A 129,740-nucleotide genomic window follows, 5' to 3' on the forward strand; every position below is an offset into this window, starting at 1 on the left:
TTTCTCAAACTTTATATGTGTTTATTTACATTATTTTAGAAATTCATATTTAGGATGTTAAACAACATACATGGTAGTAAATCTAGATCATGGTAAAACATATTCCAACAGGGACTAGGTCAATGAGTAATTATGAGCAAAGGCATCGTGAACCTAATCTTTGCGAGAGATTGAATCGAAGGCAACCAGACCTTCGCGAGCACTTGAATCAAAATGCACCTGATATGTGTAATCATCTTAATCAAAACGCAAATCAACAACTTGTGAATCCCATTCAATTGTGAGTAATATAATTAGAGGACAAATTTAGGAAATATTAAGATGAAAAATATGGCAAACTGCCTGGATATGATTCAGATGAAGAAACTGAACCATTCCACCTTGATATCTTGAACTCATAATTTCCTCAGGGATTTAAAAATCTGCATGTCTCGCAATATGACAGAACCACTGATCTGGTCGCCCACTTAAAAAATTTTAACACCATAATGTGAGCAAGAAATGTTTCAAACAACTTGTGTTGCATATTGTTTCCAACTTCCTTGACAGGAGCCGCAAGTAGTTGGTTTGACAAATTCACCAATTATTCCATAAGCTCCTAGGAACAATTGTCGAAGGATTTCAAAAAGCAATTTCAGGCTACTAGAGATCGTCGACCTGACGCATCCTCATTAACTAACATCAAACAATAACTAGGAGAGTCCCTTAAAGCGTACTTGAGTTGCTTCAATACAACAACAACAAAAGTCAGAAACTTGAATGATAGTATTCAATTAACATCCTTTCAAGCTAGAATCGCAATTGATTTATCCACTACAGGGGAAGAATTATGGGATGACTTGCAAGGGCGTCTTGTGAGAAATATTAATGAATTTAATGAAAGAGCGCAAATTTTTGTGCAGAAAGAAGAAGCACAGAATGAGATGAAGCTATTAAAGTCATGCTCGGGAGATAAACCCAGCACTAGCACAGTACCATCGAGCACCGTGACTACAAAGGTAGAATTCCCAATGGATCAAATACTGAGAGGAATGATGAGTCAAGAGACTCATCCAAGGATGAAAAGAAACAAAAGAAGCATGAGAAGTATGTATCCATTTATTCATTGTATATTGAATTGAATGAAACTCACGAGAACATCTACCTTGCCAATGAAAATTGGGTCGCATTTTGCAGACCAAAACTGATGAGGCATGAAAGGAATAAGCGAGATTCAACAAAGTACTGTCATTTCCATAAAGACATTGGGCATACCACTGAGGAATGCCAACAATTAAAAGATGAAATTGAAAGTCTAATCTCGCGAGGATATTTTAGGCAATACACGAGAACATAGTGAAATGAGCCTAATCAACCCAATAACCCAAATAACTCGAGATTACAATCTCCCCCCGTAGAGGGCGAGGATATCTTAGTTATTTCTGGAAGGCCACACATCGCAGGAAACAGCAACAGTGCACAAAAGAGGTACATTAATGAACTGAAAAATGAATTATCAATATTCACTCCAGAACCTTAAAAGAGAGCAAAGTTAAATAAACCACCAATCATCTTTTCGGAAGAAGATTCAAAGCATGTACGATATCCACTTGTTGATCCTCTCGTGATAACAATTCAACTCGCTAATAAAAGAATAAAGAGGGTATTCATGGATAACGGAAGCTCTATCAACATCCTTTATAAGGAAACGTTGAATAAGATGGGATTATAAGAGGCAAAACTAAGACCTTGTATGGTAAATTTGTGTGGCTTCACAAGCAACAGTGTCGCGAGCCTAGGCATAATCGAGCTTCCCTTAACTATGGGGGAAGCACCGTTGTTTGCGACCCAAATGCAAGAGTTTTTGGTTATTAACATCCCCTCGTATATAACGTGTTGATGGGTCACCCAGCATTAATTGGATTGGGGGTAGTGAGCTCGATAAAGCACTTATCCTTAAAATTTCCCACACATTTTGGAGTGGGAACAGCTAAAGGCGACCAGCTGTTAGCTTGAGGATTCTAATCATCTACCCAGGACCAACGCTGGTTCAAGGACAATTGGTCATTCCCAAATATCATGGAGCTATAAATTCTCCTCAAGGAACGGTTTACCAACAAGCTCTGGGAATCTAGGCTCCTTAGGGGTTCCCAAACATCCAAGCACCCGCAAATGTCCATGCTCTTGCACCAAGAAATCCTTACCTGTTGGGGGCTGCCCCACTGCCGGTAGATGGTCATGTTTCCGTAATATCCAGAGACCCGCATATCACTAGAAGTACAAGAAACACTCAGAAAGGATACCTCAATGAGCTTTAATATGAAGGGAAAATGTGTGCACTAGTGCAAGCACCAGCGCAAATGTCGTGAATGCTGATTTTTCCAATCACATTCACGGAAGAAGATGCAAAACATGTTTCACTTTCCCCACAACGATCCATCGGGGATTAAGGCCCAAGTCGCCAATAAAAGAGTATCAATGGAATTTTGGTCAATATCTTGTTTAAGGCCGCATTTCAAGCCATTGGATTAACTGAAGCTAAACTAGCACCCTGTTCAATCCAACTCCAAGGCTTTAATGAAGACTCCCTACTTCCCATGGGGAAGATCCAAGTCCCAGACACATTGAACAGGGGTATAGCCGGAAACAATACTTCTATTGCTTTCAAATACTGTACATTTGTCGTGGTGGATTGTCCAACTGCCTACAAAGCCATTTTGGGACGTCCTGTCATAGTGGAATTCAGAGTAATAACTTCCATCAGGAACCTGTGCATAAAGTATCCCTGTGATAGCGAAAATATTGGGATAGTGAAGGGTGATCAAAAAAGCGCGCAAAAGTGCTACAATGTCCCGACCAGATAAGTTTTTAAGGTCAAAGAAGATATTGAAGAGCCAATTCCTGAGGCACCCGCTTGGCTAGCACAAGGGGTGGCCCGGGATCATGATGAACTAGACCCCCGCATATGGGTAGAAAGAAGGGATATTTACACTATATACTAACTTTTCTTTAAAGTTTATATTTATTCTTTGACAAGAGAATTTTTATATTTATACTTTTCCTACCTATTTTCTTTTTTTTATTATTTTCTATTTATTAAAGCTTCTATAAAGTTTTTTTTTTCTTTCTTATATCTCTTTTTCACTGACTTTTTTTCCTTAGCTGACTTTTTTTTTTCTTATGTAAGATTAGCTAACCTTTTTTTTTTTCTTTCTCTTCTCTCTATTTATCTTTTTTCTTTTCGAATTTTCTTTCTCTATCTTTTTTTTCCACACTAATTTTTTTTTAATATTTATATATATAAAAATATAATAAGTGAATATTTTTATATCTTTTTTTTAAGACTTTGGCTCTCTCACAAAATTTTATTTTATTTTAAAGAAAATGCACACTTATTATATTTCTTTTGCTTTCTTTTACATTTTCTTACTATTTATACTCAAAATATTTCATACTATTTTTTTTTAATTAATCACATTTTATGAAAAAATCTTAATTAATTTCTTTTAACCTTTACTTAAATATATTTTTTTTACTTTCACACTTTTTCTCATTTTTTTTACCACTCTTTCTCTATCTTAGAAAAAAATTAAGAGCACTCCTTCTATATCTTTTTCTCTTTTACATGATTAATAAAAGTAGTATTTTTTTTATGTTTTGCAGATTATTCGAAGTTGATTTATGAATGATTTGCATATTTTAATAAGGTTGATGTCTTGTTATTTTTCTATTGATTTATAGCTGTCTTTTTATTATTTTATAGTTGTTTTTATGTTATTGTTTAGGTATTTTATGGTTATTTTATTGTTATTTTTGGTTGTTTTTATGTGTTTTTTTTATAGGTGTTGTTTAGTTTATATGTATTTTTTATGGTGTATATTTTTAGTTTATTCTACATAATTTTTTTGTTGTATATATGTGCATCTGTTTTGATATTTTTAGTTGTTTTTAAGTGTTTTTAACATATTTTTTTAGTTATTTTTTTATTCATGTGTATTTTTTATGGTATATATTTTTAATTTCTTCCTGACAATTATTTCTTTTAGTTGTATGTGTGTTACTTTGTAGTTTAGATACATATATTTAGTTTATTTTTTTTTTGACACATTTATTAAAATACAATGATAAGATTTTTTATTTTTTTTAGTTAACACAATGTGCAGTAGTAGATATTGACATATTAATTATATATTACCCATTATATTATAGGAGAATTACCCTATATACTATTTCTTAACTTTTTTTTTTTAAATTTACGGTTTGGATTGCTCCGATGGTTTCTATGTGGGTTGCTATACACATTTTGGTTGCAATTTAGGTTTTTCCGTTAGTTGCTATATGGGTTTCTTTGTGGAATTCCATAAAAATACAAAAAAAAAAAATTATTTTGAAGTGTAAAAATAAAAAAAACCCTATATTATAAACCGCATTTTAAAATCATAAGATTTTATAATTTATATTATTAATGTAATTATTTATTTGACTTTTAAAAAATGAATTATCATTTTAACTGCCACTAACTCAAAAAGAAAAAGAGAAAAAAAGTTGAAAGTATGAAATTGTAACAACAAATTCCATAAAAAAAATTAAATAATATAGTAGTACAAAAAGATAAATCAAGTTGTCAAAACTAAGTAAATAAAAGGCTAATTAGTAATTTTTTCCCCCGAACTTTGACATGTACTAAATTGTGCTCCTTGAACTTTTTTGGCCGTTAAAAATTCCCCCCGAACTATTGAGATTGTTAAATTTAAGGACTTTTGTCCAATTTTAGTAAAAAAAAATCTAACATGGATGAAAGTTCAAGTGGCATGATTTAGTACATATCAAAGTTTGAGGAGCATGATTTGGTAGATATCAAAGTTTGGGGAGCATGGTTTAGTACATAAACAATCACTGAAACAATAAAATTGAATGAAATTAGACAAACGTCCTTAAATTTAACAATCTCAATAGTTCAAGGGGAATTTCTAACGGCCAAAAAAGTTTAAGGGACAGGATTGAGTTGATATTGTTTTGAATATTGCAATTAGGTCATTGTTTTGTTATTTTTTATTGCTTTGTAGTAACTTTTTTTGTTGTTTTATAGTTGTTTGTATGATGTTTGTTAGGTTATTTTAGAATTATTTTTAATTATTTTTTTTATTTTATTGAAACACAATACATTTATAATTTTAAAATTTTAACATAATATTTTTTAAAACTTGCTATAGTAAAAATATAAAAATAACAAAAAAAAATATTTTTGTAAGATCCCAAAACGTTTTCTCCAAACACAATTTTAGCTCTTTTATAGAAGGTGCAAATGGGGACTAAAAGAATAATAAAGTAAAAGTTTAGGGCAATAACAAGATTAATGAAAAATAATATAATTAGGAAAATTCTATTTACACCTTATAAAATAATAATTACACTCCATTATTAAAAAAATAAACTTAAATAATTTTTAAAAATTATACTTATTATTTTTAATTTTTTTTTCTATGTTAATTTTAATATTTATTTTTTATATATTTTTTTAAATTATGTATGTATATATTTTATTTTTTGTAAGAAAGTTTTATATAATTTTTTTTATAATATTTAAAATATTATTTATTTTTATTTAATAAGTATATTTTTTAAAAACATAAATTACAAGAAACAAATTAAAAAAAATATTAAAAATATAAATTTTATATAAAATAAAAATTATTAAAATTTACAAAATTTTCAAGCGTAAATAAATTTTTTTATTATTTAAACCGAATAAAAAAAAAAAAAGCTATTTTGGGCAAAACTGAAGGAGAACTAGAAGAGCTTTCATTGCGAGGTTTAATTAAGCTTAATTTTCCGATCCACACCAGCAACACCACGATCAAAATTCCACCTTTGGAAAAGGGGAAGAATTTTTTGGCTAAAGAAGGAAGAGGAGGTGGGAAACCATGATAGGGGTCGGGAAAGCCAAGCAGTACTCGAATGTTCTTGACAAGCCTCTCAGCAAGGGAAAACAAGAGGTCCCTTCTGTACTTCTGAGCTGAAATTTTTCTGGGTTTTTGTTACTTGATTCGTTTGTGGCTTTTCTATTTTTCTTTATGGGGTTTAGTGTACATTTTTATCGGCTTTCGTTTATATGGGATATTTTTAGAGTAATTGGTTTGTGTAGTTTGGATCTCTCTAATTTGAGGCTATTTTATGTTAATGGCGATCTGGGCAATTTTCATTTGAGTTTGTCTGTATAATTAGTGAGAGTATATTTGACATTAAATGATGATTTCAGGTCAGCTTGAGTGCTTTTGCGTTCTTGTTTTCAGAGCTTGTGCAGTACAATCAGACTCAAGTTGATAACATTGCTGAGTTAGAACGGAGGTGATTTGCATTTGTCACATTTTCTGATTCATAGTTTGTTTGTTGATCTTAGTTACATACTTATAAATACTCAGAATAACATTCACCCAAACATAGTTTATACATTTTACTTATAATTTCAATAACAAATAACTGAGATTTCGATACCTTCACCGTTGATTCTTAAACTTATTAATATTTTGTGAAATATGGATCAGGCTTGAGGATGCAGGCTATTCTGTTGGTGCTCGAGTTTTAGAACTCCTTTGCCATAGAGATAAGGTATAATATTCTGTTGGTGCTCTACTCAAAATTCACTTGAGCAACTCATGACTTATAGCTCATCATGTGATGAGACTCTACATTTTACAAAGCAGTGGAAATTAGTTTTAAGCTACAAAATTGAGTTGTTTAAATGATTTTAATTTCACATGATTTATCATGTTTGGAGCATGAATTTATCATTTGATTACAGAAATCTACTCCTGGTCTGAACTCATTTTAAAATTGTATTCGCATGCTTGCATGAATGGACAATTCTGTCCTGATAGTGAAAGTAGAAAGAGGAAAGTTGTGCATGAATGAATCATTATACACCTAAAATGCTTAGCTGAGTAGTGGAGGACTATTAAGCAATTATATTCTAATTTGTTAGAAATCTAAACTTCATAAGAATTTAAATGTGTTGAGCACTAAATTTGAGATACAGGTGTACTGTGTTCTATCCATTGTAAATGAAGGTGCTCTTTTAACACTGCAGGGAAATAGAAGGGACACTCGTTTGTTGGGTATTCTGTCTTTTGTCCACACCACAGTATGGAAGGTGCTATTTGGGAAGGTGAGGACTACTGCTTTTCCTTTCTATATTATGAATTATTATAGCTAGATGCAAATATTGAAAGGATATGCAGAAATGCATACTTACATGTTTCAGAACAAGGCTATCCAATTTAATAATATAAGTGCATTGCTTAATGTTTACCATTTAGAAATTATTTTCTGTTATTTGTCTGAACTAATAAGTTGTTCTTCATTCCACCCATGATCTATTCTGAAATACCTGCGTTTATTTGTGTGTGTGTGTGTGTTCTTTTGGCCTTTTCTTTTTCTTCCTTAAAATGCGCTGGCAATTTTTTCATTTATTTTTCATATTCAGTACTTTACAAGTTTCTTTTTGCCTTCTATAAGGCTGCTGACTCACTTGAGAAAGGCACTGAGCATGAAGATGAGTACATGATTAGTGAGAAGGAGCTTTTGGTGAACAGGTAACAGTTTTTGCTCAGAATCCTCGGATGGATAATGTTATGGATTTTTCTAAGCAAGTGTATGCAATCGATTTCAATTAATATAATGTTAAGTAGAGTATCGTTCCTTCGAAAATTGTAGTTAAGTACTAATAAATTAATTTCTTAATTCTATTTTGTAATAAAAATTAAAGGAAAAATATTATAATCTAGTGAAAAGAAAAACCTAATTTAGGATGAAAATTAACAATAATTAGAGTTTAGGGTTATTAACTTCAATTGAACCTATCTTATATGGCTTAATATAACTTAATTCTTAAATATCAATTTCTATGCAATAGCAGACTTACTGCATTAACTTATTTGGACTAGGATATATAAATCTCAACTTATATGTAAATTTTCTACTCTCGTGATAAATTAAAACATATAAGAGACATTAAGTAAAGAAACCCTAAATGCTATCAAAACCACATAGGTACTCTCGTCCTATATCGAAATTTGTCCCTATTTCACTATAGCATAGTCAATACTCACTTCTCAAATTTTGTATCAAAATGACAATTAAAAAAAATTAAGAACGAATGAAATCGATGCACATAGAAAATTGGGGGAAGAATTAAATCATATTAGAACTATAATAAGATGTCAAACAACGAAAATTAGAAATTAGGTTTTTTCTATTTTTTTTAGCTATATAAAGGGGTATTTTTCAACACTTTTTGGAAGCAATAAGGGAGAACGAAATTAGAGAGCAGATGCAACCTAGAAGACTTTCCAACAACGTTTTTTCGAAGATTCCTTCTCTTCTAATGTTCTTATTAAATTTGTGTCAATCGTTTACAATAAATAGGAGTAGCTAGATTTTTATTTAGGATATTAATGAAGATTGTTTGACATCTTATTATGATTTCAATACAAAATCTGAAAAGTGAGTATTGATTAGGCTATAGTGAAATAGGGACAAATTTCGACATAGAACGAGAGTACCTATGTGGCTTGGATAGCATTTAGGGTTTTTTTACTTAATGTCTCTTATATGTTTAAATTTATCACGAGAGTAGAAAATTTACGTATAAGTTGAGATTTATTTATCCTAGTCCGAATATAAGTTACTGCAGTAAGCCCGTCATTGCATAGAAATTGGTATTTAGGAATTAAGTTATTAAGCCATATAAGATAGATTCAATTGAAGTTAATAACCTTAATCTCTAATCATTGTTAATTTTCATTCTAAGTTAGTTGTTTTTATTTTCAGTAGATTATAATATTCTTCCTTTAATTTTTATTACCAAATAAAATTAGGAATTTAATTTTTTAATACTTAACTACAATCTTCGAAGGAACGATACTTTATTTAATATTATATTACTTGAAATCGATTGCGTAGAAAAATCCATAACAGATATAAAATCATGCAAATATAGCTAGCCAGATCACAATTTTATCTGAGTTGCAGCTAAGCTAACGAACTGTTATTTGTTGACTTATAGATTTATTTCTATTCCAAAAGACATGGGCACATTTAATTGTGGGGCATTTGTTGCTGGAATTGTTAGGGTAAGCACTTCATTTACTTTGTTTCTTGCTAATCGATCTTGTGGTTAAAAGTTTCTGATTTCTGATTAGCACTCCTTTGCCTTTGAAGGGTGTTCTTGATAGTGCTGGTTTTCCCGCTGTGGTGACAGCTCATTTTGTACCTATAGAGGGTCAGCAGCGACCTCGGACAACTATTTTAATAAAATTTGCTGAAGAGGTGAGTAATACCTTTCCATTTGTGCTCTTTTCTTCTTTGATAGTCTACTTTTTTGCATTGAGTTAGTGTATGTCTGATATCAAAAGTGCCCGTTTAAGGATCCAGAATGTGTTCTTAACTTTTTAACTTCATATCCAGGAATTCTTAGTCTGTTTATGTATATTCCAACAGCATTTTTTTAAATAGATTTAATCACACCAAACATCCAACAGTGTTATTATGGTAGTATATAGTTTGTCTGTAATAGAGTTTAAAAGGAATTTTTTTTTGAGTTGTCAAGGTCTCTTCAAACAGCCATATGCTTTTATAATCATCTGTCACTATTATGCCAAGCTCTCCAAGTTTTGTCTTGCTTAATTGTGAGTTTCAACCTCTATAATTATTGTCATTTAACTTTTTTTGCTTATTATTTTCAATGTTCTGTGTAGAGCTAGATATTTCATGCTGACTCTTTTCCAAAAGACCATAATAAGATTAGACTTGAGATGAAAGTTTTCAAGCCTTTCAATAATTGAGTTGGGTTAAGGTTGGAATACTTTTTGCTGCATGAAAAGACAGCTGGAAGTAATGAATAGGTTATTATGAGTATTGTCTGCCTGTCATTTCAACCTTAGCCTAAACATTCCTATCTACTTTGAGAGTTTTCAACATTAGGGGATAACTTAGTTGTACAGTTTTGTATTGATTTTGCTATTTAATTTAATTTGATTTTTTTTTGGTTACATTATTATTAATTTCAGGTACTAAGAAGAGAAGCAAGGTTAGGCTGAGTGTGTGTTGAAGACCTTCTCTGTCTTTATATGAAGTAGTTTTTTCTTTCATGAAAATGGAAAAAAGAGAGGATGGTGAATGTTCATTAATAGCTAGTGATTATCAAAAGTTAATCTGGGTTTTTCTTGCCAATGATGTATTCGTCAATTTTCTTGACAAATTTAAATATCAAAAAATTGATTTACTTTATAAATTTACTATATTTATGCCATGGAGCACTATGCATATGAAATTGAAGTAAGTAACAAAACAGGGTTCTTTGTGTGGTTTGTGGTTAATATTACCAAAAACCAAAAATAAATAGGACAATTTACATGAAAAATACAAAATGATACTTTTATTACAATTTTACTTTCACAAGGCTTGGACAATATTTTTACTTTTATTATTGTTTTATTTACTAAGATACATCTTACGCATATTATACATTATTATCTCACTCAAAGTTTTTCCTTTCTTTTTTTTTTTTTGTCAGTTTTAATTTGAATTGGATATCCATAATCATATTTCGTTTCTTCCTCTTAATTTCTCCATATGATTTCAACCTTGATCTTTCCATCATTTCAAGTTCTTCCTCACGATTTCTTCTCTGTATTGTTATTCTTCTACAATTTTTTATATAATAGTAATAACTCTCTTATCATCTTTTCCATTCCTACTGCAAAAAAAAAAAAAAAAAAAATCCTACTAAACATCCAAAAGCTTTAGATATGGGTAATCGGTTGGAAAAAAAGAAAAAGATGATTTTATTGCGCCCTTACCTAAACATAAGAAGGATTTTGGTAATAAGAAATCTAAAAGTATTTAATTTTCGATGATAACTAACATGGCTCTTCCATTTTCTTCTTTGACCACGAAAACTAACATGGCCAAGACATTGTAGTACTTTTGCTTGCTTTGTTCATCTCCAAACATTGGGATCATGCACTTGAGCACCCAACCCATTGTCAAGCACAACTCTGCCCCACGGATTGATTAGTTGGCCCAGCTCTGGGGCATGAGCATTCCTTTCTTTTTGCTTGGGTTAGTCAGTTGTGGTTCTATTGTTCTGTGGAACTTGTTTGCCGATTTTGTTGAAGAGCCCCAATGACATATTTTCCTTCATCATTTGTTGGGGCAGACAGACCAACTTCGGGGTGGTTAAATCGTGGGGTAGGAATGTCTTCCTCTGAGAGACCAACTTTCACTTACAGTCGCGCCAAGGTTTCTTGAAATTTTTAGGAGAATTCTTCCTACTCCGCCAGTCTTTTTGAGTTTCAATGAGTTCATGTGCCATCCTTACTACCTCAGGATCTTGCTCATAATACTCTTCTTCGTACTCTTTATTGTAGTTCTCATTGTGGTAATCTTTTGGGTCATCTCCATGACCATCTCGCATATCCACATCGATGGGATACTCAACAACTTGTTTATCGCAAGCTTGGGTTTCTAGATTCGGGCGATTGCCGACTTCAGATGCTTCCTTGTCCCCTGCAACACCCATCTGAGTGTTTGTCGGGGGAGCTAGTTCTCATCATTGTTAGCGACATCACCCTTACCATCTTGAGTTGACAGTTTGACCATTGCTTTGCGTGTTACAACCATTGTTGTACATGACAACTGTGGTAATTCTTTCTTCAACTCTCAATGAAAGCACCAAAATTGTAATAACCTAAGGTTTAATAATCAGCAATCCTAACTCGATTAATTATGTATTATTGAGGAATTATGTTATTATATAATTTAATATGTGATACTTTTATCGCGTATTGCATTTTAAGACCCCGTTGGTGTGATAGGGGTATTTTTCGTAATTATGACCTGAGAAGGGTAAAATCATAATTTTCTGATATAATGTATTTATGGACTATATTATTATATAGTATGTTTACTCTGTCGTTTTGTAAGTGTTTTCTGACAAATCGGCGTGGTATAGTGACAATCAGATATTTTGGGCTGAACCGAGTTCGGGGTCTAAAATACATTTTTATTTTTGGCATTTATATGATAGATGAGAAAATTTAAATTATTGTGATATGGGTGTGTGTGTTGAAATGATAATATTGCCATTGATTATACGAGTATGGATATATTTGGCTCTAGAGGCATTTTGGTCATTTGACCACGTAAGTTATTATTCAACAAGATCAATTATTGTAAAATTAGAATTTCATTTTCTGGGTTTCGAACCCCTAGTCGTTCTCTCTCTCTCTCTCTCTCTCTCTCTCTCTCTCTCTCTCTCTCTCTCTCTCTCTCTCTCTCTCTCTCTCTCTCTCTCTCTCTCTCTCTCTCTCTCTCTCTCTCTCGTTAATCTCTTTTTCTTGTTTTACTTAATGTTATTCAAGCTTTATAATGGTGTTTTTGTGATGTTCTTGATGTTGTTTCATTGTGAATGCATGTTGGTGAGGTTTAAGGAGGAACTTGATGATTATTGTTGTTTGAGCTATTGAGATTATGTTTATTGCATAGGGTAAATGGCGGCAAAACCCCCAATACTTTCGTTTTAGTTTCATTAAACCCCCACAACCCAAATTTCTACGGGTAAACCCCCAAAACCAGGAAACTGTTAGCAATTTAACACTTCCGTTCAAATTTAGCTGTTAACTGCCAGGTTTGATCATCCACGTGGACACAATAAACACGTGGCACAATTTTATTGGTCCACGCAAATAATTATTTAAAAAAAATAAAAAATTAATTTAAAATTAAAATAAAATTATAAATAAAAAAATAAATAATTTTGTTTTTTTTTTTTTTTTTCCTTTTTTTCTTTTTCTTTCTTTTTTTTCTTTTCTTTCTCTGAAACGATTATCTCTCTCTCTCTCTCTATCACTCTCGCTCTATCACTCTCTCTCTCTCTCTCTCTCTCTCTCTCTCTCTCTCTCTCTCTCTCTCTCTCTCTCGATCTCCTCTCTCTTTCTCTCTCAGTCCAGATCAACTTCTCAACCTCATCATCTTCATCCTCCTCTTCATCTTTATCACCAAGGCTCTGGGACGAACGCCACCACTGCCGGAGATGGAAGCAGCAGGCGACTGAGAAACGCCACCACTGCTGGAGTTCGAGATCTCAGATCTCACGAGCCCCACATCGACAGACTCCTTGCGATTTTCAGTGAGCTCTCTCTCTCACCCTTGCGATTTTCTTTCTCTTTAATCTGAAGTTTTTTTTTTCTTGTGGATTTAATTTGTGTTTATTTGTTTTTATGGAATCGGGATCCGAATTTGGGTAGGTGTTTAAGTCTCTTTGATGTGTTTGGATCTGAGATGTGGGGTTTTGGTGGTGGTGGGCAGTTCGGTTGTGGTGGTCTGGGCAGAGGAAGGGTGGTGTGGGCGGTGGTGTGGGCGGAGGAAGGGTGGTTGTGGTGTGGGGGGTGGTCTGGGCAGATGTTGCTTGCCTCTGCGTATTAGAGAGAGAGAGAGAGAGAGAGAGAGAGAGAGAGAGAGAGAGAGTGATACAGACGAGAAGAAGAAAGAAAAGAAAGGAAAAAAAAAAAAAGAAAGAAAAAAAGAGAGAAAAGAAAAAAAAGAAAGAAAAAAAAAAGAAATATTATTTAATTTTTTTGATTTTAAATTAATTTTTTATTTTTTTTAAATAATTATTTACGTGGACCAATAAAATTGTGCCACGTGTTTATTGTGTCCACGTGGATGATCAAACCTGGCAGTTAACAGCTAAATTTGAACGGAAGTGTTAAATTGCTAACAGTTTCCTGGTTTTGGGGGTTTACCCGCAGAAATTTGGGTTGTGGGGGTTTAATGAAACTAAAACGAAAGTATTGGGGGTTTTGCCGCCATTTACCCTATTGCATATAGGTTGTTTTGGATGATTTTAGGATTGATAAATGTGGTTTAAATTCTGGATTTGTGCTCTGAATTTTTTGGGTATCTCTTGAAGGTTTGAATGCTTGGGTTTAACCTTGTGAATTTTGTGTAATGGTGTTGATTGTGTATCATACTTAGTGATGAGTATAAATTGGTTATCTTGAGCATATATATCTGTGGTACTAATGCCTGAAAATACCTTGGTTTAGCATGATTTTTGCTTGTTTATGACTTAGGTGAAGTTAGGTTTGTGTTTGGGCATTTTTAGGCCTTAAAAATTGGATTTTTGGGTTTTCTGGACTCAGTCGCCGCGACCAAATTTGGCAGATGGTGATATTACAATTCAGCAGCTTCTCAACGTGTTTGAGTCTTAACATTTTTAGGTAAAGATGGTGCATGTCTTAACACGTTCCTCTATTCATGTTACTGGTTGTATTTTTAGTATAGACTCTTTACCTACTAAAATTTCATCCTTAGTTAGTGATGATTTGATTTAATGAAGATGCATCTTTCTTTCATAAAAAAAATTAGAGAAGACACTTAGAAAGATATGTCAAAGTAATGATGCTTATTGTAGGAAGCTTCATAAATGCAATCACTATAGTGTTGGCGAAGACTCCTCCAATGGTGGTTTGACAACCTCACTCAATAATGGTGGAGGCTGAACGTAAATCATCCAGACAAAGAGGGGCGAGGAAGAAGAAGAAGAAGACGACAGAGTTTGAGAGAGAAAGGTGCAAGCATGTGTGTCTTCGAAAGCTTTGGATCGGTGTGTCGAAAGCTTTGGACGATCTCTGCATAAGATCACTAACACTAACCCAGTAGCCTTTTTTCACAAAACAAATTGAAATAAAAGAAAGTTCAAATAACATTACTTTACAAGTCTGAATTAAAACACCAAGTGGAGAAGTTGTAGGCTTATTTAACTTTAAATCATGCACTAAATCACACCCCCTAAAGCGTGATAAGAAGTTTCCTCCTCTTTTGCACAAAGTTGACAAATGTTACAAATCTTAGTATTTTTAATTTTTTTCTAAAGAAAGAAAAAAAAAAACTTGAATTCATCCTTCAAGTTATTGTATCTACATTAATAAACAATTAACCAGTTCAATGAGTTCTAACTATGGAGTTCCTCAATGTTAGTTCGGAACATAAAATCTTCACTTTCTAATTCATCATGGTATGGAGATATAAGCGGTGTGTTGAACTTCTGACTAGTTTCTAATTCATCATTGTCCAACGATCTCTTTCCCTGAAACATCATGAATTGCATCACAAAACAACATTAATTTACTTTTCATAATAGAATAGGTATATAGATGATACAAGTACAACTACTTTGTATGCAGACATTTTGGACTAACTGACCTTTTTCAAAATGTAGACAAAATAATGAAATCCATCGCCAAAAGTTTTCCATTCAAAAGACCATGTAAATTCTGGGGCGTTGAGAAAAGGACGCCTGAAATGTGGCTGTAGATATACAACACATGTAAGAACAATAGGAGCAACAATAAGGAAAGCTTAAGAATTTAGTTCACAACAACCTGACCAAACGAAATGGAGATGAAAATGCCATCCTGCTTTAGAACCCTATGGACACCCTCAAGCATCTTCATGACCTTAGTTACTGATGCTGGCTTTGGATTCCATGGGTCCCCGCTGTCCACGAACAGTACATCCTTCAGAGTTGAAAAAAGAGAAACACAATATATTCATTCATCTCATTCCTCAGAACAATTAAACTGAAAAGAAATCACAACAATGATCCTTGAGAACATCAAATCTGAATCAATTATGTGTAGATAAAACGCAAACAACTGTGGCTTGAACATTACCATGGTTCCTTTTTCAATAACAACGTCAAAAGACTCATTGCTAAAAGGTAGGTCTAGCATGTCAGCTTCTTGAACTTTTATTTCTGACGATTAAACAAAATTGAGAAAAAGTTAATACAGTAGAAGTAAATGCTATTTTTTCACTGCAACTATAAATTGCTCCATGACCATTGCTTATTGCTCCATGAACATTCACTATTCTCTTCTTAATTTAAATGCTAGACTCAATTTTACCTAAAATCACAGTCACCGAGTTTAGTGCTCCAAATAATACAAGGTGCTTCTAGCACACATACAAATCGAATTGAAAAATATGTCAAACAATTAGACTAAAACATCTGAAATTTGAAAATGATTATAAAGAACAAAGGAAATAAATTAAAAATTAAACTTGTTAAAGCCCAAATTGTATGATAATGTATAAAGCAAATAAACAACACTACATAAGTAGACACACAAACAGAAAATACGAAAAATAGATAAGTAAAGGATGCTTCCACCTTTAAAACCCTTAGATAGCAACTGCTTCTTCTTATTTTCAACAGCAACAGCTGATAAATCAATGCAAGTTATTTCGGTGATTCCGTCTCTGTACAATTCTTCAGACAACTGTGAGTTTCCACAGCCCAGCTCCAAAACCTGAATACAAGTGTAATCAATTTTCAACGCCAATAAACTATCCCCTAACTAATATAAGCAAAACAAGAAATCAAGTGGCTTTTGCATAATAACATAAGAGAAACCAGTGGCTAAAATTGATGTGAATGACTCAATTTTTTAATCTTCTTCATATTTCTCTTTAAATGCTTTCTTTCCTAGGAGCCAAAATTTCTAGTTTAGGCTAATAATAAGCACGTACATATATGCATTTTGCAAAACAAGAACGAGAAACTCCATATGTAAGAAAGTATTGGAAGGAAGTAGTGAAAATACAGAAGAAGTGGGAGTCAAATGGGGTTGAACAAGGTGCCGAAACTGAGAGTAATCCTTGAGCCACTCGTAATTTTCTTCACTAGAAAAACGATTATTCCTGTAAATATCACAACAGAAATCAATTCAAGTACGGGAACAATATAAGGGGCATATCTATATGTGTACATGTATGTAGAAAGTACCAGTATTTAGGATCACGGTAAGCCGAAACAGAAGATGGACCAATGCATTTCCGAGGAGTATCCTCTGGAACTTGATTATCATCCATTGTAGGGTCGTTGGACTGAATCAACTTCTTCTTATGTTATGATTGCTGCTGGCAAGTTCGAGGGCAGTGTACGAAGCAAAGAAACCCTAACGCCTAAACACCTCAACTCTTCAAGGAAGACAACGGAATTACGAGCAATAATGCACTGCAATGGTCATGCTAAGTTCTCTTTTAGTTTTTAGAACAAAAAAAAAACTAATTAGGATTTTTACTCCTAAACTTTAACATACAATAAATTATGTCTTCCGTACTTCTCTAGTGGTTATTGAGATTTTTAGATTTAAGAATTTTTTGTCAAATTTCATTTAATTTAATTATTTCACCGATTGTTTATGTACCAAATCATGTCCCTCGAATTTTGGCATATACTATGTCCCGTGAACTTTCATCTATATTAGACTTTTTTAATTAAAATTAGAAAAAAAAATCTTTAAATCCAACAATCTAAATAGTTCAGGGGCATTTTTAACGTTCAGAGGGCATGATTTGATACATGTCAAAATTTGAGGGGCAAAAATCTTAATTAGCCTAAAAACACTCAAATAAAAACTATTTTTTAAATTAAAACAATTTAAATAATTCTTAATTTATTCATAAAAAAATTGAGTGATATTTAAACACTTTGAAAAATATTTTTTATTAAAAAAAATCTACATAAAAATAAATCCAAATTTATACTTATCTTATACTTCTAACTATAAGTAAAAATAAAAACTTAGCCAAACAATATCTTAAAAAAATGCCAAGAGGAATGTAGGATTAAAATATCTAACGTGAGCTCATATGTATTTATGTGTATTACTATATAAAGTTTGACTAAAATAAAGTGATCATTTTAGTAATTGTGAGTCATTGGGTATTAAAGTGTCATAGGCTAAATGTGTAGATACTCTAAGTGATATTTCTAATTTATTGAAGGGCTAAATTAGAAATACTTAAAATTAATAATCTAGCTATGAGGTTATAAATTGGTAGTGGTAATTTATAATTTTACACAACCTATTAGTACAAGTTAATATCAAATATACCATTGTATCAAATAATACTAATATAATATAATACAATCCAATACAATACTATAAGGGCCCGTTTGGTATGCAGGACTGAACTGGAAAGGATTAGACTAAACTGGATAAGATTGGATCATGCTGAAAGTAATCATGCGTTTGGTTTTAGAATAGAGTAGACTATTTTATTTATTTCCTTTTTAAAAAAACTTAAATTAAAATAAAAATATATAATAATAAATAAATAAAAATGAATAATTCGCAGTAAAAAATAAAAAATTAATAATAAAAATAATTAAATTATAAAATAAAATAATATATCATATATAATCAAATATATATCATAAATATATAGTGAAATAATTTATTATATTTTTATTTAATAAATAATTAAAATAGTAAAATAAAAATACTTGAATAATATATAATTATTTATGCTAAACACTAATTTAATATTTTAAAATATTGATATAAATTTTCTAGTAATTTAAAAAAAAAAAAAAGATATAATTTTATTGTCATATTGTTTCTCTTAAAATTTAAGTAACTATTGTTTAAATAATATTATTTAAAATTTGTATAACTTATGTATGATAATTCAAAATTATACCATTTCAATCATTTTAATGAATATGTTTTTGATAAAAAAAAATTATAAATAAATTTGTAATAATTCTTCCATTTAAATTTTTATTAAATTTAAAATATATTAACAGAATCAAGATTAAAAAAAGGATAAAAAAAAACTCACTTGTATGGGATTATTTATCGCACCTTGCTAGATGGGATAAATAATCTCAGATTAATGAGATTAGTTGGATTAGTTATTCAGAGTTCTAACATGCCCAGACTAGACAAATTAGTCCGTCTAATACAATCCAATCATGCATACCAAACAGACTCTAAATACAATACAATACGATACATCACGGTGTAGCAAATGAGCCTTTAAAATATTTTTTAAATAATGTGAGACTATGTTTATTAACACACCAAAAAGAAGACTTAAACATTCTATTGCACGAATACTTATTTTATTTTATACTCGTGTGAAATAAATTATATAAATATTATTTTTAATATTATAAATTATTTTAAATTTTTTAAAACTTTATAATATATATTTTAGGAGTTTTTTTTTTCTTTTCATTTTTACACTTCAAAATAATTTTCTTTTTTCTTTTTTGCATTTTTACGAATTCTATATAGAAACTCCTATTGCAACTAGCGCTACAATCTAAGTTGCAACAAAAAATCGTATAGAAACCCTTATTGCAACTAGCGCTGCAACTACTTTAGAAACCCAAACCGTAAATTTAAAAAAAAAAGTTAAAAAATAATATTTAAAGTAGTTCTCTAATATTTTAAATAATTATAAACGTACACGATTGTAAAGGTAAATACCAAAAAACAGTAGTAAGGGCATCTCCAACCCAACGACATATTCTTATATGTAGTGTGAAATTTTCCTTTTTTTACTCCAATGGGATTGCAATTGTCATTATATTTTCATGGGGATCTACAGTGTCCCACTAATAATAGTGGGGCACTATAGATCACAGTATATTTTTTTTTTTTTAGTTTTTAATAATTAAATAATATTTACTAATATGATTTATTGGATTTAATAAATATTTAGTATTAAAATATTCTTATTATATTAATAAAATAATAGAATAAAAAAGATAAAATTTGGTGTAATTTTTAGTGTTGTGGTTGGAATTGAAAAAAAATTTAGTGCTAAAATAATAGTATTTTGGTGTTAATTCAACACTAAATTTAATTTTTACCATTAAAGATGGCCTAAATGTTAGAATTATTTATTTGTGGACTAATATAATACCATAATCACAATCATTAACTATGTGCCCAATATTTATTCACTACCATAATGGGATGGTTAATAATTAATAAATGTATTAGAGGCACATGGGAGCACCCTAAAACTATAATTGGCCCATTAAATTATAGTCCACCACTAATTATACTCATTACCCCAATAAGCCTAATATAACCCCTTAGGGTTAAGTATTGTATATAAAAAGGGTAATATGTGTTTAGTATGAAAATAGAGAGGGTGTGTGGTGAAAAGAAAAGGGTTGCTCTCATAGGTTCTCTTCTACCAATTTGGTGTTCATTCTCATTGAAGGTTTTGGTGTCTTAGCAACAAAATGGAGAATAGCAATATGGGAGGTATGTGTTTTACATTTGTGATGCTCTAAATAAAGTATTGATTTTGGTTTTAATGATTATGAACAATGATGTTTAATGTATATTTAGATAGTTCATAATCTATGTGAAGTTTAACAATTGGTATCAAGAGCTAGAATACTTGATTTTAGAGCTCCAAAATATTTGAAATAACCCATTAATTTATTTTTTTCCAAATCTGAATTTTTTTTTATTTTCGGATAAAATGAGTTTAAATATTTTAGAATGGGTTTATCTTGTCCCTTGGATGATTATTGCATGGTTTATTTTAAGATTACAAGTTTATTTATTGAGTTTATCAATGGTGGAAACCCATTTTCGGATTTGTATTTTATGGGTAGTGTTTTATATTTTTTTGGAAAAAATGGATGAAATGGATGATAGAAATTGATAGAAGGTTGAAAATGGAACAAAACCCCTCAAACGCCGTCGGTTTTGGTGGCCGGTAATGCTCCAACCGATCGGGTCACAAAACGGGTCGCGCCGATCCGAGTTGCAGACCCGCGGACCCATGGGGAAGCTTGCTGGGTGACAGGGGTGACGAAAAACGACTTGTCGTTTTGCCTCTGTCGGGCAAACGACATGTCGTTTATCTGGGGCAAAATTGTCGTTTTTAGAGCAGAAAACGACGTGTCGTTTGGGCTTTGTCAGCCAAACGACATGTCGTTTTTCATTACCTGGAATTTTTTTCGAGCAGCAAAACGACGGGTCGTTTTTGACCCTGCGACAAGTCGTCCCCCACAAACGACATGTCGTTTTTCGAAAACGACATGTCGTTCCAACAATTAAAAAAAAAAAAAGAGAAGGCGCGTGGGGGCGCGTGCAAGGTCAATTTTTGGGCCATTTTTCACCAATTTATTCCATTTTTAGCATTCTATCATTTCCACATCTTAATTTTATGCATAATATTAATTCATGAATTTATTCATAATCTTAGATATTAATATTATTTTGTTATGGCATAAATTAATGTTTATTTTGAATAATTAGTGCTTATTTTCTTACCTATCGTAAGATTAAGCATGAAAAATTATTTGGTAATGAGGAACATTTAAATATTAATTTATTTGAATATTGTATCTTCCTCCAATATAAGATTAAGATCCTTATAAGTAATTATTTATCCTATCGATAATAATTGCTTGCTAAGGATGCTTAATATGGTGAAGAAAATTTATTAAATATTATGAATCACAATTTATCTATCCTTTCGATAGTAAATTAATGTATTTGATTATAATATTTAATAGATTGTTCTTACCTGTGTATGAGTTCTACTTTATTTATTTGTCTAAGAACTCTAGCATGCATGATGATCATTTGTTATTTTGCGATCATTTGTTCATGAGAAAAGAGCACAAATGACATGATTTTGTTATAACATGCATTTAATGGTTATTGCTCTTGTTTCTCATTCAGCTTTAAGCATTCCAAGAACCTCTGCCATGTTGACACTGAATGGAACCAACCACAGACAGTGGGTAGAATCTCTCATGTTGAATTTGACTCTTATGAGAGTGGATTTGGCCTTGAGAATGGATGCGCCTCCTAAACCTGCTGATGATGCCACTGAAAAGGATAAGAAATCCTTTGAGGATTGGGAGCATTCCAATCGCTGTTGTTTGATGCTTATGAGGTATCACATGGATGAGTCCATTCGTGATAGTATTCCTCAGATTGAAAATGCAAAGGATTTTCTTGCTGCCATTAAGGAAAAGTACAAAAAGTTCTCAAGCAAGCTCTTCTTCAACTGGTCATAAGAATGAGTTTTTCAAAGGGAAGTGCAACTTTTGTCAATGCTTCGGGCATAAGAAAGCTGATTGCCGAAAGCTCAAAGCTCACTTAGAGAAGAAAGGTAATTGTCTTGTGATGGTTTGTTTGGAATCCAATATTATTGATGTGCCCTCAAACACTTGGTGGTTAGATACTGGTGCTACAATTCATGTTACGAATTCTTTGCAGGCAGTGACAAGTCGAAGAAGGCCGAGTAGGTTGGAGGAGTATGTGTACATGGGAGACGATACTAAAGTCAGAGTTGAGTTTTTTGGGACTGTTAATCCACTCGAATACTGGGCATTTTTTGGAGTTGCATGATGTTGCTTATTTACCCTCTATTAGGAGGAATTTGATCTCTGTATCTATTTTGGATAGACTAGGTTATAGTCTTCATTTTGGAACTGGAAAATTGACTTTGTATCGTGACTCTATGTTGATTGGAAATGGAACTTTGTGTGGAAACTTATATAAGCTTGATTTGCTTGATGTTGTTCCTGTTACTTCTCCCTCTTGTCCTTCTTCTTCTTCTCTTAATGCTGTTGTTGGTTCTAAACGTGCAAGATCAGATTTGAAATCTTCCATGCTTTGGCACAAACGTTTAGGCCATATTTCTAGAGATAGAATGGAGAGATTGGTGAAAGATGGTGTGCTTCAGGATCTTGATTTTTCTGACTTTACTGCCTGTGTTGATTGTATAAAAGGAAAGTTGACTGCCAAGGTTAGAAAGAGTAAGTCAGACAGGTCTGCAAATGTGTTAGAGCTTATTCATACTGATATTTGTGGGCCTTTTGTTCCACCTGCTATGGGTGGATATAAATACTTTATCACTTTCATTGATGATTTTTCCCGATATGGTCATGTTGAGCTCATTCGTGAAAAATCTGAATCTTTAGATGCTTTCAAGATTTTCAAGACGAATGTTGAGCTTCAAAAGGGAAAGAAGATTAAAGCTGTCAATTCGGATAGAGGTGGAGAGTATTATGGGCGTTATGATGAGACTGGAAGGAACCCCGGGCCTTTTGCCAAATACTTGCAGGAATGTGGCATTGATGCAAGATATACAATGCCAGGGACACCCCAACAAAATGGAATTGCTGAAAGAAGGAATCGCACACTTCTTGACATGGTTAGTTGTATGTTGATTCATTCTAGCTTGCCAGAATTTTTATGGGGTGAGGCATTAAGAACTGCTGCTTATATCTTGAATCAAGTGCCTAGCAAGTCCGTCCCAAAGACACCATACGAATTGTGGTCAGGCAAGAAACCAAGCTTGCGTCATTTTCATGTTTGGGGATGTAAAGCTGAAGTAAGGCCCTATAACCCACAATCTAAGAAGCTTGATCCCAAGACTATCAGCGGCTATTTTGTAGGCTACACTATTGGTTCGAGGGGTTCTAGATTCTATTGTCCTTCTCACACCACCAGGGTGATAGAATCGAATGTAGCCGTCTATTTTGAAGATGAATTTGGTTCAAGTCAAGGGTCAAGAGAAATTGTGTTCAGGGAAGAACGTATTTATGTCCCTGTACCTGTTGCTTCCGCTTCTGCTCCTACTATTGATCCTGTGATTGAACAAATTCCCACAGAAGCTCATGATGAACCTCAGAATCATATGCAAGATGAAAATCCTGATATTGAGGGTGGTGAAGTTGTATTGAGAAGATCTGAGAGAGCTCGCAAACCTGCTATTCATGATGACTACCTTGTCTATTTGCAAGAACATGATTATGTTGTGGGAGACGCTTCGAACCGCTTACTTATCAAGAAGCCATGAGAAGTCCTCAATCTAAGTTATGGTTGAATGCAATGACAGATGAGTCAAGTTCCATGTCGCGAAACAAAGTATGGAACTTAGTTGTTCTACCGAAAGGTTGCAGACCCATTGGGTGCAAATGGGTTTACAAGATCAAATATGATTCAAGTGGACAACCAGTGAAGTATAAGGCTAGACTTGCTGCTAAAGGATATAGCCAGAGAGAAGGTATTGATTACAAAGAAACATTCTCACCTGTCTCTACCAAAGATTCTTTGCGAATCATCATGGCTATGGTTGCTCATTTTGATTTGGAACTTGAACAAATGGATGTGAAAACCGCCTTTCTAAATGGAGATTTATATGAAGATATCTACATGACTCAACCCGTTGGTTTTGAGGAGCCCGGCAAGGAGCATATGGTTTGCAAGCTCAATAAGTCTATTTATGGACTTAAACAAGCATCAAGACAAGGGTATCTCAAGTTTGATGCGGTTGTCACCGCAAATGGTTTCATTGAAAACAAAGTTGATCAATGTATATATATGAAGGTCGATGGGAGCAAATTCATCTTCCCGGTACCGTATGTTGATGATATTTTGCTTGCTTCTAATGATAAAAATCTATTGTCCGAGACAAAGCAATTGTTATCCGATCATTTTGATATGAAAGATCTTGGTGAGGCTTCATATGTACTTGGGATACGTATCCTTCGGGATAGATCTAAAGGTATTCTTCGGTTGTCTCAAAGAACTTATATTGATCGGATTTTGAAAAGATTCAATATGCATACTTGTTCACACGGAAAGGCACCAATAGTGAAAGGTGACAAATTCTCAAAGTGGCCAATGTCCACAAAATGATAAAGAGAGAGATGAAATGAAAGTGGTTCCTTATGCGTCGAAGTGGGTAGCCTGATGTACGCTCAAGTATGCACACGCCCTGAGATTGCTTTTGTTGTTGGCGTGTTGGGTAGATACTTGAGTGATCCCGGACTTAGCCATTGGAAAGCGGCTAAGAAGGTCATGCGGTATCTTCGTGGTACCAAGGATCATATGTTGACTTATCGGCGAGCCGACACTCTTGATATAGTTGGGTTTAGTGACGCCGATTATGCGGTGATGCGTGGATGATAAGAAATCCACATCGTGCTACATTTTCATGATGGCCGGAGGAGTCGTTTCGTGGAAAAGTGTCAAACGTACACTCACAAGCATCCTCAACAATGGAGGCGGAGTATATGGCGTGTTATGAGGCTACTTGTCGTGCAATATGGTCGCGGAACTTCATTTCGGCATTGGGTATTATGGACTCTATCTCGAGGCCGCCGAAATTGTATCGTGATAATTCCGCACAGTAGCTTTCTCTAGAAATGTTAGAAGTACTTCTCGTTCTAAACACATTGACATTAAGTACTATTTTGTTAAAGAGAAAGTTACAGAGTCTCTTATTTCCATTGAATACACGCCCGCATCTTGGCATGTTAGCAGACCCACTAACGAAAGGCTTACCCATATGTGTATTTTTAGAGCATGTTGCTCGAATGGGATTGTTAGGAGCCTAGCTTGTCGAGCTCAAAGGGGAGTTTTATTATTATGTATCGGACATGCTAGTATCTTGTATGGAATGCTTATGATTTATGTTTTGAACATGCATAATGATATTGTAGTCACTTCTAGTTATTGTTGACATATGTGTGCATATATGTGTTATTCATCGAAGTGACAGGTACAAAAGGAGATGAATGCGCATAGTCTCAATTTTGTTGTACCTCATGCATGTTTGGTTTGATTGTTAATGATTGTTATTGAATTAAAATGTCTTCAAGGTCAACTCATACATAATATATGTATCCCGTCGATATGATATTATGTACGTTTTTATTGGTTACCTTATGTGTGGTAGACAATATTATGGTGGTTAATTATATTGTCCAAGTGGGAGAATGTTAGAATTATTTATTTGTGGACTAATATAATACCATAATCACAATCATTAACTATGTGCCCAATATTTATTCACTACCATAATGGGATGGTTAATAATTAATAAATGTATTAGAGGCACATGGGAGCACCCTAAAACTATAATTGGCCCATTAAATTATAGTCCACCACTAATTATACTCATTACCCCAATAAGCCTAATATAACCCCTTAGGGTTAAGTATTGTATATAAAAAGGGTAATATGTGTTTAGTATGAAAATAGAGAGGGTGTGTGGTGAAAAGAAAAGGGTTGCTCTCATAGGTTCTCTTCTACCAATTTGGTGTTCATTCTCATTGAAGGTTTTGGTGTCTTAGCAACAAAATGGAGAATAGCAATATGGGAGGTATGTGTTTTACATTTGTGATGCTCTAAATAAAGTATTGATTTTGGTTTTAATGATTATGAACAATGATGTTTAATGTATATTTAGATAGTTCATAATCTATGTGAAGTTTAACACTTGCCCACCATTTATAAGCTCCCAAAAATATTATTTGTCAAAACTGCAATAGTAGAGTTTGTGGATATACAATGATTGCTTAAAATAATGTTTGTGTTTAGTTTATTGCAATAATGATTAGTAATAATAATAGTTCTTTATGTTCTGTTTGTTTTTCAAATTATATAGACTTTTGAGACCTAACCTAACTTATACCATTTAAAAATTTAAGAATCAATCTCGTACAGAATGATCCTTAACATTTAAGTGTTATAAAGTGAGAAAAAAAAATGTAGACTTTCTTTCTTTAAATTATTATCATAAAGTATTATTATTATTATTGAGAATCAATAGAACCAAAATACACCGTACTTTGGCATATGCAACATTTTCTACTTAATCCTAATTAATTTATGTGAACTTGTGAATGTTATGTTACAGTGTCAGAGAAAAGACTCCATTTTTTTCCCATTTCTTGTGAGGCTGAAACATGAATATGACAAATTATAGGACAGTTAAAAGTCACCATTGGAGAATAAAACCAAATGGGGTTACGTGTATTATCACATTTAGATTAGATCTATGGTTTTAGCCTTTTTCTTTTTTTAAAAAATAAAATAAAAGAACAAAGATCTATGGTTTTGGCTCTGGAATGAAGAAGAAACAGCTTATAAAGAGGCTGGACTGAAGAGATTGCATATATATAGATACATCACACCTCTCTATCTAAGCTCTCTTCTCTGAAACAATGGAGAAACCATGTTGGGTTCGTACTTTGGTGGCTCAGCTAGCTCTCTGCTTCGGTCTCTACTGTGCATTTCAACTGGGTAATCCTCAAAACTCAGTTTACATTCACAGAAGTGAGATTAAACCTCTTGATTTGTATTTTATAAGCGTTAGAGGAGGATTTAGACCAGTAAATCAACAGACCCATCTTCTCAAACAGGTTGGTTTTTGTTTATTTCCTCTCTTTTGATTGAGTTGATTTTTTTTTTTTTAAAGATGTTGGTTTCTATGCTATTGTTGTGGTTTTATGTTGGTGGGTTTGGATTGGGTGATTGTGTTTTTATGGTTTGCCTGAACTTGTATACTTTTGTGGCTTGTGCAAATGTTGAAATTAAATATCTAAGCCAAGCTAAGTAGTTGATTTGTTTGTGTGAATAAGACTCTTAAGAGAGGTTCTATGAATAGCTTAGCCATATTCAAAACTATGTGTTCTTGTGTCTATTGACTATGTTTCGGAAAGAATTTTTGCTTTTTAAACCAAGAGGAATAGTTCTAGTGATCAAATATATGGTTTGCTGTACAAGGTCTGAAATTTGAGTCCTAAATATTTTAAGGTTAGATAGAAAGAAAGCCAAGATTTTTTTTTTTTGGAAGGAAAGAATCTTGCTTTTACTTTTGTTGGGAAAAAAAGGCAGCTTTTTGCATTATTAGTTGTGAAATTGTTAGAAGATTTTCTTGACTGTTGGATGACAGTGATGATAATCTAGTCATACAGCAAAGTAATGGAGAACAGGGTATTGGGCTGGATTTTTCTTAATGTTGTCCAAAAAAAAGGGACATATTTGGATGTATTTTGATTATAAGATTTAGTTATTCATAATAAATATTTGACCTTTGGGTTATCAATTTCTACTTTTACAAGCTTGTTTGAGTTTCTTTATCTTAAATCTTAAGCTTGACATCTTTTCTATTTTCCTCTTGTTTGATTGAAGTCAAACTAATTTTTGAATTATACCCTTATTCCTCCATACAGTTTTAACTATATCATTCATTCACTGATTGGCTTTATTTTTGTTTCTAAAGATGGAGAAGGCAGTGAAGACATACAAGGCAAGGTTTGTGGTGAATGTTGGAGAATTTGGGGAACATGATCCACTCTTGCAAAATGTAAGACCATTTTGATTTCAGAACTTAAATCCAACTTTAAGTAAATGTGTAAAAGTGAGTAATTGGTCTTTTCTTGAACAGGCTTCTCAGCTGGTATCCTCACCGAAAATTCCCTGGTATGCCATAACTTGCAATGATTTAGCTGTGTCACAAAGTTTGTGTAGTCATGAAAATATTTTATGCAGGTACACCACTAGAGTTTCAAAATCACATGAAGAAAGGGGTAACTTCTTAAAACAAGTCAATTTATCACATGGGAGAACCTTAAACATTATTGGATTGAATACTGGGTTATTGCAGGTATATATTAGTATGATGATATTTATTCATCTAAACTTCTTTATAGCCTTTTTGCAAAATACATGGGAGCTTTCTAAAACCACTCACAGTTGCTTCTCTAGCAACTCGAAAATCAATGTAGAACATGGAAATCAAATATTTGTTTTCTCATAATAATTAGGAAACTATGGCTGTGCAATTAAGTGAATTTTCTTTAAGATTTTTTCTCTGTGAATTCAAATAGATGAAGGTGATCTTAAAGTTTCAGCTCATTGTTCAATTACAATGTATGAAGTCTATGGTAGCATCAAAAGTTTGTTCACATCGACTTTAAAAGTTTCTCGAAGAGAGTATGTGATGCTCGACACTCTCGTTACCATTTTGTCCATCTAAAGATTAATCCTCTTCCTTCCCAGTTCCCATACTCGCCTACTCCCCTCTTGAATCCGTACTAATCGAGTTAGCTTAAATTGGCTTCCATTGGTTATGGAGTAAACTTGTTAACATATCCTTTCAAGACATAGTAGCATACTATAATATTGCAGCATTTTTCTTTCATTCATCTTATTGAACTTATTTTAAACTTGTAGAATGTGCACCCGGGACCTTTGGAGGAGACAGAGGACAATCAATTACTCTGGCTGACAAGAACACTAGAAAAGACCAGTGGTAACTGGTAAATTCCAATCTCTATTAGCTATAGTTTGGACAATCCTTGTTTTCTATGTATGTCTAAAACATTCATTTCAAAATAGATCATTTTCTTATTTATCAAGTGAAAAGTAGTGTTGCAATGGCTAAAAGGCTGCATAGATTTTCTTCTGCGAAACAGGCGAATTATTGTTGGATTCCATCCATTGGCTGACTGCAGAGAAGGGGATGAGAAAATGGAGACAAACCATGCTTTTGAGACTCTTCAGCAGACTCTCATCACATTTGAAGTGGTAAGACTTATTTATTAGATATGATTAGTTTCGACTTAGATGAAAACATTAACTGACTCCCAAAACCATCATTTTTTTTTCAGAATGCATACATAAGTGGGAAAGATTGCTCCCATCAAGGTAGCATTGGTTACATAGAGAATCCAGGCTCAATTGTCAAAGAACCTTTCCTCTCATTATCAAATGGAAGGTCAGAATCTACAAGAAATTTGTAAGACATCTCCGTCGAAGGCGGGGTGCTTAGGGATACATAAGCAATTTGTAACATACTATGTTTGCAACTCTTTAATGGACTTCCTCTCTTTTTTTTGGTTGTTTTCCCAGAACACCGGTCGACGGGTTCCTGCTTCACAGAGTCAGCTCACTTGAGATTGTGAGTATTCATTGTCTATTCTCTGCAATCAGTTGTGCCCATGACGAACTCATGCCTAAACACAAAACTTGTGGTTTTTGTTGATGACAGGTTACTTATTTTGTTAGTTCAGCTGGAGAAGTTGTGCACAGAAGTGTTCTCCAACAGAGGGGCAAAGAGGTCATGTAGATTCCCTACATCTCTTCTAGCTCTTTACACTTAGAAGTTCCTTTCTTCTTCAAATTTTGATTGAAATGTGTAAATTAATATTTGGACCTAAATTCCATTTATTTATGAGCAATCACCATAACCCTTTTTTGTTAGCAGTTGTAAAAGCCAGTTTCTTTTTGTGTAGTTATTTTAAAAAATAAGAAAATACTCATGGGAGACAACCTTTAAGACTATTTGAAGAAGTTTCAAACTGATTTAAGAACTGATAATTTAGGTTAGCTGAGAAGAGAAGAGTAGAATGGAACATTGGTAAGTGGTAAGTTGTAAAATTCAATCTTTGTTGCTTGCTTACAGTTACTCTAGCTCTAGTTTTTGAGTGAAATGTGATTCCATTAAGTGATTCTATGAAAAAGAAAATTACATGTCACAAAACATAAGTATAGGTTCCTTGCCTCTTATTGATATCATCAAGTAGTTCCAACTTTCAGTGCCTCAACTTCAACTTTCAGTGCATTTCTCCTTCAATTACAAGCCTTTGTTTTTTCTACTTCCTAGGCTAAGACTAGTTTCATAATATTATTAGCATAACAAAATCTTGTGTCACTGTCAAATGGCATTTCCCCCTCTTTTTAATTACAAATAAAATTTTACCAATGAATAAAAATACAAGTATTTACATAATATTCATTAATCAAATTTTCAATTAATCCCCTTTCTCATACTTCAGAGTTGAGACGTGATAACCCAAATTATATTTGCTATTTACCATTATAACCCTCCATATTCTCCCCAGACCCAGAAATAGCAATAAGGGCAAAAGCGGAACAAAAGTGATAATTCATTCATGGGTATAAAATAAGCTCAGACCTCATCGTTTCTCGGCATCATTAGTTTAAGAATGAGGTTTTGCTCTCAAGTGGATTCGGGTCGGGTCGTTCTCTGAAGAATGGCCGCCTGTTTGCCTTGATTGCATGCAGAACCGATGATTTTTCCGTCGTCACGGCACATCGATGTACTCTCTCTTTCAAAAAAAAAAAAAAAAAAAAAACTCTCTCTCTTTCTCTCTCTAAATATACATATAGATAGATAGATATAAATATCGGTCTATCTCCGGAGCTCAGAGGCGGTGATGATGTTTTGACGCTTGAAAATCAGGCAACTGAGGGAAAGATCCAGTTGCTTACCGGGTCGACCCGGCATTGGTAGCGGCACTTTCTCTTTCGTTGTCTGGAAAGAATGGTAAATCTGAGCCTGTTGCCTTCTCACGAAGCTGTTTTTATTTATTTATTTATTTATTTTTGGGGAAATTTGATTTTCTATACTTCGCATTTGTTAAGGCTTATTTATAAGCCCTAAATGCTAAATCTCTGTGTTACTTCCAACCAAACGCACCTTAATTGTGAGACAGTGATGATAATTTTGCATGTATCAGACGGAGGAAGAAGATCTAGTTGCTTGGCTGATCGATTCGGATTCTCCGCCGGAAAATGGATGGTTCAGTCCTTTTCCTCGAGCGGTAGTCCGGCTTCCTTTTCAGCCACCGGTAGCTTCTTCTCATCTCCCTCCTTGTTTCTTTGTCTGAGTAAAGGCGAATCTGAGTCTCCTCCATCCATTTTCATCCCTCTGTTTTTTTCTCGCTCCATTGTTAGGGTTTTATTTGGTTTTTGGGACTCGAGGTATTATGTTGAAATAATTTCTTTTAGTTTTTCCTTTAATCGTAATTTCCTTTTATTTGAAAAAGAAAATCGTACCTTTTTTTTTAAATTTTAAAGAAAAAATCGTAATTTCTTTTGTGTTGCATTTTTCTTTTTCCCTTTTTAAACAATGAATTTGGAAACAGAAAAATCCCTTAAGAAAATGTAATTACGGAAGACCCATTTGCCACAAGACCTAGTTCACTCAGATGACTTACCAGCAATTCCAGACTCCTTGATTATGGCCTAGGCTGTTATTAGTATAACATAACTATTGATAGAATTATTAACTGCCGTATTTGGGTAAAAAGAATATCAGCAGTGTAAATAATCTTTTATGCAGATGTTTTCTCTGTAAAGTTTTTCAAAATTTTAATAACATTGTGAAACTTGTTGCACCAGGGCTCTCAACGAATTCTGTTTCTTTGCACTCAAACGAAGATGCACATTGAATCCTTCTTGAACAATAAGACATGATTATGTTGGTTACTGAATTGCCTTAGTTCTCTTAAATAAAGTTTTTTTTTTTTCTCAACCTCAAAATATAGTAAAAAAAGTGATAATGATGGACTTTTGAACTCATATATTTTATCAGTGGAACATATCTTGCCATAGGCACATTAATGTTCGTTGGAAGTCTTGGCCAGTAAGAAGGATGTGGAAAACAACATAAAATCTAATGTGTATAAAAAAAATTGCAAATCCAAGTAACAAAAATAAAGGCAAATCCAAAAAAAGAAGTGGAGATCGACATGGTTGTGAAGGGGTGAGTGAAGGAACGTAATTCATCTAAATCTTTGAATTTTTCCTAAAACTTGTCCTTTAAAATTTATCAGTGTTCATTAGCTTACAAAATTACATTAATTTAACAGTATAATTTTCAAAGACCATATTGGAAAAATTATTAACTCCAGTCTTATTTAGCATGCATTTAAGCAAGAAACCTCTTTGCATAAAACATTTATAAGTATTGACAAAGAAAACAATTATGTATGATTCTAATATTTGCAAATGTTTTACGAGAGACAATTTCCTTTTCAGCTCAAATTCAATATTTCAAATAGTCTTGCGAAAATAGCATATATGAGAATGAATTATAATTGAATATGAATACAACCATTTTGTTAGGAGAAATAAATATAAATTAATATGTGTATCTATCTAAACATATTTACCATCGTACCCCTAACTACCGTCTCCTAGAATCAGACGAAAATGAGGGCAAAACCGGAAACAACAAGGTTCATTATAAAGAGGATCCAAGGAGATTGAGATGAAAACCAGAGGTACAATAGTTTAAGAATGAGGTTTTGCTCTCACGGAGATGGAGGCAGCCGGGTCGGGTCGGGTCGTTTTGTCTTACAGGGAAGAATGGCCACTCAGTCTCTGCTGCTTGCCTCTCTCTGATCGCATGCGGAGCCGATGATTTCCCCTACCTCTCTCTCTCAAAATAAACAAATAAATAAATAAATATTTCTCTCTCTCACTCTCTCTCTATATATCTATATATATATATATCACTGTGTCACATTTAGGCATAGAAGTTCAAATTTCCCTTTCTCTCTCAGAGGCAGTGATGCTATTTTATGTCCTCAAAATCAGTCAAACTTTGAAAGGATTAGGTTGCCTGGCGGCTCGACTCGGTTGCTCCGCTTGGTTACTTGACGGTTCTGTCGTTTACCAGTGGGGCGGCCGTCGTTAATGGCAGCCATCGGTAGCTGTGATTCTTCTCTCTTTGGCTGAGTTTTGGGCAAATCTGAGCCTCAATCTTCTCTCCCCCTCTTTCAATTTGTTTTTTTTTTTTAAGAAGAATTAGTTTTCGCACTTTAAACATTTTTTCAGGGTTTTGAATTTCAATTTTGCCCTAATTAATTTAGCCTCTAAAGTTATTATTCATAATATAAAGAGTTCAGCTTGTTATTTTTATCATACTTGAAAAACTTAGTTTTAGATAAAAAAAAATGACATTTTTCAGATTTGTCTTTATGTTTTTAGATTCATTAACAAAACTACAAAGGTTTGGTCATTACAAAACACCACAAGATCACTCTATCAAGTATCAACCTTCTAAAACCAAGCCTCACCCTTCAAGCATTTAATCATCAGGACTGGTGCTAAGTGTGTGTGGGAGTTAAAAAAATTAGATTTTGGATCCCTTGTTTTATCCGATATTAATATAATAATGGGCTATTTACAAAAATATGGGAAAATAAAGATAAGTTTTGATATATATGGCATAAAAACTTAATTACACTAAATATGACATTTTTTTAAAAAAACTTACAAATATGGGAAAAAGTCTTGAGGAATGCCATAAAAAACTTTAAATTTGTGTTTCTTTTTATTTATTTTTTCTTTTTTAAAAAAATAAAATACTAAAATAAATAAAAAATGATCTCAACTATAGATATTATTTTTTTTTTACAGAAATTAAACTTGTTTTTTTTTTTTTTTATTTAAACTACTATTTTTTTTTTTTGTTTTTTTGTTAAAAACTAATTATTTCATTAAAAGCAGCAGAAAAAAAAAAAAAAAAAAAAACCAGTTTCATCAACATCATTTTGAAGAAAAAACAATATAAAAAATTAATCTAAAGATAATATAAACTTTAAAAATGAGTTTCATCAACATTGAAAGAAACTATTAATTTCATTAAAAGAATAAAAAAAATAATTTCATTATGTTATTAGAATTTTTTTTCAAGTTACTTTTTTATTATTTTGTTTTTAGGTTGGAAACTTACACTTATATTTTGTTATTAAATTATTGGTAGGCATTATGTGTTGTTTTGATTATATTTGTGATTAGTATTTTTTTTTTTTTGTATATTTGTGTGTGTATGTTTTTATTTGATTGTCTGATGAAACTGGTTTCAATTAACTTTATTATTAACATTTGTATTTTGTTATGATTTTTTATAACGTCAAAATTGGTTTCACATGTCGAAACTGGTTTCACAGGTTTTAATCAGTTCAGAATGGGGTTGCTCAATTTTTATGATATTATTATATATTTTTTAGTTTGTATAAAACCAGTTTTATTATTGTATGATATTTGAACAACAATTTTTATTTTATTTTAATTAATCAGTTTCTCACACACATATTATTTTATTATTTTCATAACTGGTTTTTTTAAGTAACTAGTTTTTATAACTAGTTTTTTTTTATTGTTGTTCATAATTGAGTTTTATTCAATTTTTTATTAATTTATTTCAAGAAACTGGTTTTTATTTGTTTGTTTTTATTTTGGTTGTTTTACTAACTGGTTTCTCACATTCCACTGTTTTTTTTTTTGTTATTCTTTTATGGTTTTTATTGCACTTTTGTCTCTTTAATTTATTTTGTTTCTTTTTTTTCTCTTTGATTTTAATTTATGATTCTCTTTGTTATATTTGTTGCATATTGTATGTTTAAATTAATTCTAATTTTTGAGCAAGCAAATAAAAAATTAAATGCCAAAATAAAGAATGAAGTTAAAAGTTTGATTATTAGGTATTGATATAAAATGTATATGTTCGAAACTGGTTTTTAAATTTAGTATCGTTAATTTGTAAAAGTTTAGTTATTAGGCATTGTGTATTTTTTATTATGTTATTGATGAAACTTTTTTTTTTGCCTCTTTTAATGAAATAATTCGTTTATTTTAATATTGATGAAACTGGTTTTTAAAGTTAGTATCGTCTTTAGATTGTAATTTTTTTCATTATCTTGTTGATGAAACTGTTTTTTGTATTCTTTAAATGAAATTATTAGTTTCTTTCAATGTTGATGAAACTAGTTTTTAAAGTTTGGATTCTTTTTAGATTATGATTTTTTATATTGTTTTTTTTTTCAGGATGATGTTGATGAAACTGGTTTTTTTTCTGTTGTTTTTAATGGAATAATTAGTTTTTAACTAAAAAAAATAAATAGTAGTTTAAATAAAAAAAAAACAAGTTTAATTTTTGTAAAAAAAAAATGAAATATAAAAATGTACACTTATTATATATATTAAGAGAGAAAAATTAGGTTGAGAAAAAAAAAATTAAAAAAAAAAGAGACACAAAGAGAAATTAGAAAAAAAAAAATAGAGAGAGATAAGCGAAAGAAAAAAAAGAAGTAGCAACTGACTTAAAAGTTGAAAAGAAAAAAGAGAGTCAAAATTAACTAAAAAATATATAAAAAAGACAAAAAAAAAAAAAAAACTTTTTGAAGTTTCAATAAGTAAAAAGGAAAAAAAAAATTAATAAAAGTATAAAAGTAAAATGTTTTTGTCAAATTAAAAATGTAATGTTTGAAAAAAAATGTAGTATTTGGTGTAAATTTTTCAAATAAAAAGAAACTCTAAAATGTAAGTGTAAAATAAATTAAAAAATAAATAAAACTAATTAAGCTAAAATCAAAAACATAAAATATGGGATTGGATAATAAGTTTATAAAAATATGGCATATCAAATACCATAAAAAATCTTAAATGTGAAAAAATGCCATAGAAGAGTGGCAAACCTAAAAATGCCATATTTTTCTAATTTTGTTATGAAATCTCATATTTCATGTAAATTTCACTATAATAATTTTAGAACACAGTGTAGTGATAATATTTTTTAAAACTAGGTTAATTAGGAATTTTTTCCTTGACATGTACTAAATTATGTCCTTTGAAATTTTTTTTGTCGTTAAAAATTCCTCTTGAATTATTGAGATTGTTAGATTTAAGAATTTTTGTCTAATTTCATTCAATAATACTGTTTCAGTGATGATTTATGTACTAAATAATGCTCTCATACTTTATATCTACTAAATCATGCCCCTCAAATTTTAATATGTACTAAATCATTCCCTTGAACTTTCATCCATCTTAGAATTTTTTTACTAAAATTAGACAAAAGTCTTTAAATTTAACAATTTCAATAGTTCAGGAGAATTTTTAACGGCAAAAAGAATTCAATGCATGATTTGGTACATGTCAAAATTTGAGAGAAAAAAGTCTTAATTAGCCTTAAATTTATTATTTCCTCACTTGAAAGGTTTGGACATCCAATCTAATTTATTTTTTTTAATTATATTTTTGAATAATTTTTTTAATTATATTTTAATTATTGTTATTTTTTTACTTTTTGTGTTTAAAATTTTTTCTAGTTATAATTTTTTAATTAGAATAGTAAACAATTCTTTTGTGGAAGATGTTTAAGAAATGTTAAATTATATTTTTTATTTGATGGTAATTTTTTTAAAAAAATTAATTATTTACTGATAATAACTAAGTAATAAAATATTGTCAAATTTTAAGTGACATCATTTATGTCTTCTTGTAATTCTTCTATTACTAAGGTTATCTCTAATGGTAAAACTCAAATTTAGTGTTAAATCAATATCAAAAAATTACTATTTCAGCACTAATTTTTTTTAATTTCAATCACAACAATAAAAATTACACCAAATTTTATATTTTTTATTATTATATTATTTTATTAATATAATAAGAATATTTTAATACTAAATGTTCATTAAATCTAATAAATTATATTAGTAAATATTATTTAATTATTAAAAACAAAAAAAAAATACCAAGATGTATAGTGGCCACTATTATTGGGCCAACTCTAATGGTAGCTACTTTAGTGGTTGTATTTTATTATTTTTATTAGAATATTAATAAACTAATCAATTGAAGAAAAAAAAAGTGAGCAGCGGTGCTCAACAGGAGCTACGCACTTTATATTTAGGGAGTTTTTCGATATTATGCCTAAAATTAATTTTATTTACAAAAATACTTTTAAGAAAATTATTTGCACAAATACCATTGTGCCACGTCAGCATACAGACCGAAATTCAAAACAATTACTGAAAATAGAAAAAATAGAAAAATCTTGTTTCTAAATTTTTTTCGCTTTTTGGGAGTTTTGAAAAAAGCAACCCATTTAGTGGCTTTTGATGTGAATAAGATATCAATTGGTTACTTTTTAATTAAAAAATGTATTTCAGAATTTTACACATATATAAATAATAAAATAACCATTCGGTCTCCAAAAAAGGACGATTAATATTAAAAAAACTTTTTTGTTTCTTTTTTATATTTTTAGGTTATATTATGTTATTTTATTGTTTAAGATACAATGAGGTTACTTTTTTTTTAATGTAACTCATATGATGTTTCAAATACTATTAAATTAATTTAAAAATTATTTTATAAATTTATTAAAATAGTTTTATAAAAATAAGTCTACTTTTTTTATTTAATCTTTTAATGTCTAAGTATAAAAAAAAAAAAAATAGTAACTTATTAAGTTGTTTGATATATTAAATTTTATTTAAAGTAAAATATTTATTGTTATATATTTTAAGTGTTGCCCCTCTTTTTGCCCAATATACGTGGACCAACTAGACATGGACACGTGTATCAGAGCGTCTTAATGCTATAATTATTTGCTAAGTCTTTGTGATATGAGGCAGCATCCGGGAGGTACCTCTCGGAGAAGGCAAGCTGAGCCCCATACGCTCCCGGATGCCCAGCTAATATTAAGGCATCTCCGCGAGGTGTCAGGCTTCCCCTGAGCAGTCAATTCGCATTTAATGCTGCATGGGAGGAAGCGTGTTGGGACTGCTACACGCAATAAAGTCTGACGGCACAACCCCCAATCTGCAGCTGCGAAGTAATGATCATTCAAGTCTATTGACGGCTACACTGTGAAGAGTCACGTCAGTCAAAAGACAATAAGGACATTCCACATAAAAGCCCTACAACACCTAGGGATTTGACCATGCATTACTCATGGTATATTCATGGGGAATGCATAACTTTATGGATACTTACAGATACACATGTACAGTAATTCTGGGGATCACCCCACCAAAAATGCTATAAATACCCCCTCAAAGCTCATTAAATGGGGTCGAGAATCTGGGGTCGAGAATGTGGGGTTGCATAAGAGCAAGAAGAGTAAATACTCACCAAGAAAATTCTCTGTATTTATAAGAGTAAACATTCACCAAAAGACACTCTCTGTATTAAATACATCCATAAATAACACAGACTCGTGGACTAAGGCTCATTAACGCCCCAACCACGTAAAAATCTCTCTCTAATTTTCTTACAGCTCTCTAATCTTATAATATTTTATTGGTTGCCGAAAACCTCGGTCAACATTTTGGTGCTTTCATTGAGAGCTGAAGAAAGCTTCTGCAAAAATACACTTCACGTTACAAAAATGGTGGAGACTAGAAGTAATCGTCAACCTCGCCCTCTAGAGGATGCTCAAGATCCAAATGAGGAAGACGTAGCCTCAAGAGCAGCTGAGGGTTCTGAGGAAGAAGAAGGAATTCCTGACGATGACTATGAGGGAAATCTCGACGAATATGCCTACGATGAAGGTAGCTACTCAGAGTTGGTACTCTTAAGGCAAAAAGCTATCGACCACGAAGCTGAGATCGAAGCCCAAAAGGCACAAAACCAAAAAATGTAAGAGGCGATGCTGGCCATGCAGAAAGCCATGGAGGCGGCTGGCATCCATGTGCATCCCAAGGCAATGACTACTGGACTCGGCAAGGAACCAGAGGAATCCTCGCCTAGCACCCAACAGCAAAAGTCTAGGGAGCCTAGCCCCATAAGATATCCCGTTGACGGGAACCAAAAGAAAAACCCTACCTCAACCCCCGGGCGAAAGAAAAAGGCGCAGGATCCGCGAAAGGTCCGCTCAGATTTCCCTAAAGGGAAAGGTCTGCAGAGGGGCAAGCTCCGAAAAGGGAGTCTTGACCCTCAGGATCGAGAGGACTGAAAAAGCGTTTCCGTGCACCAAGAGCCCGGAGGTAGAGGAGGAAGAGGACAGATATGTCCTCCCGTTGATTTGAGAAATCAAATCAATGGGAATCAAGGTGACCTCCGGGATCACCTTGACCAAAAAAGATACGGGCCCGCGGCCTCCACGGGAACGTTAAATGAAGGAATCATGGCGGAGCTCGCCATACTCCGAAAAGATATCGCCCGAGTCTCCCGGAGACAAAAAGGGGATGACTCCGACTCAGACTGTGAGGACCGGGAGCCATGTGCTAAGCACATCCTGGAAGCAGAGCTCCCCAAGAATTTTAAGATGCCCGAAATGACAGCTTATACCGGGAACTCCGACCCAAGCGACCACTTGTCGCGGTTTAACCGTGTCAGCAATGACGCGAAGTGTCTGTGCTTCCCGCTTACTCTAAGCGGGTCCGCGGAAGAATGGTTCAAGAAGCTAGAACCGGGATCCGTGGGCTGTTGGAACAAGTTACAGACCAACTTCCGGAGACAATTTGTCGCCGCGCGAAAGGTCAACCTGGAGGTCAGTGCCTTAACTAACATCAAGCAACTGCCCACCGAGACCTTGAAAAACTACATAAAGAGGTTCCGAGAGGAAGCCTCGAAAACCAAGAAAGTTGATGACGGACAACAACTTGCCCTTCTCCAGGCAGGCATCCGTACAGGGACTCCCTTCTGGAACGAACTGCAACAAGAGGGGGCCGCTAGCCTTCAGGACTTCCAGAAGAGAGTCCAAAAATACATCAACCTCGAATAGGCCCAAATAGTGGCATATGGAGGATACTATCTGTTAAGTAGTCAAAAATGCATATTTATTAGTGTAAAAATACAAAATAAAATTAATTCTATATATTATTTTCGTTAAATTAATGTAATATATTTTTATTTGAAAATATTATAGTGTTGAGTTAATTTTGTAAAAAAATAACATTTTATGACACAAATAAGAGAAAGAAATAAATAAAAAGAAATTAAGAAAATGCATTATTTTTATTTCAAGAAATACAAATTAATTAGATTTTTAAATAAATATTTTCATTAAAATTATTGTGATATATTTTATGTTGAAAATATTTTGTTTGGATTTAATTTTGCTTGTGTTTGAAGAAGAAAATAACATTTATGGAAAGGAAAAGAAAGAAATAAAAATGGTGAAAATATGGCCCAAAGAAGAAAAAAAAGGCATTTTGGAAACCCAACATTTGAGCCAAAAAGCCCAAAGAATCGGCCCAAATTCATCTCTCCCAGCCAACAGCCACGACCCGTGGCGTCGTCCGGTTCGTCTGCAAAAGGCGCGTGAAGCGCACGGACCCTCCTGGTCCGTCTGTTTCGTCCACTCGCCCAACCGAGAGTGGGCTTCATTGTTCTTGCTCTCCAAGGCTGAAAAGCCTTTTTCCTTCTTTCCTTCAGCACGTGACAAGTGGCACAAAATTGGCCAACTTGTTCTCTTTTCAGCCAACCAGCAACCGACACGTGGCACCGACTCATCAAAGGCAACCAATCCAATTGTGACACGTGTCACTCCGAATTAACTTTTTTGTATTTACATTTTTACCCACATGCAATTTGTAATAAGTTTAATTGCGCATTAGTCCTTTTACCCTTCTATAAATAGAAGCTTAGGTTTTTAGAATTCAGTTACAGTTTCAGAGTTTCAGACAGAAAAATCCAGAGAAAACGCTCAGTTAGTTTACCGCTTTTTCTTAGTTAATTTTCTTATGGGTTTCTAAGTTCCCTTATTATTAAGGTGGACGATGAAACCTAGTGTATTTAATTAAGTATTTATTTTTATTTTGATTCTCAGTACAATATATGCTTATGGTTTTCGCTTCTTAAAATAATTTTCTTTCATCTTTAATATCACGTATTTTTGATAGTTAGAAATTATTAATGCTTGGTTCTACATTTTATTAAAAATAATATTCTTTGATTTTTTGTATTTACATTAAATTGTTTCACATTTAATGCTTAGAAGTTATAATTTAAAGCGAAGGAAAATCTATTTTTTTATTAGAAAATAATTGGTTTGATTACTGGTTAAATTATGAGAATCAATATAAACATAAATATTTTTATATACACTTGAGTGGATTCTGAACCCTTAATAATATCCCAAATATCACTGAAAATATCTGTTACTGTCATTTTTACTGTTTAAATATTTTATTTTATTTTATTACCAAAAACCTCACCATTTTCGGGACTAGGTTAGAGTTGTAATAGCTTAGATTAAATAAGTATTTTCTTCGATCTCACGCAATTCCTATGGGTTCGACCTCGTTCTTCCCAATCTCCATACTACAATAAAGATTCGTGCGCTTGCGAGTTGATAAATGTAAAACGTACCATTTTGGTATACAACACTATCCCACCGGGATAGCAGGGTACATGCCCGGAGCGCCGCCCTCGGGTACTGTCCTGACCGCGGCTCCACCAATGAGCGGCATACAGTTCTCTGCTACTCCCGGATATGGTCAGGGCCAGGCCTTGGCGCCGGCATCATCCCATTTTAGAAATCCCTCAGGGATAAATGGACAAGCTCCCTCATGCTCCGCTCCTACCGCTAGCCTGGCAGGCCCTTCCCAGGGCTCAAGGAGTAAACAATCCTCCAAAGGCAGGACCTGGACGGAGGAGAAACGCCAAAAAAGGGGGTACACCCCCCAGTACACACAGTACACGGAGCTGACGGACTCCTAAGAGCATGTGTACTTTGCTACTAGGCAAAATACGCACAACCGGAGACCACCTCCCTTGTACAAGGATAGCTCCCGGAGGGATCCAAACAAAAAATGCGAGTACCACAACGACATTGGTCATAGCACCAACGAATGCAAGAATCTCAAAGACGAGATTGAAAACCTGATTCGATTGGGCCACCTCTATGAGTGGATCAAGAATCGGGTGCCTCACCTCAATCCGGGCCAGGCGACAGGGGGTGTGCCACAGGGAACACCGGGGGGTGCAGCAGGAGTATTGGCTCCAGTTGCTCCTGCGGGCGATGCCCGACACATCCCCGGTTTGCCGCCCAGACCCAACGGGAGGGTAGCCATGATCTCCGGAGGACCCCATATTGGAGGAACCACCCGCAAAGAACTAAAGCGGTGCGCGGGGGCCGTAAAGCACAATGAGGTTTGGGAGGTCACTCAACTCCCAGCTCAAAGGCCCCGGCTGATGGATCAGCCCATCACGTTCACGGAAGAAGACGCCAAGGCAGTGCGCTTCCCTCATCATGATTTGTTAGTCATTGAGACCCCCATCGCCAATAAAGTGGTGGCCAGAGTCTTGATTGACAATGGAAGTTCCGTGAACTTATTTTTCAAGGAGGCCTTCACTGCAATAGGCCTGACGGACCGAGACCTCTCACCCAGCGGTTCCCAACTCACAGGGTTTAACAGAACAACGCTTATCCCGATGGGAAAAGTGAGGCTTCCAGTCACTTTGTGCCCGGACACCCCCCAAAGCACGTTCAAATACTACACTTTCGTGGTGGTGGACTGCCCGACCGCTTATAATGCGATCCTCGGCCGACCGGCCCTGGTAGATTTTGGTGCAGTCACATCCATTCGGCACCTGTGCTTAAAGTTCCCTACCCAGGAAGCTGGAATTGGGACGGTGAGAGGAAATCAGGGGGAGGCAAGGCAATGTTACAATCTTGCAACCCACCTGCCCGTACTGATGGTCCGGGAAACCATTGAGCCAGAAATGGCTGAAGAAGATGAGTTGGATCCCCGAGTGGGGTCCGAAAAAATTGTGGAACCAATTGAGGATGTCGAGGAAATATCAGTGTGCGACCTCGACTCCACCAAGGTACTCCGGCTAGGAAAAAGCCTAGATCCGGAGGAAAAAGAAAAAATAATAAAAACACTGAAGGGCGCCATCGACATTTTTGCATGGCGCCAAGAGGACATGACTGGCATAAGTCCCCATGTCATCACCCACGTCCTCAACGTCAACCCGGACATGCCACCAGTCCTGCAAAAACGACGCCCTCTCGACTCGGTAAAAGCTGAGGCCCTAGAGAAAGAGGTGGATAAGCTTCTGACGAACAGCATGATCCGCGACGTATACTATCCGGAATGGCTAGCCAATCCGGTCCTGGTGCCCAAGCCGAACGGAACTTGGCGAGTTTGTGTAGATTTCACTGATCTAAACAAAGCTTGTCCGAAGGACTGCTTCCCGCTACCCAGGATCGACCAGATGGTAGACGCCACTTCCGGATTCAAATTACTATCCTTCATGGATGCCTACGCCGGGTATAATAAAATAAAGATGCACACGGCGGACCAAGAGTACACTAGCTTCAAGACCGATAAGGGGGTATACTGCTACCTGGTCATGTCTTTCAGACTGAAGAACACTGGAGCGACCTACCAAAGAATGGTCAACCGGATGTTCAAAGGCCTCTTGGGGCGAAGCATGGAAGTATACGTGGACGACATGCTCGTCAAGTCTAAAACATGCAGTAGCCATGCAGATGACTTAGAGGAGTGCTTTGAGGTAGTCCGGAGATACGGCATGAAGCTCAACCCAAAGAAATGCACCTTTAGGGTCACATCGGGAAAGTTCCTAGGCTTCATTGTCAGCCAGAGGGGGATTGAGGCAAACCCGGAAAAAATCCAAACTCTCCTGAACATGCCATCCCCCAAGAAGCATAAAGACGTGCAGAGCCTAACCGGAAAGGTTGCTGCACTGAGCCGTTTCATCTCCCGGTCTACAGACAAGTGCATCCCTTTCTTCGACGTACTGAAAAAGTGTCAAAAGTTTGAGTGGTCGGACGAGTGCGAGGAGGCATTCAAAAAGTTGAACGAACATATGGCCAAACCTCATATCCTGTCAAAACCCATCCTCGGAGAAGACCTATTCCTATAGTTGGCCGTCTCCGAGCACGCGGTCAGCGCTGCCTTACTCCGGGAAGAAGAGAAAACTCAACATCCCGTGTACTATGTTAGCAAGCGCGTGATAGGAGCGGAGACAAGGTACCCCATCATCGAGAAACTGGTTTTCTGCCTCCTGATGGCCTCAAGGAAATTAAGGCCATATTTCCAAGCACATCCAATCAAGGTACTGACCAACCACCCACTCCGGCAAGTCCTCCAAAAACCAGAAGCATCCGGAAGGCTCCTGTAATAACCAAAATATTTGGTTATTATTATTCTAGCTTAGAAATCTCGATGTGGAAATAGTGATTTCATAAAATAAGTTAGCTTCATGAATAAAGTATTATTTTTACGAACTATATAAAATTTATGTTAGTCTCCAAAATGATAAGAATGTGGGTACTATTATCTTATTTTTAAAGCCAAACATAGTTATATATTGGAGAATTAGATTATGGTATTTTAAGCATTTAAATTATATACTATATGTGGCATAATGACCCAAGTCTTAGGGCATTTTTTTTCGGCCAAAACATTGTATAGGATAGAGAGTTTTATTTGACTTAATTAACAAGTAATAATGGAGAGACTAAGTAAGTGTGTGGTGTAGTAGTAGTGGAACTAAGTGATATTTATTTAAGCTTAATTGCTCAAGTGGGGACGTGTACTGTCCATGTGAATTAAAGAATATAAAGCTTATATATATATTTTTTTAAGCTTGGACGTGTGGCACTCCTGGAGATAAGCATGGAATAGATTAGAGTCATTCCAACTATGTCAAACTTAAGTAATTATTAGATTTCAAAATTTAAATTCCAGATTCGGATCACGTAGGTGGTAATTAATTTAGTTATGATTATTTTTTTAGAAGTACCACACTCTGTTCAAGATGAATCGAATTTGACGGAAGTGGATGATAAAGGTTGGAGGTTCAAATTTGAAAATCTGTTATGGGTTTATGGTTGTTTCTTGGAACTTGTTTGACCGAGTATGAAGACGTAAGTTAGAGTTTTAGCAGTGTATTTGAATATTTTCTTCAATCTAACCATTATTAGACTTCGTTAGTTTTAATGCCTATAAATACCTTTCATTAAATCATTTCGCTCATCACATAAGTTTTCTAAACACTTTCCACAAGCTCCCGAAATTGCCGAAGCTCACACACTCTTTATTCTTAAATAATTATGTTTTCTTTCTAGCACTCTCGCTATCCTGGCTATTATAATCTCCATACAATCATTATCCAGACTACCTCTCACAAATACACACACTACTATTATTTACTCATATCATCCACAAGCCACAGTTCCACCATACATCACTATAGTTTCTACAAATTACCATCATCTTATTTTCCATTTCAAGATCATCTCATGTTATAGGTAAGTTCAAACTCTATTGAGACTATAGCCTATTTTGTTGATTATTTGAGCAAACTCTAATTGCTTTGTTGTCTTACCTATGGTCGAATCACTAGGTGTGTCTTACACTAGGCTTGGGCTTAAGAATTCTTCATAGTCACGAATAGGATTCTCCTTTGAAGCTACGGTATTTCATAAGACAATTATTATTTCTCAAGGATCACTCTCATTGCAATCAAGGCTAGGACTCCACATTCGAGGTAAGGAAATTAAGTAGAAAAACATAAGTTTTCTATATGTAATAACATTCATAGAAAGAGTGGGAATAGTAAAAGAGAAGTTAACTAAGGTCTTTTACCTGACTCTTTATTGTTTGTTATTTAATGTACTGTATAATATATATTTTAATAATATGTTTATAAGATTCATGTTATTTATGTATGTTTACAGTATTAGAGCATGGCCATTGCTAAAGGTATATATTTAAATAATATGTTTATAAGATTCATGTTATTTAAGTATGTATGTAAATATTGTGTTTATAAGATTCACATTATTTAAACTAGTTATGTTGTTTGGATAATGGACGGTACAACGGATTCGCATTATTTAAACAATGATATGATTATGGTATGATTATGATATGATTATGATATAGTTATGATATGATTATTATGTAGTTATGATATGGTTCTGATATGATTATGACTTAATTATGATAGGATTTATGATATGCTATTTAAATAATGTATAGTAGTTAAACATTATTTAAATTAGATTTATTGTAGATTATGTGACATGGTTTGATTGAGAAGATCGATAATGGTTAAATACTTGACTGTTAAGTCTATATGGTAGATAGGGGGCCATCTAGTAGTGGGTACGATTTTACTGAACCCAGCCCTCCGCCATTTAGTCTAATAGTTCGAGTTTATTTGCCAAAGTCGAACTCCGGCATAACCATTATTATGTGACTTAGCTTAGAAACTAGTGATTAGTTAATAGTGATAAGATTAAGCTTATATGTATTGCTATTTGTCTAAATATGTGCATCTAAGTTTTAGTTATATTTTTTTTCTTTTATTTTATGTGACTACGTGACAAGCATTTCCTTACTGAGTTTAGTAGCTCACCCTTATCAAACTTACCATGTGCAGATTAAGGTTCTAAAACTTAGAGAGCCGGTGGCAAGTGAGACCTTGGAGGCTTGTGTGTGTACTCGCTGAGGACCATATAACTGAGGGTGGTCTAGGGCACGCTCCATTTATTTTATTTAGAGTTATTAGACTAATGTCGCAGTTATTTTGATTTATTAATTATTATGTCTTTTAAGTCCAAACTGAGCTCAAATATGAAATATTTTATGTTTATAAATAAAAGCGACATTATAGATTTTCCGCATTTTAACGCTTGTAACTAAATTAGTAATTTATGAAAAGTACGGGCGTTACAGTTTGGTATCAGAGCCACAGTTATATTAGTCCCGAACGTTCTCACGAGTTACACATATCGGCTAAAAAGGTTCCACTCGCTACCAAGTAAGTATCATTTTTGCATGATTCTATTTTATGTACATTTTAGTAATTTCAAAAGTTCTTTTTATTTTCAGAACCCTAGAACCAACTAAGCACCAACATCATGAGACCAGAGCAAGTAGAGCACATTGTTAGGCATATTAAGGCCTTAAAGAGAGTCCCCAAGACCCCACCCATGCTGGAAGAAAACAAGGTCTTTGATAGAATTAACAGAATACATGAGGGTATGGATAAGATAATAGATCGTTGGAATTGTTTATTGAAGTCACATGAGAAGTACATAGCCTTGATGCACGCTCTCAACATGCCACAAGTCCAACATAGTCTAAGAGCAAATTGGGAACATCTAGGGTATGTCGGGGTAGATGAGGCCGAAAGATATGACCTACTCATGATCAACTTAGTGGATCAATATCAAATTACCGACACCATTTATCACCCTGATGGCTCTAAAGAAGAAATATATCATCGACCCAATAATGCTGTTAGGTCTGAATTCCTTCAAAAGTTACCAATTTCATCAAACTTGGTGTACCTAGAACTCAACTATGTAGATTTGTCAGAAGATATGTTAGAGGAAGGGTCAGACATAGAAGAGTAGAAAAGTCAAGTTGTATTTTATTCTATGTGTTAATTTTTTTTATGTAATAAGGAGTGTTAGTATGGCTCCACTTTAGTTAGGAGTTTTAGAGTAACTCCTTTAGCTTGTTATCTTTTGGAATTTATAAATAAATAAAGAGGTTTTATTTTATTTATAAAGATTTATATAAATATATATCTACTTATATTAAGTCTTACTGAATAGTTAAAGAAAATTTTTGCAGATATAGGAGATATGTCTCTTAGAATTAAGGCGTCAAACGATACAGTACTTGCAGAAATAAAAAACATTCTGTCACTTAAGATCGAAAATATCCGCCACGAAGAGGATAAGATTCTTAGAGCTCTGCGAGAGGTCATCGCAATTAATGAAGAAATTAAAAGAGTAGTAGAGGTGAGGGGAGCCTTAATCAAATCACGAGAAAAGTTTCTAGTGCTAAGGGCTGCTTTGTCACATGTCCCCGAACTTCTTTACTATATCGATGAAGTCTGGCACCGTGTCTCAAATCTTGGTGACGCAATTAGATACGCAGCATTCATATGTGAGCTGACGCTTGACTTCCACAACTTCGTTTTCGAAAAGACTTATATTGTGGAAACAAACGGCATGGAAGAAGAACGCATCAAGAACATACGATATAAGCTAAGTGACGACAGTGTGGAGGACATAACTGAATCTGTGAACGTAACTAATGAACGAGATTTGGAAGAATCAGAAATGCCAGACTATTTTGAAGTGACAGCAGAAATGTTAGAACTAGAACTAAAAAGCCCGCCTCAAATTGAAGCAGAGAAAATAGTAGAAGTAATAGAGATTCCTTCAGATGAAGAATCCAAAGATGAGGAAATGCCTGAAGGTCCCAATGAGCCAGATTATTCCCCAATACCGAAGAGCAAGGACTTAGATCTACCCACAACAACCAACATCCATGAACTAGAAGATGACATACCTGACTATCATTTTGAAGTAGAAATTGATGAGTCAGACTCTGAATCCGAGGATGTGCCAGCACCAATTCCAGCAGATGTGGAAATGGAAATAAACTTCGAGGAACACCCAGAAGAGGACCTACAAGAAGACCCTGAAGGATCTGAAGCCGAGTCATGCGTGGAGGACGAATAATAGTCTCTTTCAACTTGTCAAATTTTATCCATAGAAGATATTTTTGTTCCTATTCCAATAATCTAGTGACTATGTAACTAGAGATTTAGTACGCTTTTAAGTAAATAAAGATTTATTTTCCTTCAATCAAATTCTTCTTTTATGACCAAAATAACTCCCTACAAAATTAACAAGGAAGACGGTTTGCCTCTACTTAAGAATCTACTTTTTAATAAAGCAATGTTAATTCTTAAATCGGGAAGAAATACTCAAACTAGACACCGAGAGCAAGAAGTACCAAAGACTGTGACATCTGAAGTAGTACTCAAACACCGGGGGACTAGAAATTTGGTCTTAAAATTATTCAATACCCAGGGGATGGTGTGAGTGTTCAAAAAAAAATTAGGTGGAGGAATTCGTTGTTGATGATGTTTTCCATACTCCAACATGTGAGAAGATGTTAAGGATACTTAAATACGACCCCAAACTGAATTTAGAAGACTTGACTGAACTGGAGGATTAGGAGATCAAAGCTACTGGTTCAAAGAGCTGGCTTTCGAAAAATGCTTAATTCTTAATAGAGAACTTGTGGTTGATCCTACAAGCGTGATAGTCTTCAAGAGCTGTCAGCGCACAAAGACCGAAGAAAGACTGAAAGCTTCCTTGGCCTAATATGTAGTAGCCTACCCATTGACGAACCTCAAGGAGAGTATGAAACAAAGGATATGGCCAGAATTTGTAACCAAGAAAGCATTTTCTTAGTGTTGCTATTCGAAGACAAGGAGAAAACGTACTGCAATGGAAATTTAAGGTCGAGAGAATGACGGAAGCACAACCTACACCATACTAGATGCATCCCGAGTTAGATGTAAAATAGTACAATGATTAGGTAAAGGATGGATGAGTATTCAGAAAGTGGCAATTGGATTTGTGATTTGACGTCCTACATGTCAGCACATAAGAGCGGAATATTAAAGAACTAAGGAAAACAATATGATCCTTGTATTCCTAAAGAAGGTGAACTCGATCTGAGTTTTAGTATATTTTGAAGTGTTAGGTCAAATACATACCTTTAGTGAACCGGATGAAGTCCTGTAAACTAGCAGAAGCATCATCCATGAAGCAGCCAGAGTGACGAACTCGTGTATAAGAGCCATTAGTCCGTGGGTGTAAGGACCCAATGGAGGCTTGAAGCGGGGACGTTACAAATAGTAATAATGGAGGCTTGAAGGAAAGATGTTACAAATAGTATACTTCCTGGTAAGTTAGAGTAAATGCTTGTAGTTGATAACATTCTCTTAAGAAGACAGTTGGTTGGCCACAATACTTATGGCACCCTATGAAAGGTTTATGAGTGTTAAATTTACTTGGAGTGCGGAACCACCTATAAGTGGGTAAGAAGTATCAAGAATGGTAGACAAAGTACGACAGAGTATGCATAACGCTCTAACGGATGGAGAATAATGAGGATGTAACAATGATAAGAGGTGACCTTATGTTCTGAAAGTTCACTTCAAAATAGAAATATTATGCAGGGTACGTAAAGCCTGAGATATTTAGGTCCACCTGCTATAGCAGATATGCATAATAGATTTCACATTTTCATGTGGAGAAGGTAGGTATCCAATCCCACACACATGCTTAAGTACGAGAATTTCAAACTACAATAGGACAAGAGTTATATGACACGCTAGTATGCGTGATAGAAAGGGGAACTAAAGTATAAGAGTAAACCCCTATATATGGTCCTGTAGAGTGAAAATTCTAATAGAGCAACGTGAGAAAGGACATGATACCCCAACTATATGTAGATAAGTAAATTTTGAGGACAAAATTCATTTAAGGAGGGTAGATTGTAATAACCAAAATATTTGGTTATTATTATTCTAGCTTAGAAATCTCGATGTGGAAATAGTGATTTCATAAAATAAGTTAGCTTCATGAATAAAGTATTATTTTTACGAACTATATAAAATTTATGTTAGTCTCCAAAATGATAAGAATGTGGGTACTATTATCTTATTTTTAAAGCCAAACATAGTTATATATTGGAGAATTAGATTATGGTATTTTAAGCATTTAAATTATATACTATATGTGGCATAATGACCCAAGTCTTAGGGCATTTTTTTTCGGCCAAAACATTGTATAGGATAGAGAGTTTTATTTGACTTAATTAACAAGTAATAATGGAGAGACTAAGTAAGTGTGTGGTGTAGTAGTAGTGGAACTAAGTGATATTTATTTAAGCTTAATTGCTCAAGTGGGGACGTGTACTGTCCATGTGAATTAAAGAATATAAAGCTTATATATATATTTTTTTAAGCTTGGACGTGTGGCACTCCTGGAGATAAGCATGGAATAGATTAGAGTCATTCCAACTATGTCAAACTTAAGTAATTATTAGATTTCAAAATTTAAATTCCAGATTCGGATCACGTAGGTGGTAATTAATTTAGTTATGATTATTTTTTTAGAAGTACCACACTCTGTTCAAGATGAATCGAATTTGACGGAAGTGGATGATAAAGGTTGGAGGTTCAAATTTGAAAATCTGTTATGGGTTTATGGTTGTTTCTTGGAACTTGTTTGACCGAGTATGAAGACGTAAGTTAGAGTTTTAGCAGTGTATTTGAATATTTTCTTCAATCTAACCATTATTAGACTTCGTTAGTTTTAATGCCTATAAATACCTTTCATTAAATCATTTCGCTCATCACATAAGTTTTCTAAACACTTTCCACAAGCTCCCGAAATTGCCGAAGCTCACACACTCTTTATTCTTAAATAATTATGTTTTCTTTCTAGCACTCTCGCTATCCTGGCTATTATAATCTCCATACAATCATTATCCAGACTACCTCTCACAAATACACACACTACTATTATTTACTCATATCATCCACAAGCCACAGTTCCACCATACATCACTATAGTTTCTACAAATTACCATCATCTTATTTTCCATTTCAAGATCATCTCATGTTATAGGTAAGTTCAAACTCTATTGAGACTATAGCCTATTTTGTTGATTATTTGAGCAAACTCTAATTGCTTTGTTGTCTTACCTATGGTCGAATCACTAGGTGTGTCTTACACTAGGCTTGGGCTTAAGAATTCTTCATAGTCACGAATAGGATTCTCCTTTGAAGCTACGGTATTTCATAAGACAATTATTATTTCTCAAGGATCACTCTCATTGCAATCAAGGCTAGGACTCCACATTCGAGGTAAGGAAATTAAGTAGAAAAACATAAGTTTTCTGTATGTAATAACATTCATAGAAAGAGTGGGAATAGTAAAAGAGAAGTTAACTAAGGTCTTCTGCCTAACTCTTTATTGTCTGTTATTTAATGTACTGTATAATATATATTTAAATAATATGTTTATAAGATTCATGTTATTTATGTATGTTTACAGTATTAGAGCATGGCCATTGCTAAAGGTATATATTTAAATAATATGTTTATAAGATTCATGTTATTTAAGTATGTATGTAAATATTGTGTTTATAAGATTCACATTATTTAAACTAGTTATGTTGTTTGGATAATGGACGGTACAACGGATTCGCATTATTTAAACAATGATATGATTATGGTATGATTATGATATGATTATGATATAGTTATGATATGATTATTATGTAGTTATGATATGGTTCTGATATGATTATGACTTAATTATGATAGGATTTATGATATGCTATTTAAATAATGTATAGTAGTTAAACATTATTTAAATTAGATTTATTGTAGATTATGTGACATGGTTTGATTGAGAAGATCGATAATGGTTAAATACTTGACTGTTAAGTCTATATGGTAGATAGGGGGCCATCTAGTAGTGGGTACGATTTTACTGAACCCAGCCCTCCGCCATTTAGTCTAATAGTTCGAGTTTATTTGCCAAAGTCGAACTCCGGCATAACCATTATTATGTGACTTAGCTTAGAAACTAGTGATTAGTTAATAGTGATAAGATTAAGCTTATATGTATTGCTATTTGTCTAAATATGTGCATCTAAGTTTTAGTTATATTTTTTTTCTTTTATTTTATGTGACTACGTGACAAGCATTTCCTTACTGAGTTTAGTAGCTCACCCTTATCAAACTTACCATGTGCAGATTAAGGTTCTAAAACTTAGAGAGCCGGTGGCAAGTGAGACCTTGGAGGCTTGTGTGTGTACTCGCTGAGGACCATATAACTGAGGGTGGTCTAGGGCACGCTCCATTTATTTTATTTAGAGTTATTAGACTAATGTCGCAGTTATTTTGATTTATTAATTATTATGTCTTTTAAGTCCAAACTGAGCTCAAATATGAAATATTTTATGTTTATAAATAAAAGCGACATTATAGATTTTCCGCATTTTAACGCTTGTAACTAAATTAGTAATTTATGAAAAGTACGGGCGTTACAGCTCCTCAAGTGGGCAATGGAGTTAAGTCAGTTTGACTTACGCTACGTTCCCCGAATCTCCATAAAAGGCCAAGCCTTGGCAGACTTCATTACCGAATGTAATGAAGTCAAGGCAATCGCGAATTTTCCAACACCATCGGTCCCCACATGGAGAGTATTTGTGGACAGAGCCTCCAATGAAAACGGATCCGGAGCAGGGGTGGCGATGATATCCCCGACCGGACTGCGACTCCAGGCAGTCCTACGGTTAGACTTCTCAGCTTCGAACAACGAGGCCGAATACGAGGCCTTGATAGCGGGGCTGAGGCTAGCGAAAGCCGTAGGGGCCAAAAGAGTGGAAGTCTACAGTGACTCCCAGCTGGTCGTAAATCAGATATCAGGAGAGTACCAAACACACGGCGAGCGAATGGTCGCGTATGTAACAATAGTCCGGGAGCTGCTCCACGAGTTCATGGACTACAAAGTAGAAAGAATCCCCGGGAAAAGAACGCTCACGGACTGTTTGGCTAAGTTAGCTTCAGATAGTGAAATCGAAGGGCTGGGGGTAGTACCAGTGGAACGCTTGGCAGAGCCAAGCATCAAAGTAAAAGAGGCCATAACAACGGTTGGGCAAGAACCCAGCTGGATGGTCCCCATCATAGAATACATAACAAAAGGTGAGTTGCCCCAAGAAAGGGCACTGTCTCGAAAGATTCAGTATCAGGCTCATCGTTATGTAATGATGGATCGAATTCTCTACCGAAGAAGACTCAGCATGCCTTATTTAAGGTGTGTATCGGACCCTGAAGCTAGACAAATCATGCTAGAGGTCCACGAAAGGTTCTGTGGAGATCATACAGGAGGACCCAGTCTCTCAAAGAAAATATTGAGACAGGGATACTTCTGGCCAACAATGAAAAAAGATTGCATAGACTACGTCCAAAAGTGTGATTCGTGCCAAAGGTTCGCGAACATACCGAGAGCTCCTCCCAATGAAATGACCCTGATGACTAGTCCTTGGCCCTTCGCGGTTTGGGGAATAGATCTTATTGGGTCCCTGCCAACAGGAAATGGAGGAGTAAAGTATGCAATAGTAGCAGTAGACTACTTCACCAAATGGACGGAGGCTGAGCCTATGAAGACTATAACTGCTAAAAAAGCACTAGACTTTGTTATCAAAAACATAGTGTGTCGATATGGCCTGCCTCACAAAATAGTCTCTGACAATGAAAAGCAATTTGATTGCGAAGAATTTACTGACTTCTGCAACCAACACGAAGTAGTAAAAAGCTTCTCCGCGGTGGCAAGGCCGCAAACAAACGGACAATCAGAAGCAGTCAATAAAATCCTAAAGGTTGCCCTAAAGAAAAAGCTGCTGACATGCAAAAACAACTGGCCCGAAGAGTTGCCAAGAGTGTTATGGGCCTACCGGACGACCCCCAGAACCACGACCGGCCACTCGCCTTTTTCAATGGCGTACGGTTGTGAAGCAATGGTCCCGGTAGAAACGTTATTCCCGTCCCATAGGAGAACAACTTACGATCCAGCCACGAATCAAGCTTTACTTCAAGAAGCTCTGGATCAAGTTGAAGAACTCCGGGACGAGTCTCAAATACGGATGGCAGCTTATCAAAAGAAGGTGACCAAATATTTTAACTCCAAAGTTAAAAATAGAAAATTTGCTATTGGGAATATGGTCTTAAGAAGAGTCTTCCCAGCCACCAAGGAGCCCGGAGTGGCGGTACTTGGGCCAAATTGGGAAGGACCATATGAAATCGAGGACGAAATCGGTTCAGGCACTTATAAGCTAAAAAGGATGGACGAAACCATTGTGCCAAGGGCCTGGAACGCCGATCACCTCAGAAAATATTACCAATAGTCCAAAAATGTAACTTAGACTTTGTTTAAAGAGTTTGTATCGTCTAAGTGTATACAGCCTCCGCATGATAAATAAAACTGAGTGCCTTAAAAATAAAGTTTCTATGCCACTCAGGGGGGTACTAAGGTATACCACACGGACAGACAAAAAACAGACTAAGTAAAACATCCTGACCCAAAGGGCAGGTCAAAAAGCATATGTATAAACACCCTGACCCAAAGGGCAGGTCCAGAAGAAAGATATGTGCATCAAATAAGATCATATATATATATAAATCCTAGCCCTAAGGGCAGGTCAAAAAGCATATGTATAAACATCCTGACCCAAAGGGCAGGTCCAGAAGAAAGATATGTGCATCAAATAAGATCATATATACATAAAAAAATCCTAGCCCTAAGGGCAGGTCAAAAAAAAATTTATATACAAAGGGCCCGGGGACAGGCCTTAACCATTGTTTCCCCTTAAATAAAAACAGTTATGTAAATAAAAATTGTCTTAAATATAAGATAATTGGCTATAAATAAAAAAAAGAAGAAGAGTGAGAAAAATCTTGGTTGTAAAGGGTTGGACTCAGAGCGGCCTAGTCAATACGAGGAGGAAGGCGAGGACCAATGCGCGCCTCCAGCATGGCATCAAGTTTCTTCTTCTCCTCCCTGAATTTGGCGATCATTTCCGCGGGTTTGGGGTAGAAGTCAAGCTTGATGTTCTGGCCATTGGTAGACCAGGCCATGTAGACGCCATCGTCGAAACGCTTGACGCACCGGCTGCAGGAGACGGGAGAAAGGAGCTCATCTTTCTTAGCCTTCTTTAAGGCTTGGTCTTTGAAGTCCTTGAGCTCCTTCAGCTCCATGGCCAAGTTGGCCCTAGACTCCAAGTCTGCCTGGTGAACTTCCTCCAAGGACTTCACCTTGGCAGCCATTTCATCCAAGGCTTCCCTAGCCTTCCGAAGCTCACGTTTGGCCTTGGCAGCGGCCTCGCCCTCCGCCCTCAGCTCCTCCTGATGCTTGGCCTCCAGCCTATCCCTCTGAAGGGCCTCCTCCCGGATCATCGCCTCCGCTTGTGCCTCCCTCCACCTGGCCTCTTCCTCACTGGCCTTGGCAAGGGCCTCCCGGCGCTCAGCATCCTCCTGGTACGTCCGCCTTTCAGCAGTCAAATCCTGAAGGATCTTCATGACTTCGTCCATGCCCCCAAAGTCGGACAGGACGAAGCCATGGTTAATAAGGTTCTTGGAAAGGTGGCTGGCCTCGGCAGCGAGCTGGAAAATGATACAAGTATGAGTGGAAGTCCTTAAGAGAAAATAATGAGGAAAAAATAAACTACGAAATACTTACCACAGTGAGGGAATGGCTGAGATCCTGAACTTGAAAGATGGAGTTCAAGGATGCACAAGCAGCGAACCACTTGGGTGCACACCGGGTAAGCTGAGACGCAAACTCACCGGTCATCTCCGCGGCAAAGGGAGCCAGGGTGGGCCCGAGGAAACGGTTGAACCAATCCGCCAGGGGGTCCAAGTTTAGATCCCACGGATTCTGGTAGTTCGAATCGTTGAGGGTATTTTGCATTTCAACTCGCAAAACCTTCCTCAAAGCCTCCACGTCAGCATGCCCCCTGGAGTACTCGTCCATGGCGTAGTTGTGTTTAGCTACCCAGAGTTCCTGTCTCACCCCATCTCCAGGGACCGGAGTCAGCACTAAGTTGGGAGGCGCGGTGTGTTCCTCCACCTCGGGAGAGATCCCGGAATCAAGGCCAGGGGCCGGAGTATCAACTCTCCGCTGCCGTTTGGGCACTTCCTCGGCAACCATCTTGCCCTTGCGCTTGCGAATTAGAGCAACCTCTTGCTCTTCTTCACTTTCTTCAACTTCCTCAGGAAGAGCCCATTGCTTTTCTTTACCTTCTTCAACTTCCTCAGGAAGGGCCCATTGCTTTTCTTGACCTTCTTCCGGAAGCGCCTCCTCCTCATCCACTAAGTCAATAGTGTTTGGAGGGGCACTGGAAGAAGCTTTCGAGGGAGTGGCCACCTGGGAGGAAGTTAAAGGAAGGGGAGCGTCAGGAGTGTGAGCTCCGGCAAGTTCGGCCAAAATGGCATCCATGGAAGTACCTGCTACAACAAAAGAAAAAAGGCAAGTGTTAGAATATCCATGGAGACAGCAAACGCCCGAATAAAGCAATCAAACTAGTCCTACCCTGACTCTCTAATTCGGCCCTAGCAAAGTTCCGAATCTTAATGCTGACAGCATCGTCCCTGAGATAGCTGTCCGAAGGCCGGAACCAGCTGGAAGAGATGTAGGCCGAAGGGTCCAAGGGAACAGGCTCCGGAGGACCAGAACCCATCCGGGACCGACCTAGGAAATCTCCTAAGTTGGAAAAATAATAATCCTTCATATGGTCTCCCCACTGGGTCGAGGGCATCCTAAACCTATGGAGACGCTCATCGAACCCTACAGGCCTAAGACTGGCATATTCACCAACGGAAGGAACGTAATGTACTGCTAAAGGAGACTTACCAGAGCTGGAAGTACTGGCGTCAGGAGCCCCGGTGTTCGGCACCTGAACCGAAGGCTTTGGCCTAGGAGTCCTCCTCTCAGCCGGGCTCCCAGTGCGAAGGGGCTTCCCAGTGATCGTCTGGCTTCTCCTCTCGACCGGGCTCCCCGCACGAAGGGGCCTCCCGGATGCTGCCTGGGCCTTGGAATAAGCCTTCTCCTGGGCCTTCTGGTAGAGGTATTCCTGGTACTTCTTCTCGGCGGTGGCGATGAGTTCATCCCGGAAGGTCTTCTCCGCGGCAGACACCCTCACTTTTGGACAAATAACCTTAGAAAGGTTAGAGTCCTCCATTGATTGGTGCGGCAGGATAAGCTTGGCCTTCTGGCAATTCTCCGTCGTGACTAGGCCCCCGACGTCAAGTTCCGCCAAGTCGTAAGTCGCGAAGACCTAGGCCCTCCGAAGAAAGATCTGAGTAGGCGCGGTCCGCTCATAAGGAAGAATCCTGACCCACTCGGTGAGAAGCTCCGGGTGCTCCACAGCTCGGAACCCGGAGGAGAAGAAGAAGCGGTGGCGATACTCCTTAACATGAGTTTGCCTATTATAAGAGACCATCCCATCATTGGAAGGGTGGGCCCAGAATCCGTAAAAACCATCTTTAAATTTGTCCCCCTTCTTGGGGACAGAGACAAGTTCATAAAAATATAAAATCTCCGTCGGACTGGGAGAGCCCCATCCCCGGGCGGAATAAAAAATAAACAAGCCTGAAAGCAGGCGGTATGCTTGAGGAATCACTTGGTATGGCGCAAGGCCGACAAAAACTAAAAAATTAATAAAATAGTCTTAAAGAGGAAGCATGGCCTCAGCCATCAGGTGCGTCTGGCTCCAAGCCCCGAAGCCGCCATAGTTATGGTTAGGCGTCTCCGCATCTCGGGGCGGCCGGTGATACGTCTCGGATGTCGAGGGTTTGATTCCAGCCACCTCCACGATGTTCTCCAGCTGGTGGGGGCAGGTCAGGGTGGAATGAAGCTCAACTGCCTCCCATCCTGTGGCCCGAGATTTATACCCCTCGTGGGCAACGGGACCCAGCGAAACGTCTTCGAGGGTAGCCAGACGCTTACCGCTCTTCTTGGACGACTTTGAACCGGACGCAGACATGTTTGGATTCTGAAAAAAGAGTTAAGATTCCAGCAGTTAGGCCCCATACCAAACCCTAAGTCAAAAAAAAAAGGAATGGGGGTCCCCTAACCGCTGGAAAGAGGCCCCCTCCGGACATCTGTCAACCAGAAAACCTTAGAAGGATTTCCTGGACAAAATTCGGGTGCAATGAACTCACAGAAGACAACATTGCGCGTAAAAGAAAAGAAAGGGCAGAAAATCGAGAAAAAATAAAGTCTTCTCTATGCCCTAGAAGACCAGTACACGAAGAGCGTATGGTCCTTTGCAAAAGGTAACAACAAGTACGTAACAAGAGTAACCCTAACACCAGAGATGGTGAATCTAGACCTGTTACGTGAAAAACCCAAAAGAATACGTTCCCAGAAACTTCAAATACCAAACCCAGAAAAAACAAATAGATAAGTAAAGCATGTCATGAACACAAACAAGCAAGAGATGCGAGAAACTTACAGTGAAGTGTTGAAACTGGGGGTTCTGTTGTCGATCAAACAAAGGAAAGTTGGCAAGAGACGGGAAGTAACCAAAATGAAGGAAAGGTGGTGTCTTTTATAGGCAAGAATGCATGAGGAACAGGCACTATCACCTACCAATCGAACGGCTGGGGAGGCGCACGATTCGAATTCCCAAAATTCAACGGTTGGATTGACTCGTAATTAAGGCGGTGGAAACGTTTTAGTATCCGTCTGACACCATTAATGCGCCGTATCAATCAATGGGCATGAAACGAATCGACCTCTGCAAAAAGTGAATCGCTGCATTAAGGGCGATCATTAAATGCACCCTCACGCGCTCAAAGCTCGTGCCAGGAAACCGAGGAGACGACCAGAGGCACTTAAGCAAGCCTTATTTTATTTTTTTAAATAAACAAGGCTTGGGGGGTAAATGTTGCCCCTGTTTTTGCCCAATATACGTGGACCAACTAGACAGGGACACGTGTATCAGAGCGTCTTAATGCTATAATTATTTGCTAAGTCTTTGTGATATGAGGCAGCATTCGGGAGGTACCTCCCGGAGAAGGCAAGATGAGCCCCATACGCTCCCGGATGCCCAGCTAATATTAAGGCATCTCCGCGAGGTGTCAGGCTTCCCCTGAGCAGTCAATCGCATTTAATGCCGCATGGGAGGAAGCGTGTTGGGACTGCTACACGCAATAAAGTCTGACGGCACAACCCCCAATCTGCAGCTGGGAAGTAATGATCATTCAAGTCTATTGACGGCTACACTGTGAAGAGTCACGTCAGTCAAAAGACAATAAGGACATTCCACATAAAAGCCCTACAACACCTAGGGATTTGACCATGCATTACTCATGGTATATTCATGGGGAATGCCCAACTTTATGGATACTTACAGATACACATGTACAGTAATTCTGGGGATCACCCCACCAAAAACGCTATAAATACCCCCTCAAAGCTCATTAAATGGGGTCGAGAATCTGGGGTTGCGTAAGAGCTAGAAGAGTAAATACTCACCAAGAAAATTCTCTGTATTAAATACATCCATAAATAACACAGACTCGTGGACTAAGGCTCATTAACGCCCCAACCACTTAAAAATCTCTCTCTAATTTTCTTACAGCTCTCTAATCTTATAATATTTTATTGGTTGCCGAAAACCTCGGTCAACATTAAGAAATTATGTGGTTTCCTTATAATATTTTGAAACTTATCAAATTATTTTACAAATTAAGAGAGAGAGAGAGAGAGAGAGAGTTAATGTATAAGACTATTTTATAATTTTTAAAAAATATAAAAAGAAAGCTCTTTATTAAACAAATGTAGTAAAAAACAACACCCAATAAAAAAAACGTAACAAAAGATAAAAATTTTCAAAAAAATAAAAAATAAACAAAACAAAAATAAATGATTTGACAAAATCTGACAAACAAATAAAAGTAAGAAAAAGAAACAAAAAGTCTGTCAAAAAAATGTTTTGTGTTTTCCTAGTAAAAATAATTTTTAACTTCATTAAAAGTAAAGTTGTTTGTTTCGGTATGCGTGCGTACAAAATAATTAAAAAAGTGACGGTATTATTTATATTAATATAAATAAGGACATTTCCGAAAATAAAATGAAAAGTGAGTATTCTCATGCAATTATTTCTTATATTTAAGGTTGAAAAGTTAATACTTTTCTGATATTTGTTCTCATTTTCTCACAGCTACTTCTCAATATCAACTGCATTAGAGTTGCACTTAGTAATACACCGTAGATCCCCATAAAAATAGGGTGACAATTGCAGTCCATTAGAGTAAAAAAAAAAATTCCACACTATATATCACCGTACTCTACTTGTTTCAATAATAATTAAAAGGAAGAGGTTTCAATGGTTACATTTTTATTGTAACCATCATGGTTAAATTTTTTTAAGTCATTAGATTACTATTAAATGGTTGTGATTAATTTAGAAATTAAATAAAAATAAATAATAAATAACTTGTAACCTGAAAGTAACTTAATAATTTATTTCCTAATAAAACTTTAATTAAGATTAATTATATTTTAAAATTAAATTAATTATAATTATTAATTAATTTTTTGCAATTTAGTACTATATAAGGATCTTTTAGCAATTTATTTTTTTGAACTTAAATTATTTAAAATTTTATAGCAAAACTTTTTATAATTTAAAATTATACACATATAATTTCATAATTTAAATTTTATAATTATACTTGTAATCTTAATTTTAAATTATTACACTTAATTATTTAATTTTTTTATTTAAATATTTAAAAAGTAAAAAGTGAAATAAGTTGAAGGATTTTTTAGAAAAAAAATGGCTGCACTTGTTATCGATTGACTAGCTTGAGGCCTCATACTTAGTTCATCTAATTGTAACAAAATAATTAAATATCATTTAAAAATAATTAATTATTTAAAAATTTATTATAAGAAGAGAATTTTAATTTGTGTCCAAAGAAGTTTAATTTTTGTAAAAAAATAAATTTTATTGTAAATATTATAATTAAATGGCTTAATTATTAAAATAATTAGAGTAAGGATTTAAATATAAATATTAATTGCTAAAAGAGGTCTTGTTAAATATTTAATTAATTATTTTAAGAAAATAGTTAATTATAATTAATTAATTCTTAAAAATGAATGTCTACCTATTAGTAACCTAATATTACAGGTCAAAGAAAAATGTAACCATATGGTTACAATAAAAATGTAACCATTGAATAATCACCCTAATTAAAATACTTATTCAACAAAACTAATTAGAAATTCACCATTACATAAGAAAATCAATTATCGATCATTATGGAATGGAATTTGTAAATATAAATAAAAACAACAACTCACCAAATCAAATTATTAACAAAAAAAAAAGGTGGATCAAAAACATATACTAAATTAGATCAAAATTAATCAAAAGCAAAAGTAAGTGAAAGTGAATTAGGATATATTTGTATCTTTCATATTTTTTAATTATAAAACTTAAAATACATTGAAAAAAGTCTAACATTTTAAATTTAAATATTGAAATAATATAATATTTGAAACAAATTTGAAATGAAATCTACTAATTGAAAATATAAATTATTTGAACAAAAATCTATTCTATTTAGAAAAAAAAATCTTAAAACTATGCTTGCCTGTTTTGAAATTATAAATGATTTTATTAAATTTATTTTATTCCATACTTCTTAATATAAGAATGTGAGTATATTAAAAATAAACTACATGTATAAGAATATATTTGTATATTATTGTTTATATAAAATTGATTATGTTCGTTAATTAACATTTAAGAAATGATAAGTGGAAGATACAAATTGTGAATGAGTTATCTCTTCAGCTTGTAAAATCTAATTTTTTTTTGCAATTGGTTCACAAGGGTTGGGGCTTTACACCGCAGAAGTAAAGTATCGCTTTCGGGGTAGGGATTTAAAGCTTTCAGATTTTGAAGAAGATATATCATCCTAGCTAGAAGCTTGTAAGCTAAAGGTATCAGTTCAAAATGGGATACCCTTATCCTCGCACAAAACTTCGCGAAGTATGTCCTTAGAGGGAGATGTGCACCACTCACTATGTGAGCCCAACTCTAGGCGTTGAACCCATCAGTACTAACAGAAGCCAATTCCTCTGTAAAAGATAGCATGTTCCACATCAATCTCGGAATATTACGAAGCTCGACTTCGGAAGCAGAAAGCTCCATCATCCCATAGGACCTGAAGTTGTTAGGTTTTTGGTTCATTTCCCAGATGGAGTGATTATAGACAACAAGTACGGGGGACAAAACTTTAGCTTTTTCCTTCACCTTGGACTTTATTGCCTCCCCAAATGGAGCAGCCTCCAGGAAAGATTCTTGTTGAAGTTTCTCTACGGTAGTCATAGCCAAAACTTCCTCCACATTCACCTCCTTAGTGAGGGTTGCCACTTGCGTTTCCTCAATATTAATTGCCTTAGACTGAATTCTAAATGGCAATTATAAATGTCTATCTATACTTGCTTAAATTTATGATTATTACTTTCCAAACCTAGATGCACATCCTCCTAAGCTGAAATCTCATTTCTATCGACACACTGAAAATAATATCATAAAAAATATTCTTCATAGCTTTATGTACGTGCTAGTACTAACTCATCTAACTGCAAAATACAATTCCCTTCTTAGAAAATACTTTCTATTTTGATGTAGATACAACTAAACAAAAAAAAAAATATAAATTAAAATTACTTTATTCACCCAATAATATTATAATAATATAAAATAGGGTCTATGGCGGCAAAACCCCAAATACTTTCGTTTTGGTTTCACTAACCCCCAAAACCCAAATTTGTGCGGGTAAACCCCCAAAACTAGGAAATTGTTAGCAATTTAACACTTCCGTCCAAATTTAGCTGTTAACTGCCAGGTTGGATTGTCTACGTGGACACAATATACACGTGGTACAATTTTATTGGTCCACGTAAATAATTATTTAAAAAAATAATTTAAAATTAAAAAATATATAAATAAAATAATTTTTTTTCTTTCTTTTTTTCCTTTTTTTTTTTTTCTTTTTCTTTCTTTTCTTTCTTTTTCTTTCTCTGAAACATCTCACTCGATCTCCTCTCTCTATCTCTCGCACTATCCCTTTCTCTTTCTTCTTCTTCTGTCGACATCCTCCTCCACAACCACCGCTGAACCCCAACCTCCTCCGGCCTCGTCCTCCTCCGCCGACTTCGAAGCCCCATAACACGTTGGCTCTAACTCCTCCATCTCAGATCTGCCATTAAAGCAGGCGAACTAGCTTCGACGTGGTTGTGCAGGAGGACGTCGGGGACCACCAAGCCAGCTCCGATCGATCTCCTCTCTCTCTCTCTCTCTCTCTCTCTCTCTCTCTCTCTCTCTCTCTCTCTCTCTCTCTCTCTCTCTCTCTTTCCTCATCTCCTCTCTTTACAGACATCATCATAATAACCATCCTCCTCCCGTGAATACCTCATTGCTCCTGTTTGGGGGTTTCCTAGAAAAATAGAATGTACATTATATTATTACTTAGTATTATTATAGTTGTGGGGAAATAAATTTAGGGTTTTCAAATATTAATTTTGGGGTTAAGATTTCATATATATATATATGTGTGTTTGTTTATTTGTTGGATTTGGATTTGTTTGAATTGGTTTGAGCTTGGTTTTGTTGTTTTTTTTTTTTTGTGATTTGGATGGTTGTGGTGGTAGCAGATGACTAAAGAAGATGAAGAAAAAGAAGATGGTGGTGGTGGTGGTAACAGTATCAAGGAAGGAAGGAAGGAAGATGGTGGCGATGGCTGGGAAGGAAGGGAATGGTGGTGGATGGTGGCTGGGAAGGATTTAGGTTTAGGGTTCTCATGGTGGGTGGTGGCTGGGAAGGATTTAGGTTTAGGGTTCATCGTGACAAAGAAAAAGAAAAAGAAAGAAAGGAAAAAAAGAAAAAAGAAAAAAAAAAAGAAAAATATTTTTTTTTTATTTTTATTTTTGAAATAATTAAATTTTTTTTTAATTTTTTTAAATAATTATTTACGTGGACCAATAAAATTGTGCCAAGTGTATATTGTGTCCACGTGGACAATCCAACCTGGCAGTTAACAGCTAAATTTGGACGGAAGTGTTAAATTGCTAACAGTTTCCTGGTTTTGGGAGTTTACCTGCACAAATTTGGGTTTTGGGGGTTTAGTGAAACCAAAACGAAAGTATTGTGGATTTTGCCGCCATTTACCCTATAAGATAAGCAACGAATAAAATTTAAAAACAACTATCTAATATTATTAGTTTGATGTGACTTCTTGTTACAGTACTGGTTCTTCTAGGTCAAAAAGCAAAAAGATAACGTGATCTACAGTAAAAATAAAATTGTTTTATACAAGGGATGTGAAACCTCAATTCTAAGCGAGGGATTGTATAAAGCTCCTTAAAAGAAATACTTGTAATTTTTGTTTTAACTCCCCTATTCGATAAATATTATTTTGAATTCTGTGTTTTATAAAATGTATATATTGGATTATCTGTTTTGTTAAATGACAATTCACTTTGTATTTTTCTAAATGGTACAAAGTACGCCTTGAATTCAATTTCATCAATTTTTTATTATAACCAACCTGAAGCCAATTTGTAGCACGAACAAATGTAAAAAATATAAATAATTTTGTCATAACACTTCCAAATCAAGTTATTACTAAATTTTAATTGACAAAAATTAAGTTTAGGATCTATTTTTTTACTATTTTAAAAAATACAAAGTTTGAATTGTTAGACCATCTCCAATGAAAGATGTAAAAATTGATCTATATTTAACACAAAATATGGTTTTGTGATATTTTTGCATCAATTTTTACTCCAATATATTATTGTAAATCTTGATGCAAAATTTAATGTGTCATTTAATGCTCATCTAATACTTTCAACCGGAAAAAAGGGAAGGAGGGGTACTTTGCCATTAAAATTGATCTCGTCAAAGCTTATGATAGATTGAGTTGGAAATTCATTGATCATGTTCTTGACTACTTTGGATTCCCACAGAAGTTCCGACATTGGGTTTCTCAGTGTATCTCCACTACCACTCTTAACATATGCCTTAATGGGGGCCAGGTTGGTAAGATTGTGCCCTCTTGTGGGATTCGGCAGGGTGACCCTCTGTCCCTCTCTATCTCTTCATATGTGCTGCTGAAGTTTTATCTAGACTCTTAGAGGAGGCCCTGGGAAAGGGGAATATACAAGGCATTAGGCTGAGTAGGGGTGGACCGGTTCTATCCCACATTTTCTTTGCAGACGACCTCATTCTGGTGGGGAAGGCCAATTTGAGAGAAGCTCAAAGTTACTGGAGTTGCCTTGAGAAGTTCTGTGAGTGGTCAGGCCAAAAAGTTAATAAACTCAAAACGTCTATCTTCTTCAGCAAAAATACCCCGGAAGGTACGAAAAGAGGTATCAAGGACATTTTGGGTATTAATTCTCCGGATGGTGTCATTAAGTATCTTGGACTTCCCCTGTTCAAATCGAGACAAAATGATGTCGATTTCAACTTTATTTTGGACAATCTTACCTTTAAATTGCAGGGATGGAAGGCAAAAACTTTATCCAAGGCGGGCCAGGCTACCCTTATTAAGGCTGTAGGCTTGTCTCTACCTATTTATGCCATGCAGACCACTAAGCTCTCGAACCGTCTTGTTAATAGGATAAATGGTCTTGTCCGGGATTTTTGGTGGGGTTTTGAGAAAGGGAACCATGGCCTTCACCTAAGAGCTTGGGATAAACTTTGTCTACCTAAGTCCTTGAGGGGTCTTGGGTTTCGGAAAACTAAGGAAATGAACCTTGCTTTCTTGGCTAAGTGGGGGTGGAAAATATTGAATGGGTGTCAATCTCTGTGCTGCAAGATCTTGGAGGCCAAGTATCTAAAGGGGAAGGATTTTCTCAGTTGTAGCTACAGGGACTCTGATTCTTAGTTTTGGAAAAATGTTGTGAAAGCCATTACAATTCTGAGAAAAGGGGCCTGTGAAGTGGTCGCTAATGGAAGGGATACTAGTATTTGGAGGGATCCTTGGATTCCTCATCGCAAAGGTTTTGTTTCAAAACCAAAGGGTGCGGTTTTAACGGATCACACTTGGGTGGCCGATCTTTTGTTATCTAGTGGAGGGTGGGACTTACAGAAGCTAAACAATCTGTTTGACCAAGAGACTGTTTCAACAATCTTAAAAGGTGGCAATCCTTCCGGTCATGGTAAGGATAGATGGATTTGGACTTTGGAAAGTAACGGGCAATTCTCGTGCAAATCTAACTAACTTAACACAGGCTTTGGAAAGAGCCCCTCACTGTGAAGTTGCCCCGTCGCTTTGGAATAGGCTTTGGAATAGCAAAATTCTTGAGCGACATAAGGTACTTTGGTGGTGTATTCTATCAAGTGCACTCTCTGTTAGATCCGAGATTGGTAAACGTTTTCAGATCGAGGATTCTAACTGCCCTTTGTGTGGTTTGAGGGAAGAATCTATTGAACACTTATTCCTATCGTGTGAGGTGGCATGCATTTGTGGCGCTCCTCACCTTGGGGAATCTACCCCGTGTGTGATGCTGGTATTCGTGTCTGGGACTGGGTGAAATTCATCTGGGATCTTACAAATATGGGGATTCGGTTTGAGGAAGTCTTTCTTTATGCTTCTATTGTTGTTGACACCATATGGAGGATGCGCAATGAAAAGGTACACAATAATACTCCTCCTGATGTGTTGAAATGTATTGACAATATTTGCACTTCTTTTGCAGAGTTACATGCTTCTCTTTTACCTGTCCCTACGTTGATCCTGCGAGAGACCTGGACTCCTCATCCCCAGGATTGGATAAAAGTAAATTGTGATGTTAGAGTGGGTTTAGAGAGTATGTGCACGGCTATTGTAGCTAGGAATCATCTGGGTAAGGTGATTTGGATTCACACATCTCGGTTGGATTTCTCGGATGTTTTATGCGGAGAAGCTGCGGCTTGTTGTCTGGCTGTCTCATCGGCTGCGGATTTAGGGTATAAGTATGTTATTGTGGAGAGTGATTCGAGGCTAGTGATCAATGCTCTCAATAGGAAAGTGTTCTATTGGGCCCTTGATAACTATGTCTCCTTTTGTATTAAGTCATCTCCCTCTTTTTTTAGTTGTAACTTTTCTAATGTTAGCAGGAATTGTAATTTTGTAGCCCACAATGTGGCTAAGTGGGCGTTCACCCACCAATTGTACGGTTCCATTTTGATCTCCTCTATACCGGAGGAACTACTTTGTAATGACCGAGAGGTCTAACAATTTCCTTATTTAATGTACGAATACGCTTATTTTAAAAAAAAAATACTTTATTAAAAATATAAAATAATAATAATAATCATACAAAAATAAATATAAAATTTAATAATAAAATAATACTAATAAAGTCATTTAATGCAAATTAGCATGCTATCTAAATTTTAATAATAAAATATTAAAAATGGCATAATAGTAAATATTAAAGCATAATATTTATTGTGATGTAAATTTTGCATCATGCTATATTGTGATCCAGATTTAGATCACTTTTGATTATGTGAGATATTTGAATCACTATTTGGCATACCATTGGAGTTAAATTTTAACAAAGTGAGTTATATTTTGCATTGAGATAATTACGTATGACACAATTTTTTATAAAAAAATTAAAATTTTACGTTTAAAGATTTTTTTTTTTTTTTTTATATATTTTTACGATTTTTCATAAAAATAACACGAAAACAACAAGAAAAACTACATAAAATTAACATAAAAATAACATCAAAACAACAACAAAAAATAACATACATATAATAAAAAATCAACAACAAATTAACACGGGTACAACATAAAAATATCATATTTTTTGTAAATAAAATAAAAATAATTATAAAAATATTTAAAATTTCATGAAACTATATTTTTGTAATTTTTTTTCATTATTTTTGTATATATATAATCCCTTTTACATTTACATCTCCATTAGAGATAACAAATCATAAGGTCCATTAAATAAGTTTTACAAAATACCAAAGAGGAAATTACACTCTATATCCTTTTTATATTATCCTCTTTTATTTTTATCCTCTTTTTTAAAGTCTACCATTTTTACCTCTTTTTTTAAACATTGTACCAATTTTGTCCCTGTCACTTCAAAATACTCTCCATGTCACCCTCTTATGTCAGGGTATTTTGGGTACAATATATATAAAAAGAGGTATGTTTCAAATAAATATAAAATTAGAGGTAAATTTGATTAATTGATTAATAAAAGAGGCATTTTTCAACTTACCCCAAAATAATATTTACTAAATTAATTACCATATGTTTAGAATCTCTATACTACCCTCCCATCATACTACCACATTAAAAGTATTACTAAGGGCAAAGAAGGAAGTGAAATACGAAGACTCAGGCAGGCGCTACTATAAATAAAGGTACTGGAGACCGCCATTGATTCACAGAGAGAGCTCACAGTTAAAGAATGAGGTTTTGCTCTCAGCACAGAGCCAACTGATAATGGGTTGGATCGTTTTCATGAAAAATGGTTGCCCATTTCTTTGGTTCTCTCTGAATGTTTGTAGAACCAATGATTTCCTCTTCTCTCAACTCAACAACAACAACAAAATAAAATAAAATAAAAACATAATGGTGCTGATTGCAGAGTATTTTCCTACAGAAAACTCTCTCTCTCTCTCTCTCTCTCTCTCTCTCTCTTATTGTGTATGTATGTGTGTATATATATATATATTTCTCTAGGCCCTGAATCCTAAACCCTAACGAGGCAGTGATGATGATGCTCTTGCATGTTGTAAAAATCAGACTGAGAGAAAAGATCACGTTGCTTGGCGGGGGTCGACTCGGCTTCTCCTCCGGAAAATGGATGGGTCAGTCCTTTTCCAGGTGGCGCTCCGTCGTCATTCCCAGCCACTGGTAGCTGTTTCTTCTCTCTCTTTCCTTGTCTGAGAAAAGGCGAATCTGAGCCTCCAACAACCCTTTTCCCAAAAACTTCACTTTTTCATTTTTGTGTGTATATATAAAAGTTATAATCTGAGTGTTATATTAAAGAAAACAGAAAATTATGAAAAATTATTGCTTCATTGATTGATCATTATTTTTGTGTTAATCCAATTTAGCAGACGAAAGAGGTAAAAGAACCAAAAGTTTATAATAAAATTTACTGGTTAAATAAGACTGTCATAGTATAAAAGCTAAATCAAAGTGTTTACTAATGGCACAAATTTATAAGTAACAGAACAAATGAAGAAAAAGAAATGAGAAAAGAAGTAGAAGAAGCCACACTGACTGAGCCAATTGTTCTTGTTTAATCTTTTAAGAACAGAATGTGAGCAGCAAACTGGGTAGTATTGCTGCCACTAGAGAAAGGCCAACATTTGCAGCACTTGCCAAACCACTTCTGGACCCACCTCTCTGAGGTAGATTTTCCACATCTTTTGGTTCGTTGACTTTACCCAGAGGAGGAAGAGGCGGGTCAACAACATCTTTGACTTCCAGAGGTTGAGCTGGAGCTTGTGCTGGTGGTTGAATCTCAGGTGGGATTAAGCTCAGGAGAGAGCCTGCTTCTGCTGGCAATATGGCATATGGTATGTTGGCTTTTGGATCAGTATCTGTACATGGGCACCCTGCAAATCCCCCAAAGATAGCACATTAAACTTGTAAGATAGTAAAATTTAGATTTATAGTATAGAATGGAGACTAGTATGGCAAGTATTATATATCTATTAATATTGTTTACTCCATTCACTACTAATTTGGTTTTTTGTGAAAGATGGGTTATGCTTACTTAATCTTTGTTAACACATAGTAGGACCAAGTTTAGAGGGTAGGAATAGGATGTGTTAAGAGTTGTTAGATATTGCTTACTTCATTTTCAACCAATTTTGTACTTTTGCTAAAGGTTTTGTTGTGTTGTGATTAATAAGTGTGTTCTTAGTGTTTGTGAAGAGGCTGAGAATAGAGAACTTACTCATGTATTTACTTGCAGTTCCTGGAAAATCAGTGATGAGTCCATCAGCTTGAACAGATTGAACATAAGTGGCAATCTCCACTATTGGGTCACTGAAGTAATCGAAAGCCAGAGAGACGTACTCGTTCCTGAACTGATAGACATAGACGGAGAGATTTGCTGCCTTCATTTCCTTAACAACATTTGTGAACCCCACTGTAAAGAAATCATTGACTTTGACTATGGAACTTCTGGGAATGGTCACTGCCTCTGCATACTTCTTTATTTCGTCTACAGAAGCTTTAGGTGCATCCCCTATCTTCTCCTTGATTTTCAACACCCTTTTGTAAGCTGGGATTCCTTTGAATTTGGATAGAACAGAAGTGTCATCTGATTGGATCAGAACTTGCTGAGTTGATTGCTTGTCAAAAGTGGCATTGGTTAATGCTGTAGCTACTTTAGCTACAATGTCAAGGTTTTTATTTGATGCTATATAGGCAGCATTCTGCGAATTAGGGGGTTTGACACGAAATATAAAGTAAGTTCATTAGATCATCTTATGTAGAAGTATAGAAAGATGGCAATCAATGTGTTGTTTGAGATGAGAGTTCACCTCAATATTGATCAGGATCCCAGAAACTGCCTTTGCCTTTGCAAATTCTAGAAATTCGGAGAGGGACACGAAGCTTCCCTTGTTCTTGTTAGCAGGGTTTCTTATAATGCTGCTGTTACCAAAAGGACTCACCAGTTGAGCTGAAAAAGGGGGAAAGTTCATAAGTTAGGAGCTAATTACTATATCAAACCAGCAGGAGTTAACATTTCTCTGCAAGGACAGTTATCAAAATGAACTTACATTGCAATGTTTGAATCTCATTCCATGTAAGATCGAATGAAAACACTCCTTCTTCCGGTTGAATTTCAGGGATGACAGTTTTTCTATCAATGAAAGGCAACATGGCAGTAGTATCTCCGGCTAGATCTGCACTTGGTAAGCAGAATGCTACTCCGTCTTGTGACAATTGGACCGAGCAATCTATTATGTCAGCCCCGTCTTCTACTGCTCTCTGATAAGCAAGGTCACTGCTGCCAGGATATATCCCACTGGCTCCATTGTTACTAATGATCAAAGAGGCTCCTGCAGAAGTTACAAGAAACTATTATCAGTACTTTGCATTGGGATTAGGAAACTAGTATGAGTCATGACAGTAATACCATTTTTAGGTTTGCTTTCATTCTTCTTGTGTGCAAAACAGGCTGCATTTGAAACAAGCATTGGCAAGGTTAGTTCATTCAGAGCCCCCAATGAAAGGTTTTTGGATCATTACATGAAATAAGAAGCTCTGATAATCTCACCTATGGCTTCTGATGCTGTAGGAGGGAAATCTGTAAGCACCCCATCAACAGAGAACTTAGAGTTATCTACAAACTGGGTGTACTCAGCTGTTGGATCATAATTATAGTCATAACTCATGGGAACATCGTTTGCGAAACCATAAGCATAAACTTCTAATCCTAGTTTGTGGGCATCGTCCACAAGAGTAGTTGGTTCGTCCAAATATCCATCATTGTTTGTAGGCCATATGTATTCTTTTGGGACAAGAATTCCAGATACATAGGGCTTGACCAAAGAATCAAGACTCTGCAGGATTGATTTGTACTTGTGATTGATTGTTGGTTCAACATCTTCAAGGCCCAGGAACTGAAATACCAGCTTTGTTTTCTTTTTATTTACTTTACTATTCATGAGTTTCAAGAAACCTATCTCAGGAGATGAAATGTAGTTTATACTCATATGTTTTGATGCTGTGTCGATGTATGCTGCCGGGCTAAGTTTACGCTCGATGTAGAATCTTTCGTACTGCCATTGAAGAAAAAGACCAAGCACACCAAAATTATATTATGTTTATATACAGGTATTCATTCATTATTAACAGTTTTTGCTCATTGCAGATTGTAGAAGAAAAATGTATCTGAGAAAGATCAATCAACCTGGACATGCAACCAAAACTTTGGTGGCTTAATTCCTGTGACATCTTCAACAGTAGAGATTGGTAATTGACCATCGAACAAATTCGATCGAGAGTATACATTCTGCATCACTGTAAATCAAAATCAAAACTGGTTATTACTAAACCTTATAAGAGCTTGTCTGTTTATTGAAACTTGTTTAGTAAAACTTACATGTAACATTGCTCAAAAGTTGATCAGATGTATAATCCACTGTGAACCACCCACGAACACTTTGACCATTAACCTTGTAGGTACTTTGTCCTTTTGGATAGATTGATGAAATAGTAGTTGAATTGTCAATTCGTATATCGGGAAGGCATAATCCAATGCCATCTTTTGTGAGTTGCAGGTTGCAAGAAACAGCCATGTCGGACAAACTTGTAGAGACCGCGATTTGATTTGCGAAACTGCTCGATTCTGGGAACAGCCCTGAAAACCCGCCTCGGGCTATAACAAGTGGCTGCTCACCTGCCATAAAAATGAGAAGAAAAGAAGTTTTTTTACTCAAGAAATCAAATCAATGTAATGAACTTTATAATTGAGCATTTTGTTACAGAATTTGCACAAGTTGTTTATGATTGTAAAAGTTGTTGCTATTTGCTTTGCTGTTATTACCGTTTAAAGTTTGCCATTTCGTCGGAGACGACTGAGATGGCTTCTGTGCTAAAGTTGAGTGTATGAACAGGGAAACAAAAATCAAAGACCTTATCATTTTTCTTCTTTAACCTGTCACAGAGATTTAAAAGGGAAAAGAAATAATCATTTTAGCCAAGAGATTTCATGATAATCATATTAGTTTCAAACTACTTCACATTATAAAATAATAAAGTAATCTTAATATAATGTAATTTCATTACTTTTTATAGAAAAATTATATATTGTTATATATCAAAATGCCATTCCAAAACATCATTTGAAGAACATGAAAAATTTATATAATGAAACATACAAACATGTCTGCATTAAAAACAAAAAAAAAGACACACAAGAACTTACTCAAATCTTATTAGATGATAAGAATGAAAGTGCACATTCCCTGTTAAGTTTCCCAAGCTAATTCTCTAGGAATCTAATGAAGAAAGAGAGAGAGAATGAGAAAGAATAGGGGTTTAAGGAGAGGTAGAAATGAAAGACTAAGAATAGAAATAATTACTTCCAAAAAAAGGATTTTTTATTTTTTAATTTTTATTTTAATATGTTGTCTGTAATTACTTCCATTCATTTTATCGGATTTATAATTGGCTAGCATTTACTTAAACAAAAGGAGCAGTTTTTGGTTGAGGTTTAATGCATTCATTTACTATTTTGGTTCGTCTTTCTTGGACCAACATCTTTGTGTTTGTTTCCCGGGAAATTAGACAGCTCAAGTCCTAACGGCTTTAACTGTTTTTTTTTTTTTGTTTTGTTTTTTTTTCGTATTATTAAATTTTGGGGGATTTCTTCAGCAAAAAAACTTTTTGGGAGATTTCCTTACCAAAAAAAAAAAAAAAAAACTGGGTGATTTATTTGCACCCAAGAGAATATATAGAATATATATATATATATATATATATAAATAAATACACTACTTTCTTTGGCATACATACACTCTATTTTATTTTATTTTTTCTTAAAATATATACTTTTAATTTATACTTCTTTTTTAGTTATGCTCCTTATTGCATTCTAAAATAGATACATATATAAAATAAAATAAGTTTACTTAATAAAATAAACAAAAACATATGTAAATCTTATTAAAATAAACAATAAATAAATATACATTGTCTAAAAAATATAAAGTAAACTTTAAAAATTAATTTAATTTAATTTTTATATATATAAATTTATATTAGAGTGCTTTATATTCTTCAAGACTTCAAATCTTTATATAATGTTGAATTTGTCTTCAAAATAAATATAGATCTTACAGTCATCATTCTAAATATTGTTTTGTAAAGTATGTAAAATAGATTATTAAATAAGTCATCAAATTCATTTAAATATATATTATCATATATTTTGTTTGTATTCCACTATATATGAAAAATAAAAAACACCAAAACAGGAAGGAAGATGAATTTCTTCCAAACAATAAAACTTTTTATCCATCGATCTTAAAAGCATGGAAAAAAAAATCATTGATGAGGATACGTGTATTTATATATATCTACTCTATATAAATATATATAATTATATATATATATATATTTATAGATAAGTTGCTTAAGTAGTTCATCGCCTTAATTTTTTTTTTCTAAGATAATTATCAAAATTTGTTTTTATTATAAAATTTAGTTGTACGTGATATAATACATATATTTTTTAAAGATTTTATGTTCTCATTTATTAAAGTGGTACTATATTATATAGTATTATATTGAACTGATGTATAATATATTATATTTTTATATAATGAATTAAATATTTAGCATTGATTTGTATGTCCTGATAAATATATAAATTTCACTTAAAGTAAATATTTAACTTAATATTAAATAAAAATATGATACATATATATTTAACAAAATTTATTAATAAAATATAATCTAACATGGTGTATCAAATAAACGCTTAAAAACTTATATAATTATTATTACAAGACCATAAATACAACTTACACATGCTTTTGCGTGTATATATATATATGTTATGTTAAGTTTTAAGTCAAAAACGTTTTATTAGAAACACACCATTGATGAGAGGTTAATTGTTAATTGTAACCTTCTATTTTGAAGTTGCACCATTTAAAACCAAATTAAAAGCAAAAATATTTGATAGAGAAACTCGAAATTATTGTGAATCAGTTTCATAGTAATTACTACTTAGATTCCAAAATATGTAGTAGCTAGTCAGATTATGGACGTTTTGAAAGAAGAAAAGAATGGCGTTTTAACTTATTTTTGTATTTATTAATGATGTAACTTTAATATGTGGTGAGATTACTGCAAAAAAAAATAAAAAATAAAATATATATGTGGTGAGATTAAAAAGAAACGTAGAGAGAAATTTTTTAGGGATTATTTCATAAATAGACAAAAATAAAAAATAAATACAAAAATACGATTTTACGAAATTTTAAATATTTTTTTTATTATATTTATAGAAAATACGGTCTTTTTGTGTTATACATTCATTAATTTGTCGTTGATTTTTTGTTATCTGTATATTATTTTTTGCTGTTATTTTGATGTTATTTTCATATTACTTGTATGTAATTTTCGTGTTATTTCTATGTAAACAGTAAAAATATATATAAAAAAAAATTTTAAACGTAAAAATATAATTTTTTTTACAAAAAATTGTGCCCTATGTAATTATTCTAATTTTTATTTGTAACACAATTTACAAATTTATAATATATATATATATATATATATATATACTAGTAATGTGCTTCGCCTGGTTATGTAAAAGAGTAAATATAAATTTTAGTTCTGTGTTTTCAAAATTATTGATCGTTCTTTATATTTAGTTAAATTATAATTTAGATATTGTATTTTTTAAAATAAAGTATAATAATACACTCTTTCTAATTGTAATCAAATATTTTTATCCTAACTTTAAAACTTTCTCTTACTAACCTTCAATAACGATTGTGATCCGATTTATGATCTAATTACACCGAACCAATCCAATTACACTGAACCAAATAAATTCAATCCAATTACAAAAAAATGAACATCAAGCTACCATTAGATTGGATTGAATGTGAGTAGTAGGATTAAATCGGTTTTTTGAAAAAATTTCAAAATCTAATTAGAAAACGATCTAATCCTGTTATACTCGATTTTCGAAAAAAAAAATCAACCTTGTGACTTTGACCAAGGCTCATAAATGTCAGATAAATCAAGACATCCTTCTTGAGGGTCCCATGACACTTCTAGAGGACTCGAAAACACCAACCAATCATTTGGCGTTGGGACTCACACACCCAAGTGTGCTCAAACTAGGGTTTAGGGGTCCGCATGAGCGTTTTCGCCTTAGAAATCTCAATCCGCCAAGGAAACCAACAAGGACTTGACTTATTTAGGCATGACAATGACTTGGGTGTGCATAAAGTCAATATGACATCAAATCCTCGAGAAAAAAGGCATATGCGCCTACTGCAATAAGAAAATGGCAGTGCTCTCCAATTTTGATGACCACTACCACAAGGAGATGGTAGTGGTCTCTCCTTGCAAACCATGGAGGGAAAACTGTTCAAATAGATTCCCTCAACACCAAGGAGTAAAAAACAAATGAGAAAAATCATTTCCCACCTAGGAATTACCATAGCCGACCACTATCATAAGGAGGCAGTGCTCCCCAATTTTGATGAGCACTACCATAAGGAGATAGCAGTGGTCGGCCAAGAAGAAGGGTAGTGAGATTCTTTGCCAACAATGTATTTTCATCAATAATATGTCAAAACCAAGTGAAAGAAGTCACCAAGTGGTAAAGAAACAACTTGGCCGACCACTGCCATAAGGAAATGGCAGTGCTCCCCAATTTTGGGAAGCACTGCCACAATGGAGTGGCAGTAGTCGGCCCCTACACAAGAAGTTGGCCAAGTTGCATTTCTAATAGATATGTATCAAATACAAATGAATAAAGTCACCCAAGGCTTTACAAGGTCCATATCCGACCACTGCCATAAGGAAACAGCAGTGCTCCCTAAAATTGGATAGCACGAGTGGCATGTTAGGTTTTATGCCCTAAATAAAACTCTTTACAATCTGATTAGTTATCAATATAAGAAATTTGAAGTAATTGATGTTTGCATGAATTTTACATGCTAATGGTTTAATAGGTTTAATATGTTTATTACATTCATACACACAAAATCAGTTAAATCCAGATCATATGTTTATTCACAATTACAGTATCGTCAACACAGTGGAATGTGATTGTGATCATATGAATCAAAAGTTTTGGTCCCTGTTTCATCAGTGTTATTGGATTTACACTAATGTGATAATCAGCGATGATGTGTACTTACACTTGGAGTAAGTGTTATGTTCTTTCCAGGACATTAGTAAAGTATACTAGTTTCGAATGTATGGAGTATACATTGGACTGGACCGATATTGCAACTAAGTTAAGATATTACAAACTTACCGTTATACATATCTTTCCAAGTCAATATCAGTAGTTGATCTTAAGATTGAAAAGAATCTAAATCCTGATATGCTTAGGCTCAACTCAGGAGTGCTATTCATGTTCTTTGATTTATTAGTTAAGCCTACTTTTGGGTCAGGGTGATACGTATATTTTGGGAACATGATAGTATGATTGAGTGGGAGTGCTGAACATAAATATGGAATCTATAGCTTCTACTGGTGTATAGAAGTTAAGTGATAATTCCCTTCGAGCTTAGCAAATAGAAGTAAATGGATGAGCTCTTGTTTAACTGACTAATTATTAGATCACTAAACACCATTTACAGGTAGCTAAGTGTTTTAAGGGGCAAAATACATTGAGGGGTGAGAACGGTAAAGAAATCCCATCTCGATGTAAATCATCTATATAGAGGATCTTTAAATCACAATAAGATTATAACAATGGTTAAATGAGATAGTATATTGGTATCGTGAAACATACAATATGCTCTATATAAGTCTGAGAGTGCAATTCTAAGTTCTAAGAGTGGATTCAACGAAGAATTAATAAGTAGGAATTTACTTGGTAAATTTGGTTCACTTATTGGAAGCTCAGCATATAGATCCATGGTCCCCATTCTAGTTGAGAACATTCTGCTTGTAAGACTCATTAATTGATTCGTGATTGATCAATTATAATTCTAAAGTTAGACTATGTCTGATTTTATGAATTTTCACTAAGCAGGGGTGAAATTGTAAGGAAAAGAGTTTTCTAGGTTTATTTATTTATTAATAGACTTTATATGTCTAATTAATAATTAAATTAAATGACAATATTATTTAATAATGTATTTTAATTATTAAATAATTAGTTTTGGCATTTAAAAGGTTAGAATTGGAAAATTGGCATTTTTGAGAAAATAGAGATAAAATTTGATAAAATTGCAAAATTAAGTGGGGCCCATTACAACACCTATGGCCGACCACTTATAAGGCTTTTTCAAATTATTATTTTCATTATTTTAATGCCAAATAATTCTAAACTTAAACCTAGTAAGTTGCCTATAAATAGAAAGTGATGGCTCATTCACAACACATGCTTTCATTAGCTTTCTGACAGAAATTTCTCTCTTCAGAAAAACTGAGCCTTCCCTCACTCTCTACCTTGGCCGAAACCTCTCTCCCTCTTTTCCTTCATCTTTTTTGTGACCCTAGTGAAAGAGTAAGTGCCCACACACAGCAAGCAGTAACTCAATCATAGATTGGAAGACTGTGAAGGATCAAAGCTTGAAGAAGAAGGAGATTCGGGCTCAGATCTTGATTATACTCTGCTACAGAAAGGAATCAAGGGTTAGAGATCTGAGTGGAAGGAGACATTTATTCCGCTGCATCAATGTAAGGTTTTCTTAACTTTATATGTGTTTATTTTATCGTTTTAGAAAGTTCATATTTAGGATGTTAATAAACATACTTGTGAGTAGATCTAAGATCCTGGTAAAATAATTCCCAACATGGCAGTGGTCGGCTACTACACAAGGAAAATGGATTTATCGGTCAAATTATATTTTCAGCATCCATGTATCAAATACAAGTAAGAAACACCACCCATGGCTTCCCACAAGCCATGGCCGACCGCTGCCATTGTCCGACTTCAACTGGCGACAATGGTCTCCCATTAGGGTTTCAGACATCAAATTGAGGTTTTTTGGGTCCTGAGACTCCCAAAATATGACTCATCATAAAAAAAACAAGTCAAAACACGCCCTAAGGGGTCCGAGAGCATGCATGGCCAACCACTACTATTTGGCCATGTCAGTGCTCGTAACTGGTACAAGACAACATAAACTGCCTTCACTGAAGTAGGAATAACTCTCTCAATTTTTATCCAAATGACCTGATTTAACTTGAATTAGAAAGATAATTTTAAGATGAATCAAAGTGTGCCGCACAGCCATAGCTCAATTCTGAAGTTATCAGGTCTAAAATTAGCTCACAAGATAGGCTGATACATTTTACTCGAAATTGAGTAATGTCGCTAAGCGAGGGTTGTTGGAGGACACTGCCACGGTCCATGATATGGAATGAGCTAAGTTATATATTCTTAAAAAATTCCAAAGTTGTTAGTTTTAACTAGCGACCACTCCACACCAAGTGCATAATGAAGTAAACCCACTCATGTGGGCCCAAATGTCAATACATAACTAAAATAAATGTATATGGCAAAAGGAGACATAAATACTAATATGTTCTCACACAAGTAACAAAGTGCATAAAATTGGTCCATAGAGAGCACTGCCACAAGGCAGCTCTCGCATGAAAAACTACAAAACCAAATGAAGAAGACTAAACAACCTAAAGTCAATCATGGAAGGCCACCACAAGGGAATGGCAGTGCTCTTCAAAATTAGAGAGCACTGCCAACATGCCAACACCCTTATGTAAGTCCAATCCTCAAGACTCTGGGGCTTGTCCAGAAGTGGCCTCTTCTCCATTCTCCCCAGCTTTCGCTACAGTGGTGACTTCAGTAGTAGTCGCGGCCGCATGGGTTTTGCGATAATGCTCCTCGAAATCACCCAAGAGATCACCTATGAAGCTAAAATCCATGTCTTATTTTTGGCACCAACACAAGTAAGATATTCCAAAAATGCTCCCGTTGGCAGTCTTCTCAATACGAGCGACCTCTGCCTTATGACCTGCTTGCATCTGCTTAACGGTCTATGCGTTCTCTGACTCCAACTTTTTATGGTCGCGGTGTGGCTCTCCACCATGACCTTTGATTCAGCCTCCAATTTAATGTATTTGGTATTCAACTAACCAAATTCAACATTCAATGTACTAAGTTCCTCAGTCTTGGCTTTGACTTCTTTCTCATTAGCCTTCTGTTTGGCATAGGCATCCTCTAACTTTTTCTCAAAAGAAGCGAGTTTCTCCTGAAGCTTCTTGATTGTCAAAGCGGCCTCTGCGTTACGCCTCTCAAAGTCCACACACCTATTCGCGTAGGTGTTATGAGAGGCAGTGGACCTTTAGTAAAGGCTGAGGTCGTCCAAAAGAAACTACAAAGACAAAACAGGATAGTCAACCACATCATAAGTATAAAAGATATATATATACACATACATATGCATAAGTTGAAGTGGTAAAGGTGTAATTATTATAGCCAGAGAGTCAAAACGTTGCTGCACCAGATCGCTGACCGGAACTTGATCGTTGTCAAAGGCCCCCTTGGTCAAAGTGTACAAAGATAAAAGCCATGTGCCGATGTTTTTCAAAACCTGCCTACTCCAGGAAATATGGGCGTCAGAAGCCTCTCCATGGAGTGTAAGTCCCCGAGAACTGTTGGAAGAAATTCAGCTCGAGGGCAGGACATGATGGCGGTCCCATGACCAGGCGTTGAGGTTTTCCAAATGGTAGCGCCACTGGTGGAACCAGCGACCTCACAGGTAATGCCACTACAACTATTAGAAGCGGCGTGTTGGACGGGGCCAAGACTGAAGGAAAGACGACCGTAGTCGAAGGACCCGCATATGTGGGAGCCCCATGTAACGATGCAATAGTAACACTTGGCGAGGCTCCTTGGGCTGGGGCGACCACTGTCAAGGGGGTCTCCTTGACCTGAGGAGGAGTTAAGGATTTTTTACTTACTTTTTGCCTCTTCGCAGCCTTCTTGACAGAAGTCGCCAAAGCATCCATAGTACCTGAAAAATCAAAGGGAAATATACACATCAATCATCCAAAAATTGTTAAACAATAAATGTATTACAAGACATAGTTATGGGGAACAACATAAAGATAAAGTGCAATCACAAGCATATATCCAAGTCAAGTCAGGAAAGTCAAGTAAAGCAATAAAAGAAAGACCTTGTCCTAAATCTATATGCGCTCTCTCAATTGGGAGCACTAAAGTATTATCTTTTTTAGACATAAGGTTGGAGCCATATTGATCCAATCCCGACGCGTACAATAATTTGAAGGTGAGACTGCTCGCATAAAGTAGCTCCCCACTCATCAACTAATGATCCCATCTATGAACTTTCCCATCTACTTCCGTATAAAGAGGCAATGAATATTTATATTTATCATGGGTATAAATAGTAAGGTCTGTAGAGAGAAGTGTGGGCGACCACCCAGCTCTACTTGAAAGCCTAAGGTTCAAATCGCACACTTTACCTCCCGAGTTACTAGCCTCACACCCCTTATGCTTAGGGCACAAGTCTTGGACAGAGTATTGAGGGTCGACACTAACTTAGCTCGCTGTTTTTGAGAAGGGCGAGTCGGGTCAGGTAAATCTTCCCAATTGGCCACTTTTCTAAGGGAATCATCTCCAGTCATCCCCGACTCTTCTAATAAACCACACGCCCAGAGGTAGTCGACGTGGAGAAGAAAGCGAAGATTTCACTTGCGAATGTTAACACCTTGTAGAAGGCTCAACCTTTCTTTCAACCAGTCAGATGGTGGGATAGATGCCCCAAAAGAAAGTATCTTACTTGACCCTAGACCTAGACTTAGGAATGATGCCAACTATAACCACACCTTTTTTTTCAACTAGAGTTTGTGTAGGAGAAGATATTCTTGATAAATCAAAATGCCACAATCTCACTCTCCAAAGAAAAATCATACACTCTTTCATATGTAACAACCTAGCTCCTCGAAAGGGACACCAAGATGAAGTTAGTGCACTTGACCAAATTCTCCTTTTTAACATCTTTGTTCAAAGCAAAACTGTTAACTTACGCTATCTCGTCATTAAAACCATCAATAATGTCTACAAGCCTAAAAAAAGAAAAGCCTTACCCTATGGTGCTCTCCTTAGCTATTTGTTTCCTCTTCTAGGCATCCCTATTGAAGATGAAACTGTGGTCCTATAACTCAAGGATTTCGACGTTTTAGGTGCAAACACATTTAAGGGTATGTCTTACAAGTATGATGAAGAGGAGGATGAATCGGTTTACTCCAAACAAGATCCACAAGCTCACTATGAAGTCCAAGTGCTTTCTAGCACGAAGAAGTGCAACCTCAAGCACCTCTAATGCCTCAAGTTCCTTATTTCAATATCGAAAAGGCATTTTCTCGTCTCCACACTTCAGTTGGCACTCAATTTCAAAACTTGAGAGGTGAATTAAACTCACAATTCACCAACCTCCACAATGAGATGACCACCATGAGGAGTGACATGGAGCATGGGTTTGTAAATGTTCAAGATGAGATGGCATAATGGAAAGCTTACACGGACTGCTTTGGACCCCCACCATCTTAGTCACTTGCATCATGTTTTAGCATCATTTTTCATGTTTTTAGTGTGCTTACAAGGCTCAGTGTCTTTGACTCTCTATGTGTTAATGTGCTTTGTTTTAGTTTTTTGACCTTATTTTTTGGATGGCATGGTTGTTGAACTTGAATGTCTATGGGCTATAGTTTTTTTTAATGTATGGTGTGTTATGACTTTCTATCCTTTTTTTTTTCTTTGGCATTTATTTTGTGAATTCCCTTGCCACCATTTTTTATGAATCAAAAGGGAGAGAAATTCTATATATAGTGATTATTTTTATTTTGACAAAAACTCAATTTTTGGAGTAATAATGTTATTTGAATATGAATATTATTGAGAGGGAGGGGGGGGGGGGGGGTTACAAAATCATGCAAGTTAAAACTAAAAGGTAAAATTTTATTTTTTTAAACCCTTGCACACATCAGGGGAGAGCTAATCTAATATATTGTTTCAATTTATTTCTTTCAAAATAATTAAATATTTGATATCATAAAAAATGAGGAGATTGTTTACCCTAACTCTTAAGTCTCCTTGTTTTAATGATTAACAAATATTTGATTATTATTTGTCACTAATGAGTTGTTGATTTTGTAGCACAATTAAAGATAAGTAATCTTTTTAAGACAAAATTAACTCCAAGGATAAAATAATAATTTTACCAAAATTCTCGAAAGTGACCCGAAGTGGATTTCAAGACTCAAGGAACTCAAGACAAGACTCCATGAAGGTTTATTTATATTTCTTAGTCTTGTACAATGATTTTCAAGTCTACACTTAAAAAAGTTCTAAGTACAAATTTTGGCTCACTAACTTGTGTGACAAGTTATTTCACAAAAATGATATCTAAAATTTCTAAATTGATTTTTAAGATCACATATCATTTAACTAAGAGAACAAAACTGAAATGTCTGAAATAGAATAAACGAGTAGAAAGTTATACGCATTTCAGTGTCAAAAAAGTGGCTTTTTGCCACTACCCTATTTTCGGTCTCCATTTTTAAATGGTAGACTTTTTTTCACAAAAACGGTAGACCGTTTTTCCCAGTATTCTTTTTTGAAAATCGTGCTAATGGCTATAAACGGCTAGTTTTTGTTCCTACACTATATAAGCTCATTTTTCACTCAGAATAAAATGTTGGCTGAGTATTTATTCTACATACCAAACATATTCATGCAAGTTAAAACTAAAAGGTAAAATTTTATTTTTTTAAACCCTTGCACACATCAGGGGAGAGCTAATCTAATATATTGTTTCAATTTATTTCTTTCAAAATAATTAAATATTTGATATCATAAAAAATGAGGAGATTGTTTACCCTAACTCTTAAGTCTCCTTGTTTTAATGATTAACAAATATTTGATTATTATTTGTCACTAATGAGTTGTTGATTTTGTAGCACAATTAAAGATAAGTAATCTTTTTAAGACAAAATTAACTCCAAGGATAAAATAATAATTTTACCAAAATTCTCGAAAGTGACCCGAAGTGGATTTCAAGACTCAAGGAACTCAAGACAAGACTCCATGAAGGTTTATTTATATTTCTTAGTCTTGTACAATGATTTTCAAGTCTACACTTAAAAAAGTTCTAAGTACAAATTTTGGCTCACTAACTTGTGTGACAAGTTATTTCACAAAAATGATATCTAAAATTTCTAAATTGATTTTTAAGATCACATATCATTTAACTAAGAGAACAAAACTGAAATGTCTGAAATAGAATAAACGAGTAGAAAGTTATACACATTTCAGTGTCAAAAAAGTGGCTTTTTGCCACTACCCTATTTTCGGTCTCCATTTTTAAATGGTAGACTTTTTTTCACAAAAACGGTAGACCGTTTTTCCCAGTATTCTTTTTTGAAAATTGTGCTAATGGCTATAAACGGCTAGTTTTTGTTCCTACACTATATAAGCTCATTTTTCACTCAGAATAAAATGTTGGCTGAGTATTTATTCTACATACCAAACATATTCAAGTGATTTTAAGAGCTCTCAAGTTTAAAATCTAATAAAATACTTTTCACACACTTTGAGCCCAAATTTGTATTTATTTGTGCTTGCTAATCACTCTAAGTTCTTCATTGTATCATCATACTTCTAGAGTGAGTTTACTTGTAATTCTAAACACATTTTTGAATTGTGATTGAGATGAGGTTGACATCGGTATTATAAACAGCTCGATTAAAGTGAGATTGGCACTACAACAATTTGAGAAAGAGGTTGATAGTCATTGGCGGTGGAAAAGTATTGTAAGAGGTTCAGAAACACCTTGGTAAAAATTTCTTGATTGTAAAAGTTAGTTAAGCCCGTTAACTTGGCTCGATAGTGGAATTCAAAGGTACATCCATAGCTTTGAAGACTAAGGACGTAGGTAGCTTTGTTCTATCGAACCTTGTAAAAATCAAAAGTTTATAATTTCTTACCCTTAAATTTTTACTTTACAAGCTTGATTATTTTCTCTCTATATTTGCTTGCCATACTATTTGTATTTACTTGATTAATTTGATTAATTGCATAGTTTTGTGTTGAACGTTTTAATTTACCGAAATTAGTTATAATTTCAAATTCACCTGTTCTCTTAGAAACATATCTCGGGTTAACATAACCTATTAATGGTCAATTAAGAAAAATACAATAATTGGATATTTGACACAATATGTTACTATCTTTCATCAAAAAACACAATTCAAACATTATTGATTATGTAATGTTGAAGCTTTTTTTTTATTATAAGTTTAATCCTTGTTATATATAGTTATTTCTAACCCTCGAATAAATATGTAAATTATATGCAGAATGGTGTTGTGTATTTATAAAAGTTCAAAGTAGCATGAAGAGAAAACTGTGACACTCCCATATTTATTACTTTTTATAATTAGATCGTAGTTATTCAGTCATTCATATCTCTTATTCAAAGAAAATAAAAATAAAAAAAAATTACATACTATATTAATTTAATATTTATAACAACCGCACTAAGGACGATTGTGTTAATTAGTTAATTAAGATATTTCTTATTTATATAAAGAAATGGAAAAATGTGTGTTAGATTAAGTTAGAAAAATGTGTTATGATGAGTACTTTTTATATCTAATAATAATATATTTTAAAATATTCAATGAGTAACTGCAACTCATTCGTTTTTCAGCTTTTCCTCCTTAAAAATAGAAAATTACATCTAGCTATGTTAGACTACAAAACTCTCTAAAATATTTTTCTAGTCCAGCAGAGTTGGACGTGAAAATAAACCGGCTTAAAAAAAAAATAAAAATACATATATCACATCCACTACAAGTTTTCTAGTCAATATTGTTGGACAAAATAATTTTTTTTTCTAGTGGACTAAAAAACTCCCTAAAACTTTTTTATGTCCACCAATAATTTTGTTGGATATGAAAAAGAGACATTAAAGGAGTTTTTTTGTAGTAGTAACCGCCCGATGTGCAGCTCTACAGCTAATAGGGTTGCTCATATCATAATTTAGATAGAGTATCTCATCTTATTTCTGACTGTGTTTTTTGAAGGAATGATATTCCTTTAGATGTTAAAGATGCTTTGTCATCTAATTTGATTTAATAAAATTCTATCTTTTATTTAAAAAAATTGTTTTTTGAATGAAAAATTCAATTTTATTAACTATTAACTTCTGCTACCAAACATGGTAGCAAATCTGTTGGAACACACCTCAAACTGAAACGACAATCAAGAAATAAAATAGAAACTCTAGCAAAGTTATGAACGACAATATTAGCTGACCATTTTACAAAAAAAAAAAAATAAATAGAGACATTTCTCAAGAAAACAAGCAATCTTTTACAATCTTTAGTCACATGACCAAATAGAGAAATCATAGTAAAGTTGCTCCTCAAAGCTTGCACAACACAAAGACAGTTAGTTTCAAGAGTTACAAATTGCCAATGATAATCCTTGATCTAGCTAAGGGCCTCACAAACCCCTATAGCTTCAGCTAGCTCGGGTTCCACTATTCCTGAAAAAGTGCAGTGTACCCTTCAATCAAAATACCATTTGCATCATGAGCTACCATCCCCACGCCAAAACTGTGGTTGTCCCCAAACAAAGCTGCATCTACATTGACATTACTATTCAGCTGTGGTGAAATCCAATGCTCTGCACCATCACGTACTCGAGTTTTGAGCATTCTTCCATTGATCAAGGTGCCTTTTTGTATACACAACTATGTCACTTACCCCTGTCACCTTTTTTGTTCCAAACCAAATCATTTCGGGGCCTCCATATGGCCCAACACACCATTAGCAATAAACACTTCAACATCCACTAGCTTAAAAGAATATATGCACCAATCTAAGAAAGATGTATCTGGTGGCAGATTAGTGCTAATGACTCTATCCTAGCAGAGCTTGGTAGCAAGACAAGTTACCAAGTGAAGGATTGATTCTTTATGACCAAGACAAACAGGGCATAAGGAACTTACCTCCACATGTTTTATTCACAACTGAATCTTAAAAAACCCGCTCGATGTGTAATCTTACTACTAATAAGATTGCTCATAATTTAGCTAGAGTACTTCATTTTATTTTTGACTATATTTTTTAATGTTAAAGATGTTTTCTCATCTAATTTGATTCAATAGAATTTTATCTTTTATTAAAAAAGGAAAAAAAATATTGTTAGTAGCATGTTTTTGTGTTCAAAATATGGTTAGGGGAATTCACAAATTTTGTTGTAGAAATTTGTGAGTAATTTGTGCGTGAGGTTATCTTATCTCAAAAATTAATTGGAAAAGTTAAAACGTGCATATGCCTTTGAAATGTCGGCCCAATCAATTGGATCCACATAAGGTGGATGCAAAGCAAATACAATAAAGGCATCGCACCTGATTCGAGCTCCCCTTTAGGACCGATCCGAATTCTTCTTTCTTTTCTTTTCGTCATCACCGTCTTCTCCAACCAAATACCCCAGATTCTCTCTCTCTCTCTCTCTCTCTATTCTATTCTATTTTCTGTGTTTGCGTCAAATTCAATCTCTTGTGTTTTTTCAGAGAGAGAAAGAAATAAAGATCAAAGAGGGATAAAGATGAAGATCACAGCTTTACTGGTCCTTAAGTGCCAACCCGAAGGATCCGACCCCATCATTCTAGCAAACGCTTCCGATGTAAGCCATTTTGGTTACTTCCAGAGGTCCAGCGTCAAAGAGTTCATCGTCTTCGTTGGCCGTACCGTAGCTAAACGCACCCCTCCTGGCCAACGCCAGTCCGTTCAGCATGAAGGTTTTTCCCCTTTCTCAATTTCTTAGGCATTTATTTGATTTGAAGTTTGATTCTTGATTATTTCAAAAAAAAAAAAAAAATGGATTATTGGTCTAGATGAATTTTGTACGAAATTGGGTGATTTTTCTTTTATGTAGATTTGAATTATAATTGTTTGTTAATCCAAGTAATTGGGTAAATTTTGATAATTGAATTGGACTGTGTTTGGTTGTGTTAATTCTCCTTTTTGATTCGGAAGATGTGAATATGCAAAAATTTTTGTTTTGCTTTGCTTGAAATCATGTGATTGAATGTTTGTTATGGCTAATACGGTTTTTGGTTTTGTTGATGTGTAGAGTATAAGGTACATGCTTACAACAGAAATGGTCTATGTGCGTTGGGCTTTATGGACGACCATTACCCCGTTCGGAGCTCATTTTCTGTGCTTAATAAGGTAACTTAGTGTTCATTCGATCAATTTCTTTAACATGTTGGCTCATGTACTAATTTATACGTGAATGCAATTGCAAAGAGGTTGATGAAGAATTGGCAAATAAAGTAAAGAGATTCGAATTAAAAACTCCTTGCATTTAGTGATACTATAATGAATTAGAATTTGCAGGATCTTAATTATTTTCGGTCTATGAATATTTACACGATATAGTGACCACAGGTGCACGTAGTAGTAGGTTGGAACTCTTTGAGTTCATCCCATAATGATTTAAGCTTTGTAAAATAGGAGGTGAAAAATTGATCTCCTTGTTGCAAATGGCTGAGTTGAGCTTGTAATTGAAAGATTCTAGGGCCATTTACCTCATTGAATCTTTCAGCAAGATCATTCCAGGAGGATTGCCAGGAGGTCGACAATTCAGTGAGCAGCGACGAAGCTGTTTTTGTACCTAATGCCATGGATATGACATGCTTCCAAGATCGGTAGTTAGGACCAGTGAGAACGAAGGAAAGAGAATCAGGCCAAGGTGATCTTTGGACCTCAGGAAGAATGGGCTTGATACATCTTCATGGGCAGGTCGATCATTTGTTTGAGGTTGGGATTGTTGTGGAGCTGTAGGTGGTGGGAGAATTGGATCAGAATTATCACTAGGAGTGGGATCATCATGAGGATTGATAGGATCAGAGGAACCAGATCCATTGTGAGATTGAATTTGAGGTTTGGGGTTTGAGATCGTCGTGGAGCATTGGTGGTGGTGAAATGATTGGAGCAGAAGTATCACCAATTATGGGGTCTCCACTTGGATTGATAGGGTTAGATGGGGCAGATTTGTCTCGAGAATGAGTATTGGGTCTTGCCATTGGATCGATGGTGGAATTTATTTCGTCTGATATTATGTGAGATATTCAAGAACAGAGTAAACAGAAGAAAAGGTTTATTTCTGCTATAATCTCAACTGAGTCGTACAAGGATATATATAGGCCAGGAAGAGAATCAACTGGAAGAGTTAAATGTCAGTTAAAGAAACTAATTTCTAACACAATACTGATTCTCAAAATTTTTATTTGAGGTTTGTCAAAAGTAAATAGTAAGTTAGAGTAACTTTTTGGGAATCAAATTTATTTTTCACCACTCTTCATATCATGAGAACTTGATTCATGATTTTGTGGTAGGCTTCATAATAATTAAATTTATAATGTTCAAATGATCACATGCATTTGGAATTTGCCATTTCTTATTGTGGTGTAAATAAACTTGTGAACTATGTATTTCACTACATTTTTAAGATGTAGGGTAGTTGATTAGGAGTTCTTTTTATGTTCATTGTGCAATTCCTTGTTTAGATTGTGTTTTGTAAATTGTCTTTGGTTAAATAATACATTTTCTATTCATGCTTTAATCGTGTCACATTGTGTTTCCCTTTTCACCATTTATGGCCTTGCTTACTTGTCTATTGTGCAAGTTCTTGTTATCAATATTTTACATTATACAACTACTTGTTTGAGCTCACTAGCCTAAGAGAGGAGGGTGCCCATGTAGTTATACTACTAACCAATCTCATACTTGGTCAATGTGGGACCCTAACAATACCCTCCCCTTTGGAGTCGACGTCCACGACGATCCACTCCACGGTCGTCTACTTTTCGGTGGCCTACTCTGGGTTTAATCTACAGGTCGCCCCTTCCATAGGTAACCCTTCCGGTCAGCCCCACTTGAGGGTGATACAACCACTTGGTAAAGCTCACCTCCAAAAGCTAGCCTAAGAGAGGAGGGTGCCCAAATAGCTATATTTAGGATAGAAGTTTTGGTAAATCATTCACACGATTAAGTAGATTAGGAAGGGAAGGAAAGTTCAGCTTTTTGTTTTTTCTTATTCATCTCTACAGTCATTTACTATCGTCTCATTACAAATCAATATACTTGCCCTATAATACAATTCTATTTTCTTAAGAGTTGGGTTTTCATGATTCAGTGGATTGTAACAAAGTGGTTTATTTTAGAAAGTGTCATTTATTGTATGATACTTCGCATTAATTACAGAGTTACAAATTACTGGCACATCAATTAGAAGTATAAAATTAAGATTAGAGTTGGTGTGACGACAATGGTATCAGTATCACACTAGGTTTACAAAAGATGTTAATTCAGATACTTTGAATCTTCTTTTTAATAAGATTAGAGTTGTTGTTTTCCTTTCAAACATTAAAATTAACTAGAAGGCTGAAAAACTTGATATTGTACTTAGTTTAGAGTGGTGCATGAGTGTGCTCTCTTTCCTGATCTTAGGTTGGGTGTTTATTTTATTATACATAATAATAAGGGTTCAGACAAGTGATCAGGCCTAAGATGCGGGGTTTAATTTCTTGCGGGCACTTATCTAGCAGTTTAATAATTATTGGCTAATAATTATTATAATTTTACGGATTAGGGGTAACTGATAAATGTATATTATTGGCAGGTGCTAGACGAGTATCAGAAAACTTTTGGTGAATCGTGGAGGAGTGCACAAGCAGATGGCTCTCAGCCATGGCCGTACTTGAATGAAGCTCTAGCAAAATTCCAGGTACCTCTCTTTTGTTACTCTGCATCTGGAGTTTAAAGTCCATAGGTTTGTTTTCTTTTTTCAGTAACATCTTGCTATTTTCAATTAAGGTTTCTTTCTCTTATGAAGTCGAATAAGACTGACTAAAATCATTGTGTTTCTTTCTCTCCCATTTAATTTTCAGGATCCTGCTGAAGCTGATAAGTTGATGAAAATTCAGAGGGAGTTAGATGAAACAAAAATTATCCTTGTGAGTACTGCAATTCTGCATCAGTATAGTTGATTTTATAATGAATGTGGTTTTATTCTCTTAAGCTGTTCTATTTTAGCTTTATGTATTTGTTCTCTTGCAAGGTTTTTCATTTTTTTAAATGATTATTTTATCTTTTGGGTATATATTTGTTTACATTATGATGTAGATTTTATCCCGGCTCATCTCTCTCTCTCACTCTCCCCTCTTTCTTTGTTACAGCATAAGACTATTGACAGTGTCCTTGCACGAGGCGAGAAATTGGACAGCTTAGTTGAAAAGAGTTCAGATCTTAGCGCAGCATCACAGGTTCATTACTTTCATATTCATTACCATTATTATAATATATTAAACCTGAATTACAGAAGTTATATGCAATTCGTGTAGTGAAATATTTATCTCGGGCATTTTTAAATGAGGCTTGATGCTGTAAACTACAGAGTATAGACCTTTCAATTACTTATCTGTTTGTAGTTAGAGGGTTTGGTGGTGTAGAATTTTAAGACGGTTTGGTGGCTGAGAACTCGAGAAATTATGGTATTGTGCTTGCTGGAAGCTCATAGAAGTAGAAAGAGAAACTTTAAGTACCCTGCAGATTGGGATTTTAATAGTTAATACTGTTGAATTTAAATGAAATTATTTACCAAGTGATAAAAGTTCCTCTATGCAGAAGTTCCATGGCATGCTAATAGATTCTTAAACTGTTGACCCTAACATCTTTTGTTGTGCAATCATGATTCTGACGATTAGTTGTTTTAATGTCAGATGTTCTATAAGCAAGCGAAGAAGACGAACCAGTGTTGTTCCATTTTGTAAGTTGAACAGAGGTTAGCAGCAGCAGCAACAACAACTGATGGTTTCCCTTGTATTTGTGTCTGAATTGATGGATGTCAAAGTGGTGATTGTTCTATACTTATATGTTAATACCATTTACCCAATGTTTGTTTTGAAAGGATTGTGGAATGTTGCCTCGTTTTTCTCTTTTTATGGCTCGAACATTAAATTGACAGAATATCGTATCCCCTATTTTAATATTAATTTGAATGTGGTCGACACCTCAGTCTGTAACTTTCTCATGTACTTTTTATAATAATATAGAGATTATCTTATTCTTTTTAAGCTAACTCAATCTAAATACCCTTTTCCCTTCAACATTTATTTCTATCCCTTGTCTAAATTTCTAGTTGTCAATCACCATTTTGCCCAAATTTGCTTTCCATTGTGAGATATTGCTCAAGATTACAAAACCAGAATTAACACCATGTTTGATAGAATTAAATCTAAAAAAGAGGATTGAAAACAGAAGAGAGGAAAAAAAAATCATAGAAGTGAAAGAGACAAAATTTATAGTACACTTTCTATTGTTTTGATATATTAAAAAAAAAAAGGGAAATTTGAAAAACTATCCATAAAACATTCTAAAATTATTTCCCTAACTCTATATCTATTAAAATTGCCCATATTTGACTACATTTGATTTTTTTCTCATAATACCCCTCCCATTTGAAAAACAAATCCCAAACAAAAATCAAAACTTCTCTCTCCCTCTCGATGAAACCTAGACCACGCTCGACCCAACCCCATCAAACACCAGCGGCTTCAGCGCTCGACCACACCCGGCCACCGACGACCACCCACCACCACCGACAGCAGCGCCTGACCACCGTCCAACCACGCACGACCACCACTTGCAGTCACGAATATGTCGAAGGTTAGTTTTTCCTTGGTCGGTTTTGGGTTTTTTCAGATCTGAGGTTGAAGACATCGAACCTCCTATTGGTCCAATGGTCCGATGGGGTACATTGGGTAGGGTCCGATGGGTTATGTGGGTTGGGGTCCGATGGTCGTCTCGTGGGGTTATGTGGGTTGGGGTCCGATGGGTTATGTGGGGGGTCGGATGGTTCGATGGGTTATGTGGGTTGGGGTTCGATGGGTTATGTGGGGGGTCCGATGGGTTATGTGGGTTGGGGTCCGATGGGTTATGTGTGTTGGGTCCGATGGTGTTGTGGGTTGAAGTTTGAGATTGAAGGTTGTTCGGTTAGTGGGTGTCCGTGGGAGTCGTCTCGGTCGGATCGGGGCTGTGGGTCTCCGTCGGAGTCGTCTCGGTCGGAGGAGGGGGTTGTCTCGTGGTCGGAGTGGGGGTAAGGGGGCTGGGTCAGCTCGTACGATGTGGTGAGGGGGTTGAGGGTTCGGTTGGGTTGAGGGTTATTCTTGAATTTTTTATAAAAGTGTCATATATGTTTTATTTTGAAATGTATTGATTTAAGAATAAAATATTAGGATTTTTAAAGTATAGTTTTTCAAATTTCCCAAAAAAATTATTATTATTATTGAAAAAATGAATACAATAAGTTGTCATTTTACCAACATAAGTTTTCGTACTCAGTTTTCATTCATTTTTGTCACTATTCTCTTTTTCTCCCACGGACTCTCCAACTTTTACCTTCTATTGCACCACTCAGCTGGATCAATTATTATGTGAACAAATGGACAAACTAAGGGGGCATCATCACATCTTTTCATCCTACTAGTTGTCACCATCAAATGCCAACATCTCATCTCAAGATTTTTTTAGTTTTTTGGCTAAACAATGCTAACATTCTCATTTATTTATGCATAAATTGAATACTATAATATCCAAGATAAGGTATCAAAGTGGATCCTTACCTTATCCACTTATCCACATCATCGGATTCTATGTTTTTTTCTCTTGTGCTATGGTTTGTTTCTTCTAAAGTTCTTCTAACAATATCAATCTCATCATTAATACAAAAACATACTATTTTGAGTATTGAGACTGCATAATATATCATTCCAAATACACAAAAATAACAAGATTACACATTGGGTCAATTAACTACTATTCACATTAGAAAAGCCTCAAGAAAAACATGAAATATAAAATCCTATTTTCCTTGTTCAGATGCTGCAACAAACAGGCTTAGATTCCATGTTTATATTAACTAGTGAATTGAGAACATAATATATTAATGACTATTTTCCAAAGAGGGATTTGATCCACCAAATGCCCTTGGTGTCCTTGGGGCCTTCTTCTCCCTCTGGTGGAGGATTACTCTGTGGAGTCTTGTGGAGTTTGGTCACATCATACCCCTCTTCTTTGGCTTTCTCAACAAGTTGATTGTATATCTCATCATCTATATGTGTCCTCCTGGCCAATATCTACAAAATCATAATGCCCCAAAACAACAAATTGTGACATAAGTTCAGACTCAAGAATATATAACTACAAAATAAAAGAATCCCAATAACAACAAAAAATGATACAAGTTTAGACCAATGAATACATACAGAACTGAAGCAAATCAGTATCACAAATGGGTGTTTATAGCTTAATTTTTAAACCATGGGACTTTCATGAAAATTTTATATCCTCCTTCTGCTAATAAAATCACCCTATATTCCACTATTCATCCAAAAATTCAAAAGCAAGTCCTATTAACAATAATTTATTTCGACCCTGAAGAGACAAATTCATATATATATACTTTCATGAAAAAGAAGAAAACTTTAAATTGAAAATAAGAATACCCAAAGGTACTTCCTGGTGGGTTGTCCAATGAGAGCGACTTGGTAATCTTCATCAATAAACAAAACCCAGTAATCACCAGTGACAGGGATGATGGGTAAGAATGGAGGGACATAGAATTTCACTTTAAGCTTTGCCTCATCACTATTTGGGTTAGCCTTATAAGCAGTGCCCTCTATGGAATCTCTTTTACCATCACTCCAAGTCTCATTTAAGACATGGACTGTCCCATCTTCATTGAGAGTGTAGGTAGCCCTTGTGTTAACCCCATTTCTGGGCTGAAAAAATGATGGGAATGAAGCTATCTCGTACCACCTTCCCATGTACCTCTTTATGTCCAGACCCTTTACCACTTCCATTTCTTTGTTCGCCATTTGAGGGGTTTTTGAGGTTTTGAGAGAACGAGAGAAGAGAGTTTTTAATGTTATTCTTTTCGTTTGCTCTTTTATTGATAAGTAAATGGAGATGGGTTATGCCATTTTAGGGTGGGCAGTGGACAAAATTAGTACTATTCTGTAAGAAATTCACGGATAGTACGTGGAGCCCTCATACCCCAACACGTGTACATTTGGAAGATTGAAGCTCCTCGTAGATGCTAGAAAGTACCATTAGTTATTAGTGGTGCCCAATAACTTTTATAGGTGGCGCTAGAAATGCACACGGGGCAGAAAATTAACGGAGAGTGCTCTTCCGTCCCTATTCCCGTTAAGGATTTTAATCTTCATCCCTGTCCCGTCCCTGCTTATTCCCCATCGGGGACGGAGCGGGGAATCTCCTAATAGGACGGGGACAGGGCGAAGAATCCCCTATTGTAAAAATAAAGTTTATTTTAAAAATTTAAATGTATAAAATTATTAAATTACATAAAAGATAAAATATTACATATTATTTACTATTCAATATAATATTTATTATATAAAAATACAACTTCAAAAATTGTAAAAATGATATTAATACACTAAAAAAATACAAATGCATATATAAAATATAAAATATTAATAAAAAATAATTAATAAATTAAATGGGTCCCCGTCGAGACGGGGAGTGTCATCCCCGTCCCCGCCCCGTTAACATTCGGGGACAAAATTTGATCCCGCCCCTGCCCTGTTCCCCATTTAGACGGGAAATCTCTGCCCTATTAGGGGCGGGTCCCGCGGAGCCATTCTAATAGGGAATACTTAATTACATTAATAATAGTATGATACTGAAAAATACTAAATACTATTTTTTAGCATTTATGTAGAATTAATACTTACAAGGCTTTAGCACCTATTATATGGTTGTGTCCCTAATTATTTAGGGTAGTTTGTTTAAATTTTCACGTTTTTCGGTATTAAATGTATAAGAAAATTTTGACACAATAATATTTTAAAGTTAATAAGTTATGCACTATACAGATTTATTAGTCGCAATAAAAGGATTATTTTGGTTAAAGTATGATTTGAAGAATATTTTAAACTGAAATAAGGTTTAAGAGGGTTTACTTTAAACGCTAATTCCTATTAGCTATGTTTTGGTTTATATTTTTTTAGGAATTGTCAGCATAAAAGGAAAGTGTTTTGAATTTTAGTATTAAGATTCTAATATTATAATTAATTAAGAAAATAATTGAAGAATAAGAATCTTGAGGATCTTGTAATAAAGGGAGGTAATATAATGGTTCAGATATATTTGGAAAGTCAAATTATTGAAAATTTGGTTTGTTCTCAATATTATGGGAATGTACCAAAATTATTATATTATTTGTATTTTTAAAGAATTTTTGGATGAGTGGTATTAGTTTTTTGATTGAAGAAATGGAAGTACAAATTTGATGGATGAGCTGCGCCATTGTTTATGGCTTTGGTGCCTTTTAAGGTTTTCGCGCATGATTTATGGCTGGCCCCTAATTATTTAGGGTAATTGGTTAAAATTACAAGATATGAATTGTAAAATATTATAAATTTAATAGCTAATAATTATGGTATATAATTATGAGATTATTGCCTTATTAATTTATTATCGATAACATAATATTAATTTTTGGTATATAAATTATAAATATGAGTTTATTATAGATATCATAATATTAATTTTGGTATATAAATTATAAATGTGGGATTTTGTAATAAATTGGAGGTAGGGACATTAATTGTGAATTGAGAATACTTTTGTTTTATTTTATTTTTTATTTTTGGGAAGATATTGAAATAAATGGGAAGTAAATCCTAATGAAGTATTGAGATTATTGCCTTATTAGTTGTATATGAAGATACTAATATGAATAGTTTTTATAATAATTTGAATGGTATAATAATTAGAAGGATATCTATTTAAATAATAAATAAGGAAGCATTATGTCATAATACCGAATTGGGTTAATTAATATTAATTTAATATTATTAATTAAATGTATGATGAAGTGGTATTAGGAAAATAGTACTTTTGAATGTGAAAAGTGCAATCTTAAGTTTTAAGGATTTTAATACAATTTTGGTTTAATTTAGGTTGAATAAAGATTATAGATATCATGTTTTACGCTATAAATAAAATAATAAATAATTTGACTTATTAAGGATTTTGACATGTTTTCTTCTATAAATAAGTAATATTTTTAAGAGATAAAATGAAATAATTAGTACATAATATTTTGAATATTTAAGGAATAATGAGTATTAAAAGGAAAATTTTATTTATGTTTGATTTTAAAAGGGTAAAAGTAAGGAATAAAGATCATATGAAGGTTATGAAGTAGAATGCTATAATTTAGTTGTTACTAGCCAAAGGGTAATCCCTTTGGCTAGTTCTAGTATTTTATAGGGGGATCTAGTTGCTTAGTCTTGGTGGTTGGTTGATTCTCTTCAGTTTGAATAGTTTACTAATTAAAGTTTTATGCTGTTTTTTGATATTTTTTTCAGGTGGAACTTCAGTATTTTATTGAGTTAGGAGCATTGTTTGAAGAAGTTATAGCTTTATTGTCTAAATTTCCGGGGGCAGTTTTGTCCCATGGGGCTCGCTCTAAGATTTTAGCGGCTCATGGTTGGCAAAGCATGCTCTGCGGTTAGACGATGAGCTATCCTGGTTCGAGGAGGTTCCAGCGCCGGTGGCGGACGTGGGCGTCGTAAATTCATGAGTGATTTTAATCACTTTGTCAAAGAAAAAAAAAAAAATACTTAGTAACTCTTTATCTCAGGTGGACGTTTACCCACCAAAGGTTTAGTTGTATTCCAATTTTCTCTATTTTTAATATTTTTTTTGTAACGACTGTGAAGTCTAACTGCTTGTATTATTTTATTTATGAACGTTTTTCTTTTAAAAAAAAAGAAAAAACTCTCTTTAATATTGTTTGGTACTAGTAGTAGAATGTGAGAGGATAAAATTACCATATTATTCTTGTTAGTATAAATATTTATTTTTTAAAATGATAATTTAATATTTGATATATTTATTTTGTCTTTTTTTTTTTTCAAATGAAAAACTTTTTTATTGAAAATAAGTTAAACCAAACTAGTAATCAGGGGGCTACTTCCTTCAAAAGACCAACATTCTTAACCTTTATAACTCTAGTCCAACTGGGCAAAGCATAGGCAAAACGATTAAAGAATTTACAAATATTCAAACAAAACAAAAATAGAGAGGGTAAGTGCACCAACGAAACGACAGCGAACCAACACCAAAAGCCAAAGCAACCACCTTCGAATCTGTTTCAATCCTCAACTTAGACACCTGTTTATCCCGAGCCACCTGCAAAGCCAAAGCAATTCCACACAACCTGAAACTGTAGAGCACTGAGCACCCGACAACAACCCACACCTGTTAGATATGTATTTATAGAGTCTTCCTCCCTAGATCTCTAAATCAGAAGCAGTTTATTTTCTCTGATTATCAAAAGGTATACAATTGTGATGAGACAATATGTATTTATAGAGTTAGGGAGGGGACTTAGCTACAAAACCCTAGTTGGGTTGGGCCTGCTCATCAAAGGCTTCAGTCAACTAGAAAAACCCACACTTCTGCTTCACCTAGACTTTACTCACAGATGCTAAGCCCATTAACAATTGATCACCAACAACATGGGCTAATACAGCAAAGAACTATCCAATCAACCCAAGTTTTAATAAAAACCAATAAAATATAATGTAAGCCCAAATAAAAGTCTAACATTCTCCCACTTGGGCTACATTGATTTTAATACATATATATTATATATCAAAATAATTTTGTTTGAAAACGACTCATGGGTTGAACAACAGGAAAACATTTGTGGCCACTTTAAAAAAAATGATAGTTCTCTGATAGCATCTCAACATACCGGTCCAATTGTGACAGTCAGTAGTCCCGTGATCCGTAAGGGGAAACACCGGGTAAGCTGTGCAAACCCACACCGCCTGGGAAGGTCAAGTGGGATGATTCTGAGACTGTGTAGGTATGGGACTACACAGTTGAAGAGAGCTTAAATGGATTGATTGGTACTACCTATGTCAACAAGGTGCATCTTGTTTTTCGGTAGCCCATCACGAAAGAACTCCACAGTTAAGCGTGCTTGGCTTGGGAGCAATTTCAAGGATGGGTGACCTCCTGGGAAGTTTTCTCAGGATGCGTGTGAGTGAGGACAAAGCACGCTGAAAACACTCGTGTTGGTCTGTAGGGTCAGTCATCAATCCGGGAAGCAGCCAGAGTGACGTACTCGTGTATAAGAGCCATTTATTCCGTGGGTGTAAGGACCCAATGGAGGCTTGAAGCGGGGACGTTACAAAATGGTATCAGAGCCTTGACCCAGCCGGAAGTGTGGTCGACGAGGACGTCGGACCCCGTAAGGGGGGGTGATTGTGACAGTCAGTAGTCCCGTGATCCGTAAGGGGAAACACCGGGTAAGCTGTGCAAACCCACACCGCCTGGGAAGGTCAAGTGGGATGATTCTGAGACTGTGTAGGTATGGGACTACACAGTTGAAGAGAGCTTAAATGGATTGATTGGTACTACCTATGTCAACAAGGTGCATCTTGTTTTTCGGTAGCCCATCACGAAAGAACTCCACAGTTAAGCGTGCTTGGCTTGGGAGCAATTTCAAGGATGGGTGACCTCCTGGGAAGTTTTCTCAGGATGCGTGTGAGTGAGGACAAAGCACGCTGAAAACACTCGTGTTGGTCTGTAGGGTCAGTCATCAATCCGGGAAGCAGCCAGAGTGACGTACTCGTGTATAAGAGCCATTTATTCCGTGGGTGTAAGGACCCAATGGAGGCTTGAAGCGGGGACGTTACACCAATTTAACCTTTGATAATGAACTATGACAGTCATATTGTTTTTAGCTCAACAAAAGACATTCATAATCACAAATACCAAAGTATTAAATCGACATGGTCAATAAGTCTAGTAGTGTGGTAAGGAATTATGTTCAACATGTGATCAATATAAAATAACATAATATCCTTATCAGTCCTCAATTTCACTGATACCGTGATGCTTAATAAATAAGCCAGTGAAATTAAACATACACCACTTAAAATAAGTAAGTGTCACTAAACTTGCTTAAAGAATTAAGCCAACAACATATCATTGTCAATAAGCAAATAAATTTAAAAGACAATGATCACAACAATATGAACCACATGCTTTCAATTCAATCATTCTCGAGAATATAACAAAACATAATTGAAAACATATCCATTCAATAATAAAAAATATTGAAACATAAAATGTAGTTCATAACTTTATTCAGAAAATTATAAATAATAATTTCTAAAAACAAACAGAAAACAAAACTCCCACTAACCCAAAAGATCAAAAGATTCTAAAATGCCCATATTAACAACATGTTTATTAAACAGCACGGCACTTAACCCTTTGGTTAGAGGATCAGCTAACATCGACTCGGTCTTGCAATTTTCTATAACAATGTCTCCTTTCTTGACCAAGTCTCTGACAGTGAGATACTTTATTTCCATGTGTTTAGAAGCACTACTAATCTTGTTATTCTTTGAAAATAAAACAGCAGCATTATTATCACAATAGATTAGCATAGGTGTGGAAATAGAATCAACCACTCGTATCTCCGAAATAAAATTCTTCAGCCACAAAGCTTGCAAAGATGCCCCATAACATGCAACAAACTCAGCATACATAGTAGATGACGTGATCAAAGTCTGTTTGACACTCTTCCAAGAAATAGCAAGACTCGCCAAGGTGAAAATATAGCCGAAGTTGACTTTAAATCATCTACACAACCACCAAAATCTGAATCGATAACCAACAACTCGAAGATTGTCAACCTGCTTATACACAAGCATAAAACTCTTCGTTCTTTGCAAATATCTCAAAACTTTCTTGGCTGCAACCCAATGATCAAGGCCAGGATCAGATAAATATCTCCCAAGAACATTTACTACGAAAGCTATGTCGGGTCGAGTGCAAACTCGAGCATACATCAAACTCCCTACTACACTTGCATAAGGGATGTTCTTCATTGCTCCTCTTTCCAAGTCGTTCTTAGGACATTGCCGCTTAGTGAACTTGTCCCCTTTCGTAATAGGAACGTAACCGGCTTTACATAAATCCATGTTGAACCTTTTGAGCACACGATTAATGTAAGCTTCTTGAGATAAGCCAAGAACTTTTCGATTCCTGTCACGATGGATCTCAATCCCCAAAACATAGGATGCCTCTCCAAGATCTTTCATATCAAAATTGGAAGACGAGAAAATTTTTGGTCTCATTTAGTAGTGACAAATCACCGCCGGCAAGTAAAATGTCATCTACATAATGAACAAGAAAAATATAATGACTCCCACTGATCTTCATATAAATACACTGATCAAACTTGTTCTCTACGAAACCAAACGATGTCACAACCTTGTCAAACTTCAAGTACCACTGGCGAGATGCCTGTTTGAGACCATAAATGGATCGTTTCAACTTGCAAACTAAGTGTTCTTTTCCATTCTCCTTGTAGCCTTCAGGTTGAGACATATAGACTTCCTCATTCAATTCTCCATTCGTAAAAGCAGCTTTAACATCCATTTGATGCAACTCTAAATCAAAATGCGCAACTAAGGCCATAATAATTCTGAATGAATCTTTAGTGGAAACAGGTGAGAAAGTTTCAGTGTAATCAATACCTTCTCTTTGAGTAAAGCCTTTAGCCACTAAACGCGCTTTAAACCTTTCAATCTGTCCCTTTTTATCCCTTTTAGCCTTTAAAATCCACTTACAACCTATTGGTTTGAAACCATCAGGTAATAAAACTAGCTCCCATACACCATTTTTCTTCATGGAGTCGATCTCATCATCCGTAGCTGCTAACCATTTTGAAGATTGTGGACTATTAAGTGCTTCACTAAAAGTGACAGGATCCACAAAATGATCAATATCATATTCTCCTTCTCCAAGATAAACAAAATTATCATGACACTTTGTTGACTTCTTTTGTCTCTGAGATCTTCTTAGAGGAGGTACTTCTGGAATAACTTCTCTTTGTTGATCATTGTTTTGAATAACATCTTCCACAACTGGAATTTCTTCAATAACAGGATTCTCATTAACAATAGGAGCTTCATCATTAATAGGCCCTTCATCAATAATAGGACCTTCATCATCTTCGATATCGGGAGCAATATATTCATCAACAATGGGAGCATTACCAACTGGAGTAGGATGGAGACTACTATAATCATCTCTTGAAAATGACATAGGAATACAAATTCCTTTAGATGACTCCCCCATTTCAAGAGATGTTGAAGGAATTTCTTCAGCAACATCAAATTCCAGAAATTTAGCAGTCTGAGATTCAACAATTCGCGTACCACGAGTGGGACAGTAAAAGCGATAGCCTTTTGAGCGCATTGGATAACCAATGAAATAACAGCGATTTGTTCTCGGATCTAACTTTTTCAAATTAGGATCATAAATCTTTACTTCAATTTGGACAACCCCATACTCGAAGATGATTAAGACTAGGCTTCCGCCCACCCACAACTCAAAAGGGATCTTGGGAACAGATTTGCGGGAACACGATTTAAAATATAAGTTGCAGTCATAAGTGCTTCACCCCATAAAAACTCTGGAAGATTTGTTCTACTCATCATACTTCTAACCATATCCATGAGAGTGCGATTTCTCCTTTCAGCAACGCCATTTTGCTCTGGTGAACCAGGCATAGTGTATTGAGCAACTATACCATTTTCTTGTAAGTACTCGCAAAAGCCCCATGTGTTGTCCAGATTCTGTATAACGACCATAATATTCTCCTCCACGATCAGAATGAACAACTTTGATGACTCTTCCTAATTGTTTCTCAACCTCATTTCGAAAAATTTTGAGTTTATCAAGGGCGTCAGATTTTTCTTTAATTAAATAGGTGAATCCATAACGAGAAAAATCATCGATAAAAGTGATAAAATACTTATTTCTGCACAACGTGGTGGAATAAGGACCACTGATGTCCGTGTGGATAATTTCCAATAAAGATTGACAGCGATTTGCAGTCTTCTTTCTTGTTTTAGTCAATTTTCCACGAGTACAATCAACACAAGTATCCCAATCAGAAGCATCAAGAGGAGGAAGTATTTCAGATTTAATTAAGCGATCAACCCTTTCTCTGGAAATATGACCCAATCTTTTGTGCCATAACAATAAGGATGTTTCCTTAATATGAGGTCTTTTACCCACAGTATTCACAACATTAAAAGAGGAATCTAAAGGAGCCAATGACAACTTGTAAAGACCATCAGAATAAAAGCAATTTCCAATAATTCGAGAGTCAAGCATAATGTCAACATTATCATTTGCAAAATGAAAAGAATATCCTTGTTTAACCAAACGCGGAAGCGAAACTAAATTCCTTTTAAAAGTAGGAACATAAAAAGTATTGTTCGAATAATCTTATCACGAGACCGTAATTCAAGAATAAATGTTCCAACATAGATAACGTCAACTCCAACATCATTGCCAACTTTAAGCTTGGACTCCCTCTCACTTGGCTTCCCGAGATCCCTTAGCCCCTGTAAGGAAGCGAAACATGAACAAGTAGCACCACCGTCTAACCACCAAGAATCAATAGGAACATCAACTAGATTAGATTCAAAACAAACACATGCCAATGGATTACCCGATTGTGCTTGCTTCTTTTCTAACCAAGTCTTAAATTTGTGACGATCGTTCTCCGATGCCCCAATTTTTCACAAAAGTAACACTTCACATTAGAGTATTTGGACTTTCCATTGTTATTCTTCTGTTTATTCTTATGCTCCTTACCATTACCATTCTGTTTTGTAGCACCATCATTTTTATACTTGAATTTTCCTTTTCCTTTGTTGGGCTTGAGGTGAGAAACATAGTTAGCGCATTCATTCTTCTCCCTTTTAAGCTTGCTTTCTTCACTACACACCGAGAAATTAGGTCGCCGATAGTCCATGTTTGATTGTAAGTGTTGTAGTTGTCTTGATAAAAATTTGAAAAGAGGCGGGGAAGAGCATGAAGAGCTCGATGAATAATGAAAGAGTCGGGAAGAGGAATATTATGATCTTTCAACTTGGATCGAACATTCACCAATTTCAGAATAAAATCTCGCACTCCTTTTAATTCATCATACTTAATGGTTGTCATTTCATCCATAAGATGTCCAGCTTCAGCGTTTTCACCAGTGTCGTATAATTTTTCTACAGCATTGAAAAACTCTTTGGCATTTGTAGTGTCTGGCAAACCACTCAATAGATGTTCAGGAATGGATCTTTTCATAGTAAGAAGACTGAGACGACTTGACTTTTCCCATTGTGCTTGATGAGTTCTCTCGGCAGCTGTACTGGAGTCAGTAAGTTCAGCAGGTTTTTCTTCTCGTAGGCACAAGTCCATATCCATTATGCCTAAAGTAAATTCCACATCTCGTTTCCATGTCTTGTAGTTGGAAGCATTCAAAATATGGATGGAAGCATTATTGTTGTTCACAGAAAAGGAGACTAAAAAATTCAAAAATTAAAACTTGAATAAGCAATATGAGCAATGTATTAGAAAATATTGTAGAATCAACTGGTCATTATAAACTCCCCTTTGGGGTGAGAATATAACACACACATGATTTACCTTCATGAAGTTAACAACAAAGAAAAAATACATATCATTTAAGAATTTTATTACCTTTGGGCAAATAAATTTCTTAAAAAATATGTATTAATTCAAGCAAAAAATAATAATAAATTTATATATTTAAATTATTACCTTTGGGCAAATAATTAAAATATATATATTTAATATTAACTCACTTCATGGAATGTGAACTAATATATGTAAATACTACCTTTGGGCAAGTAATTACACATATAGTCAACCAAAAATATAATATTTTCTTCAACATGTGAAATTTGGTGATAAAACAATCATTGAAAATTAATAATTTTCAACCGAATTTCCAAAAGAGATATATAATTGCTTTTATTATATTGATAAGCAAAAAATAAAGTGTCCACCATAACACATTATTTTTGTATCAAACAACCAAGTTTTATAACTTTAGAACAACAAATAATCAAAAGATGTGAATATAAGAAAATTAGTGGAGACTACATAGTCAAAATAAATTAAATAAGAGAGTGACTATGTTTTATGGAACGAGAAGAAACTCAAAAAATTTTCTATGATTGACAAATTTCGAAAAATCATCAAAAATTATTTTTAATAATTTTTTAACTGCATAATTATCATTAAAATAATAATAATTATTAAACGGAGTCAAAAAATTAATTAAAAATCATAGAAAAATCAGAAATTAAATTCTAATAACGCTGAAAAAAAAAATCGTCGAAAACGGACCTCCCAGCCGGCCCCACGCGCCCCCACGCGCCGCCTGCGCGAGTGGGCTTCGCGGCTGGGCTGGGTCTTCTTCCTCCAGCCGGTCCTGTAATTCGGGTCAGACGACCCGGTTCGGCCCCAGTCGGGTCTGGTCGTGTTTTTCGGCCAAAAACTCGACGAAAACACCGGAATTTGGATGGGTTTTGCTTGGGATTGAATTTCTAATTGATCTATGCTACTAATTTCGGGTATTAAAGACTAAAAAACAATAGATCTAAAGAAAAGTGATTCAAAAAATAAAGAGCATAAAAAAATTGATTTGGAATATCAAACTTAATTACAATACAAAATTAATCATTTAAGAACATTAATAAACAATTAATAATGAGATATCTATAATCAATTTTAGATTAAAAACCATAAAATCAAAATACACAATTATAATTTCATATTATAATCATATAAACCCTAAAACTTTAAATTTAAAATTCTCTTAATATACACAATGATTTCATGCATATAATATATCAATTGAAAGAGAATTTAACGATCAATAAAATCTCTAAAGTTTTAAGATTTATAAACAAAAAATTCAACATAAAATAATAACGAAATTAATATGAAATTATGGATAATTAACATATACAAATTAATTATACTAATTATAGGTTCTAAATCATATACAATAGGCAATCTGATACCACATGTTAGATAAATTAACAATTAACCCAAGATCTATTTGTATATAACATAGAACACAATAGTAGTATATGATAATTAATATGTGTACCTGATTGATCCATAGCAATTATCTCTGATTGATCCACAGCAGTTACTCCAATTTGATAGTGCAATACTATCAACTAAGTCTTCCTCCCTAGATCTCTAAATCAGAAGCAGTTTATTTTCTCTGATTATCAAAAGGTATACAATTGTGATGAGACAATATGTATTTATAGAGTTAGGGAGGGGACTTAGCTACAAAACCCTAGTTGGGCTGGGCCTGCTCATCAAAGGCTTCAGTCAACTAGAAAAGCCCACACTTCTGCTTCACCTAGACTTTACTCACAGATGCTAAGCCCATTAACAATTGATCACCAACAACATGGGCTAATACAGCAAAGAACTATCCAATCAACCCAAGTTTTAATAAAAACCAATAAAATATAATGTAAGCCCAAATAAAAGTCTAACAACACCTCCTCAAGCTCTCTGGCATAATTCTTTTGAAAAATAGCAAAACCAGTATCTGTGTCCACTACAAAAGCATCTACTTGGCAGCACCAAAAATCGTCAAAATTCTGAGGAGATAACTCAGGAAAGCACCTATCAATCTGGACTTCTTTCTCAACCCAAATACAGTTGTAAAACAATTCATAGAACTTGGAATAACAGTTCTTGTAAACCATTTCCACATCATAGTTCTTGCCTTTATGAATCACATCATTGCACCATTTTCACACTACCTCACAAACACATATTGTAAATAGTTTTAACTCTTCACCATCCAAGCTAATCCACTACTTGTAAAAATTAATTGTGCTTGTCCAATTTAAACATTCAATGCGCATACCCCATCTATAAGAATATTTTTATTTTAAGAAATATATTTCTATTCAAGGAAATAAATTTCTATTTAAAGAAATAAAATAAATAATTGATTTTGTGATAAATGAATATTTTATATTCATTGAATCTGGACAAAATCATTTACGTAATATTCTATATATGGTCAGATTTAAATATTCATTACCTAATTTGATTTCCTGAATTAATTGTCAAAATATTCTGACAATTAATGTGGCACAGATACTGATGGAGTATCTCACCTATAAATATAGGGTCTCGGTCCCCGAGCTCCTCACTCATTCTTTTCATAACAGCAAAATCCATCTAAAGAGAGTTGAGAGAGCGAGGAAGCCCGATTACCCACATCAATCGGTTTCTTTTGCAGATCAAGCTTATGTGGGACTAAAGCTCAAAGATTCAATGGCTGGAGGTATTTCGATCCTTAAGTTATATAGTGTATATATTTGTTTATTCCGCATTTTATATATACATACATATATTTCAGTTTATACATATAAATGTCTAACAGTTGGTATCAGAGCGGATTATATATCTCTGCCTTGATTTATTTTGAGTTTTATATATATATATACTTTTACGGGGTTCTTCATTTATAATATAAATTATATATATATATATTTTATATATATACTTTCATATTATATAATCCCGATTATATATATACATTCATACTCAATTCTTTTTTTATACATATATATATATTCATATTCATATTCATCTTCATAGATATATATATATATATTTATATTCATATACATCTTCATATATAAATATATATACATATATGATCGATTCTTAATTTATATATATTTTATATATATATTTATATTCATATAATTCTGATCATATATATACATTTTAATTCAATCTACATATATACATATATATTCATATTTTAATTTTTGTTTATATATATTATATATATACGTAAGTATTGTTGTATATATATACGTATATATATATTTTTTATATATGTTTTTATTGCATAAAATTGTATGTAATATTCTCTTCCATACATTAATGATGATTTTATGCAGTATATATTGTATACGAGTATATATATACATGAAAGTTTTATGCTTCGGTCCGTATTTTTCCGTTTTCATTTTTGGTATTTATTTTGAATTCTATATGCATTACTATATTCATAAGATATTATATATCGATTTTGTGCATCAAAATAATTTTAATACCTTAATATCTGAAAACTTTACTGGAAAAATTCATTCGGACCCGAAAACACTTTTTGAAATTAAAGTATACATTTTGCGTGTTTTCGATGCTTGAAATCAATATAGATCTATTATTTTTTTTTCATTTAAATCATTTTGGAATTGATTTCATGATTTTTAGAAGTTTAAAGAAAATTTATTATGTCGTTTTTCAGGGCAGATTTTTCAACAAAAAAAAAAGGAAAATTAAGAAAAATTTAAGAAAATTCCGAAATTTTATTATTTTTATTTATTTTTGGAATTTTATTTTATTTCCTTATTTTTATTTATTTAGTCAATTAAATTACATTTGTTTAAACTTTCCATTCTTATTTAACATATATCTTCATATATTATATGTTATTTAGTAATAAATTATTATGGAAAGTTTTTAATTTGGTAAATTAATTACATGCTTTATTTTTACATGTAATTACAATAATTGTGATATTTTAAGAATGTGAATATTTAATTATTCTACAATTAAGTGTGCAATTATTATATTTATTTACCAATTAAGTAATTTATTGATTAAATTAATTGATAATCTGCCATTAAGTATATTTTTTAATTTTGCATTTAATTCATTTCATATAATTAATTGCACTAATTTGTATATTTACCTTATTTATACAAATTAATTATTAGTGCAAATATTTAAGATATTATATGGTCATAAATGCATAATTAATTATATATTATGGAATTAAGCATTTAATTTCTTATCATACAATAATTGTATTAATTTGTATTTATTTGGCAAATTTATGTTTAATGCAATTAATTTAGATTTGTATGATTTAAATGCTATACATAAATTCCTTTTATAGTGCTAGATATATTTAGAAATATTCAAACATTAAGATAGGTTGAATATTTTATATAGCACATTAAGTTTCATAAAACTTCATAAAATATTCATAAAACTTCCTAAAATGAATAAAATGTAAGTAATTTTGTGGTTTGACATAAGAAAACATGAATTTGGGACAAATGCTCATATCTAGAACGGTTTTTAATGATCTTCGGACGACCACACTAGGAGCATTAATCTCAGTGATTGTCTACTATGTTAATAACGAAATTACTTTTAGGTAGAGCCCAATACCTAATGTCAAAGTGAAAATATAATTTTATATAATTAGGGAGTAGCCACAGCATCCTTATTTGTATAAAATTATATATTAATTAAAATTCACCTTAATGGACATAACTTGTAATTAATTATATAGGTATAATAATTTTACCCCACATGGATTTTATTATATTTGTATAATTAATTAGGATAATATGTTAAATTAAGTTCTCTTAATTTACCCCACAGGGAGTTATGGGGATTTAATTTAATAGTGTTATCACAAATTTAATTAAAGATAGATAATAAACCTTCATTTTCCAAAACTAATTGTTTAATTAAATCTATCATAAAGTTCATCTAATTTTATTAAATTTAAAATTTAGCCCACAGGCAATTTTGGATTTAGTAAAATTTTAATCTTCAGTTTATACTTTGGTGTCTAGTGAACCACATAATTTTAAATAATTAGGGAGTAGCCACAGCATCCTTAATTATATAAAATTATATATATTAAGTGGATTAAGATCACATAATGGACATGAATTATGTGAACATAATAATCTTACCCTACATGGATTTTATTATATTCACATGATTAATATGTTAAATTAAATTCTCTTAATTTATCCCACAGGAAATTATGTAGATTTAATTTAATAATTTTATCATAAAGTATAAAATTTTGAAACATTTATAAATAATTAAGTGTTTCATACCTTTCATTGAGATAGAAATATTAAACTTTAAGTTTTTCATAAATTGGGTAAATCTATCATAATCTACATCTAAATCTAATCTTATTAAATTAAAAATTTAGCCCACAGGCAATTTTTGTTTAATAAGATTTCATATGTAAGCATGTTTATTCATTGGTAAAAACATGATTCATTTAAACCTCAAAACTATATATGTAATTTATTACATCGCTATTCATAAATTTCTTCCATACGAGTAGAAATTTCCAAAATTTATTCTGATAACTTCATTTAAAATGTACAGTTTTTAATGTATAATTAAGAAAAATAAATCACACTTTATTATCACCAATAAATTTTAATTTATTGTGTATGAATTCATTCTAATATAGTTAATGTGATTATAACACATAGTGGATTATTTTAGATTATTATTCCACATTCATAATTTCTTGCAAGGTTTACAAATAAACCTGAGAAAGTCAGTAACTGTGAGCAAATCTTATCCACAGACAAGATAAGTTCTCACATTTAGAAGTTTAAGGAACAAGCAATATAGTAGTGACTTTGTTTTAAAATTAGCAAAGACCTTTATGTTCCAAGCTTCTTTTGAAACTTGATTTAGACACATTTAAAGGTCTTTACTTAAAATGATGTCACTCATAAAGATATGCAAGTTCAATCTGACAATAAGAAATGTGTTATCAATAAGAATTCTTCTACATTATAGCACCAAAGATTATGAAACATATATCCATAAATAGAATAAATGTTAGTAAATGGTGGGGATATTCATTTCACTTGATTTTACTAACTTTATTTAGAACTTGTGAGAAATTCATTAAGAATTTGTATTCCAACAAGTCAAAATCGGTGCATATTAGAATTCTATCATATTAGAAATCATACAAGTCAATTAATTTTGAAGACATGGACTCAAATTTCGCATCTCTTTTTTAACGATTACTCACATAAATTATTTTCTACAAAAGTATAGATTTATATGTTTCAAAGACATTTAAATCTTAAGTAGAGAAATGGTGCATTTTGCATATTAAGATAGTGAGATCAAATATAAAATGGAGAATACTACATTAAAATTCGTGAGTATGGATAAACTCCCAGTCTATTTGCAAATTTTCTTTAAAAGCATGGGTTCATTGCCCGATACATATGCTTGGTACACCCAAATTATAGTGTGTAACAGATTTAAGAAACTAAGCATTTTTTTTTGGACATGGGGTGGAGCCTACATAGCAAACTCCAATCTTTCCTAAATCTTTGTCTATTGATACTCTTCAATGGGGGTGTACATATCGAATCGTGTTCTAACCAAAGTTGTTTCTCAAACATATTTTGAGTTGTGATAAGGTTGAAAACCGACTTGATGACATGTACATATTTTTATAAATACCCATATACAGTTAGAGTACAATTGTCAAAGAAAAGATCTGGGCCCTAAACCATAAATGAGCATATTTCATTTGAAAAGCTATAAGGTTCAAGGGTTACATATTTTATTATCCATCTCACAACACTAGAATTGTGGAATTAAGAATTGACTTGATCAGTGGGAGTGATCAATCTAGGAACCTAGTTTCCGAGAAAGATCATTTATATTTTCTCAAACTTCCACATCAAGTGTTAGATTAATTATGATTCACAACAACCCTTAAGATTACTGGTTATTGAGAATTCATAACTAATCATTAATAATATACAAGTCATTGGTAAAATTCTAATAAGTTATGTTATTTAGTAATTGCTTACAATTTCTAAAATAACATGCTATTGAACCATTTGCTCTTTTAAGAGTTTGTTGGTCCATCCTTAAGATGACTTATTAGAACAGTAAGATCAATGTATTCTAGTGATCACATTTTGTACAATAAGAGTTCAACTACAATATTAATTTGAGACACAAATTAAATTATAGAATGATAAAGAATTGAAGTTGTAGTACAATATGCCATGAATGAAGAAATGAATATCTTAAATAGCAATAAAGTTCATCTTTAGTAAAGTTGCCTAATGGGGTGGAGAACATTAATTAAGCATAAGTTTTTTCACCAATAATATTCATTAGGCAACATTGAGAAACATAAAGATATAAAAGAATATTCATTGCTAAGAAGTTCATTTTGAAATAAGAATCAATAACAAAGGAGATTTACATTCTCACTTGTTTTTATAAAAGATTCTATTATAGACCTTGGCATTTGTTGCTTGTTTTAATTCATTAATCAATTCCAAATAGTGAACTAGAGGAGAAGGTATATAGACTGCCATAAAGATTTTCATCTAATAGTGGTGAACATATGCAAGCTTAAAGTGTCTACCTATAGATTAAAACAAACATCTCACAAATTGGTATTATATCATCTTTTCTTTAGGTTTGAAAAGAGAATTATGGAAATAATTATATACCAGAAAGTTAGTGGGAGTAATATTTGTTTTATACATCGACAGTATGTTACTTGCAAATGATGATAAAAGTTTTCTATATAAGTTGAAATCATTCATATCTTAAATTATTATTTTGAGATAAGGAATATAAATAATATATATAATTTTAATTAATTAGAGAGTAGCCACAGCATCTCTGATTAAATAAAATTATGTATTATTCATTAGATATAACTTTTATCTTTAAGTGTGATAAATTCAACTCGAACCAGCATCTGAAAAATGATCTGGAGTGAGAATAAATTAAGAACATTCATTTGCTTCTATTTTAGAAGCCTAATGTATGCCTAAGAGTTTGAATAAGACTTTGCATTACATTTGTTTCAGGATCGTTAAGTAGTATCAGAATAACTAAAGTTAAGACCACTTTATTCTTCATACAAAGTGATGAGGTATCTTTAAGATACTAAAAATTATATTCATACATATTTTAAGATGAATTGACCATCTGGAAATATAGTTAACCAATTAGATTCTAACATACTTCACTGGTTGTATTGATTCACGTAAATTAATATTTTATTACGTCCTTAAGATTACCAGTAAGTTACATTGTAGAGAGTCTTGATTGTTATTTCCACTATAGAAGTCAGATTCATTTATTGTTTTGAGGATACATCTCGTATGATGTATTATAGAGTTTCATAGTAGGCCTAGAGTTCAGAATTACAGTTTCATTAGGCCATTAAGAAAATTTTGCGATAAATTCAGCTACAATATTTATGGCTAATAACTCTAAGAGTACTGGTCGAAGCTAGCATATCGACATTAAGTATTTAGCCATAAAAAGGCGTGATAAGTGGTCATTAATCACGCAAACTGAATTGGGTGTTCGCATAGATCCTTGACTAAAGGCATGCCGCAACACAAATTCAAGGATCATAAAGTAAATATGGGATTCAGTTAACCCATATGCAGTTTTTTTTATTTGTACAACCAAAAATTATTCAATGAAACTCTAATTTCGATATTTTCTCATATTTATGTGCACCTTAATTTCATCTGAGAAAATTATCGTAAGAGGACCTGAATAAACATAAGGGTTAGGGTTTATTCGCTTAAGTACATTGCCACATAAAGTACATTGTTATATAATAAATATATCGTAATACATGGAAGATAATACTCGACTTATAATGAGGACATGTCGCTATGATTCGTATGTTTATTATATAATGAGGAACGTTTGGGTTTGAATGTTTTAGTTTAAATGCTGACCAAGTGGGAGAATATAAGAATATTTTTATTTTAAGAAATATATTTCTATTCAAGGAAATAAATTTCTATTTAAAGAAATAAAATAAATAATTGATTTTGTGATAAATGAATATTTTATATTCATTGAATCTGGACAAAATCATTTACGTAATATTCTATATATGGTCAGATTTAAATATTCATTACCTAATTTGATTTCCTGAATTAATTGTCAAAATATTCTGACAATTAATGTGGCACAGATACTGATGGAGTATCTCACCTATAAATATAGGGTCTCGGTCCCCGAGCTCCTTTCTCATTCTGTTCATAACAGCAAAATCCATCTAAAGAGAGTTGAGAGAGCGAGGAAGCCCGATTACCCACATCAATCGGTTTCTTTTGCAGATCAAGCTTATGTGGGACTAAAGCTCAAAGATTCAATGGCTGGAGGTATTTCGATCCTTAAGTTATATAGTGTATATATTTGTTTATTCCGCATTTTATATGTACATACATATATTTCAGTTTATACATATAAATGTCTAACACCATCAACTTCTAAACCAGATGCATCGAGTAAAACTACAATAGCAAAATAGGTTGCAAAAGATGCACACTTGACTATCACTAGGAAGAAAGCTGAGCCTAGCTTTAGTAGAAAGATTATTAGACAGAATTTTCCAACAGTGTAACTATAGCTACACTGCCTAATAGTAAAGTGGTAATTTTCCAAAAATGATAACCTTCCTAATAGAGTAGTAAAATAATATATTTAATTATTCTTTAACTTTGACTAATTCTTTAATATAAGTATATATTCTGTTTTGACTCATTATTTACAAAACAGTTTTGTAATTTTAATACTCTTATTACTTTCCGGATTGAGACTGGTTTAGATTACAACCATCATCTAAGTTGTCATACGTTCTCAATCATTACAATCTTTCTAGAATGTCTTATAAGTTCCTAAAGTTCTAAATATAATTTAGAGTTTTTTTGGGCTAAAACTCTCAATAATTATTCCACTTACACTTAAATTTTTAAATTTAAATTCATTTTTTACACTTAATTGTCAATATACACTTAATTGTCAATATAGACCGCTTCTATGTACATTTTTATGTCAAATTTATATTAGTGCACAAGTATATAAATTATTTTAAAATTTATAATATATATTTTTTTTTAAATATCTTATTTTCATTTTTATAATTTTATTTAATTTTAAAAATAATTTTTAAATAATAATATTAAATGCAGTATACACATAAACATTATATAGTGACAATTAATCGAATTACACTTTAAATTTGTTACTAGTAATTTAAAATTTTTTACCTAAATTTTAAAGTTGGAGGATTAAATATGCAAGTGAAACAATATTTAGTAAAGTTAGTAGTACACTATAAGAAATGTCACTTTTACCAACACAATTTTCTATTACACTAATAAAAGTAACTTTTACCAGCGCATTTCGTAAACTGCATTGGCAAAGAGGTCAAAATTTTACCAGCGTACATTTACAGTGGCTAAAATTTAACTTTTATCAGCGCATTTACGCGCTGGGAAAAATCATTTTTACCAACGTTTTTCATTTTATGCTGGTAAAAGTTCTAATACCAATATTGATTTGCCAACCCCCTTTTACCAACACGTTATAAGTAAATTCTATTTTACCAGCGCAATACCAACTTTTTTTGGCACATGACATTTCTTGTAGTGGCACTAGCATGTTCAGCTTATGTCACTAATATCCCTACTTAAAAAAGACAGTTGAACCTCAAAATATGTGTAATATTTTGTGTTTGAATAAGGACCCAAGAAAGAGACATGTGCTTGAAGAAGAAGAAAAGCATAACGTGGGTTGTGGTGTTATCAACATTGAGACATTTTCCATTATAGAAAATGGTTTCTTTCTTATAACAATACCAATCTCATCTTCAACAAAATATTAAAAAAAATAAAATTACATTCAAAAACATACTATTCAGTACTGAGGCTACATCATTACACAAATACACAGAAAAAAAAAACAACTAAATTCCATCAAATTCTATAAGTATACCAAAAATTAAACTTTGCATCAAGTAAATAACTGCTATTCACAGTAGAAAGACTCTAGAGAAACATGAAAAAAGAGAAAATCCTATTTTCCATGTTCAGATGCTGCAACAAACATATATTATGGTATATTATATAATATTAAAATCTATTTTCCAAAGATGGATTTGATCCACCAAATGCCTTTAGTGTCCTTGGGGCCTTCCTCTCCCTCTGGTGGAGAATCACTATGTGGAGTCTTGTGGAGTTTGCTCACATCATATCCCTCTGATTTGGCTCTCTCAACAAGCTCATTGAATATCTCATCATCTATTTGTGACTTCCTGGACAAAATCTAATAACCCAAAACAACAAAATTGTGATATAAACTTTAGAATCAGTCATAAATATGCAGAACTAATTAAAACCAATTCAGTATCACAACTGGGTTTTTGGCTTAGTTTTAAAATCAAGGAAACTTATTATTATATTCAAAGCCAAAAGCCCTTTTAACAATATTTTATTTTGACCACAAATTTCATTTTTCTATTTTTAAATAACAAATACTTTGTAAATAAATAAAAAAGCATACCCAAAGGTAATTTCTGCTGGGTTGGCCAACGAGAGCTACTTGGTAATCTTCATCAATATACAAAACCCAGTAATCACCAGTTACAGGGATGATGGGCAAGAATGGAGGGACATAGAATTTGACTTTGAGTTTTGCCTCATCACTATTTGGATCAACCTTGTAAGCAGTGCCTTCAATGGAGCCTCTTTTACCATCACTCCAAGTCTCATTCAAGACATGCACAGTCCCATCTTCATTGAGAGTATAGGTAGCCCTAGTGTCAACCCCATTCTTGGGCTGATTCCTTGATGGGAATGAAGCTATCTCATACCATCTTCCCATGTACCTCTTTATGTCAACACCTTTCACCACTTCCATTTCTTTGTTCGCCATTTCAGGATTTCAGAGAATTGAGTGAGAGAGAGAGAAGAGTTTTCAATATTTTCTTCTTTTATGCTCTGTTTTTCTTTTCTTTTTGATAAGAAAATGGAGATGGGTTTGTATATTCCGTTTTATACGTGGAGCTTTCTTATCCTAACACGTGTACGGCTGAAAGGATTGAAGCTACCAGCAGGTTCTAGGATGTTATAATTGTTAGATATATTTTTTTTAGAAAAGATAATTGAAAATTTGTTATTTTGTGAAGATTTTCTTTCCTGTGGGCAAAAGCATAAGCATAACACATGGTTTCTTTCTTGTCAATGATTTTTCTTATTAATAAATAAATGCTAATTACAACTTTTTATTACAATCTCTTAATTAATCAATTTTTATGTTTGAAATCACATGCCCAAATAATTTTATTCATAACAGTATTTGTTATAATTACAGTATCATTCTTGTAAATTTTTAAAAAATTCCGAATAGTTTGCAATATCGAAAATAGAGTTTTTGATATTCAAGTTTACCACGCGCATTCAAAAAATTTCAAACGTATTTTCGGTACTGTAAACTATTCGAATTTTTTCAAAAATTTACAGAGATGATGTTGTAAGCATAACGAATAACCCTGTAAAAAAATTTGAAAAAAAATATTCCGACATATGTTTTTGAACGTAAAAATTGACTAAGAGATTGTAACAAGAGGTTGACGGTAGCACTCCTCTAATCTCATTTTCTATTCCTTTTCTCTTTTTATAGAAAAAAATACCAATCTCATCATTTAGAAAATAGAAATTAGTTCAAAACATTTATACCCCAAAAGACTACACAAACATTCTGTTTTAATTATATGTGATTGGCTAAAATGCCCTACTACATCACTTAATATAATATTTTAGGATTGAGTAATTAATTTAACTGCATCACCACAGCAAAAATACATAGAAAAACTACAACTAAAGTACTTTTATTGAAGCCTATAAATAAAAATACAACAATAAGATTAAAATTTGCATAAATTAACTGCTATTCACAACAGAAAAAGACTGAAGAAAAACATATGCATGAAAAATAAAATCCTAATTTCATGTTCTTTAATAATAATAGTAGTAGTAATAGTGCATTATGGATTGGAGACCATAATGTAATGTGTATATTAAATAATGACTATTTTCCAAAGAGGGATTTGATCCACCAAATACCCTTGTTGTCATTGGGTCCTTCTCCTTCTGGTGGAGGATCACTCTGTGGAGTCTTGTGAAGTTTGGTCACATCATATCCCTCTTCTTTGGCTTTCTCAACAACTAAATTGTATATCTCATCATCTATATGTGTCTTTCTCGCCAATATCTACAAAATAAAAATATGCCCCCAAACACAATTAATTGAATTTGTGGTATTTATTTAACAGTTAACTACATAATAACCTATTAATTAAAAATAATTAGGTGTCCCAATTACACTTAATATCAAAATTTTACAGCCAATTACAAGATATTATTATGATGGCACTAGAAAAAAGTGTGTTGTATAAAAAACGAAAGAAAGAAAGAGATTAAAACACCATCTTATTGGAACTTCTCCACAAACTTCTAAACCCTAAGCCTCCAAATTAAGTGTGCTCCTATGTTTAACATTTTAAAGTGTTCAACAGTCAATAATAGTGAGTATAGTTTCTAATTTCTTTTATAACTTATTAAACAAAGTATAATGATTCAATATTAAATAACTCAATACTACTTTTATAGTTTTATTAGTCTCAACTCTATGTTTTGTTAATGATGCTAAAATAGGTGTCCTATACTATTATAAGCCATATTATTAGTATAATTAAGTATATAATTAATTCATATGTTGATTTAATAATTATTATAAAAAACGTTAATTATTCAAAAAAATACTACCATATTAATAGCAATGGTCATTACTATTTACTATTAAACACAATATGTAAGACTATTACTATAGTCTATAAAGTATCTTAATTTGAGTAGTTAGAGATTTTTAACAACATGTTACTACTTAGAAAATATTGAAAAAGAGAAGAGAATAGTAATAAGCAATAAGCATACCCAAAGAGACTTCCTGGTGGGTTCGCCAACGAGAGCAACTTGGTAATCAGGATCAACATAGAGAACCCAATAATTACCAACAACAGGGATTATGGGCAAGAATGGAGGCACATAGAATTTGACTTTGAGCTTAGCCTCATCACTTTTTGGGTCAGCCTTGTAAGCAATACCCTCTATAGAATCTCTCTTACCACCACTCCAAGTCTCATTCAATACATGAACTGTTGCCTTATCTTCCTTAAGAGTGTAAGTAGCCCTTGTGTTAGCTCCATCTCTGGGCTGAAAAAATGATGGGAATGAAGCTATCTCATACCACCTTCCCATGTACCTCTCCACATCAAGACCCTTTACCACTCTCATTTCTTTATTATTCGCCATTTGGGGTTTCACAAAATCACACAAAGTTTCAATCTTTTTCTCTATTGATAAGAAAATGGAGATGGGGTTATGGCTTTTTATATATGTGCACCATTCTTGTCCTGACACGTGTACGGTCAAGAAGGTTGAAGCTACGAGCAAGTTCTGGTGGGACTGGGATTCTTGTTTTTATTCATTGTTGATATATTTTCCTTATGTTTGTTTTGTTTGTTTTCAGGTTTTTTATTTTTTATTTTGTGTTGATTTTGTTATGTGTTTAATTAAAGACCCCAAGAAGGAAGAGACCCTTTATTGCTTAGAGAGGAAGGAAAAAGCATATAAGGTGGGTGTTGTAATCAAAATTGAGAAGTTTTGGCTAACTTAGTGAAGAAGTAGAAGAATTAGTACACTTTCATGTGAAACCAACCAAATGTGTCATACTCATGATGGGAAAAGAGGAAAGATTTATGAGTGCACTCTTCAAGTCCTTATAATAAGAACCAATCAATTTAATCTTATACGATATATGATGTATATTATCAAAATTATTTGTCTGTGAAATTGAACTCTCTAAATCTTGAAATGCCAAAGTTAGTTATAGACTTAAGAAGTTATATATAATAAGAAACATTTAATATATATTTGGTTAATACTAATTTGTATCACTATTCACTACTACAAATAAAAACTACTAAAAAAAAGGGTTTTAGAGGCATTTTTTTGTTAGCATATAAGGTATCGGATTTGACAAAATTTGCGACCGACGTTGTTCTATGGGTGACTAAAGGGGGTGTGGGATAATTGTAGCCATAAGATCCCTATAGCGTCGGTTATTATGAAATAACCGTAGCTCTATAGTCCTTATAACGTCGATTATTATCAAATAACTGATGCCATGAGATCCCCTGTGGTGTTATTACATAACCGTTGTTATAGGGGTCTCATATGACTTTAATTCAGTTTCACCATTTCATGTAATATCTGATTTTTATTAAAAAAAAACATTATTTAAAATCTAATTTTTTTTTTCATATATATGTTTTCGTATCTAAATTTTATATATGGGTGCACTCTTAATGGGTATTACCCATAAATGGATAGTATTAAAAAAATATAAGTTTTTATACTTAATTTTTTTTATTTAATTAAAAAAATCTCTCATTTATGGGTTGTGTTTATTCAATCGGCTGAAAAAAAAATTAAGAAAAAAGTTTTTTAGCAAAAAAAAAATGTTGATATGACTTAAGTATTTTGTACATAAATATATTTTTGATATAATGTAAAAGGAGATCTTTTTTAATATTTTTTTAATTAAGTAGTTAAATTAAGCATATAATTAAAATTTCTCTTTTATTATTCGTTATTAGATCAAAATCTAATGGTATAATATTTTTAAAATTAATTTTTATAGTTAAATTTATTTAGTTTCTATCAATGAGTAATGCCCATTGAGAAGTGTTCCTTTTATATATATTTCATATTTTTTTTCATATATATTTTTTATTATTAATGTTATTTAAATTAAGTATAAATTATATATAATAAGCATAATTAAAAATTAAATTGACAAGTTAAATAAATACACATTTACGTTCTCTAAATAAATGAATTGCATTAATATTCTAAAATTACTCTAAGTGTTTAAGAGTTATGAAAACATGAAAAAATATATCCTTATAAAAGTAGATTAAAAAAATAAATTTCAATGGCTAAAAGATTTCTTGAGTAAGTGAATGATTTCTTTCTATTGCATTCAGTATGTGAGTTACACCATTGATTTTCCAATCAACGCCCTCACACTTGTGAATGGGGTATTTATAGGCTCTAATGGCCTGAGTTACATGGTGGTCCCAAAAAAGCAAACTGCAGGTGCAGGAGGTGGTCTTGTGCCTCGTACCCTTGTCTGGTGTCAGGTAGTCCCAAGTCGCATAGGTGGTGCATACCCTTGGTTGGGTCCTCAGATCTTACAAGTGTGGTGCATCTACTACTCGTACCTCCTTACTTTCAGAAGGCGTGGTTGTATGTTTTTCCCTTGCACACCTTATCCTTTGATTCCTCCTCCAACGACATTCTCTTCAACGCGTATTCAAATTTCACCTTTGCTCCACCTTACACACACAACACACACAACTCAACACACTCGACACAACAAAACACACACACACACACACACACACACACACACACACACACATGCATATGCGAGCCCTCATGCACCATGGGCTCACATGCGAGCCCTTACACACACACGACGCACAACATACACACCCACGGCTCGCATGCGAGCCCCCACTTGCGCGCACACACACACAACGCACACACCCATGACTCCCATGCGAGCCCCCTATACATGGGCTCGACGCGAGCCCCCACACTCGCACACACACACACACACACACACACACACACACACACACACACACACACACACACAACACACATGCATCTGCAACCCTGGTTCCCATCCGTAACTTCACTTATTCACATCCTTGCCTTTTTCCATCTCTTATTTGTAGATCCCCACGGGATTGGTCCTTGAGTTTCGTAAGTATTTATAGTGACTTTGAGATATGCATGATGCCGAGTGAGTAAGCTTGTCAAATGCACTCTTGTTAGTCCTTTGACTATTAGTCGACTAACCTTAGTTAGAGGTACTAATTTTTAGGGTTAACAATAACTCATACCCAAAAAACATATCTTTACTTCCAATAAAGTCACATAACGCCTGTTGTACATCTTCCCCTTTTATGATGATGTGTATACGAGATGTCATAAATGAACATTATACTGAAATTTTCTATCATACTTTTCAATTGTTGACAGAAGGTCTTTGTTCAACGGAAGTAACTTATAGCAAAAGTTGGTATTGATTGAACTACCGCTTTAAGTAACACCTCTTTACCACCAATCGAGAACAGTTTTTCATTTCAAGCATGCATCAATTTCCAAACACGTTCTTTGATGTTACTGAATAACTCCTTTTTGTCTCGGCCTAAATAGGAAGGCAATCCAAGATAACGCTCATGGCACTGACTAATTAGCATCTTTAAAGTCCGATGAAAGAAGTCTTGCACTGCATCTGGAGTATATAGAGAGAAAGACATAACTAATTTTTGATTGTTAAGTATTTGGCCTAAGCTCGATGATAAATGTCCAAAGGTCTCCGAATTTCCATAATAGACGCATGTGTGGTTTCATAGAATAACAGGCTATCATCAACAAAAAATAAGTGTGAGATTGAAGGTGCTCTTCTTGTAATACGTAAACCTTGAAGATTACCAATCACTTCCTCATTTTGTAGTAATCTTAAAAGCCCTTCTAAGCAAATCAAAAAGAGATAAAGGGGATCCCCCCTGCCGAAGGCCTCTTGTTGGTTTGACATAATCCGTAACTTCACCATTAAGTGAGAAAGATAAATTTGTGGATGACAAACAATGTTGAATCAAAGCTATCCATTTTCTATCAAAGCCCATTTTCTTCATTACTACCCAAAGATAAGACCACTCTACTCGATCAAATGCTTTACTCATATCAAATTTGCGAGCTGAGTAACTTTTAACACCCATTGTCTTGTGTTGGATGTGGTGCACAATTTCAAAGGCTACAAGGATGTTGTCCTTTATGAGTCTGTTTGAGAGGAAGGCGTTTTTTGTTTCAGAGGTTACTAGTGGAAGTGCTTCCTTGAATCTTAACACCACCATTTTTGAGATGAGCTTGTAGATTACATTACACAAGCTAATTGGAAGGAAATCACCCATACCATAGAGTGATTTGATCTTTGGAATTAATGTAATAATTGACATGTTGATCAAATCCATACTGTGACCATCATTCAAGACACCTAAAACGACTTCGGTAACCGTTGAACCCACAATATGCTAATAATTCTGATAAAACATGGCTGACATGCCATCACTGCTTGGGCTTTTATTAGGGTTCAGACTTCAGTGCTGTAAGTGTTGGAAATATTTTACCAGGATCTGGATTTACTACCAAGTATGTTTCATTAACATCCTAATATGAATTCTAAAACAATGAAATAAACACATAAGAGTTTTAAGAAAACCTTACATTGGGTGCAGCGGAATATAATGACTCATTCCATTCAGATCTCTAGCCCTTGATTCCTTTCTGTAGCAGAGCATTATCAAGATCTGAATCTGGATCTCCTTCTCTCCTTCTTTGATGCTGATTTTCCACAGTCTTACATACTATGATTGAGGTACCACTTGATGTGTGTGGGCACTACTCTATCACTCAAGAGAATTTCGAAATTAGAGAGAAGAAAAGAGAGAGAGGGGGCGGCTAGGCTTTTCTGAAAGAAACAAATGTGCAAAGTCATTGAGTTTCCTGAAGCCAACACTTTCTATTTATAGAATGCCCTCTAAGTTTAGGTTAGAATTGTATGGCATTAAAATAATGGAAAAATAAAATGGTAAAAGGCTTTGCATAGTGGGGGGCCATTTAAGGAAATTGGGCCTCACTTTGCAACTTTCCCATTTTGTTATTTCTCATTCCCATTTTTTCAAAAATGCCAATTTTCCAATTTAACCTTTTAAATGCCAATTCTAATTATTTAATAACTAAAAAATAATTATTAAATAATATTGTCATTTGATATATTTATTAATTAGACATATAATGTATCTTAATTAATAAATAAACCTAGAATTTCTTTTCTTTACAATTTCGCCCTTGCTTAGTGAAAATTCATAAAGTAGACATAGTCTAACTTTAGAATTATAATTGATTAATTAAAATCAATTAACTGAGTCTTACAAGCAATATGGTCTCAACTAGTATGGGGACCATGGGTCTATATAACCGAGCTTCCAATAAGTCGAACCGAATTTACCAAGTAAATTCCCTAACTTATTAATTCCTTATTGAATCCACACTTAGAACTTGGAATTGCACTCTCAGTCATATAAACGCTCTATATGTTTCACGATATAGATACGTGATTAGTTATCCATTGTTATAATCCTAATTTGATCAATGATCCTCTATATAGATGATTTACATTGTAAAGGGATTAAATTACAGTTACACCCTACAATAAATTTTATCCTTAAAACACTTAACCCTGTATAAATGATATTTCAGCTAAGTGAAATGAGTACTCCACCATTTATTTTCGTTTGGTTAAGCTTGAAGGAAATCATCATTTACTTTCTATTCGCTAGATGGAAGCTATAGATTCCATATTTATGTTAGCGCTCCCACTCAATTGCACTACCGTGTTCCCAAAATGTACGTATCACACTGATCCAAAAGTAGGCTTAACTAACAAATCAAAGAACACGAATAACACTCTTGAGATTGAACCTAATCATATCAGGATTAAGATCATTTGATCTAGGATCAACATGTGATATTGAATTGAATAGATATTACGGTAAATTTTAATATATCTAATCAAAGTTCAATATCGGTCCCTTCTGATGTATACTCCATACATCCGATACTGGTAAACTTTGCCAATGTCCTGGAAAGGACATAACACTTTTCCAAGGTGTAAGAATACATATCGCTGATTATACCATGTCAGTCTAAATCCAGTGTTCTGACAAATCAGTGAATAAACTTTCGAACATATAATTAAGATTATATTCCACTGTGCTGACAACGCTATAATCATTAACAAATTCATATGTTCTGGACTTAAATGGAATTCATACATTATATATATAATCATGAAATAAATCATGTGAACCATGCAACATAAAATGTTATTTCTGATCTTTATTAATAAGTAAATGTGATTATATTGAAATGGGTTTTATTTACAGCACAAAACCCAACAGTAAGAACCTCGGCTACAGAAAAAGGTAGGGTGAGGAACTCATTAATATCTGTTGTAATATTACTTGGAATTATTGTTGTGACTAACTCCAAAGCCTCCAAATCCACTGTAGAAGTAGAGAAAAGATCAACAAAATACTCAGAAATAATAGTGGTCATACCATTCTTCGAAGTAACTTTGGTACCATTGTTATCCGTGACAAAAGAAATTTTGTTCCCTGCCTTGCGTGATGAAGCATAAGCGTGAAAGAACTTGATGTTTTGATCACCACTTTGAAGCCAATTCACACGAGATCTCTGCTACCAATACATCTCCTCTTATGTCAAGAGACATCAAGAATACTCTCTGATTTTTTTCAACTCATCCATGATTGGAGTAGTTCTAGCAGTAGCATTTTTCAACCCTTTGACTTATTGCTGTATATTTAAGATCTCTTTTTTGAAATTACTAAATTTTGAGATATTCCATTGTTATAGAGATGAAGCACAAGCCTTTAATTTTTTCAAAAAACTCTCCATCACAGACCCCGAACCAGCAAACAGCCATTGTTGCTAAATAATGTTGGCAGTTTCTTCATGTTGTAACCAAATTTGCTCAAATTTGAACCTAGTTCGACTTCTTTGTTGCTGAATGTCTGCATCTTTCGGGTTTACATTGACCAATAAAGCTCTATGGTTGGAGTTGTAGTAGTCTAAATGTTGAGTGGTGATAGGATCAAACTTTGAACTCCAATGGTCATTAATAAAGTACCAATCTAATCTCTCTTTAATGGTGTCCACCGAGTGTCTTCCTTTAACCCAAGTGAAGGGGTCTCCCTCAAACAATTGTTCGTTTAAATGACAGTTATCAAGAGTATTTCTAAAATGCTCCATTTGTATTTCGTTGCGCAAAGCATCTCCCAATTTATTTTGATTTGATAGGATTTTATTGAAGTCTCCTATAACTAGCGAAGGAGATAGAGGTGCAATATCCTTAAGTCTTTTCAAAAGAGTCCAAGTATGAATTCTTTGCTAGATAGAAGGGGCTCCATAAAATACATTAAAGTGCTATCTTGTGTTATTTGCAAAGGCAATATAATAATAAAAAATATTTGCATTAAAATTTAAAAGACATACATCTACATTTTTCCACAGCAACATCAACCCCCTCCTAAACTTATTCTAAGGACTTCAAGTCCATTATTGAAATTTAAAATTTGACAAAAGAGAGAAATTACATTAAGACCTAACTTAGTTTCTACTAAAAAAAAAGTACACGTGGAGATTACTCTTTAACAAGCAAACAGAAATGACAAAATGCCCTTGGATTCCCCAAGTCACACATATTCCAACTAACAATTTTCATTATCTCAAAAAAAAAAAAAAACTAACAATTTTCATGATTGATCATAGGGTTGAGCTTCAGCCTCCGCTGCATTGTCAAGAAGCATTGTCAAGAAAACCATCTGGTTGTCTCATTGGGTTGCCATTAGGAGGACAATTTTCCTTCCCTTCTTTCTACATAAAGTAGAGACAATAACCGATAGAGAGGCAGAAGCCTTGGTAAAAAGCCATACTCAGAGCACATTTGTTTTTTGCCATAACCTTTTCTGGTAAAGGTGGATAAGTTGCATATGTATTAGTCTATTAGAGATATTATTAATTATATTTTAAATATATAAAGTATCATTTAATTGAGTTAGTATTTTAATTGATTTTTTTAATGAAATTGCTTTTTACTTGATTGAGGATAGGAGGAGACATCTAATATTATTATTAACAGATAACAGTCAATAATATCATCACCTACACTTTTCTATTACCTATCGTTTTATATTCTTTGCTTTTGTTTGTCTGTTTTCTCAATATTGTCGTTTTCCGTTCCTTGTCAAAAATTGGTTATCGTTGTTCCTTAAACTTGTCGTTTTTAAATAAATTGTCAGCAATAAACACAAATTTATTATTTAACTAATTATTAATTCACCCAAAATAAATATTAAAAAAAACTAAAAAATTAATATGAAGAGAAATAAATAAATAAAAGGAGAGGCTCAGAGTTGTTATTATCAGGCGAAGAAAGAGGACACGAGGCTAACCACGGCGGAGGCCGACGGCCAGGTCACCGCGTGGAAAATGGACAGAATCGTCATTTCCCACAGCGGAGAATCCGGGTCGACCCACCAGGCAACCGGATCCATCTTCCTTTTACCTGATTTTTACAGCCTGAAATATCCAACATATCATCACCGCCTCTTAATAGGGCTTCGAATTAACGCTGTGTTTGGTAGAAAGAAAGAGAAAGAGAAAGAAAATTTCCCATTATTATTATTATTATTATTATTATGATTATTGGCAAGAGAGAAGATGATTTAGGAAATCATAGGTTCTACAAACGTTCAGAGAGAGAGGATCAAGTAGATTGGGCAACCATTTTGGATAAACCCGACCCGCCGATGATCTTTCTCTCTCTCTGAGAGCAAAACCTCATTCTCAGGACTTTGATCAACTTCTCTCTGTATCAATGGCGGAGCTTTTGAGGTCCTTTTATATGGCTTCAGCTTTTGCATCACATTTCCGCATTTGCCCCTAGGGTTTTCTATTTGGTCTCTGCCACTTGTACGTGACCTGTGGAGGGGTAGTATAGGAATCGTGGTTCATAACTCAAAAAAAAAAAAAATACATAAAATATTATTTTTTTGTAAAAATTTTATATTTTGTATGTTCAACTTTTTTTTTTACATTTTTAACATATTATATAAAAATAGCACTAAAATAATAAAAAAATTAAATAAAAATAACAAGAAAATAATATTTAAACAACAAAAAAAAAAAATAGCAAACCAATAACAATAAATTAACAAGAGTATAATATAAAAAACATCAAAAATCTGTATTTTCTGTAAATAAAATCATAAAAATCGTAAAAATATTTAAAATTTTATACAACCGTATTTTTATAATTTTATTATTTTTGTATTTTTTAAATAATTCCAAAAAAAAAAAAAGAGTGCTACAAGCACTCCTATTCTATCTTTTAAAACACCTCACCAAAATTTCATTTTTTCTATTTTATCTCACATATTTACATATATATTATATCATATAGGTTTTTTATATTTTTTCCATTATTTAAAAATTATTTTTTGTACATATATTTTATTAATTTAATTAAAAAAAAAAGACAAAAAGAGTAATGAAGTAATAAAAAATAATTAAAAGAATTAGAGTGAAAGAGAAAATAATATATAATATTCTTAGTCCACTACTATTTATTAAGCTACATGTAGCTAAAGTAATAATTATGATCTATTTTAGCTTACTATTTACCTCACTTGTTGGATTGGAGATGTAATTGTTATATCTAAAATTCGGCTATACTCCAACAATGGACACGTGTCTAACAGAGAGAATATGAATCACTCTAATGATATAATAATGTTATATCATTAAATGCAGATTGAACAACTCGTTATCATTAAATAAATGTTTGATATATAATATTTGTTATAGTGTAAAATTTTCACCTAGAAACTCGAGACCAGGCTCCTATAAAGATGATACGTGGACTTATTCTCCTCAAGAATTGTTAAATTGTCAAAAGGAGACCACTCGAGGATAAACCTCGCCTGAACCAAAATCAGCGAAATGATGTGATCTTGACAGAGTCAAGGTCATTATTACGCCTCACATGACGTTGGACTAAGAAGGAATTGTTCAAGTCTCGCATATGTCAAGATATACGCGATGTTTATGAAGACTTCTCCTGGGAGTTAGTAAAGATCGTTTGTTTACATAGCGAGTTAGTCCAAAATACTTAATATGCTTGATGATTCGATAAGGGACTCGCACGTCCCAAATCCTCAACACTGGCAAGGTATCCGCACGCATGACTCGGGTAGGATACAGATACCTAACTACGAAACTTGTTAGTCTCGCCTTAACAAGAATGCACCCTAAGCCTGCGAGCTTGTGCGAGCAGATGAACAGAGAACTTGCACTATGAAAGTCGCATACGTTGTTGTATTTAGTAAAACAGATTTAAATTGTTCTTCATTTATTCGATTTACGTTTTTGTTAACTTGATGCTAATATTCAATGTAAAACGGTTTTATAATCAATTAAGTTCTATGTAATCCAAAGGACACTTGCTTTGTATATAAAGGAGTGATCCAACATGTATAAGACAAGACAGAAAATCCTTGCAACAGTGGATTAAGCAGACCGTGATCTGACTGAACCACTATACTTCTCTTGTGTTCATTGTGTTTATGAGTTTTCAAGTTTGTCTATGTGGCCCCCTTTGAATACTTGCCGTTCTAGGTTGAGTACTCGCGCTTTTTATTGAATAAATATATTTTTATTGTTTATTTGGTGTTGTCAAAATGCCTCCAACAACATTTGGTGCCATCTGTGGTAATAATTATTATTGTTGATTTCAGAGAAAAATCGAAATGGCTGAAAATTAGATGAATGTTAACAACAACACAAGTTCTTTCAATGTTGGAACAATGAATATTTCACTCCCAAACAATAGAGCGAATCCAGTGGACACAATCAATGGGGGTTCAGTTTGAGGTTTTGAATTGTTAATATGCGGTTCAAACCGCACCGCAAATTATAAAAATATCAATTTTTATATTTATTTAGGTCC

General features: G+C 33.9%; 10 protein-coding genes and 2 long non-coding RNA genes across 16 annotated transcripts; 5 read left to right on the forward strand and 7 right to left on the reverse strand.

Annotated features, from left to right (window-relative positions):
- The first annotated feature begins 5,698 nt into the window (after positions 1 to 5,698).
- Positions 5,699 to 10,288, forward strand: LOC115695683 (uncharacterized). The gene is made up of 8 exons (XM_030622745.2): positions 5,699 to 5,975; positions 6,239 to 6,327; positions 6,525 to 6,588; positions 7,067 to 7,144; positions 7,495 to 7,571; positions 9,044 to 9,110; positions 9,199 to 9,306; positions 10,047 to 10,288. Exons 1-8 carry the CDS (start codon positions 5,904 to 5,906, stop codon positions 10,074 to 10,076), a joined length of 585 nt encoding a protein of 194 aa, XP_030478605.1. The 5' UTR covers positions 5,699 to 5,903; the 3' UTR covers positions 10,077 to 10,288.
- A 4,440-nt stretch (positions 10,289 to 14,728) lies between these two features.
- On the reverse strand, positions 14,729 to 17,103 carry LOC115725079 (uncharacterized). 2 transcript variants are annotated; one of them, XR_009688267.1, is made up of 8 exons: positions 16,832 to 17,103; positions 16,650 to 16,746; positions 16,217 to 16,355; positions 15,717 to 15,799; positions 15,426 to 15,560; positions 15,247 to 15,351; positions 14,869 to 15,130; positions 14,729 to 14,832 (listed from the first exon to the last, which is right to left on the reverse strand). XR_009688267.1 is itself a non-coding variant. In XM_030654497.2 (7 exons), the coding sequence occupies exons 1-7, from the start codon at positions 16,915 to 16,917 to the stop codon at positions 14,996 to 14,998; spliced, it is 780 nt and encodes a 259-aa protein (XP_030510357.1). In that variant the 5' UTR covers positions 16,918 to 17,103; the 3' UTR covers positions 14,815 to 14,995. The 2 variants fall into 2 exon arrangements, 1 of the variants encoding a protein (XP_030510357.1); XM_030654497.2 differs by having other exon boundaries at positions 14,815 to 15,130.
- A 9,460-nt stretch (positions 17,104 to 26,563) lies between these two features.
- Positions 26,564 to 30,985, forward strand: LOC115725078 (uncharacterized). Of its 3 annotated transcripts, none has more exons than XM_030654495.2 (9): positions 26,577 to 27,037; positions 27,901 to 27,984; positions 28,066 to 28,100; positions 28,170 to 28,284; positions 28,854 to 28,939; positions 29,096 to 29,207; positions 29,291 to 29,418; positions 29,532 to 29,580; positions 29,671 to 30,985. In XM_030654495.2, the coding sequence occupies exons 1-9, from the start codon at positions 26,840 to 26,842 to the stop codon at positions 29,746 to 29,748; spliced, it is 885 nt and encodes a 294-aa protein (XP_030510355.1). In that variant the 5' UTR covers positions 26,577 to 26,839; the 3' UTR covers positions 29,749 to 30,985. The 3 variants fall into 3 exon arrangements, with proteins under 3 accessions (XP_060972995.1, XP_030510355.1, XP_030510356.1); XM_030654496.2 differs by having other exon boundaries at positions 26,584 to 27,037; positions 29,291 to 29,397; XM_061117012.1 differs by having other exon boundaries at positions 26,564 to 27,037; positions 29,291 to 29,397; positions 29,532 to 29,963.
- Positions 30,986 to 44,389: 13,404 nt separating this feature from the next.
- LOC115695808 (uncharacterized) lies at positions 44,390 to 53,105 on the forward strand. 2 transcript variants are annotated; one of them, XR_009688266.1, is made up of 4 exons: positions 44,390 to 45,453; positions 45,549 to 45,692; positions 46,590 to 46,970; positions 52,797 to 53,105. It is a non-coding gene; the product is annotated as an uncharacterized LOC115695808 (long non-coding RNA). The 2 variants fall into 2 exon arrangements; XR_004007560.2 differs by lacking the exons at positions 44,390 to 45,453; positions 45,549 to 45,692; positions 46,590 to 46,970 and adding exons at positions 50,562 to 51,660; positions 51,756 to 51,899.
- A 16,613-nt stretch (positions 53,106 to 69,718) lies between these two features.
- LOC115725029 (glycerophosphodiester phosphodiesterase GDPDL7) lies at positions 69,719 to 73,263 on the reverse strand. Its single transcript, XM_030654430.2, has 9 exons — positions 73,159 to 73,263; positions 72,715 to 73,011; positions 72,523 to 72,632; positions 71,887 to 72,391; positions 71,746 to 71,787; positions 71,387 to 71,668; positions 71,147 to 71,286; positions 70,555 to 71,038; positions 69,719 to 70,210 (listed from the first exon to the last, which is right to left on the reverse strand). Exons 1-9 carry the CDS (start codon positions 73,253 to 73,255, stop codon positions 69,900 to 69,902), a joined length of 2,268 nt encoding a protein of 755 aa, XP_030510290.1. The 5' UTR covers positions 73,256 to 73,263; the 3' UTR covers positions 69,719 to 69,899.
- Positions 70,034 to 73,916, forward strand: LOC133038754 (uncharacterized). The gene is made up of 2 exons (XR_009688268.1): positions 70,034 to 70,171; positions 70,573 to 73,916. It is a non-coding gene; the product is annotated as an uncharacterized LOC133038754 (long non-coding RNA).
- Positions 73,917 to 87,658: 13,742 nt separating this feature from the next.
- LOC115725028 (VAMP-like protein YKT61) lies at positions 87,659 to 92,463 on the forward strand. Its single transcript, XM_030654429.2, has 6 exons — positions 87,659 to 88,117; positions 88,453 to 88,550; positions 91,006 to 91,110; positions 91,274 to 91,339; positions 91,562 to 91,648; positions 92,105 to 92,463. The coding sequence occupies exons 1-6, from the start codon at positions 87,694 to 87,696 to the stop codon at positions 92,153 to 92,155; spliced, it is 831 nt and encodes a 276-aa protein (XP_030510289.2). The 5' UTR covers positions 87,659 to 87,693; the 3' UTR covers positions 92,156 to 92,463.
- A 1,639-nt stretch (positions 92,464 to 94,102) lies between these two features.
- LOC115695695 (temperature-induced lipocalin-1) lies at positions 94,103 to 95,361 on the reverse strand. Its single transcript, XM_030622764.2, has 2 exons — positions 94,889 to 95,361; positions 94,103 to 94,519 (listed from the first exon to the last, which is right to left on the reverse strand). Exons 1-2 carry the CDS (start codon positions 95,258 to 95,260, stop codon positions 94,334 to 94,336), a joined length of 558 nt encoding a protein of 185 aa, XP_030478624.1. The 5' UTR covers positions 95,261 to 95,361; the 3' UTR covers positions 94,103 to 94,333.
- A 3,018-nt stretch (positions 95,362 to 98,379) lies between these two features.
- LOC133039140 (uncharacterized) lies at positions 98,380 to 107,217 on the reverse strand. The gene is made up of 3 exons (XM_061117969.1): positions 106,844 to 107,217; positions 98,515 to 98,678; positions 98,380 to 98,437 (listed from the first exon to the last, which is right to left on the reverse strand). The coding sequence occupies exons 1-3, from the start codon at positions 107,051 to 107,053 to the stop codon at positions 98,380 to 98,382; spliced, it is 432 nt and encodes a 143-aa protein (XP_060973952.1). The 5' UTR covers positions 107,054 to 107,217.
- Positions 107,218 to 115,835: 8,618 nt separating this feature from the next.
- Positions 115,836 to 117,014, reverse strand: LOC115725542 (temperature-induced lipocalin-1). Its single transcript, XM_030655098.2, has 2 exons — positions 116,517 to 117,014; positions 115,836 to 116,279 (listed from the first exon to the last, which is right to left on the reverse strand). Exons 1-2 carry the CDS (start codon positions 116,886 to 116,888, stop codon positions 116,094 to 116,096), a joined length of 558 nt encoding a protein of 185 aa, XP_030510958.1. The 5' UTR covers positions 116,889 to 117,014; the 3' UTR covers positions 115,836 to 116,093.
- A 689-nt stretch (positions 117,015 to 117,703) lies between these two features.
- Positions 117,704 to 119,565, reverse strand: LOC115695627 (temperature-induced lipocalin-1). The gene is made up of 2 exons (XM_030622681.2): positions 118,949 to 119,565; positions 117,704 to 118,226 (listed from the first exon to the last, which is right to left on the reverse strand). Exons 1-2 carry the CDS (start codon positions 119,324 to 119,326, stop codon positions 118,044 to 118,046), a joined length of 561 nt encoding a protein of 186 aa, XP_030478541.1. The 5' UTR covers positions 119,327 to 119,565; the 3' UTR covers positions 117,704 to 118,043.
- Positions 119,566 to 122,595: 3,030 nt separating this feature from the next.
- On the reverse strand, positions 122,596 to 123,006 carry LOC115694973 (uncharacterized). The gene has a single exon (XM_030622076.1). The coding sequence runs from the start codon at positions 123,004 to 123,006 to the stop codon at positions 122,596 to 122,598; it is 411 nt and encodes a 136-aa protein (XP_030477936.1).
- Positions 123,007 to 129,740: the final 6,734 nt, after the last annotated feature.

Source organism: Cannabis sativa, chromosome 6 (assembly GCF_029168945.1).
Source record: "Cannabis sativa cultivar Pink pepper isolate KNU-18-1 chromosome 6, ASM2916894v1, whole genome shotgun sequence".
NCBI lineage: Eukaryota > Viridiplantae > Streptophyta > Magnoliopsida > Rosales > Cannabaceae > Cannabis > Cannabis sativa.

Coding starts and splice junctions, on each gene's coding strand:
- LOC115695683 (XM_030622745.2), top strand. CDS start 5,904: ATGATAGGGGTCGGGAAAGCCAAGCAGTACTCGAATGTTCTTGACAAG. Junction 7,145..7,494: donor GGAAGGTGCTATTTGGGAAG/GTGAGGACTACT, acceptor GCCTTCTATAAG/GCTGCTGACTCACTTGAGAA. Junction 9,307..10,046: donor TAATAAAATTTGCTGAAGAG/GTGAGTAATACC, acceptor TATTAATTTCAG/GTACTAAGAAGAGAAGCAAG.
- LOC115725079 (XM_030654497.2), bottom strand. CDS start 16,917: ATGGATGATAATCAAGTTCCAGAGGATACTCCTCGGAAATGCATTGGT. Junction 16,356..16,649: donor ATTTGACTCCCACTTCTTCT/GTATTTTCACTA, acceptor ACTTGTATTCAG/GTTTTGGAGCTGGGCTGTGG. Junction 15,800..16,216: donor GCTATCTAAGGGTTTTAAAG/GTGGAAGCATCC, acceptor TTTAATCGTCAG/AAATAAAAGTTCAAGAAGCT.
- LOC115725078 (XM_030654495.2), top strand. CDS start 26,840: ATGGAGAAACCATGTTGGGTTCGTACTTTGGTGGCTCAGCTAGCTCTC. Junction 28,101..28,169: donor TCCTCACCGAAAATTCCCTG/GTATGCCATAAC, acceptor TATTTTATGCAG/GTACACCACTAGAGTTTCAA. Junction 29,208..29,290: donor CTCTCATCACATTTGAAGTG/GTAAGACTTATT, acceptor TTTTTTTTTCAG/AATGCATACATAAGTGGGAA.
- LOC115725029 (XM_030654430.2), bottom strand. CDS start 73,255: ATGATAAGGTCTTTGATTTTTGTTTCCCTGTTCATACACTCAACTTTA. Junction 73,012..73,158: donor GAAATGGCAAACTTTAAACG/GTAATAACAGCA, acceptor TTTTTATGGCAG/GTGAGCAGCCACTTGTTATA. Junction 72,392..72,522: donor AGTTTTGGTTGCATGTCCAG/GTTGATTGATCT, acceptor CTTCAATGGCAG/TACGAAAGATTCTACATCGA.
- LOC115725028 (XM_030654429.2), top strand. CDS start 87,694: ATGCAAAGCAAATACAATAAAGGCATCGCACCTGATTCGAGCTCCCCT. Junction 88,551..91,005: donor CATTTTCTGTGCTTAATAAG/GTAACTTAGTGT, acceptor TATTATTGGCAG/GTGCTAGACGAGTATCAGAA. Junction 91,649..92,104: donor ATCTTAGCGCAGCATCACAG/GTTCATTACTTT, acceptor TTTTAATGTCAG/ATGTTCTATAAGCAAGCGAA.
- LOC115695695 (XM_030622764.2), bottom strand. CDS start 95,260: ATGGCGAACAAAGAAATGGAAGTGGTAAAGGGTCTGGACATAAAGAGG. Junction 94,520..94,888: donor CCACCAGGAAGTACCTTTGG/GTATTCTTATTT, acceptor ATGATTTTGTAG/ATATTGGCCAGGAGGACACA.
- LOC133039140 (XM_061117969.1), bottom strand. CDS start 107,053: ATGGTTTACAAGAACTGTTATTCCAAGTTCTATGAATTGTTTTACAAC. Junction 98,679..106,843: donor ATGCCAGAGAGCTTGAGGAG/GTGTTGTTAGAC, acceptor CATATCTAACAG/GTGTGGGTTGTTGTCGGGTG. Junction 98,438..98,514: donor GGTTCGCTGTCGTTTCGTTG/GTGCACTTACCC, acceptor TGCTTTGCCCAG/TTGGACTAGAGTTATAAAGG.
- LOC115725542 (XM_030655098.2), bottom strand. CDS start 116,888: ATGGCGAACAAAGAAATGGAAGTGGTGAAAGGTGTTGACATAAAGAGG. Junction 116,280..116,516: donor CCAGCAGAAATTACCTTTGG/GTATGCTTTTTT, acceptor TTGGGTTATTAG/ATTTTGTCCAGGAAGTCACA.
- LOC115695627 (XM_030622681.2), bottom strand. CDS start 119,326: ATGGCGAATAATAAAGAAATGAGAGTGGTAAAGGGTCTTGATGTGGAG. Junction 118,227..118,948: donor CCACCAGGAAGTCTCTTTGG/GTATGCTTATTG, acceptor TTTATTTTGTAG/ATATTGGCGAGAAAGACACA.
- LOC115694973 (XM_030622076.1), bottom strand. CDS start 123,006: ATGGTGGTGTTAAGATTCAAGGAAGCACTTCCACTAGTAACCTCTGAA.